Source organism: Capra hircus, chromosome 1, assembly GCF_001704415.2.
Source record: "Capra hircus breed San Clemente chromosome 1, ASM170441v1, whole genome shotgun sequence".
Classification (NCBI taxonomy): Eukaryota; Metazoa; Chordata; class Mammalia; order Artiodactyla; family Bovidae; genus Capra; species Capra hircus.
Genome location: NC_030808.1, coordinates 144,881,126 through 145,025,304, shown reverse-complemented (window position 1 = coordinate 145,025,304; position 144,179 = coordinate 144,881,126). Strand labels below are relative to the sequence as shown.

General features: G+C 49.9%; 1 protein-coding gene across 5 annotated transcripts; it reads right to left on the bottom strand.

Moving 5' to 3' along the window:
- ADARB1 (adenosine deaminase, RNA specific B1) lies at positions 33,736-125,289 on the bottom strand. 5 transcript variants are annotated; one of them, XM_018052159.1, is made up of 11 exons: positions 124,939-125,285; positions 103,521-103,672; positions 73,430-73,504; positions 68,749-69,683; positions 64,027-64,141; positions 63,133-63,301; positions 62,377-62,525; positions 60,923-61,091; positions 54,036-54,217; positions 39,003-39,137; positions 33,736-38,118 (listed from the first exon to the last, which is right to left on the bottom strand). In XM_018052159.1, exons 1-11 carry the CDS (start codon positions 124,953-124,955, stop codon positions 37,718-37,720), a joined length of 2,499 nt encoding a protein of 832 aa, XP_017907648.1. In that variant the 5' UTR covers positions 124,956-125,285; the 3' UTR covers positions 33,736-37,717. The 5 variants fall into 5 exon arrangements, 4 of the variants coding, with proteins under 4 accessions (XP_017907648.1, XP_017907659.1, XP_017907652.1 ...); XM_018052163.1 differs by having other exon boundaries at positions 37,849-38,118; positions 38,959-39,137; positions 124,939-125,129; XR_001918452.1 differs by lacking the exon at positions 33,736-38,118 and adding an exon at positions 53,453-53,540 and having other exon boundaries at positions 39,054-39,137; positions 124,939-125,283.

The window sequence follows — 144,179 nt, the reverse complement described above, 5'->3', positions numbered from 1 at the left end:
ATAAGAGATGCAGCCTCGATCCCTGGGTTGGGAAGATCCTCTGGAGAAGGAAATGGCAATACCCTCCAGTACAAACTGGCATCTGCCACGGGTGCTTACCATCTACCTCGACAAGGATTGGGTCATGTGCACCGCAGCTGCTGACCTTCAACACCCCCGGAAGGAGCTCAGGGTGGAGAGCAGGAATGAGACGTCTGTGCTCAGGGAACATTGGCAGGACAGGTCTTCAGATAGTTAGATGGTTTCAGGACCCGATTTTGTGAGCCCAGTTTTTGCATCTCCTCATATCTAGAAAGGGGCTTCCCTGGTGGCTCAGACAGTAAAGCGCCTGCCTGCATTATGGGAGACCCAGGTTCGATCCCTGGGTTGGAAAGATCCCCGGGAGAAGGAAATGGCAACCCACTCCAGTATTCTTGCCTGGAAAATTCCACGGATGGAAGAGCTGGTGGGCTACAGTCCATGGGGTCGCAAAGAGTTGACACGACTGAGCAACTTCACTTACCATGTATTTAGAAAAGCACTAAAATCCTTCATGGTGATGACTGTTCCCCATGACTAGCAGAAACCTTCTAGAAAAATGTGTGCTAAATTGCCTGTACTCCCCCTTTGCCAAAATCACATGATATACTGACCTCCACCTGCCTCTTTGGAGCAGTGTCTCAGAGCTATCTGAGGTGCTGTCTCCCAGGCTGCAGTTCTCATTTTGCCCCAAAGAAGACATAACTCATGATTCTTGACATCATGCCCTTTTTCAGTTGACAACACTCTGTGGGGGTGACGCTGAAGAGGCCCCTGTGGCCACACGTCCAAGGGAAGGTTATTCTTAGCCCTGATCATGGTTTGGGGACATGTCTGCATAACTGAAAAGCCACATGTGGTTAGAAGGCCATGAACTCCCTGTAACAGGGACCCCCACACGCTGTAGGCTCATCCCTAGGCCCAGGTGACCACCTGCCCAAGCAGCTGCCAGACTCCCCCACCACCTGCGCTGAAAGAGGAGGACTCAGGAGAGGAAAAGAGCCACTGGCCCTTGAGAGGAGTAGGAAGCAGAAACATTGCCATCCGCGGTGTCTCGCCATTAACTCCCTAGTCAGAGAGAAGTAGCCAGGGCTGTGACGCTGTCGACCCCATTACTGCTGCCAACAGGACTCAAAAGCCTTAAATAATAAATTCCCACTGGAAGCACAGCTCCCACCATCCCCCACCATGAATTTTCTCTGCTGCTACAACTGCTCTGCTCTGCTGGGTAACATTGTGAGAGTCCCTGCTTGGCCAGACCGGACCCCCCCCTCACCTTCCTGCCTCGTCATCCCCAGGATGTTCCTAGGGGGAGGTCAGCAGGCGGCTGGTCATGTGGCGTATGAGGGGGGCCTAGGTTGCCTCCCCTCAGCGCTTTGTTCCTCTGGCTCCCTTGTGCCCCACACCTGGAGGTCAAGCTGCTGTGTCCCCCCTGGACAGTGGAAGGGTGCAGCCTGGCCCCAGTCGGGTGACTGTCTGAGCATGGGCCTTGGGAGCACAGGAGCAGGTGGCCGTGTGTTTGGCCATGGGGGCCCTTTGTGCTTAACTCTGGGCAATGTTTTCTGGGGTCAGTGATCGCCTCCCAGCCGAAGGATGTCTGTGCAGGACTTTCAAGGGGTCGCATGATGTTTGTGAGCTGGGGAGGAGGTGGGCAAAGATGTGTGGAGGCTTGGCCAAGGGCCCTGTAGAAGTCTGGAGTTTTGCCCTGGAAGGACTGGGGTGTCAGCCAGGGTCTGAGAGTCTGTGAGTGCAGTGACAGGGGACAGGGGACAGGCGCGGACCTGCCACCAAAGCTGGCTTCCTGCCAGTTCACCTAAACTGAATTGCCCATCAGATCACAGGCTACTGGCTGGTGGCCCAGAGCCTCTCCTTCGGAGAGCAGAGCCTGTCATCCCACCCCTGTCGCATGACCCACCCCCAGAGCATCCAGTGACCTTCCCCAGGGCCCACCCACCAGGGCGGGATGATAGGAGAGCTGCAGGGCCAGGAAGATGGAAACATCCTCAGTTCACACTACTTCTAAAAACTTGAGATTTTACTTCTGTCAGAAGTCATAACCTGGCCTGGCAATGACACCCCAGTCCAGCAGGTGTGGCCAGAAGGGCACAGGTCTCTGCACTTCCCACTCCTTCCTCCCCCATCAACCGCCTCAGTACAGCCCTCCTGCCACTTCCACTACCCTGGCAACATGGTACCCAGAGTGCTGTAAAAAGGCCAAGAGATGCAAATCAGGGCAGCCGATTCCCTGGGATGAGAAGTTCAATCAGTGGAGAGTGGGCACTAGGAAGGGCCCAGGCAGAGACCTTCCCTCTCCCAGTGCTCCCAGAGCCATTTTCTCTCTGTGCAGCCTGTCTGGGGGAGTCCCTAGAGCTGAATGGATGCGGCTGCCAAGGTGGGTCATTCCAGCCCCTCTTGAAGCAGCAGCCAGTGCCAGTGCCTGCGCCTCCCTTTGCACTGACCACATCTCTCCTTGCCCCCTTGCCAGTTTCTTACACTCTCTGCCCTATGTCTGCACCTCCCAATTAAAGCACGAGCACTTTCATCCTGGCCTCAGGCTCTGCTTTCTGGAGAACCTCAGCTAAGCCGCGCCATACCTAAGGGACACCGCAAGTGAAGAACTGCCGTGAGGACTTCTATTTCCTGGGTTTGGCAGAGTAGATGCCGTGAACAACCCGTCTAAAGAAATAGATGGATAGCTGAATTAAAAGAAAACATACAATATATCACAGACTTTTCATGAAAACAAAGAAATCACATGGCAGCAGCAGAAGAAAATCAGGAACCCAGGAGGCAAGCTAGGTCCAAACCAGGTTTCAGATGTGGGGTGCCATGCAGGCTCCTACAGACCTGGCTCCACTCTGACAGCCACCCAGGGCTTGGAGGGAGACACAAGGCTGAGAATCTTCCAAAGTGGGAAACAGACAAGGACAATCATAAAGCTGGTTGGAAACATATAGGCAGAAGTAGACAGACACACAGGAAAGATTCCTGTGTCAGCCCTGATACTGCTGCTGCTGCTGCTAAGTCACTTCAGTCGTGTCCAATGCTGTGCGACACCATAGATGGCAGCCCACCAGGCTCCCCCGTCCTTGGGGTTCTCCAGGCAAGAACACTGGAGTGGGTAGCCCTGATACTTGGGAAGGATAACAGTCCCCCTGAGAATTCATCAACTCAAGCCAGACCTCAGTGAAGTTGGTGATATAAACTCACACTAACCATGTGGCCCAAATTTCAAGCTGATTATTTATAATAATGATCCCATATTGGTGGCATCCCCCAGGTGACAGACGTGAACACAAAACTTTCAGCAGAAAAACCAAGTGAAGGAATCAAAGAATTCCAACCAAATACACTTCCAAAGCAAGCAAGCAAGCAACTGATGATCAAATTATAAAAGAGAAAAAAAAAGTCACCATAAAATTCGGTGTCTAACAACAGATTAGATACAGCTAAAGAGAGGAACAGTGAACTGGAAAACAGATGCAAAAAAATTATCCAAACTGCAATATAGAGAAACAAAGATATGGAAAACTTACAAGGAGCTGAAAAAAAATTGGAGGATACAAATAGAGGATTAACCACATGTTTGATAAGATTTTTCAAAAGAAATGTTAGATAAAACAGAGAAGAGGCAACATTTCAAGAGACAGTACTGAGAACTTCTCTGGTAGATTAAAGATACCTGAAAGAGCCAGTAAGCCAAATAAACCCAAAGGAAGATAAATAAAAATAAATCTCCATTAAAATATATAATGATGAAACTGCAGAAACCAAGGGAAAAGAGATGTCTAAGAATAGCCAAAAAGAAAAATCAGATTATTCATGAAAGGATGACAGGTAGACTATTGATTTCACATTGGTATCAATGGAAGCCATGATTGGTATACTGTCTTCCAATGTCCTGAGAGAAGATAGCCTAGTGTTATAGAAACTATCATACTATAATTATGGTAATTTTCTTTCAAACAAAGGAGAAATGTGAGAGTTTAACACAGAAATACATAAGTAAATGTGAAAGAATACTTTAGATCCATGTTGTCTGATACTGTAGCCATTAGGTACATATGGCTCTTTAAATTTAAGTTAAATTTGCATTAAATAAAAATTCAGCCCCTCAGTCACACTAACCACATCTCAGTTGCCCATGAGCCACGTGTGGCTGGTAGCCACCAGACTGAGCAGCACAGACTTTCCATCCTCACCGCAAGTTCCACCGGATGAGTGATCCTTCATTAACTCCCAGAGTTTGCTCAAATTTATGTCCATTGAGATGGAGATACTGTCTAACCATCTTATCCTCTGCTTCCCCCTTCCTGTTTTGACTTCAGTCTTTCCCAGCATCAGTGTCTTTTTCAATGAGTCAGCTCTTCACATCAGATGGCCAAAGTATTGGAGCTTCAGCATCAGTCCTTCCAGTGAATATTCAGGGTTGATTTCCTTTAGGTTTGACTGTTTTGATCTCCTTACTGTCCAAGAGACTCTCAAGAGTCTTCTCCAGTACTGCAGTTCTAAAGTATCAGTTCTTTGGTGCTCAGCCTTCTTTATGGTCCAACTCTCGCATCTGTACAAGATTATTGGAAAAACCATAGCTTTGACTATATGGACCATTGTTGACAAAGAGATGTCTCTGTTTTTTAACATGCTGTCTAGATTTGTCACAGCTTTTCTTTCAAGTTCAGTTCAGTTCAGTTCAGTTGCTCAGTTGTGTCCGACTCTTTGTGACCCCATGAATCTCAGCATGCCAGGCCTCCCTGTCTATCACCATCTCCCGGAGTTCACTCAGACTCATGTCCATCGAGTCCGTGATGCCATCCAGCCATCTCACCCTCGGTCGTCCCCTTCTCCTCCTGCCCCCAATCCCTCCCAGCATCAGTCTTTTCCAATGAGTCAACTCTTCGCATGAGGTGGCCAAAGACTGGAGCTTCAGCTTTAGCATCATTCCTACCAAAGAAATCCCAGGGCTGACCTCCTTCAGAATGGACTGGTTGGATCTCCTTGCAAGTAGCAAGTGTCTTTTAACTTCATGGCTGCAGTCACTGTCTGCAGTGATTTTGGAGCCCAAGAAAATAAAATCTGTCACTGCTTCTACGTTTCCCCTTCTATTTGCCATGAAGGACTAGATGCCACGATCTTAGCTTTTGTAATGTTGACTTGTAAGCTTCTTTTGTTTTTCGGTTTTTAGCCTCAAGGCATGTGGGATTTTAGCTCCCCAACCAGGGATTGAACCAGCACTCCCTGCATTGGAAGTTTAACCACCAGACCACCAGAGACGCCCCATACACTACAGACTTTTTAAACTAAGTGTGTATTCACAAAAGGGCACTTACTACCTGAATGACCCCAGAGAACACAATTTCTAAACACATAGACGAGAAAAGGAAATGACAAAAGGGTTTTTAAAGCATGTTAGTAAACAAAAAATGAAGATAAAAAAGGAGGGAGGAAAAATCTATAAGGGGATGAATTAAAAGCATGCACATTAGATCTGAAATACTGCTATTGTGAATCTTATCATTTTGTGTATAATTAAGGGAGAAAAAACACTGACAATCAAAGGATGATGATAATTTCTTACCATATCAATTATAAGACACACCCTAATTTTACATTATGTGAAAAATGTACATCTTAGAACTGATGGAATCAGGTAACAGTATGGAGAAAATCCTATTTTGTCAGCATTTACATGTATAAAATGGATAACCAGGGACTAAGTCACACCATTTAAAGATATATAGTGTCAGTGTGGATAGTTATGTGTTTTCTAAAGTATTTATTTATTTGGCTACACCAGGTCTTAGTTGCAGCATGTGGGATCTAGTTTCCCAACCAGGGATCAGACATGGCCCCCTGCACTGAACACGAGGAGTCCCAGCCACTGGAACCAGGAAAGTCCCTGGGTAGCTTTTAGAATTCCAAATTATCTACTGTTTAGAAGTCAGGTGATCACATACCATATTGTCCAAACCAGGTTACTTTGGACCATAAGTGAAGTGAAGTCGCTCAGTCGTGTCCGACTCTTTGCGACCCCATGGACTGTAGCCCACCAGGCTCCTCCATCCATGGGATTCTCCAGGCAAGAATACTGGAGTGGGTTGCCATTTCCTTCTCCATGGACCATAAGAGGGGCTTCTAAACCTGCTTCTGGTTTAGAACCAGGGATGGCACAAACCATCACTCTCCAGGGCAGATCAGGAAGTATGGTTCCCCCACTTATTAGAGAGTTCAGTCTCTCAGTTTCGCCAACTCTTTGTGACCCCCATGGACTGTGGCCCGCCAGGCTTCTCTGTCTGTGGGATTGTACAGTCAAGAATACTTGAGTGGGTTGTCATTTTCTTTTCCATGAGAGATCAACCTTAAAAACAAGGGCATTGAAAAAACAGAAGGTCAAAGTTAGACAGACAAGCACTAATCAAAGAAGGTTGAATTGCTGATATCAATATCAGACGACATAGTCTTAAGACCAGCACCCGAGAGTGGCCGTGTCTGTTGCATCTTCTCCCCACAGGTTGTGAAGGACAAAGACCCAGTCTCACCCTGTATCCCCTCTTCTCCGAGGAACCTCAGGACTCCCAGGGAATGCACCCTGGGCGCGAGCCCACCTTCCTGTCATTTCTGTGTCAATTTTTCTCCACTGCATCATCTGTGTCTGGTGGCCCTCTGCATGGGACTGTCCCCCTGAGGTCTCACTGTTTGCTCTAGGACTGTTGATGTTCAGGAAGGGCTCACAGACTCCAATGTGATTGGATCGGTTATTGTTGCCAGAGTGAGCATGACATTCTCTCCAGCTGTGACTCTGACTACAAACCCTCCAAGCACACCTATTTTTTCCCCTTAGTTTTGTTGCCAGGGGTGGGAAAGTGGGCAAGCACAGCAAAATGAGTGACAATAATGAAATTTGAATTTCAGTGTCCTTTTAATGGCAGGGGCTGAGTCACCCACCCTCTTGGTCACCAGGAATCCAGGGATTGGCTGTGTCCCCACGATGCTTCAGTTTCAACACAGACAAGTAACCCTAAAAAGGTTACCTTCTTCTGGATTCAGGCTGCACAGGTGATGGGGCACAGAAGGAACGGCAGCCTGTCTCCAGCTGCCTGGGCTCCAATCCCCCAATGGATGAAGGGCGAGTGACCAGGCTCTGGTGGCTCTGCTGGGCAGGTGACATTTTAAACTACAGTCAACGTTTCCACCCTAAAAGGTTAAGGATAAAGCAGTTTGAAATAATCCAGAAAAGAAACTGTCTCTACTTTGTCCCTTACATGACCCAGTGTTAGCTGTTCCTGAGAGAAGGTCTAGAATAAACCAGGCACTCGTGAGACATGGGATTTTTTTTTTTTTTTAATAAAAGATACACTCTAGATGCAGTGGATTCCACATCCCAGGGCCCCAGGTCATCATCATGAGCTGATTAGTTCTGGGCAGAAGGAGAAAGACAAACACTGCTTTGAAAGTCAATGTCATCTGACTTTGCTTAAAAATACTCCAGCTCCAAAAAAGCCCTTCCCACCCACGCTTTCTCAGTCTCTTGGTTCTTTCTCCCCAAAGGAGGCTGTAGGGAGTGGGCTCAGGACACACAGTTGGACGCTCAGCCCTGAAGACCCAAACCTGGGAAGGTCCTGTGCCCAAGACATGCAGGGGTCTGTCCTATGCCCTATGGGCCCAGACAGCCTCATGACGGGGTCTGAGGGGTATCAGTCTCAGCTAGAAGCCCACCCCAGGACTTAAGAGTGGAGCAGTCAGCCTCCCCAAGCAAAAGGCTCTGCGGGACTCCCAGTGTGGGCAGGATCGGTGGGGCGAGAGGATCTCGAAGAGAGGCCCTCACAATTTCAGTTTTGCTGACAATCTCTAAGAGATTTCTGACATCCTGTTGTTATTGTTCAGTGGCACGGTTGTGTCTGACTCTTGTGACCCCCTGGACTGCAGCACAACAGGCTTCCCTGTCCTTCACCATCTCCTGCAGTTTGCCCAAACTCATCTCCACTGATTCCATTATGTCATTCAACCATCTCATCCCCTGTCAACTCCTTCACCTCCTGCCTTCAATCTTTCCCGGCTTCAGGAACTTTTCTAATGAGTAGGCTCTTGGCATCAGGTGGCCAAAGTATTGGAGTTTCACTTTCAGCCTCACTTCTTCCAAAGAATATTCATAGTTTATTTCCTTTAAAATTCACTGGTTTGACCTCCTTGCAGTCCAAGGGACTCTCAAGGGTCTTCTCCAACACCACAGTTCAAAAGCATCAATTCTTTGGCACTCATCTTCATGATCCAATTTTCATATCCATACATGACTACTGGAAAAACCATAGCTTTGACTATATGGGCTTTGGTGGCAAAGTGATGTCTCTGCTTTTTAACACGCATCTAGGTTTGTCACAGGAGGAGGAAATGGCAACCCACTCAGGTATTTTTGCCTAGAGAATCCCATGGACAGAGAAGCCTGGCGGGCTACAGTCCATGGGGTCGCAAAAAGTCAGACACAACTGAGCAACTAATATTAATACTAGGTTCGTCGTAACTTTTCTTCCAAGGAGCAAGCACCTTCAATTTCATGACTGCAGTCACCATCTGCAGGGATTTTGGAGCCCAAGAAAATGAAGTCTGTCAATGTTTCCCCATCTATTTCCATGAAGTGATGGGCCTGCATAAGCACAATGCTGTGATCACTCACCTAGAGCCAGACATCCTGGAATGTGAAGTCAAGTGAGCCTTAAGAAACATCACTACAAACAAAGCTAGTGGAGGTGATGGAATTCCAGTGGAGCTATTTCAAATCCTGAAAGATGATACTATGAAAGTGCAGCACTCAATATGCCAGCAAATTTGGAAAACTCAGCAGTGGCCACAGAACTGGAAAAGGTCAGTTTTCATTCCAATTCCAAAGAAAGGCAATGCTAAAGAATGCTCAAACTACCATACAACTACACTCACGATAGTAAAGTAATGCCCAAAATTCTCCAAATCAGACTTCAGCAATACGTGAACTGTGAAATTCCAGATGTTCAAGCTGGTTTTAGAAAAGGGAGAGGAACCAGAGATCAAATTGCCAACATCCACTGGATGGCAATGGCAGCCCACTCCAGCACTGTTGCCTGCAAAATCCCATGGATGGAGGAGCCTGGTAGGCTGCAGTCCATGGGGTCGCTAAGAGTCAGACACGACTGAGCGACTTCACTTTCACTTTTCACTTTCATGCATTGGAGAAAGAAATGGCAACCCACCCCAGTGTTCTTGCCTGGAGAATCCCAGGGACAGCGGAGCCTGGTGGGCTGCCATCTCTGGGGTCGCACAGAGTCGGACACGACTGAAGCGACTTAGCAGCAGCAACTGGATCATCAAAAAAGTAAGAAAGTCCAGAAAAACATCTATTTGTCCTTTATTGACTATGCCAAAGCCTTTGACTGTGTGGATCACAATAAACTGTGGAAAATTCTGAAAGAGATGGGAATACCAGACCACCTAACCTACTTCTTGAGAATCCTATATGCAGGTCAGGAAGCAACAGTTAGAACTGGACATGGAACAACAGACTGGTTCCAAATAGGAAAAGGAGTACGCCAGGCTGTATATTGTCACCCTGCTTATTTAGCTTATATGCAGCATGAGAAACGCTGGGATGGAGGAAGCACAAGATGGAATCAAGTTTGCCGGAGAAATATCAATAACCTCAGATATGCAGATGACACCACCCTTATGGCAGAAAGTGAAGAAGAACTAAAGGGCTTCTTGATGAAAGTGAAAGAAGAGAGTGAAAAATTTGGCTTAAAGCTCAACATTCAGAAAAGGAAGATCATGGCATTTGGTCCCATCACTTCATGGAAAATAGATGGGGAAACAGTGGCTGACTTTATTTTTCTGGGCTGCAAAATCTCTGCAGATGGTGACTGCAGCCATGAAATTAAAAGATGCTTACTCCTTGGAAGGAAAGTTATGACCAACCTAGACAGCATATTAAAAAGCATAGATGTTACTTTGCCAACAAAGGTCTGTCTAATCAAGGCTATGGTTTTTCCAGTAGTCATGTATGGATGTGGGAGTTGGACTATAAAGAAAGCTGAGTGCCAAAGAATTGATGCTTTTGAACTGTGGTGTTGGAGAAGACTCTTCAGAGTCCCTTGGACTGCAAGGAGATCCAACCAGTCCATTCTGAAGGAGATCAGTCCTGGGTGTTCATTGGAAGGACTGATGTTGAAGCTGAAACTCCAATACTTTGGCCACCTGATGCAAAGAGCTGACTCATTGGAAAAGACCCTGATGCTGGGAAAGATTGAGGGCAGAAGCAGAAAGGGACGACAGAGGATGAGATGGCTGGATGGCATCACCGACTTGATGGACGTGGGTTTGGGTGTTCCCTGAGAGTTGGTGATGGACAGGGAGACCTGGCGTGCTGCAGTTCATGGGGTCACAAAGAGTCAGATATAACTGAGAGACTGAACTGAACTGAAGGGACCGGATGCCATGAACTTAGTTATCTGAATGTTGAGTTTTAAGCCAGCTTTTTCACCCTCCTCTTTCACCTTCATCAAGAGGCTCAGAGTTCCTCTTCACTTGTCCGTCATAAGGGTGGAAGTGACGTGAAGTCGTGTCGCTCAGTTGTGTCCGACTCTTTGCGACCCCATGGACTGTAGCTCACCAGGCTCCTCGGTCCATGGGATTTTCTAGGCATGAATATTGGAGTGGGTTGCTGTTTCCTTCTCCAAGGGATCTTCTGACCCAGGGATCAAACCCGGGCCTCTCGCACTGTAGGCAGATGCTTTACCGTCTGAGCTACCAGGGAAGCCCCATAAGGGTGGTGTCATCTGCATTTCTGAGGTTCTTGATATTTCTCCCTGCAATCTTGATTCCAGCTTGTGCTTCGCCCAGTTTGGCATTTCACGTGATGTACTCTACATGTAAGTTAAATAAGCAGAGTGACAAGATACAGTCTTGATGTACTCCTTTCCTGATTTTGAAAGTTTTCAATATCCGGTTCTGACTGTTGCTTCCTGACTTTCAAACACGGTTTGCAGGAGGCAAGTGGTCTGGTATTCCCATCTCCTTAAGATTTTCCACAGTTTGGTGTGATCCAAACAGTGAAAGCCTTTAACATCATCAATGAAGCAGATGTTTTTCTGGAACTCTTGCTCTTTCTCCGATCCAGCGGATGTTGGCAATGTGATCTCTGGTTCCTCTGCCTTTTCTAAGTCCAGCTTGAGCAACGGGAGTTCTCGATTCACATACTGTTGACGCCTAGCTTGGATAATTTTGAGTAGTGTCTCTTCATATACTTTACTTCATGACTAAATTTCGGATCACAGGCATTCCCACTCTGGGTCCTGCCTGGGACATTGTGCCCCTGACTTTCAGGCAGACTCGTCCTGCCTCAGACAGCAGCACCAGTGTCTGTCCTGGCGGGAGCCTGTCACCCTGCCTGACAGCTGGTGGATGAGTCCTCAGAGCAGAAGGGACCATCTCTCCCCTGGTTCCTGTTACCCGATCTTCTGCTCCCTAAAGCGGGACCTCTGGGTCCCCTGGACCATGCACCTGGCTGACCTCTTCATCCTTGGATCCAACACCCAGGACAATCCTGGGGACACTGGAGGAGCCCTGAGTGATTAACTGAACAGACAGATGGAAATAACGGGGAACACCCCCACCCCAAACATAAACTCAGGATTCAGGATACTCAGTGCAACGCTCACTCCAACACACCTGTAGGGATCGTTTGCAGGTGGCTCTGCCGCAAGGCTGCCCTCTGGCCACCTCCCCAGGGCCTGTACCTGATCCAGGGTTTGCTGCGAGCCTGGGTGGGACACACTGCCTTCCCCCACGGCCACCTCCCCCAGCCTGGACACGAGCGATCCCTTTCTAATTCAGAGCCTCTCCTGAGAACTGTCTCTTCAACCTGGCGGGCTTCCCCTCCCCCACCTCAGTGACCAGCCCTGGGGGTCAGGCAACTATTTCCCTTGGAGACAGAACACTCCCCAAGGTTCTGAGCGTTTGGTCGTGGCCCAGAGGACACTGGCCCTCGGAGGCAGAGCTGCGGAGCCCTCCCTGCCATGGAGGGCCCCCTGCCTGCGCCTGGGGCCCACAGCCAGCTCACCCTGGAGCCGCTAGGGGGCGCTCTGCTGCTGGCTTCTGAGAGCTTGCCCCGGGTCCCAGGCCTCCCTCTGTTGCCCTGGGGGGCCCTGGTTTGTGTTGTCTGGCTGCGTTGGGTCCTGAGGAGACGGCACATCGTCCGCAGAGGGAAGGTGCCGCGCAGGAGGTGTCCTGCCTGCGATGAGGTCTGTGGACAAAGTAGGGAGACAGGTGGTTCCCCCACGGCACAGGCCGACGGAGCCCCTGGACGGCCCGGCGGGGAACCCGGCCCACCCGTGCGCCACACGCTGTGCCCATCGGCACTGAGCACACACCTGAGTGGCTCCTCTCATCGGGACACCGGGGATTTGGTGGAAAAGGCACTGGAGAGCCGGGAACCTCAACACCCCCGAGTGACCGATGACAGACCCGGCCGGGGAGCATCCCAGAAGAATAGGGGGCAGTGCTGCCGGAAAGCTGTGAGCGATTTGAATGAAAACACTCTTGTTGCCGAGCGTCCAGGGCTGCTGGCCCAGGAACTTGTAAGATGGAAGCAGAGAGTCCAGGAGAAGGAGGAGGAGAAAGAGAGGCTGCGGGAGGCGAACGCACAGAGGCAGCAGAAGCTGGAAGCCCAGGTCTGCCAGGCAGAGGCCCTGGCTGAACCACTGCTGGGGGTCTTCCTGGTCCCCGACCTCCTTGGGGGCCTTGGGGGTGACGGGGACGTCGAGCCGGCTGGCCGGGCCCCGGTCCAGCAGCCAAAAGGTGTCCTGAAGAAGGTGGGCGCTGGCGGGGACTTGTGCGTGTCCCTCCCGGGCCTGGAGCCCCAGCCTCAGGGAAGAGCCAGACAGGATCTGGAAGAAAAGCTGCACTTCACGAGGCTCATGGGGGAGAAGGTGCGTCGGCAGCGAGAGCACGCGGCCCTGTGGGGAGCGGCCTTTCAGCTGGAGCACGACGTGCAGCTGCTGAAGCACAAGCTGCAGGTGCTGCCGGGACAGCACGCTCGGCTCTTGGCGGAGCTGCAGGAGAGGGAGCTGGAGGCGGAGACGCGCTGCCTGGAGCTGGAGAGGAGGGTGCCCGCCATGCTGGAGGACATGGCCGCCCAGCAGGAGGCCCGCAGCATCTACCGCGAGATGGCCGAGCACCTGGGCCGTGAGCTGGAGGTCAGCGTCACCTTCCATCGCAAGCAGACCCTCTTCCAGGAGAGGATGGTGTGGGAGAGCTGGATGGCTGCCGAGAAGACCTGGAGGAAGGTCCAGGAGCTCAGGAGCTACAACGCGCGCCTCAGGCAGGAGCTGGCCACTGACCTGGCCCCCTCCTGGCCCTGACCCCGGAACCTGGAGCGCCAGCCACTGGCCCAGAAGCTCTCTGGCTGATCGGACCCCCTAGGAGTGGCAGGCTCGGGAGTCCCAGGAGGCAGGCAGGTCTTGACACGGCTCCAGCATCCAGCCTAATGGCCAGCACCACACCCAAGACCCATGTGTGTCTGTGAAGGAATCTTCCTTCCTCTCCACATGCAGCTCCCATGACTGAACAGACGCCCCAGTGACTCCACATCACATCATGACTTCTCATGATGATGAAATTCCCCCAGGGAGCCTTTAGAAGTATATTCTATAAGTCATGTGGTTTTGTTTCAATGAGATGCCTACTGTGATCGTGAGCCTCTTCTGTGTGGGCTTGATAGAAATGTTTCAGATGATTAGAACTCTTCTGTGACTGGGGCCAGGCCTAAAATTGACCGGATTAAGTTTTCACTGGTTTCTGAAACAGAAGCAGGAAGGCAAACAGAACAAGAAAACCTTAAGGAAAAACAAACTCCTGGCAGACTACTTATATTTGTATTAGTTGAGTCTTCACTCATAATTTACTCTTACTTCATACATTAGAAAAAGCTAGGCAAACTACTTAATATTTGTATTAGTTTAGTCTTCACTCATAATTTACTCCTAATTCATAGATTAGACAATGCTAGGCAAACTACTTAACATTTGTATTAGTTGAGTCTTCACTCATAATTTACTCTTAATTCATAGATTAGAAAAAGCTAAGATTTTGCAGCCGCTGTTTCATGCCTAATTCTTTTTAATCTTTGTTGCTTTGTTTAAGATCATATTTTCATTCAAATTTTCTGAATACATGCACTCAAATTCACAAGGTTTATTTTGATGCCATCCTCACGCACACACACACTTCACAAGACAGGTATTAGACCCTGTTTGGTGCGTCACGTACCTGAAAAATGTAAAAGAAGACTTTCAAAAAGTATTTAAAATAAATATGTGTCTGGGGAGAATCAATGGCGCATGTGTCATTTCTAGAAATCAGGCCCATCTCGGGTATGCAGAGGGAGGGGTGGATTCCCTGAGACCGTGAGCGGGTTCCAGCGGGACAGCTCCCCACGTGGAGCGCATGAGACCCTGAGCTGAGGCTGTGTCCTGAGTGGTGGCAGGAGGAAGGGAAGGACCAAGGACAGGCCTCCATGGCTCAACAGGGAAGCTGTCCCTGCCCTGGGCATGGCAGGAGGAGGGGAAGAGGTGTGGCTTGATCTGGGGAGGGGCTTGTCAGGAGCATGGAGAGGGCCCCCACCTGGGTGCTGTCCCCACACTGATGCAGGAGCAGTGGATGGTGCCCTAGACCTGGCTGGTGCCGGCAGAGGGGAGCCTTGGGGCAGGCCAGGCCACAGTGGACGCTGTGGTGGGGGAGTGCGGGGAGTGAGCCCCACACTGCAGTGTCCTGGATCAGAGTGTGTGTTTGGGCTGCGGGTGTTCTTTATCCATCTGTCTGTTCAGTTAATATTCCTGGGCTCCTCCGGTGTCCCCAACACTGTCCTGGGTGTTGGATCTGGGCACGAAAACGTCACCCACGTGCATGGTCCAGGAGACCAAGGGTCTAACTCTCAGGAGGAAAGGAAGCAGGGGAGAGACGGACCCAATGCTCCCCAGACTCATCCACCGGCTGCCCAGCGGGGTGACAAGCTCCCACCAGCGGACTGGTGCTGCTGTCCGTCTGAGGCAGGGCGAGTCTGCCTGGAAGTCAGGGGCACAGTGTCCCAGGCAGGCTGCAGGCGTGGGAATGCCTGAGATTCGGTGTCTGGGGCCGGAAATGTGGCAAAGGTGACCTGGGTTGGGGCAGGGCAGGGCCTCTTGCTTCCAGGCAAATCCTCTAGGGCTGAGACCCCACAATGGAGGGGCAGCCCTGGGCAGGGAGTTGAGCGAAGTGGGGTGATGGCTGTTCCCTGCAGACCCCTATGGGGGTGGAAAGAGTGGAATGTAGGGGCAAAAGTGGGGGGAGAGCCCTCTTGGGTCTGCAGGGAATTGCTGAGTGGCCCTCGGGTGGTCATCACGGGATGGAGGAGGAGGCTGGCGGGCCTTATAATCAGACAAGAAAAAGCTTGACTTCTCAAGCTAGGAGCCCCAGAGGATTTAGATCTAGTGATCTAGCTTTTTGGGTACAGGAAATTGCCATTTCTAGGCCTTTAAAAGATCTTTACTGGCCCAGCCCCTGGCCAACACATACTACGGAAAATGAGTTGATGGGATTAGAGAAAGTGGTATGCAGGGTGGGAGTGCTGCAGAGGAAAAGGTGAGGGAGAGTTTAGAACCTTGGAGAGTAGTGAGTTCCCCGTTGCTAGAGATATTCAATCAAAGATTAGATGGTTGCTTGTCATCTAAAAAGCTATAGACCAGATTTAGGTTCAGTTTAGTTCAGTCGCTCAGTCGTGTCCGACTCTTTGCGACCCCATGAATCGCAGCACGCCAGGCCTCCCTGTCCATCACCAACTCCCCGAGTTCACTCAGACTCGGTCCATCAAGTCCATGATGCCATCCAGCCATCTCATCCTCGGTCATCCCCTTCTCCTCCTGCCCCCAATCCCTCCCAGCATCAGAGTCTTTTCCAATGAGGCAACTCTTCGCATGAGGTGGCCAAAGTACTGGAGCTTCAGCTTTAGCATCATTCCTTCCAAAGAAATCCCAGGACTGATCTCCTTCAGAATGGACTAGTTGGATCTCCTTGCAGTCCAAGGGACTCTCAAGAGTTTTCTCCAACACCACAGTTCAAAAGCATCAATTCATTGGCGTTCAGCCTTCTTCACAGTCCAACTCTCACATCCATACATGACCACAGGAAAAACCATAGCCTTGACTCGACGGACCATAGTCGGCAAAGTAATGTCTCTGCTTTTGAATAAACTATCTAGGTTGGTCATAACTTTTCTTCCAAGGAGCAAGCGTCTTTTAATTTCATGGCTGCAGTCACCATCTGCAGTGATTTTGGAGCCCCTCCCCCCAAAATTCTGACACTGTTTCCGCTGTTTCCCCATCTATTTCCCATGAAATGATGGGACCAGATGCCATGATCTTCAATTTCTGAATGTTGAGCTTTAAGCCAACTTTTTCGCTCTCCTCTCGCTTTCATCAAGAGGCTTTTTAGCTCCTCTTCACTTTCTGACATAAGGGTGGTGTCATCTGCATATCTGAGGTTATTGATATTTCTCCCGGCAATCTTGTTTCCAGCATGTGCTTCTTCCAGCCCAGCGTTTCTCATGATGTACTCTGCATAGAAGTTAAATAAGCAGGGTGACAATATACAGCCTTGATGTACTCCTTTTCCTATTTTGAACCTGTCTGTGGTTCCATGTCCAGTTCTAACTGTTGCTTCCTGACCTGCATACAGATTTCTCAAGAGACAGGTCAGGTGGTCTGGTATTCCCATCTCTTGAGGAATTTTCCACAGTTTCTTGTGATCCACACAGTCAAAGGCTTTGGCATAGTCAATAAAGCAGAATTAGATGTTTTTCTGGAACTCTCTTGCTTTTTCCATGATCCAGCGGATGTTGGCAATTTGATCTCTGGTTCCTCTGCCTTTTCTAAAACCAGCTTGAACATCAAGGAGTTCACGGTTCACGTATTGCTGAAGCCTGGCTTGGAGAATTTTGAGCATTACTTTACTAGCATGTGCTGCGGCTGCTGCTGCTAAGTCTCTACAGTCGTGTCCGACTCTGTGCGACCCCATAGACGGCAGCCCACATCCCTGGGATTCTCCAGGCAAGAACACTGGAGTGGGTTGCCATTTACTAGCATGTGAGATGAGTGCAAATGTGCGGTAGTTTGAGCATTCTTTGACATTGCCTTTCTTTGGGATTGGAATGAAAACTGGCCTTTTCCAGTCCTGTGGCCACTGCTGAGTTTTCCAAACTTGCTGGCATATTGAGTGCAGCACTTTCACAGCATCATCTTTCAGGATTTGAAGCAGCTCAACTGGAATTCCATCACCTCCACTAGCTTTGTTCGTAGTGATGCTTTCTAAGGCCCACTTGACTTCACATTCCAAGATGTCTGGCTCTAGATGAGTGATCACATCATCATGATTATCTGGGTCTGAAGATCTTTTTTGTACAGTTCTTTTGTGTATTCTTGCCACCTCTTCTTAATATCTTCTGCTTCTGTTAGGTCCAGACCATTTCTGCCCTTTATCGAGCCCATCTTTGCATGAAATGTTCCCTTGGTATCTCTAATTTTCTTGAAGAGATCTCTAGTCTTTCCCATCCTGTTGTTTTCCTCTATTTCTTTGCATTGATCGCTGAAGAAGGCTTTCTTATCTCTTCTTGCTGTTCTTTGGAACTCTGCATTCAGATGCTTATATCTTTCCTTTTCTCCTTTGCTTTTCGCCTTTCTTCTTTTCACAGCTATTTCTAAGGCCTCCCCAGACAGCCATTTTGCTTTTTTGCATTTCTTTTCCATGGGGATGGTCTTGATCCCTGTCTCCTGTACAATGTCACGAACCTCATTCCATAGTTCATCAGGCACTCTATCAGATCTAGCCCCTTAAATCTATTTCTTACTTCCACTGTATAATCATAAGGGGTTTGATTTAGGTCATACCTGAATGGTCTAGCAGTTTTCCCTACTTTCTTCAATTTGAGTCTGAATCTGGTAATAAGGAGTTCATGATCTGAGCCACAGTCAGCTCCTGGTCTTGTTTTTGTTGACTGTATAGAGCTTCTCCATCTTTGGCTGCAAAGAATATATTTGTCCTCAAGCCCCCTATGTAGCTAAAAGAGAGAAAATGTCAGGTTGGCGGTTTGAGGCTGCCTGTGGAGCTTTTCAACCGTATGCAGTGTATGTAGCTCCTTCACTCCCCTTTACTCCCGGGGGAGGGACGTGCTGTCTCAGATGGGAGTGTTACCTTTTAGCCCTGATGATAAAGTGACCCCTCAAATGCTGCGGATGGGCTACGATCCATCAAAAGGATTAGGTAAACAACAGACAGGAATAGTTGAGCCAATTTGCCCAACTCCTCAACAGCTACGTACTGGATTGGCGTATCCAAATTTATAATGAAGGCTATTGTTTTTGCTGCCAACCCCATTACATGGAAATCTCAGGACCCAGTGTGGGTGGAACAATGACCTCTACCTAAAGAAAAATTACTGGCAGCTAAAACTTTAATTACTGAATAACTAGAATTGGGACGTATTGAGCTCTCCAATAGCCCCTGGAACGCTCCTATTTTTGTCATTAAGAAAAAATCTGGTAAATGGAGATTTTACAAGATTTAAGAGCAATCAATGCCACCATAGAGGACATGGGAGCTTTACAACCTGGGCTCCCTTCTCCAGTAGCTGTTCCAGAGGGATATAATATAATTGTAATTGATTTACAAGACTGTTTTTTCACCATTCCCTTAAATGCTGAGGATAAAAAGCTATTTGCCTTTAGCCTGCCATCAAAAAATCTTAAACAGTCTTACCTACGGTTTCAGTGGAAGCTTTTGCCCCAGGGAATGAAAAATAGCCCCACCCTATGCCAGAAATTTGCCAATGCCGCTCTAGAAGATATCAGGACCTAATATGAATAAGTATATACGATTCACTATATGGATGATATTTTAATAGCTCATCCTGATAGAGCTCATTTGCAAACTGTACTCCACGATTTGACCCAGGCATTGTCAGCTAGAGGCTTAAAACTTGCCCCAGAGAAAATTCAAACTAACCCACCCATAACTTACTTAAGAAGGGTTATCAGTTCAAAAACTGTGACTCATGTCACGCTGCAATTGAGAAAAGACCGTCTTGTTACTTTAAATGATTATCAAAGACTTTTAGGTGATATTAACTGGATTAGACCATATTTAAAATTAACCACTGCTAAACTAAAGCCTCTTTTTAACATTTTACGAGGAGATTCTAACCCCACTTCTAAAAGACAATTAACTGCTGAGGCTCGGGAAGCCCTAGGCAAAGTAGAAGCAGCTTTATCTGATAGTTATGTAAAAAGAATTGACTTAACAGTAATCTGGCAATTCCTTTGCCTAGCAACCCGGACAGTACCTATGGGAGTTCTGTGGCAGAATGGTCCCTCAGAATGGATCCACCTTCCCGCCCAAGCTAAAAAAGTAGTGGCTTCTTATCCAGGCTTGATAGCAACGTTGATATTAAAAGGGAGGAAACATTAAATTATTTGGTAAAGAGCCAGCAGAGATTGTAATTCCATATAATAAGGAACAACCTGATGCTCTTCTAATGTTTGATGAAGATTGGCAGATTGCCATAGGAAATTATTGTGGTCAACTTTTGCATCATTTACCCTCACATGCTTTATTAATTCAAAAATTTAAAAAAAGGGGGGAATTTAAGTATAGCTCTCCCCATCAAATCTTGCAACATGCTCTTTTCGTAATAAATATTTAAAATGCTGATTCAGCCAGAACTACTGCAATGCTTCGACATTGGTGCCCGGAGCAATTAAATGCAAAGCAATTAGTAAAATGGAAGGACCTCCTCTCCGGACAATGGAAAGGTCCCGACCCATTATTAACTAGTGGTCGAGGCTGTGCTTGTATTTTTCCACAAGATGCAGATTCGCCAGTTTGGATCCCAGACAGACTGATTCGCCATTGCTTCAATCACAGAAGAGGAAGGACACTCCTCTACCCCTGCCTCCGCCGCCACAGGGAACAGCGGAGCGCCGGGAGCCGTGGGCTGGGCCAGCCTGGCTGCTGGGGCCCAGTGCACTGTGCTCGCAGGCAGTAGCCCTGCCAGCGTCTGCGCTCGCTTAGCCGCAGGCAAGAGAGACAAGATAAACATCGAGATCCCGGCGGGACTGACAGCTGCTGCAGTGCGAACTCTTGACCAGGAAATGATTCTATTTACTCTATTTTAGCTTGTCTACTATATGCAGGTCAGGAAGCAACAGTTAGAACTGGACATGGAACAACAGACTGGTTCCAAATAGAAAAAGGACTAGTCAAGGCTGTATATTGTCACCCTGCTTATTTAACTTATATGCAGAGTTCAGTTCAGTTTAGTTCAGTCGCTCAGTCTTGTCCGACTCTTTGTGACCCCATGAATCGCAGCACGCCAGGCCTTCCTGTTCATCACCAACTCCCCGAGTTCACTCAGACTCACGTCCATCGAGTCAGTGATGCCATCCAGCCATCTCATCCTCGGTCGTCCCCTTCTCCTCCTGCCCCCAATCCCTCCCAGCATCAGAGTGTCTTCCAATGAGTCAACTCTTCGCATGAGGTGGCCAAAGTACTGGAGCTTCAGCTTTAGCATCATTCCTTCCAAAGAATCCCAGGGTTGATCTCCTTCAGAATGGACTGGTTGGATCTCCTTGCAGTCCAAGGGACTCTCAAGAGTCTTCTCCAGCACCACATTTCAAAGGCATCAGTTCTTCAGCACTCAGCCTTCTTCACAGTCCAACTCTCACATCCATACCTGACCACAGGAAAAACCATAGCCTTGACTCGACGGACCTTAGTCGGCAAAGTAATGTCTCTACTTTTGAATATGCTGTCTAGGTTGGTCATAACTTTTCTTCCAAGGAGTAAGCGTCTTTTAATTTCATGGCTGCAGTCACCATCTGCAGTGATTTTGGAGCCCAGAAAAATAAAGTCTGACACTGTTTCCACTGTTTCCCCATCTATTTCCCATGAAGTGATGGGACCAGATGCCATGATCTTCGTTTTCTGAATGTTGAGCTTTAAGCCAAATTTTCACTCTCCTCTTTCACTTTCATCAGGAGGTTTTTTAACTCCTCTTCACTTTCTGACATAAGGGTGGTGTCATCTGCATATCTGAGGTTATTGATATTTCTCCCGGCAATCTTGATTCCAGCTTGTGTTTCTTCCAGTCCAGCATTTCTCATGATGTACTCTGCATATTAGTTAAATAAGCAGGGTGACAATATACAGCCTCGACACACTCCTTTTCCTGTTTGGAACCTGTTTGTGGTTCCATGTCCAGTTCTAACTGTTGTTTCCTGACCCGCATACAGATTTCTCAAGAGGCAGGTCAGGTGGTCTGGTATTCCCATGTCTTTCAGAATTTTCCACAGTTTATTGTGATCCACACAGTCAAAGGCTTTGGCATAGTCAATAAAGCAGAATTAGATGTTTTTCTGGAACTCTCTTGCTTTTTCCATGATCCAGCAGATGTTGGCAATTTGATCTCCGGTTCCTCTGCCTTTTCTAAAACCAGCTTGAACATCAGGGAGTCCACAGTTCATGTATTGCTGAAGCCTGGCTTGGAGAATTTTGAGCACTACTTTACTAGCATGTGAGATGAGTGCAATTGTGCGGTAGTTTGAGCATTCTTTGGCATTGCCTTTCTTTAGGATTGGAATGAAAACTGACCTTTTCCAGAGTACATCATGAGAAACGCTGGACTGGAAGAAACACAAGCTGGAATTAAGATTGCCAGGAGAAATACCAATAACCTCAGATATGCAGATGACACCACCCTTATGGCAGCAAGTGAAGAGAAGCTAAAAAGCCTCTTGATGAAAGTCAAAGAGGAGAGTGAAAAAGTTGGCTTAAAGCTCAACATTCAGAAAACGAAGATCGTGGCATCCGGGCCCATCACTTCATGCGAAATGGATGGGGTAACAGGGGAAACAGTGTCAGACTTTATTTTTTGGAGCTCCAAAATCACTGCAGATGGTGACTGCAGCCATGAAATTAAAAGATGCTTACTCCTTGAAAGAAAAGTGATGACCAACCTAGATAGTATATTCAAAAGCAGAGACATTACTTTGCCAACTAAGGTCTGTCTAGTCAAGGCTATGGTTTTTCCTGTGGTCATGTGTGGATGTGAGAGTTGGACTGTGAAGAAGGCTGAGTGCCAAAGAATTGATGCTTTTGAAGTGTGGTGTTGGAGAAGACTCTTGAGAGTCCCTTGGACTGCAAGGAGATCCAACCAATCCATTCTGAAGGAGATCAGTCCTGGGATTTCTTTGGAAGGAATGATGCTAAAGCTGAAACTCCAGTACTTTGGCCACCTCATGCGAAGAGTTGACTCATTGGAAGACACTCTGATGCTGGGAGGGATTGGGGGCAGGAGGAGAAGGGGACGACCGAGGATGAGATGGCTGGATGGCATCACGGACTCAATGGACGTGAGTCTGAGTGAACTCGGGGAGTTGGTGATGGACAGGGAGGCCTGGCGTGCTGCAATTCATGGGGTCGCAAAGAGTCGGACATGACTGAGTGACTGAACTGAACTGAACCCTCTCCTTATGTTTTTCTCTTTGTTAATGATTCTGGAAAACTTAATGTTCATATTAATTACACAGGTGGACTTAATGTAGTGTCTTGTAAACAATGTATGCTCTCATCTTGTTAAGATTTAATGTGATCAAGATGGTTTGTGGGCTTACTAATTTTAGGGAATTCAACTTTAATAACAACAACTATTACTGTTACTGTGGCAGCAATATCATTGACTCAACAAGTGCAAATGCCCAATATGTTGAAAAATCATATTTTAGGTGTTTGGAATAGCTCAGATATTAGTTTAGACTTAGGGAAACTTCCCAACCAGATACAGACCTTGGAGCACTCTTGATTGGATTTTATTGCCGCTGGAGCAGCTAATGACTTTTTCCACACCCTCTCTAACTTTATTTCTGGAAAAATGATTGTGTCTAATATCTTCAGTTATGCTCTAATTTTACTTCTTATAATCATTCTTCCTTGTATTTTCAGGATTCTTCGGCAGAGCATTTCTGGCTGTTTTAAGAATTAAAAAAGGGAGAGATGCCGGGAGCCAGCGTGAGGAACTCTGCCCACAGCAAAGATCATGGGGAAGGAGGCTTTGGCATATACAAAGGCGGGATCGAGCCTCAGGAAACCCCCTGTTCCTGAGCATCTACCCCCCACACCAGGGTCTGCCTACTTTACCTAGGTCTGCTCTCACCAATACCTCTGACTTTACGGGGGGCTGACCCCCATTACCTCTCTCGGAGAAGGAGTTAACTTACAGCTCCAAGTCAATAAAAATTCTTGGGCGTGACAAGAGTGTTTCAACTTACGAACTCCTCTGAAGGTTATCTAGCCTGCCTGTACAGGTTCATCCAGCCACATGTGATTGTTTACAGCCTCCCAACCGTGAGAGGCACGAGATGTTTTAGACTTACTAAAGGCAGATTCTTTTGGGACGCTAGAAATTATTAGTATAGTGGGTTGGTTAGGAATTATATTGGTGAAGGCTTTTTCATTTGTGGGGCCAATAATTGCCGCTAAGTCTCCATGTTCCCTGCCCTGGGCGTGACAAGGGTGTCTAAGGTCAAACCTCTCTGCTGACAGACTAGCTTGTGTGACAGTATTATCCACACTCCTGCCTCTATGCACATGATTGTTTCCTACCTCTCAACCATAAACAGCACAGAGAGTTTGGAGTATTTTGAAAATCTCAATTAGCATAGGGCTTTTCTCATTGTTGAGTCAATGATTGCCGCCAGGCCTCCATATCCTTAGGCACCTGGGAATATATTAATGTATTTGGAATATAGAAAAGGAAATATAGTAGTTTTTGATGTTAGCAATACTAGACCTTTTGAGTTAATGAATTTTATCTTTTGTTATAGATCACTGTACTTTGTTATAAATCACTGTGTCCTTGCTATGTAAAAATGTAACTTTATCACTATCTTAAGACTAAATAGATCTTAAGGGGAACATTGGTGAAGGGTTTTCATTTGTTGGGCTGATGTTTGCTGCTAAATCTCCATATTCCCTGCCCTTATAGTGAATATAACTAGCATATAGGAGAAATAAGTATTAACCTTTAAGATTAATCATGTTAACCTCAGGTTAAATAAATTCCTTTCTTAGTTGTAACCCACTACACCCTCACCCTATAGGAATGCAACTTTATCTGCTACCTTCAGAGGGTGGTGCCTGGTTTAAGAAAAAACACCCTTGGAAAAAATAAGTTTTTTGGTTATCAGAAAGAAAGGATCATAAAATGTCAGCAGGCCTCATGGCCAGAAGATGATGTAAAACCCCTAAGACCTTTTTCTTATACATTTATGTGAAGCACCTGATTTTGATAAAGGTCAGGACTGCTGACCTCAGCGTGACTTTAAAATTTCCATTTGTCTCTAGGTGTGACAAAAGGTATATAAGCAAACCTAAAAAATAAAGAAATCGGATCAATTTCTGGAAAGACTGATTCCCCCGTGTCATTTCTTTCTTGCTCCCCATTTCTCTGGCTGAAGTCCCATCTGGAGCGTGGGTGCTCACCACGTCTACTTACTTGCCCCAGCTTTTAAGTTCCATGCGAGAAGGAGTCCAAATAGGGCACCTTCTGATATTCAAGTGGCGCCGGTGGCCTAATGTAGATGGCGCAAATTCCTTGTTTTGGAATTTTATTGGTATCCCACGTAAACCAAGTTATTCAGCCTCTTTTTCTCCACTAATATTTCCTACTACACTATCCGTTTCTAATCTCTCTATATATCTGTAATTAAATGAGTTCTTTCCTAGGACACCAACCCCGTCCCTGCTTCGAATTACCCTGGATCCACCGGGGCTGGACCCCAGCAGTGCTTGAGGGTGGAATTCCTTCTACAGGTAAATTTAAGCAAACTGACATCATAAAAATGTTGTGTCCAATCCTGTAAACTCTAAAGTTCAGTCGCTCAGTCATGTCCGACTCTTTGTGACCCCACGGGCTGCAGCACACCAGGCTTCCCTGTCCTTCATCGGCTCCTGGAGCTTGTTCCAAAACTCATGTCAGTCAGGTTGGTTATGTCATCCAACCATCTCATCCTCTGTCGACCCTTCTTTTCCTGAGTTCAATCTTTCTCAGATCAGGGTCTTTTCCAATCAGTTAGTTCTTCACAACAGGTGCTAAAGTATTGCAGCTTCAGCTTCACTTCAGCATAAGTCCTTCCAATGAATATTCAGGGTTAATTTCCTTTAGGACTGACTGGTTTGATCTCCTTGCTGTTCAAGGGACTCTTAAGAGTCTTCTCTGACACCACAATTCAAAAGAGTTGATTTCTGGGTGCTCAGCTTTCTTTATGGTCCAACTCTCACATCCATACAAGACGACTGGAAAAACCATAGCTTTAATTATATATGGACCCTTATCGGTAAAGTAATGTTTCTGCTTTTTAATATGCTGTCTAGGTTGGTCATAGGTTTTCTTCCAAGGAGCAAGCATCTTTCAATTTAATGGCTGCACTCACCATCTGCAGTGATTTTGGAGCCCAAGAAAATAAAGTCTCTCACTGTTTCCATGGTTTCCCCATCTATTTGCCATGAAGTGATGGGACTGGATACTATGATCTTAGCTTTTTGAATGTTGAGTTTTAAGCCAGCTTTTTCACTCTCCTCTTTCACCTTCATCAAGAGGCTCCTGAGTTCCTCTTTGCCTTCCACCAGAAGGGTGGTGTCATCTGGGTATCTGAGGTTTTGCTAATTCTCCCAGCAATCTTAATTCCAGCTTGTGATTCATCCAGTGCGGAATTTCACATGAGATACTCTGCACAGGAATTAAATATGCAACGTGACAGTATACAGCCTAGATGTATTCCTTTCCCAATTAGGAACCAGTCTGTTGTTCCACATCTCTTCTGTTGATTCTTGATCTGCATACAGACTTCTCAGGAGGCAGACAAGGTGGTCTGGTAGTCCCATCTCTTGAAGAATTTTCCACAGTTTCTTGTGATCCACACAGCTAAAGGCTTTAGCAGAGTCAATGAAGCTGAAATGGATGTTTTTCTGGCATTCTCTTACTTTTTCTACTATCTAGCAGAGGTTGGTAATTTGATTTCTGGTTCCTCTGCCTTTCCTAAATCCAGCTTGAACATCTGGAAGTTCTCGGTTCACGTACTGTTGAAACCTCGCTTGGAGAATTTTGAGCATTACTTTGCTAGTGTATGAGATGTGTGCAATTCTTAGTAGCTTGAAAATTGTTTGGCATTGCCTTTCTTCGGGATTGGAATGAAAACTGATCTTTTCCAGACCTGTTGCCACTGCTAACTTTTTCAAGTTTGCTAGCCTATCGAGTGCAGCACTTTAACAGCATCATCTTTTAGGGTTTGCAATAGCTCAGCTGGAATTCCATCACCTCCACTAGCTTTGTTTGTAGTGATGCTTCCTAAGGCCCACTACACTTCACACTCGAGGATGTCTGGCTGTATCTGAGTGACCAACATCCATGTCATTAAGATATTTTTTGTATAGTTTTTCTGTGTATTTTCGCCACCTCTTCTTAATATCCTCTGCTTTGGTTAGGTTTGTACCATTTCTGTTTTTGCTGTGCCCATCTTTGTATGAAACGTTCCCTTGGTATCTCTGGTTTTCTGGAGGAGATCTCTAGTCTTTCCCATTCCATTGTTTTCTTCTATTTCTTTGCATTGATCACTTTGGAAGGCTTTCTTATCTTTCCTTGCTATTCTTTGGAACTCTGCATTCACATGGATATATCTTTCCTTTTCTCCTTTGCCTTTCACTTCTCTTGTTTTCTCTCATTTGTAAGGCCTCCTCAGACAACCATTTTGCCTTTGTGCATTTCTTCTTCTTGGGGGTGGTTTTGATCACCACCTCCTGTACAATATTACAAACCTCTGTCCATAGTTCTTCAGGACACTTTATCTATCAGATCTAATCCGTTGAATATATTTGTCACTTCCACTGTATAATCGTAAGGGATTTGATTTCTGTCATACCTGGTCTAGAGGTTTTCCCTGTTCTTCAATTTAATTCTAAATTTTGCAATATGGAGTTCATGATGTAAATACTGTAGATGACCATTAATGTGGGTCCATTTTATAACCTCAGTCTCTCTGCGCTCAGTCTCTCAGTTGTGTCTGACTCTCTGCCACCCTCTGGTCTGTAGTCCCGCCAGGCTCCTCTTCACGGGATTCTCCAGGCAGGAATACTGCACTGAGTTGCCATTACAGTTTATTGTAATTAATGTATTAGGTATTTGTTCATTTACTAGATTTATATTTTTTACTCTATATGTCCTATACAACTTTTCTTACATTTATTCAAGTAGTTTATGTTTTTAGATAATATTATAAAGGGTATTTAAAATTTTTATTGTTAACTATTATATAAAGATATACAGAAATCAATACATGTCCACACACATACATTTATGTGTATTTATGTTTGCATCTAGTGCCTGTCTCTCTATCCATATCTACTATCTATCCATCTGGATCATCCATCTGGTGTGAGTACCGTTTCTCTGAATTGGCTACATTATAATCCTCAATTCATGGAAGGTTCCATCATTAGCCATGCTTGGCAGGTATGTTTCATGCACGCACACATATGAGTGTATGCTTAGTAACGCAGGAAGCCGCTTTAATGTCTCCCATAACAACATCTTCACTAGTCATCATTTGTGCCCAGGCCCTGTCCCCAAGACCTCTTGCTCCCCCTTACTCATAGAACATCATCCAAAACCTACCTCTGAATTGACTGAATTGTCCCTTTGTGTTTGGACCTTCAGTAACTTTTCTAGGTTTCTGCTATAACAGCTAATTCTGTAAAATTTCTTTTTTGGTATATCTAGTCCAAAGACTGATTATGTTCCTGGGGAATGTTCTTATAACTAGAATTTTTATGTTACCAACATCGACGTTCCACGGTCTACAATTCATCTTCTAATATCCACAGTCACTTTCCACCACCCCCCAGTCAATTCCCAAAGCCCACCACCTCTCACACTTCTGCATCCACCATCCACAATTTACTCCTCACTATTCTTTAGCAACCATCAGTCACCACCATCTGCTTTCCACCATCAACATTCCACCTTTCACCACCTCCCACCCATCACCCATGATTCACTTTCTTCATCCCATCCTCCACCACTGGCCATTTGCTTTCCACTTTCAACATTCCACACTCCACCACGCTCGTTTCCCCAATTACCACCCACCACCCACCCTCCAAATCCCACCACACACCATCTACCAGCCTCTGTCCACCTCTGACAGTCCACCTGTTACTTCCCCCTTTCACCGCACACATCCAGCACCCAGCAGCCACCATTCATTTACCACCCAACATCCTCTATCCACAATAGGTCATCCACCTAAAACCCTGTAACCTCACCATTCGTGTCCCACTGTCCACTTCCCACCATCACGTGCCATTATTCAAATCCCAGCCTCTACTATCCTCCTTCCACCACCACCCTTCCACCCTTACTTCACTTTCCACCACCCATCTTCCCTTCCCTACCATCCCCATTCACCACCTTCTACTGTTGATTTTTCACCCTCCACTGTCCTCCAATGTCCACTCACCTTTCACCACCCACTAGCCACCACACATCACCTACCACTCACCACCCAAAACTCAGTGTACACCATCCATCTATCCACCTGCCACCACTCACCCTGAGCCATCCATCTTCTGCTTGTCACCTACAATCTCAACCTTCCATTGCCCATCTTCCACCTTCCAAAACCCATATTTCACTGTCCATCACATGATACCCACTACTCACATCCACATAAGTTTTCAGCTTCAACCAGAAGAATCACCTTCCACTCATTGTATACCTGCCACCAACCCTGCACCAACGCCCTCCACCTTCCACACTTTACCATCCACCTGCCTCCTGTCACCTTCCACCATTCACCTGCCATCAAACACCACTATTTTCCACCAGCACCACCCCCAGCCACTTTCTACCACACACTGTCCACCATGGACCTATTGCATCCCCCCATCCACCTTCTACCATCGGCCAGCCACCACCATCACCCATGGTCCATTCTACCTCCTCCACTCCACCGTGCTCCTCTACTGCTCACAACCCACTTTCCTCTCTTTGACTTTCCAGCATCTTTTATCCTCTTTGCCTATCCTTCCTTTTCATCTCTTTGTGATCACCAGATTTTACTTATTAATAATATCTCCTGGATTTGTATTTCTTTTTAAATACTCTCAGTTGACAATTATTCAAACCACATAAATACATACTGGAGAAGGGAAAGGCAACCCACTCCAGTATTCTTGCCTTGAGAATTCCATGGACAGAGGAGCCTGGGGGGCGACATAACAACACCGATAGGCAACTGATACACAAGAGTGAAAAAAACGGGCTTGAAACTCAAAACCTCAACATTCAAAACACTAAGATCATGGCATCCAGTCCCACCACTCCATGGCAAATAGATGGAGAAACAATGGAAACAGTGACAGACTTTACTTTCTTGGGCTCCAAAATCACTCCAGATGGTGACTGCAGCCATGAAATTAAAAGACGTTTCCTCCTTGGAAGAAAAGCTATGACCAATCTAGAAAGCATATTGAAAAGCAGAAATGTTACTTTGCCAACAAAGGTCCGTCTAGTCAAGGCTATGGTTTTTCCAGTACTCCTGTATGGATGTGAGAGTTGGACCTTAAAGATAGCTGACAGCTGAAGAATTGATGCTTTTGAACTGTGGTGTTGGAGAAGACTCTAGAGTCCCTTGGACTGCAAGATCAAACCAGTCAATTGTAAAGGAAATCAATCTTAAATATTCATTAGAAGGATTGCTGTTGAAGCTGAAACTCCAATTTTTGGCCACCTGATGGGAAGGACTGACTCATTGGAAAACACCATGAAGCTGGGAAAGATTGAAGGCAGGAGGAGAAGGGGATGACACGATGAGATGGTTGGATGGTATCACCCACTCAGTGAACATGAGTTTGAGAAGCTCTTGGAGTTGGTCATGGACAGGGAATCTTGTGCTGCAGTCCATGGGGTCACAAAGAGCCAGACACGACTGAGTGACTGAACTGAACTGATTACACACAAAAGCAACATCTGAGGTAAAAGGCATACTCCTTGGAAGAAAAGTTATGACCAACCTAGACAGCATATTCAAAAGCAGAGACATTACTTTGCCGACTAAGGTCCGTCTAGTCAAGGCTATGGTTTTTCCAGGAGTCATGTATGGATGTGAGAGTTGGACTGTGAAGAAGGCTGAGCGCCGAAGAACTGATGCTTTTGAACTGTGGTGTTGGAGAAGACTCTTGAGAGTCCCTTGGACTGCAAGGAGATCCAACCAGTCAATTCTGAAGGAGATCAGCCCTGGGATTTCTTTGGAGGGAATGATGCTAAAGCTGAAACTCCAGTACTTTGGCCACCTCATGTGAAGAGTTGACTCATTGGAAAAGACTCTGATGCTGGCAGGGATTGGGGGCAGGAGGAGAAGGGGACGACAGAGGATGAGATGGCTGGATGGCATCACTGACTCGATGGACGTGAGTCTGAGTGAACTCCGGGAGTTGGTGATGGACAGGGAGGCCTGGCGTGCTGCGATTCATGGGGTCGCAAAGAGTCGAACACGACTGAGCAACTGAACTGAACTGAACTGAACTGAACTGAATGAGACGAGGACTGTTCTTCTAACTAGATGGTTCTCAGGTGCAAGGATCAGGAGCAGTCTGCTGCAACACCACCAGTTGAGTCTTAGTTACGCTCTTAAGTGTTTTTTCAATAGCTGTAAAGCCACGACACTTTGCAGAATACACAGAAGAGGAGGCATTGACACATGACAGCAATGTCCCTCAACTGCTTATTGAACTCCAACCTAATATCCTCTCATCAGAAGGTGATCTGTAATAAAAATTATAAAAACATTTAAAATGCTTTATCAGGTCCCAACCAGGTTACCTTTTCATTCAAATGCTCTGAAAGCAAAGGATCCGAAACTCTGTACCTGTCAGATGATATTTTATCCTGTCATTCTCAAATTGCTGGGACATTCACTGGCATGGCCTCACCTCTGCTTATAGTGATTCTCCATCACCAAGTGGTACTTTGTTCAACCTGATACATTCTGAGAGGGTTGGGAATGTGCAAATGTTCACTTCATTGCTTTTTAGCCCATTTGACATTTTTTTAATAAAATGCTCTGGCTATTCCATTATTTTAAATCTATTTTCACCAAACCTTGGAGGTGCAGATTATTTTCATTCTACTGATCCTAATGGCCCATGCCTGCCATGCAGCCTGACCCTCCTTGTCAAGCCTGGGAAATGAGTGAGACTTACCTTCTGTCAGACCAGGTCTGACCCAGTTTTCTAATTGAAATAAAAACATTAACATGATTTTCCAGTAATTTTCAAAAAGAAAATCCTGAGAAATAAAATTAGAGGACATACCTTATAAACATCTAAAGGCAGTGAGGCCAAGATTTAGAACACCTAGATGTAATTAATTGACCCACTTTATAATCTGCCATTAAAAGAAAATCAGTCTATATGCTGATTTCCTTATTTAATTCATAAAATTTAATGAAAGTATGTAGGCAAATGTTCAGGTTATATACTGAGTGAGGAGAATGATGACAAAAGATGTGTATATATTGGTATTGAACATTATTCCCAGGAGCTAAAGGCTAAGTAAGAATTGAGTGTAAAAAGCATTTTTAAAAGCCCTGCCTCACTAATTCATGATCAAAGCCTCCTTGATGTTTAATGAAAAAGTTATGCATTGCTAAAACTAATCAGTCTGATAGCTAGCACTTTCCAATGTATGTCTGCAGTGTTATTTAAGAATATTCAGTTTATCCATGTAAGAAAAGAGAAGAGTAGAGAAGTGAGTAGTCTGTCTCTTGAAATCATTTAAGGGGGGAGGAACTCGGTATTCAGGAGAAGCTCGTGTTCACGAGGCCAGACTTTATCTAAACATAGCTGACTTTCGCTTTGGCCCCACTGCTTCCTACCCGAGGAAAAAATTTAAAGACATAGAAGCAGAAAGAACAGTGTAGTGAATTTCTATGTGTCAGCTCTAGCAATTTCCTATGTTTGGCCAATAGCGTTTCATCTAGACCTTCCCATCACTTATGCTGCTTTTTCTGTTAAGCAAGTTCCAGACTTGTTCATCTGCAAAGACTCTACTGTGCATTCTGGCAGCGCCTTTGTGATGGTGACAAATGACACGGACTCCCCGTTAGCCAGATGTCGGTACCTTGCTGCTAGTGTCCAAATATTTTCGCCCTCCTCTCTTCCTTTTTCCATCAGTTTCCTGACTGTAAACGCATTCTTTTATTGAGATAGCCCATTATGTTCAGTATTTCAAATTCTTCTTTGCTCTCACATTTTCTTATTTCTTTTAGAATGTTAATTGAGCTCATTGGAAATTCTTGGGCTCTCTGTTTGAAAATATTAGCACGTACTGTGATGGAGTCTAAATCAGTCTCTGTTCTAATTATCAGTTGTATGCATCACACGTCTTCTCCTCAGGTCATTCCCCAGGGTGCTATGGCCACTTGGCAGCTGGCCTCAGTGGCCACAGCCCAGGGAGCTGAGGGGTGGGGAGCACTTGGGGGGGGGGCGGTGTCCCAGCTCGGCAGCCTTGCCACTTAGGGCTACAGGTGGACGCTCCCAGCTCGGGGGCCCTTGCACGGCCTAGAGCCAATCACCAGTTTTACAGCTGTGAAGACGGCAGCCCACGCTTTATAAACAATAAAAAATACGATGACCTGCAAGTCCTGAGGCCTGCTGCCCCCAGACACCCAGTGGGTTCTCACTGTGCCCTCGTACCCGGAGCCAGTAGTGCGGGGACTGTGGTTCTGACCAGAGGGGGCGGTCACTGTCACTCATGCATCGGACTAGGACGAGCAATGCCTCTCATCACAACTTTCAGAGGCTGTACCGACCCATCCTCAATTCCAGGGCCTTTGCAACCTAACAAGTATGCTTCAGTGTCATCTGCACGTCTGCACCCCGTTCTCAGGCCTGGGGACTGCAGGGCAGCCAACGAGGCCCAAGAGGGGGCGTCCGAGGTACAAGGCTCCCCCAGGGCCCAGAGGGCGCCCAGCAGGCCGATGCTCGGGCACAATGATGATCCTGAGGGTCTAGCACCTTGTTCTCAACACAGCTGTGAGCTCGTATTGTGTGGCTTTAAACAGCAGCTGGGCTCCACCTCTCCCCAGAATGCTGTAGCTTCACTGCTGAGCCAGTGCCCCAGGCCCACTCAGGCTGGTCCCTCTGTCTTTACTAAGGAAATTATTAATGACGTGACTAATTGGACTTTAATATTAACAATGACTCAGCAACTTACTAAGCAGCTGGTTTCCCAGATATCCAGCAGTCGAGTGAGTCTTCAGGGCAGCCCCCAGACCCCCTCTCAACCTGGGAGCGGATTTTCAGCCTTTCCTGCTGGAGAATGTGTGCTCCGTGTGGTCAGCCCCATCACAGAACCCGGAGTCTTGCCGCCTCTCCAAAGGAGCCACAGGAAGACCCCACGACTCTGGACTGAACCTGTGAAGAAGAGGCTGCTCCCAACCTTTTCTCTGAAGTGTCATCGGTCTTTCTGATGACACATACCTTCATTCGAACATTGCTTTTATTGTGGGGAAAGAAATGGAAACAGAATCAAAACTGACGCAAAAGAGAGCAAACCACTTGTCTCTTAACAGTGCTGCTTTTTATTTGTATGGGACTGTTCACTTTCCAAAAACTTTTCCTATTTGCTTTTCATGTCGTTGTAGGAATGCTGGACAAAGGTAAATTTTTTAAAAAGGAAAATAAAATGGAAACGACTTCCCATCCCGTTATCCACGCACAGTGACCAGACTCAGTCCTTTCAGATTGTTCCGCGTGTACCGTCCTTCCATGAAGCATCTCCACAACTGTGAACTTTAACACTTGCTTTACAGCCAGTTTTCCACTCTATTGGCAATGTCCTTCCAAACAACCGGCCCTGAACATTACTGCGACCAGGGGCTACCTCACGGCCCCAGCACCCAGATGGTCTGGTCAGCACCACCCTGGGGTGTGGCCCCCCTTTGCTGCCCCATCCACATCCCTCCACATGCCTCCTACCACGTGGACTCATGTCCCCCACTCCCCAACAGATGGGGCAGGAGCAGGGCGGCTGTGCAGTGTCCACTCCTCTGCCCGGAACTTGGGGACTGGACTCAGAGGGCTGACCCAGGGGCTGGCGCTTAGAGCAGGCACAGGCGGGGAGTGGAGCCCAGCCGCAGTGGTCCCAGCAGGTGTTGCTCCTGACACCCCTTCCCGAGCAAGAAGGGGGACACCCGGGAGGAGAGAGAGTCGGGGCAAGGCTGTGGTGGTGAAACATGGTTTTATTGAGAACATCTCATGCCCTCCGTCTGAGTGACAGCGTCTCATGCTCGGTTCTGGCTGGTCTCGGGGCAGGAGGAAGCTCATGCGGGGGTCACGTGTGGCCTGGACGTTAGTGTAGACGTGGGGACACCAAGGGCTGAGCCCTAGTGACAGCATTCTCAGCTGAGTTACATTCATAAAAGTGTCTGAATTCTAGAACAAGATTAAAAGCATAGAACCCAAAGTCGGAGAAGCAAACCGTTTTCGGGGCTCACTCCACAGACCACCTTAAACTGCTCACAGCTGTGTCCATGATGCACTGTCAGCACAGGCTGTGGCCAAAACATGAGTCCTTGGCTGGAGGTGGGGCGGGGAGCCTTGTCCCTCCAAACACTGAGCGAGGGGGTGCAGACATGCTGCTAGGAACAGGAGCTCAGAGCCAGGATTAAGTGAGAGCGCCCACCCCCCACTCCCAGTCGAGTGGACACAAAACCCAGCACCCTGGGCTGCCTGCTGGTGAGGGAGAGGGGGTCCCAGGACTCACAAAGCTGGACCCACACAGTCACACTCTGCTTTTTCCATCTGTATAGGTTTGATGGCAAATAAACCTTCTGAGAGATTCACCAATTTCATAGAATTTAGAGATGGGAAAGCCAGCTCATTTTATTTCTCATGCTGGATCAAAGTGATGACTGGGGCAGACCTTACACATTGGTGTGAGGTATTCTGGAAATGCCAAACATCCATCCTTTTCGTCTGTTTTGAGAAAAGGGCTACGTGGTGAACCCTGGGACCTGCCCAGCAAGGAGACCCAGAGGCTCGGCCCCAAGATAAGGAGAGTAAGGGCTCTGCAGTCTGGAGGGCAACAAAACTATTCCGAGGAAATAAATTCCAGAAAAGTGTATATATCTCACACAATGCTGGTTTGTACATTTTAAAATAAAATAATTTGCTTTGATCACAATAAAAATCTCCAAAACAGAAAAAGATGAAAAGCCCCTTTAAGAGTCAACCGGCAGGGAGGAATACAGTGTTCTGACCCCAGCAGGGGTGAGGGCTGGAGAACCCAGGATGGGGGCCTACCTCGGCCCCACCCCCACAAGCCCTGGCTCACTTTTCTGCAACACAGGACAGTTGCCCCTTGGGCTGGGCACCGCAGAGAGGCCAGTGTCTTGGCAGAATTAGCACTCCAGGCTCTGCCAACAAGTCAAAACAGAGCTCCTCCCATCCCTGCTGGTCAAGCTGCCCTCAAAAATGTAAGTTTTTTTTCAAAAAATCAAGCTCTTGGTTATGTCAAATCTGTTTCTAAAGCCCAGATTAAGGACCCTAGATGTAAAGGACTCCTCAAGAGAACAGCTCCTTGGTGACACTGTGTGGGCATCTGGGAGGGGTGTGTAAGATGCTGGGCTCCCTGATTTCTTTGGGGTTGAGGGGGTACGCTCCCTGCTTTTCCTGTCTATAGACAGACAGACACACACACCGATGGAGGAGACTGGCCGCACTCAGGATGATCGGGCTGGAGACTTCCTGCCTGTGAGCAGCATCCAGCTGTCCTGTTCCGGGAGCAGGGCTGGCCTCCTGCCCTGGCTCGACTCCCTCTGGCCTCACACAGGGGTCCTGCCCACCCAGGGCTCCCTAAACCCCTACCCCTGTGAACCCCTACACCTTCCCCCCAGCCTCTCTCGAGGCCTGAGCACTCTTGGGGTGGAAGCCCTGCGCCAGGCCCATGCTGCCCAGCGGCACATGGCCGAGGCCCTGGGGACCCGCACATAAGACATTCAACTATCTGGGGTGGGGGCAGGGGTGGGGAGGGGCCAGGCGTGCAGGGTAGCTTGTGTGTGTGCAACACCGTTCCTCTAGACTTTGTAACCAAAATCCATGTATTTTTAAAAAACTAAGTCCATCTTCCACACCCCATTAGAAAAAAATACCATCTATAGAGACGAGAATACAAACGTAGGGGTTCACAGACATCTTTTCTGAGTATGCAGGCCCCACCGGGCCCCGTACTGGCAAGGTCAGGCTGAGCCACACTCCGCAGAGGGAGGTGTGGGTCTCAAAGGACAAAGATCTGTCCTTTAACCTGGTCAGCCCCTGTGTGGACAGCACCCCCAGCATGTGCCCACAGGGCATACCATCTCCCGTCTCTGTGGTGCAAGGAGACAACTGGAGGCCAGCTCTCTTCAGCCTCACCTCCCACCCTGAGCACAAGGGTCATGGCCAGGGCCACCCTGCTCCTGCTTATTAAGTCCACAGAGGACACCCCCCACCCCCAACACGCCCCCTGGGCACACAGCCTGACTCCTGGACTTGGCTGGGGAGTGGGGTCTGCCCTCTCGCCCACAGCACCCCAAGACCAGGAACTGGCACTGACCCCACGAAGGGTGGGAAGCTCCTCCGGGGTCCTGAGTGGAAGCAGGAGGCAGTTAGCGTGGACTTTGTGCTCAGTGGGGATGGCCTCCCAAGGCCCCCCAACCCGCCCCAACTCCAGACTCACTGGCTCGGCCTGCCTGGGTTCATCCCTGCACAGTGGGGTGCCGGCCTGTGTCCTGGGTATCCCAGACGCCAGACCACCCCCTTCCCTGCCGTGACACAACACCCAACCCCGGTCGAGAACATGTGAGCGACATGCTGTCTTGCCAACTTTCAGTCTGAACACTTGTTATATTTCAAACACATGTCTTTGATAAAGTGGGAAAGAATAATTTAAAAATATGCCCTTAGTGGCATTTTCCAAGAGTGAATATCTATGTAATTCATCCTATTTCCATCCTGCAAGGATTCTGGGATGGTCGTTCACATCCACATGATTCAGAGGAGGGATCAGAGGGAATCCTAGGCCATTTATTGTGCAGTCGGCCTGCAGACTCCTTCTGGTCCTTAAGAGTTAAATACTGTTTAAAAAACCCAAGTGAATGGCCAGGCTCACCGGCCACGTTTGACCTGTGATTATTGAGAGGTTTTCCAGGATATGGTCCAACAAGGGGTACAGAAGCTTCTAGAAGAAGGGGCTGCAGGACCTGGGCCACGGTCCCAGGGGCCACCTAGCGGATCACTGTGCTGCAGGTTGGCCTCTGTGGAAAGGCAGCGACTGTAGGGGAAGGGGCCACGGGCAGATAGGGACGGTTTCCTTAGGCTAGCTTCCTCGCTACTTCCTAGCGCCCTCCATATGGAAATGCCTCTGCACTTAATACGATGTGGCATAAGAGTGACCTGGCATAATTATTTCTTATTTTATAAACCACATTCCTAGTTCTGAATAAATTATTCAAGAATTTCACACAAAGTAATTTCTATTTTCCTAAACTTCAGGAAGCCCTACTTAGTAGAACTCAATTTCTAAACGTAAACTGAGATTGAAAGCAGTCACTGGATGACTCAGAGGGGAAGCGCTGCTGCTGAGATGCGGGTGGGGACCGGGACCCCAAGCCCACAGCCACCACCCCACCCCCGCCCCGCCCCGCACGCCTGCTCCCAGGACGGCGCCCGCACACCCATGCCTGCCCCAGCCCGGCTGTGGGGTTGGGGCTGCGCTGCACGCCGTCAGGGTGTGAGTGCGAACTGGTCCTGTTCCGTGGGCTTCTCCACCCAGGCGCCCAGCCCGGCCTTGATGAAGGCTCTGAACAGACAGGCCTTGGCAGCCTGGTACTCCTTGGCAACCAGCTTGGACTCGTGGTACACGTTGGGTTTGGTGATCTTGGAGCGTAGTAAGTTGGAGGGAACCTGTGAAAAGACAAAAAGGCACGTGCAGCTGTTCAAGCCGTAACAGTGGAAAACACAATCCAGTACGGTGTTCAAAGAGCAGCATTTGAACCTGTGCTGCTTCTGGGGGACCCCACTGACCCCAAGAACCACATCACACAGAGCCACGCCAGACGCCCCCGTGCGCCTGCGTCCTCAGCCCCAGTGGCGGCTTTGCAGTTAAACAGGCGGGCTGCTGGCAACCCATGAGCAGGGGACTCAAACGATACACTAACACTTTTGCGTCTTGAGCAAACACTGCTCTGCTGTTTGGTCACAGAGAACTCTGTGCCTCGGCCCGTGAGGCCAACGCATTTCCGTGCAGCTAGGATCTGCAGGGAGGGCAGCTGCTGTGAGGCTGCCCGCGTGGTGACCCTCTTGCCATGTGGACACGGCAACTTCTGTCCATCACAGATAAAAGCTTCTGACTCGACTTAATAGGTGAAAACTGGTCACATATGGATCCACTAGAGAAGATTTTATCTGGGGAAAAGGGGACCTGTTGCTGTGAAAACCCTCTAACTCCAAACCAAACCTCAAAATCAACAGGTTTAAGAGGCTTCCTGAAGGGCTGAGTGAACTCAGGGCAGCCCCAGGTTGCAGGGCCCAGGAGTCTGCAGTGAGGGGGAGCGCCTGCCAGGCAGAGGGGGGCAAAGTGGAGGGGGTGCTGAGTCCTGGGTTCATATGGGGCTGGGGAACGGGCGTTGTAGGGTGAGCCTGCTTTGGATCTGAGGAGGCAGGGCCTGACTGCCAGCTGAGAGCAGCCAGAGGAGATAGGGAAGGGTGGCCGCGAGTGGGTGGGGGATCTGGGCGCCTCAGTACCTTGCCGTGCACACGCATCCAGCGACAGTACAACGCGTGCTTACACAGGCGCGAGGCGCGGCCCAGCTCGTCCTTCCCCGTGGTGGCGTTGATGACCTCGATGGCTGAATCGCCCACTGTCCAGTTGACGCTGAAGTTGGGGGCCTTCCCTGGCTGCCGCGCCTCCGCGTTGCTGATGCCTGGAATGGGACGAGACGTGGAAGGTGACATGGTTGCTGTGGGGACAGGTCTGACAGTCGTCAGCCAGGCACATCCACCCTCCCAGGAGCTCAGCTCGGTCCAGTGATGCTGCCCTGAAACACACCTGTGGGGAGGCGAGCAGGTCCACAGAAACCCCAAAACCTGAGACTTCATGCACTCTGAGTTCCCTTGGGGCCAAAACTGCTGGCATCCAGGAGCAGATGGGCTCTGTTTCCAGGTTAATTCAGGGGCCACATGGCTGTGCACCGCGGGATGTTTGTGCTTGGGCCCTGCCGCCGGGGCCAGGCAGCTTCAGAACCCTCCCCACACGCATGACACTCAAGGCCCAGCAAACTCGCCTCTTAGCGAGTGTGTTGGTGCTTGCTCAGCAGGGTACAAGTCTCCTGTCTTAACCAGTCAGAGGCTTGTGCTGTGGGGCTGACAGGTGGATGCCCTCAGGTCACTGGGGACTGAATGCAGGTGCCCACCATGGGCAGACTGTCGCAACCCCACGGACCCAGACACAGGCCAGAGTGCTTGCAACAAGAGCTGGCTTACGGTGGCAGTACCGGACCTCCGGGAGCTCCCTGGGGGCTCCTTGCTCTTGGTGACCACCTCCTCCCCCTTGCACAGAGTGTTAAAGCCAGGGCAGCAGGTCCAGGCAGCCCACGGCTGGCACCCAGGCCTCGCTCAGAAGCCTCACTTCTTCAGGGCAAAGCAGCATGAGAAGGAACAGGGAAAATTCATGTTTACAGGCCACCAATCTCGGGGATTCATTTCAAGGGGCAATATGTGTTCAATGTGATGACCTTGCCCCCTCCCCCAGATGTGCAGGGGAGGGGTGGGTACCCACTATGCCCGGCCTCCCCTTTGCCCTTCCACTGCCTGGTGGGTGCTGGTGTCTGAACTCACACTTGGATAGCACTGGGTGGAGCTTCCTGAAGACCCAGGTATTAAACACAGACCCCACAATGGAACCCCCGGGGTGGCTGCCCAGTATGTCTTCCCCGGGGAGGTGGGGGGGGCGTTGCCCCAGCAGAGGATATTACCGGGCACCAGAAGGGAGCTCGTGCTGGGACCACTCCACCCTGGGTCACCTGCCCTTCTGAGGTGACTGCCAGGGTGACTTCAGGTCAGCAAGTGAACACTTCAAAAATGATTTGTCCCCAGGAAAGAGTACAGAATAAGAGGTGCATGTCCCCTCGAGTCATCTGCCCACAGAACTGCCTGGCCCTGCTAACTGTTGTTCTGACTCACAAGTCCTCCAGGCTACAGTGGCCACCTCTGAGGGCTTTGTCCAAGCCCCACGCCGGGGTCCAGCTGCCTGACTGGCTGCACGCCCTCCTCCCAGAGGCAGTGAAGAGCCTAACGGGAGGGGTGAGAGCCCCCGGTGAGGCCGAGTGGAGACCACACCGCACGCACAGAGCAGAGGCGCGCTGGTCCTGGCCTCTGGTGGCTTCTCCTGCAGCCCCAGCCCGTCTACCTGCCTGTCTTCTCAGGTGTACACAGCACCCGCCTGCGGAATCCTCCCAGCAAGGCCAGTCCCCTGTGCAGTCCCCCACCGGTGCCCAGGGCCACTGCTCCCCAGCAGCCTGCCTCCAGCTTGGCCTGGGGGACTCGACAGCCGCTAGGCAGACAGACCCAGTTCTGAGAAAATCTTGATGGTTGTTTTTTCAAGGTTTCTGCCTTCTCCGTGAAACTGCTGAAAGAATCATTTTTTTTCATTCTAAGACATGAGCCCTGAATTATTTCACTTTCCATAAATGTTTAAACTAAATTATAGGACATCTCACAGAGTAAGCAAACCCTCAATAAACTGAACCTCTGGCCCCAGGGTCTGCCCCCATCCCTGCTCCTCCGCCACAGCAGCCACCAGCAGCCTGACACCGCATTACTGATCATTGCTGCCTGCCTTAGTATGTGTTACACAAGCGCTTTCCAGACCTTCGAATTAACGTGTGATCTCTGTACTTACTAAAAACACGTATTAATAAGGCTTATTCCTTACATCCTCTCTGTTCTCAGAGTTACTTTCTCTCAGTTGTGTTTTCTCATATAGATCACTCTCTTCTGTGTTTATTTTCCTCAGAAGTTTGATGGCCATTCATTCACGTTTGTGAGTAAACATCTTGGTTGATGAACAGAGGCAGCTGGCATGGCCTCCTGAGCCTCTTTTTGGGAAAGGCCTGCGCATACAGGGAGAGCCTGGACCCACGTCCGTCTAGACCAGGGGTCCAGAGTCCAGCTTGGCCCCTGTCCGGCTGTCAGCACGGGAGCCTCACGGTGGGCAGGACTCCTACCAGGGAAGCTCTGGCTTCGTCCCGGGTGTCCCAGGGCAGCACATCCTTGATGCTAACCCTCTGCCGCCAGGCCGCTTCTGCCCTGCGAGCTGGGGCTGCTTCAGGCAGTTTCATCAGCTGCTGGGTCCGGGGCAGCTGTCATGGGCACACGTGTGCAGGTGCAGTCGGTTCTGCAGGTCCCCTGGCTCAAGGCCACAGCCTCTCGAGGACGGAGTCAGGACGAGCGGTTCGGGGAAGAAAGGGGGTCTGTTTAGGTATAACTGGTGGGGAATCTCGTAATGGGACAGAACCTTCTGTGAATGAATGGATAACGCTTATATTATTTTCTTTTGCAATTCCATGACTCCTCGACATAAGATCGAAATCAAGGGTTACTCTTCAATGATACTTAAACCTTAGAATTGCAACATTTTACGTTAAAACTAGACATGGTCAGTTAACTAACTGTACAAATATTTTTCAAGTGAAAGTGTTAGTCACTCAATCATATCCAATTCTTTGCAATCCCATGGACTATAGCCTGCCAGGCTCCTCTGTCCATGAGATTCTCCAGGCAAGAATACTGAAGTGAGTAGCCATTTCCTCCTTCAGGGGATCTTACCAACTCAGGGATCGAACCCAAGTCTCCTGCATTGCAGGCAGATTGTTTACCGTCTGAGCCACCAGGGAAACTCCATAAATATTTTTCATATTTTATGTTAAATAAAAACTACCATCTTTAGCAAGAATGGAGAAAATAAAGCTACAAGACAGCAGCCAGTCCAAGGTTCTGGTACCAGCCATGTACTTTCCTAGGGCAGGGAGCCCACATGGGCCCAGGAGCTCCTGTCTATAAGTCTCTGGGGTCAATACTCCCGCAGGACAGACACCCAGAAGGAGCTTGTGTTCCCGGGGCTGCAAAGTGAGAACTAGGGTAATGAGCTAACCACAGGCTACCGTGCAGAAAACAGTAAAAGCAGCAACAGCTTGGGGGTCCTGAGAGTGTCTCTGCTGCTGTATCTCCAGCATGCTGAGTCCGAGCTTTTAGAGCAAAAGCATGAAAAACTGTGAACTGGCCTAGGAACTGACACAAGGGAAACTCAGGCAACTTGGCTGGTGGCGCCAAGGCGCTGGTGGCGCTGGTATTTCTCTTGCTTCCCTTGTAAGGGTGCTTCCTGTGCCACACACGGTGTGATCAGAGGCCTCACACACACAGTGAAGAGGAACAGATGCCTAGGGGACTACGGCTCCTGTTACAGAGGCTACTGTTCCCTCATTAAATGCCCAGGACAATGTGTAGCTACAATCTGGACTGAGTGTGGCCTTCATTCTGCAAACACACGAAACCCCGAGCAGAGCTAAAGGGGAAGGAGTCAAGTGCACAGCACAGTGATGGCCACGCAGTCCGTCGCCCGGGCCGTGTGTCCCGGGCCTGCGGCCCCTGGAGTGGGGCACCCGGGGATGTCCATCTCATTTCCCCTGGGCTGACGGAGGGGGTGGGAACCAACGGGAAGCATGAGTCTGTGAGGGCAAGGCGGCCACACACACCCATTCTGTCATCTTCAGCTCCCCAACCCCAGACACAGATCGTGAGACTGTGGGCTCCACCTGGTGGACCTCAGGCCAAATCAGACCCCCTTCTTACACCAGGTCTGGGTGAGGGGTGTTTAAAGCACCAACTTAGGCGAAATACTGGGTGCTGCGGTCCACACGGTGATATGCATGCTGCTGGCAACCTGGCCCAGAGGACAGAGGACCAAGCCAGCCTCATCCCCGGGACAACAGGGCTGGTGGGTGGAAGGGAAAGTGCCCCCACCCCAAGCAACATGCCCTGAGGACGAGAGGGGAGATCCAACTCTGGTGCGGGGAAAGAGGACATCTGGGCAGGGCGGGGCAGCAGACCCTAGGACAGACACAGAACATGCGGCTCCACGGGAGGCACCTCAGACAGGGTTCAAGTCCTCCACGAGCCATTATATCTAACGGTGTGGGCAAGAATCCCTTAGAAGAAATGGAGGACCCCTCAGAGTGAACAAGAGTCCTAAATGCAGTACTTGGGTACAATCTCAAAAACGACAGAATGAACTCGGTTCACTTCCAAGGCAAACCATTCAACATCACAGTAATGCAAGTCTATGCCCCAACCACTAACACCGAAGAAGCTGAACAGTTCTGTGAAGACCCACAAGACCTTCTAGAACCAACACCAAAAAAAAGATGTTCTTTTCATCCGAGGGGACAAGAATGCAAAGCAGGAAGTCAAAAGATACTTGGAATAACAGGCAAGTTTGGACTTGGGAATACAAAATGAAGCGGGGCAAAGGCTAACAGTTTTGCCAAGAGAACACACTGGTCATTAGCAAACATCCTTTTCTAAGAACACAAGAGATGACTCTATACATGGACATCGCCAGATGGTCAATACCGAAATCAGACTGAGTACATTCTTTACTGCAGAAGGTGAAAAAGCTCTATACAGTCAGCAAAAACAAGACCAAGAGCTGACTGTGGTTCAGATAATGAGCTCCTTATTGCAAAATTCAGGCTTAAATTGAAGAAAGTAGGGAAAACTACTAGGGCATTCAGGTATGCCCTAAATCAAATCCCTTGATTATACAGTGGAAGTGACAAATAGATGCAAGGGATTAGATCTGATAAGAGTGCCTGAAGAACTATGAACAGAGGTTCCTAACATTGTACAAGATGACCAAAATCATCCCAAAGAAACAGAAATGCAAGAGAGCAAAGTGGTTGTCTGAGGAGGCCTTACAAACAGCTGAGAAAATAAGAGAAGAAAAGCAAAGGAGAAAGGGAAAAATATGCCCAAGCGAATGCACAGTTCCAAAGAACAGCCAGGATACACAAGGACGCCTTCTTAGGTTAACAATGCAAAGCAACAGAGGAAAACCACAGAATGGGGAAGACTAGAGATCTCTTCAAGGAAACGGGAGATACCAAGGGAAGATTTCATGCAAGAATGGGCACAATAATGGACAGAAACAGTATGGACCTAACAGAAGCAGAAGATATTAAGAGGTGGCAAGAATACACACAGCTATACAAAAGAGGTCTTAATGACCCAGATAACCTCAATGGTATGGTCACTCAGCTAGAGCCAGACATCCTGGAGGGTGAAGTCAAGTGGGCCTTAGGAAGCATCACTACAAACAAAGCTAGTCGCTGCTGTTGCTGCTAAGTCGCTTCAGTCGTGTCTGACTCTGTGCAAGCCCACAGATGGCAGCCCACCAGGCTCCTCCATCCCGGATTCTCCAGGCAAGAACACTTTAGTGGGTTGCCATTTCCTTCCCCAATGCATGAAAGTGAAAAGTGAAAGTGAAGTCACTCAGTCGTGTCCGACTCTTAGAGACCCCATGGACTGCAGCCCACCAGGCTCCTCTGTCCATGGGATTTTCCAGGCAAGAGTACTGGAGTGGGGTGCCACTGCCAAAGCTAGTTGAGGGGATGGGATTTCAGCCGAGCTATTTCAACTCCTAAAAGATGATGTTGTCAAAGTGCTACACTTAATATATCAGCAAATTTGGAAAACTCAGCAGGGGCCACAGGACTGAAAAAGGTCAGTTTTCATTCCAATTGCAAAAATGGCAATGCCAAAGAATGCTCAAACTACTGTACAGTTGTACTCATTTCACATGCTAGCAAGGTAATGCTAAAAATCCTTCAAGCTAGGCTTCAGTAGTACATGAACTGAGAACTTCCAGATGTACAAGCTGGATTCAGGAAAGGCAAGGGAATGAGAGATTATATAGACAACATTCAATGGATCAATACATCTACTTTTGCTTCACGGACTATGCTAAAGCTTTGACTGTGTGGATCACAAGAAACTGTGGAAAATTCTTAAAGAGGTGGGAATAGCAGACCACCTTACCTGTCTCTTGAGAAATCTGTATGCAGGTCAAGAATCAACAGTTAGAACCAGACATGGAACAACAGACTGATTCCAAATTGGGAAAGGAATACGTCAAGGCTGTATATTGTCACCCTCCTTATTTAACTTATATGCAGAGTACATCATGCGAAATGCCAGGCTGGCTGAATCACAAGTTGGATCCAAGACTTCTGAGAGAAATATCAACAACCTCAGATATGCAGATGATACAACTCTAATGGTAGAAGGTGAAGAGGAGAGTGAAAAAGTTGGCTTAAAACTCAACATTCAAAAAACTAAGATCATGGCATCTGGTCCCATTACTTTATGGCAAATAGATGCGGAAACAATGGAAACAGTGACAGACTTTATTTTCTTGGGCTCCAAAATCACTGTGGATGGTGACTGCAGCCATGAAATTAAAAGATGCTTGCTCCTTGGAAGGAAAGTTATGGCAAATCTAGACAGTGTATTAAAAAGTAGAGACATCTCTTTGCCAAATAAGTCAAAGCTATGGTTTTTCCAATAGTCTTGTATGGATGTAAGAGTTGGATCATAAAGAAGGCTAAGCACCAAAGAACTGATGCTTTCAAATTGTGGTGATGAAGAAGAGTCTTGAGTCCCTTGGACAACAAGGAGATCAAACCAGTCAATCCTAAAGGAAATCAACCCTGAATATTCATTGGAAGGACTGTTGCTGAAGCTCCAGTACTCTGCCAGATGCGATGAGCTGACTCATTAGAGAAGACTTTGATGCTGGGAAAGAGCGAGGGCATTAGGAGAAAGAGGCGACAGAGGACAAGATCGTCGGATGGCATCACCAACTCAACGGACATGAGTTTGAGCAAACTGTGGGAAATGGTGAAGGACAGGGAAGCCTGGCGTGCTACAGTTCATGGGGTTACAAAGAGTCAGATACAACTGAGCGACTGAACAACAGCAATAATAACTAGTGATTCTGGGCATCTCTTCCTGTTGACCATCCATGTCTTCTTTAGAAAAATGCCTATTCAGGATTTCAGCCCATATTTTGTTTTTTTAGTACTGAGTTGTATGCACTTTTTGTACACAATGGATATTAACCTCTGATCAGCTGTATCATTAGCAAATATTTTCTCCCAGTTGGTAGGTTGTCTTTTCATCTTGTTGATGGTTTCCTTTGCTATGCAAAAGCTTTTAAGTTTAATTAGGTCTCATTTGTTTAATTTTGCTTTTCTTTCTTTCCTCCTCAGAGACTGATCCAAGAAAATACTGCTATGATCTTTGTCAAAGAGGGTTCCACCTAGGTTCTCTTCTAGGAGTTTTACGGTTTCAGTTCTTACAATTAGGTCTTTAGAAACCATTTTGACTTTATTTTTGGGTATGGTGTGAGGGTGTGTTCTAACTTCATTGATTGCAGGTGGCTGCCCAACTTTCCTAACACCACTTGCTGAAGAGACTTGTCTTTTCTCTATTGTATATTCTTGCTTCCCTCCTCAAAGATTAATTGACTACAGGCGTGTGGGTTAGTTTCAGGGCTCTCTATTCTGTTCCACTGATCTATGCATCTCTTTTTGTGCCAATACAACACTTTTCATTAATGTAGCTTTGTTGTAGAGTCTGAAGTCAGGAACCATGATTCCTCCAGTTTTATTCTTTCATTCTCAAGATTTCCTTGCCAATTCAGGGTCTTTTGCAGTTCCAGAGAATTTTAAGATTATTTGATCTAGATCTGAAAAATGTCATGGGCATTTTGATAGAGATTGCCATTATATCTGCAGCTGTCTTTGGATAGAATGGCCATTTTAATAATATTAATACTCCCAATCCAAGAGCATGGGGTATCTTTCCACTTCTTTGCATCATCCTCAATGTCCTTCATCAATGCTGTATAATTTTCAGGTCTTTCAGATCCTTGGTTAACTTTATTCCTAGGTAATTTATTTTTTTTGATGCAATTTTAAATGGAATTCTTTTTAAATTTCCCCTTTCTGATACTTTATTATTAGTGTGTGTGCTGTGTGCTAAGTTGCTTCACTCATGTCCAACTCTTTGCAACCCTATGGACTGGTAGCCCGCCAGGCTCCTCCGTCCATGGGGTTCTCCAGACACGAAAACTGGAGTGGGTTGCCATGCCCTCCTCCAGGGGGTCTTCCCGACCCAGGGATTGAAACTGCATCTCTTATTTGTCCTGCATTGACAAGTGGGTTCTTTACTACTAGCACCCCTGGGAAGCCATTATTAGCAGACAGAAACAAAAATGATTTCTGTATAGACTCTTGGCTTCTGCAACTTTGCTGACTTCACTTATTAGTTATAATAGTATTTGGGTGGACACTTTAGGGTTCTCTGTAGAGATTATCAGATCATCTGCAAACAGTGAGTTTTACCTCTGCCCTTCCAACCTAGGTACCTTCTATTTCTTTTTCTTGTCTGACTGCTGTGGCTAAGACTTCCAAAACTGTATTAAATAAAAGTGGCAAGAGTGTTGCCACTTGTCTTCTTTCTGAATTTAATACAAAGCTTTCAGCTTTTCACCATTGAGTATTATATTGGCTGTGGGTTTGTTGTAAATGGCCTTTATATTGTTGAGCTATGTTCCCTCTATGCTCACTTTAATGAAAGCTTTAATCCTGAATGCGCGTTGAATTTTTTCAAATGCTTTTCTTGAGTCTATTGAGATGATCATATGATCTTTAGCTTTCATTTTGTTAATGTGGTATATATCACATTGACTGACATGTGAACATTAAACCATCCTTGTGACCCCAAAGTAAATCCATTTCACCATGATATATGATCCTTTTAATGTATTGTTGGATTTGGCTTCTAATATTTTGTTCTATATTCATCAAAGATAGAGTATCTTTGGTTTTAGTATCAGGGCAAGGCGGCTTCATAGAATGAGTTTGGGAGTGTTTCATCCTCTTCAATTTTGGGGAATAGTTTAAGAAGGATACATAGAAGTTCTTTGTATGTTTGGTAGAATTCTCCTGTCAGGTCTTAAACTTTTGTTTGCTAGTTTTTTTTCTAATTATAAATTCAATTTCACTTCTAGTGATTGGTCCGTTCAAATTGTCTGTTTATTCTTGACTCCGTCTTGCCAGGCTGTGTGCTTACAGAAATTTGTCCATTTCTTCTAGATTGTCCAATTTGTTGGCATATGACTATTGATAGTACTCTTATGATCTTTTGTATTTTTGTGGTATTGTTTGCCATTTCCCCTCTTTCACGTCTTATCTTATTTATTTGGATCCTCTCTTTTCTTCTTGATGAGACTGACTAAAAGTTATCAACTTTGTGTGTCTGTACCAAAAAAAAAAACAAACAGCTCTGGCTTTCGTTTCTCTTTTCTATTGCTTTTTTAAAACTATGTTTAAATTTCTCTCTCTGATCTTTATTATTTCCTTCCTTCTGACTTTGGGCATCATTTGTTCTTTTTCTGAAGTTTAGATGGCAGCTTAAGTTGTTCACTTGAAATTTTCCTTCTTACCTGAGGAAGGGCTGTATTGCCACGAATTTGCCTTTGGTATTCCTTTTGCTGCATCCATATATTTTAGAAAGTTATGTCCCATTTTCATTTATATTATTTTCTGATTTCCTCTTTGATTTCATCACTGACCCATTTTTTTTTTTTTTTTTGCAGCATGTTGTTTAGTGTCCACAGATTTGTTTTCTTTTTGTTTCTCTATCAGTAGTTGATTTCTAGTTTCATACTACTGTGGGCAGAAAAAATACCTGATATAATTTCTGCCCTCTAAGACTGCTGAAGTTTGTTTTGTGACACAGTATGTAATCTATCCTGGAGAACATTCCATGTGCACTTAAAAGAATGTATGTTCTCCTGGTTTGGGGCATAATGTCTTATAGATATCAATCAAGTCCAACTAGTCTAATGTGTAATTTAAGACCACCTTTGCCTTACTGATTTTCTTTCTGATCTGTCCACTGATGTCAGTGGAGTGTTAAAGTCACCCATTATTGTATTGTTGTCAATTTGCTCCTTTACATCTGTTAGTATTTGCTTTATAAACTTAGCTGCTCCTGTATATGTTAACATATTATTGACTGGGGTTTTTTTTTGCAGAAACTAATGCCGGTGGCTGGCTATTTGTTATGTAAGTAAATACTGAAACACTCTGGTTAATAACATTCAGGTAACAAAAGGTGTATTACTATATCTCTAGTCAATACGTGGTTAAGGAATGTTACATCTTCCTCTTAAAAGTTTATGAATATGCATACAAATAATATAAAAACTCACTATAAAATGCATTATTTAAGAAAGTAGCATTTTAATCCATAACTTGCTATGGAAAATATAAATAAATAAGCCTAGTTTTTTTCATTTTTTTGATTTCCTAATCAAATTACAACATTCCTGTGCTTTATTTTTCACTGTTTACATAACTAAGTTACTACCTAAGGTAGAAGGCAGCACACCTGCAAAGTCTTCACTATGTTAAGGTCAGATAATCAATTTCCTATCCCCAAAGACACAACTAATACATTACAGAGAATTATCACTAAATATTAGCAGCTGCTTTTGTTAAGATGAGCTTTTATGGGGAATACTACAATAATGGAGTAGGAAGGAAACAGAATTTCATGTCTCTCTATCTGTGAATTCTGTGAAAGCCCCACAGGTTTTTTTTTTTAACTTATCATTTATTTTTAATACACATAACATGTATCTATTCTTCCTTAAATTATTTTCCCAATTAGGCCGTTACAGAATATGGAGCAGAGTTCCTTGTGCTATACAGTAGGTCCTTGTTGGTTATCCATTTTAAATTTAACAGTGTGTATATATGTCCACCCCAAACTCCCTAACTATCCTTTCCCCACACTTCCTCCTTGGTAACCACATGTTCATTCTCAGTCTGTGGGTCTGTTTTGTAAATAAGTTCATTTGTGTCATTTCTTTTTAGATTCCACAAAAAGCAGAGTCATCTCATTTCTCTTTCTTTGTCTGGCTAACTGCATTCAGCATGCCGGTCTCTAGGCCCAGCCACGTTGCTGCAAATGGTGTTACTTCATTCTTTTTATGGCTGACATTCCACCACGTCTCCTTTCTCCATTCATCTGTCGATGGACATTCAGGCTGCTTCCATACCTTAGCTAGTGTAAACAGTGCTGCTGTGAACGTGGGGGGCGCATGCGTCTACTTTCCTTTACGGTTCATCGTAGTCATGGTTGCTTTTATTTTTTTTTTGGCCATTTAATTACATACTGGATTATTTAAGTGATCGTCTTACTCCATATTTGCCTTTCCTAATGGGATTTTCTCTTTCCTATATTTTCTTACTTCTTTTCCATTTAGAGAAAGCCCTTCAATAATTCCTTTAGGGTACATTCAGTACTGCTGGAATTCTAGTTTTTGCTTGTCTGAGAAATTCTTCCTCTCTTCCTCTATTCTAAATTATAATCTTGCTGGGAAGCATATCCTGGGTTGTATGTTCTTCCCTTTCAGCACTGTGAATACCCTGTGCCACTCTTTTCTGGCTGCGCATAGCCTTACCAGGAATCTCATGTAACCGACCCCTTGTTTTTCTCTTGTTGCCTTAAGAATTCTTTAGCTTTTGCCATTTTAATGATGTGTTGGTGTGGGTTTGATTGGGTTCATCTTGTTTGGGACTTTCTGTGCCTCCTGCACCTGGATATCTGTTTCCTTCTTTAGGTTTGAAAAGTTTTCAGCTATAATTTCCTTGCGTGCACTTTTTACCCCTCCTTCTCCTTCTAGAACTCCTACAACGTGAATGCTGGCACATTTGATGTTACCCCAGAGATCCCACACGTCCCACTCATTTCTGTTTTGTCGTCTTTCCGTCCACTGCTCTGGCTGGGTGAGTTCCATTACTCTCTCTTCCAGATCATTTCTGTGTTCTTCTGGGTCATTCCGTCTATTATCCATGGCTTCTAGAGTGCTATTTAATCTCAGATATTGAATCATCTATTTCTGATTGGTGCGGGGGACTGCCCGTGAAGGGTTAAGTCTTGGGAGCTGCTCAGCGTTATGCAGAGCCCTAGGACATGTGCCTAAGCTCCCTGTCCCGCCACCCTCAAGAATTTTTATAGCCCTTAAGGCTCCAAGATGTTTGGTTTCGGCAACATGTCATAGAAGATAGATTAGCTTATTGTGATCTGTATACAATGGTACGGGTCTGGTGATTGTATCTGGAAATTAAAAACAATCTTGTAAAGGTCAGAAATCACGTACTTTACCCTATATATGCTGCAGCATAATAAAGCAAGGTATCAGCCATTTTGGTCTGATCCTCTCAACCCCATCTTTTGTCTCTCTCTTATTTTCTTAGCGGGGACACTCCGTTCTCTCCCTGTGCAGGTGCGACTCTTGCTTGTGCTGGCCGCGGCAGATTGGGGCTTCATTAAATTTTCCATTTCCTGTGCTTTTGTTCTGGGGGTAGGTGAGCCCCACACGCTCACCCCAATACCGTTTGCTCTTCCTCTGTGTGTTACTGTTTTGTGACACTGTTGGCAGTGAGATCGGCATTGTGGGTCTCATCCCATGACCCCAGGCATCCGGGCTGTGACCACGACTGTCAAGCCTCTTGGTCTTCCTCACTGAGTTCTCTCGGCGCACCTGGCATCAAGTGGGGCCAGGGAGAGACTCAGACCTGGCGGCCAGTGGAGGAGAGCCAGGAGCCAGAGCTGTCCTGCACTTGCAGGCGCTGGACTTGAAACTAATCTGAAACGGAGGAACAAGAGAGTTCAGAAGGATGGGAAAGTGCATCACGTGAGCACCCAAGGCAAAGATTCACCTCCAGGAAGTTCTTTCTTAAACACACACTTCGCAGGCTGAAATTAAAGTAAAATTCTCATTTTTAAGCTCGATGGTATTTTCAAACACAGTCTGCTGATAAACCTTTTAATAAGTCCATTTAGATTTGCTCCAGTTTCCAGGAAACCTCATTCAGTCACCTCAGCCTTTCTCTGTGTGGCATTCAGGTCCGTTTCTCTCACTCCCTTCAGACATGACCGTTCTCTCACGGCTGTTTCTCCTTCCAACATGGGAATGACCTGCGATAAACTATGAGGTGAAAAAGAGCAACAAGCAGGGCATGACCTGCCAGGCGCACGGCCGTGCACCAGGTGTACATAGCAGGACGACTGGGAGGGGACAGCCCAGGTGGGCCTGGCCACTCACTGACTGTGGGGGCTCCCTGTGAGCAGGCTGAGGGCGGCACCATGGGCCCGCTTAAAAGGAGTGTGGCCTCCTGAGTCACTGAGACGCCCACGCCCTCTCCTCTGGATTTCTCCTGTTGGAGTCCTTTTGTCTGTGAAGGTGCCCTGCATGGTGTCTGTGGGCCTCAGGGCAATACTGGTGAGGAAGAAGGAAGAGCAGGTCTTCCTTATCTGTAAGCTCACGTTTCTAACAAACATACATGGTGAAACACTACTTTGCAGCATGTGCTCATGGATACAGATGCGTTCTGTACACGGACGACGTGATAAAAGCACGCCTGACTTCATGGGTGAGCAAGCCGGTCAGTGCCCAGGGCCCCTTCAGCAAGTGGTGGAGCTACACACCCAGAGCCACCCACCGGGCACTGGGCAGCGGTGACTCCCGAGTGGCCCCCGGCGCCACGAGTCTTACATATGATCTTCTCAGTGGCTACCAACACTCAAGACAAGCGACAGCTGACCGAATCAAAGCGCTCTTGCCCCACACACAAAGCACAGACAGAACAAGGAAAACTGTTGACTGTTTGACTCGTGAGAAATTCACACGCTAACACACATCCAAGTACACCTGCTTCACGTCTACCAGTGTAAGTTCAACGGTAGGGATGCTACAATTTCAGCTTACCATCAGATTTTATCAGTCTACTTTTATCTTTTTTCTCCTAAGAAGATAACGGTTTACAGTAGAGAGCTGTAAAACTGAATTTGGAGCAACTTTTTCTCCATTCCCGTGTGATCCATGTGCTCTAAGAGACATGCTTTCAAACAAAGCTCCACGTTGCTTTTCTCAGTTAGAGATGGGCTAGTAGCAAGGCTACAGACCACGGCAAAACACACACACACCAAGAGGCATTCTAGTTCACGGTTAGGGTTTTAGTTCTAGCTTTAAAAGTAGGTAAAGCGAGATTTCCAAAGGATAAAAATACCTTAACTGTGTCCTTTTAAGTAAAGGTGAACTGACCTCTGAGCCACCAGGGAAGCCCGAACTGAGAAGTTAGGGCCCTTGAATTCAAAAGCGCTTGTTCACTTTACTGCTAGCCACTGACATTCTAGAAGAAAAACAATAAACAACCAGTAACCCAGGGCGCACTAGGCAGGTGCCCATCCCCACTGAGAAAGACACCACTGCCTGCCACGGGCACACAGCCCCATTGCCACCCTCCTGCAGAGCACGTCACTGTGGCCGTGAATCCTCCGTGGGCCGGCCCAGCATCATCTCGGGCGGCTGAGGCCTGTGGAATCTTCATGGCACCTGCAAGCCTCTACAGTGGACGCAGGACTCAGCAGCACAAGTATGGGTGAGAGGAAAGCCCCTGGGTGCTGAGTCTGGGCTCTAATTTCCCTGTAAATGGCAAGGTTTTCAACTGGCAAGAGAGGGGAACCTCAAGGGACCCATTAAACGACCCATCCATCGCCTATGCCCCTTGTGAACGGCCCAACACTCCCTGCCACACCCCCCCCCCACCACCACCTCAGTGCAGCCCCCACTGGTGTGTTACTTGTGAGACCTGCATGCTGCAGTCAGGAAGGGAAGTAGTACTTGCCGCTGAGCAGAGGCTTGTTGAGCGTGTACAGCGGGGGCAGGTCCTCGATGTTGGAGATGCGCTGGTACATGGCCCTGGAGAGGTGGTCCCCGTGGTACAGGCTGCCCAGAATGATGCTGGAGAAGTAAATGGGCTCCACGAAGATGCTGAGCAGGGACCCCTGGATGCCCACCACATTCCACCTGGAGGCAGAGGAAGAGGCCCTCAGCGCGGGGTCCCTTTGGCCTGGGCCCTCCATAGCGCCATGCTCAAGTGGGCATGCTGCTCATTCCGTACAAGTGTTAACCAATTTAAAAGGTAGTTAAATAACTGACTTGGGTTCCCTGGTGGCTCAGCTGGTTAAGAATCTGCCTGAAATGAGGGAGACCTGGGTTAGATCCCTGGGTTGGGAAGACCTGCTGGAGAAGGGAATGGCTATCCACTCCAGTATTCTGGCCTGGATAATTCCACGGACTGCATAGTCCATGGGGTTGCAAAGAGTCAGACACAACTGAGCGACTTTCACTAAATAACTGACTTAGTTTAAAATTCTAAAGAAAAAAATCTACTTCATTATTTTACGCTGGAACGATCTTTTGCCTCCATGTTTCCCAAGATGACACATTTACCGAAGATTAGTTCTAAAAAGATATCGAGCCACGTTTCCTATGAGAAAAATCAAAAGAAAACATAAACCTTTATTTCATTACTTCTAATAAATAAAAAATGGTAGCTCCAGAAGGACGGAAACGGGCCTCTTCCTGCTCTCTGGTGGCGGCAGCGACCGTCCTGACCCTGCGTTTGGTGTGGGTAAGGTCACAGCACCAACCTGCCAGGGCTTTGTCTCAATGCCAACCCCAACACCGCATCACTGCTCTGAGCCCCACAGACAGCAGGAGAGCCGCCCTCCATGACCTCAGCGGTCCATGTCCCAGCACCCAGGGGGCAAAGCTCACTGGCTCCAGGGGTCTTCTCCCTCACACCCCTTCCCCGAGCCAGCAGCATAGGCGTCCTCTGCTCCCTGCAGAGCTCCAGCTCTCAGCCAAGGGTCCCCAGTGCACCCACCTTGGTCTGTGCAAAGTCCTTCTCTCTGGGCACAGCCCCCTCAGCTGCCACTGGAGCCCACCAGGTGCCTCCTCTGCTGAACCCCTGCAGATCTTACCATCTGTCCCCTACCTTCTCCCATCAACAGGCTCTAAGCGGGAGGGATTCGTCTGTTTAGCATACTAAAACATCCCAGCATTCAGGGACCTGGCCTCACAGCTCAGTGTGCGCTGACTGGACAAATCCTCGGCTCCCTCCACCCTCTAAGAAGGAAATTAGAGCACAGGTTTTCTCCTATCTAGCAAGGAACAGTAGGGAAGGATTCAGTGCGCACAAAACCCACAGGGAGCCCTTTCTTATGTAAATCAGAGTCTTGTCAGGGGGGTTAGGCCCCATTAAGCCGAATTCAGCCTCCTGGGGCAAACTTGAAAACCCTGCTCTTGCAGAAACTTATACAAGTTACAAGTCATTAATTTTGAACACATGCTTCGCAGGCGAATCCTAGGCCCCGATTGCTCCATGGAGGCCCTCATGGGAAGTGGTCCACCTACTCGGCTCAGCTCCCCTGGGCGAGCTTCACAGGGAACACGGAGGCACCGACTTTACCAGCAGCAAACACGCGTGGGATGTGTGCAGTACAAGCCCACTGCCCCCAGCAAACCCCTGTGAAAACTGGCTGTCCCCGTGACCCCACAGCTTCCCCACAGCAGGGGGGCTCACAGATGATGCCCCCGGCCCCCTCTGTGTCTGGGGGAGGGGGAGGAGGCGGTGGTGGGGGGACAGGGCTCCACATGGTCGTGCGCACTGCTGCCCTCAGGCAGGTGGTCTCTGCTTTCTCCCCAGCTCTGCGCGGAGCACAGGCTGTGCTACCCTCTCCCACGGCCCAGTCAACAGAATTCACCCAGAGGTGAGAGCCCCCGGGACCCCTCACCGCCACCCCCTCACTGCGGTCTCACCCGAAGCCCACCCACTGCCCTGATTGATCCCTCTGGAACCAGAACCGTCTGTGGGAGGCAGCCCTGCCCCCTGTGAGACCCAGGCCCGCCCCCCAGACCCTGTTCATGGTGACCACGTGACTGCCAGAGGCAGGGGCAGCCCTCCAGGGGCACCAAAGATCACAGGGTGGGAGCTCAGCCCCGCCCCCACTTCCGGGGTTGAGTGAATCACCAAAGACCAAGGATTCAATCATCTGCATGGAAATACCAGAGGACCGGGCTGGGAGTGTCCTCCACCCAGGCCCTGCTGCCTTAACCACTCAGCGAGACTCTTCCACTTGAGTGTCAAGTGCTACGAAAAATGATGAGATTTTGATCGAAGTTACAGATTTGGAAGAAAATCAAGCAATGTTGGTTTCATTCTTTTACAAGTGGTTGACCACTGTAATTAATCTCCAATTAAAATAAATAAATTTATATTTAAAAAAAAGAAACAATGTTGGATTTGGCATATATGGGGATGTTTTAGATTAGAGGACGGCCTGTCATTTTGTTTCCCTTCCTGGCTTGGTCTAGGGATACAGGGTGAGCTGAGGCCCTTCCCCACATTCCCCACAATCTGTATGTATGAAGAGGATACCTCCCCAGAGTGCAGAGAACTCACTCAAGGGTCTCCTGCAAGAGCTGCATCCTCTTTCTCTGCAGCCACCTCTTCGATTTTCTCCAATTTATTTAATTCTTGGGAGTGAGGGCATGACTGATTTACTTTTTCTTAATGTTTGGAATTCCATTCAAATTTCTTATACATGCTTGAGTCAATTTTAGGAACATACACGTTTCTACAAAGCTTTTATGTCATCTCAGCTTTAATGGTGTCTGTAACTCTCACTGCAGCCATCTGTGCACGTGTCCTGTGCACTAGATCCTGACACCCTTTCCTCCTCCCGACTTGGCTGCACCCTGTGTCTTGGTCAGACTTCCAGAGGTCTGCCAATTTTATCACTTTTCAAAGCAGCACTCTGGGTTTCTGACTGTTCACTGCTCATCAGTGCTGTATCAAGTACTAACGTCTGTTCTGTGTCCTTCCCTCCCTTCTGCGAATTTGGACTTGCTCTCTTGTTCTCAGCTGTGGTGTTCTATGTCATTCACTTATGACCATCCCCTGCAATTTCTTCTATGAGTTGCTGAGGCTTGATGGACACACAGTGCCCTGCCTGGGGTTAGAGCACAGAATTTGGGGAGTCCTGGCATGTAAACACCCTCCTCGGTCGGGAAGATCCCCTGGAGAAGGAAATGGCAACCCACTCCAGTATTCTTGCCTGGAGAATCCCATGGACAGAGAAGCCTGGTGGGCTACAGTCCACGGGGTTGCAAAGAGTCAGATATGACTTAGCAACTAAACAACAACAAAACCCCCACCCCAGCCCTCTAGTCTCCTCCCGCCTTGCTCCAGGCCTTCCTCCTGCCCCTCCTGCTCTGCCCCATCCCTGGGCAACCACTGACCTGCTTCTGTCAGTTTCTAGAAATCTACAGCAATGGAATCACACGGTAAGCGCTCCTCTGGTTCCTGGCATGCTGCGCAGTTCTTCTTCGGTGTGTCCACATAGCATGGACTGAACGTCACAGCTTATTCTGTCCCTTGCCTGAGCAGTGCCCCGAGGCACAGATACTCCCATTTAACCCTGTTTAAAGACTGACAGCTGTTCGAGCTGCTCCCAGATGTGGAGAAGCCGCTTCAGTCGCTCCAGTGTGAGTCTGCATGGACAGTGCTTCCATTTCTCTCCGGAAACAGGAGTAAAGTGGAGGGAACACACGCCAGAGATGCCTTTAACATCTAAGACACGGGTGAGCCTTCTTCACAGTTGGCTGCAGTGTCTGTTCCCAGCCTGGGAGGATGACGCCCCAGGGCCTGGGGTCCCCACCGTACCCGACAGGGCTCTAACCCTGGAGTGAAGAACGTGCCCTTGTAGCTCTCTGTACGTCCCCGTGATTAACGAGCTTCTCATGTGCTAATCTGACATCTTTTTTGGTGAAGTGTCCATTAAAATATTTTGCCCATTTTAAAAACTGCTTTCCCCCCCCGTTGGTTTTAGAAGTCTTTGTATAGTGTGGATCTAGGTCCTTTATCAGATGTAAGCTGTGTAAATATTTCCTTCCAGTCGGTGACTTTATTTCTCAATCTTTTAACAGTCTTTCAGAGAAGCAATTTTTAATTTGATGATGGCTAACACCATTTTTTTGCTCTCAAGGAGCGTGCTTTTGGTGTTGCATCTAAGACATAACCCATCCCAGTGGCCAAGATTTTCTCTTTCCTTCTAAAACTTTTATGCACTTAGGTCTATGACACATTTTCAGTATATGACACATTTTTGTATATGGTGCAAAATATGAAGTTCACTTGTTTGTTTTTACATAGGGATGTTCAGTTGTACCAGCATCATTTGTTAAAAACACTATTCTTTCTCTACTGAACTGGCTTTGAACCTTGATCAAAAATCAGCTGTGACTAACAACGAACTTGTGGAACTTGAAGTTTAAAACACAACACTGTTTACATTCAGTTCAGTTCAGTTCAGGCGCTCAGTCGTGTCCGACTCTTTGCAACCCCATGAATCGCAGCACGCCAGGCCTCCCTGTCCATCACCAACTCCTGGAGTTTACTCAGACTCACATCCATCGAGTCAGTGATGCCATCCAGCCATCTCATCCTCTGTCATCCCATTCTCCTCCTGCCGCCAATCCCTCCCAGCATCAGAGTCTTTTCCAATGAGTCAATTCTTCACACGAGATGGCCAAAGTACTGGAGTTTCAGCTTCAGCATCACTCCCTCCAAAGAAATCCCAGGGCTCATCTCCTTCAGAATGGACTGGTTAGATTTCCTTGCAGTCCAAGGGACTCTCAAGAGTCTTCTCCAACACCACAGTTATTCTTTGGAGCTCAGCTTTCTTCACAGTCCAACTCTCACATCCATACATGACCACTGGAAAAACCATAGCCTTGACTAGATGGACCTTTGTTGGCAAAGTAATGTCTCTGCTTTTCAATATGCTATCTAGGTTGGTCATAAGTTTTCTTCCAAGGAGTAAGCGTCTTTTAATTTCATGGCTGCAGTCACCATCTGCAGTGATTTTGGAGCCCCCCAAAATAAAGTCTGACACTGTTTCCACTGTTACCCCATCTATATGCCATGAAGTGATGGGACCAGATGCCATGATCTTCATTTTCTGAATGTCCAATATACTACTGGAGAAAGTGAAAGGGAAAGGGAAGTCGCTCAGTTGTGTCCGACTCTCTGCGACCTGTGGACTATAGCCCACCAAGCTACTCCATCCATGGGATTCTCCAGGCAAGAATACTGGAGTGGGTTGCCATTTCCTTCTCCAGGGGATCTTCCTGACCCAGGGATCGAACCCAGGTCTCCCACATTGCAGGCAGATGCTTTTAACCTCTGCACCACCAGGGAAGCCCATACTACTGGAGATCAGTGAAGAAATAACTCGAGAAAGAATGAAGGGATGGAGCCAAAGCAAAAACAACACCCAGTTGTGGATGTGACTGGTGATAGAAGCAAGGACCGATGCTGTAAAGAGCAATATTGCATAGGAACCTGGAATGCCAGGTCCATGAATCAAGGCAAATTGGAAGTGGTCAAACAGGAGATGGCAAGAGTGAGTGAACATCGACATTCTAGGAATCAGTGAACTAAAATGGACTGGAATGGGTGAATTTAACTCAGATGACCATTATATCTACTATTGCGGGCAGGAATCCCTTAGAAGAAATGGAGCAGCCATTATGGTCAACAAAAGAGTCTGAAATGCAGTACTTGGATGCAATCTCAAAAAAGACAGAATGATCTCTGTTCGTTTCCAAGGCAAACCATTCAATGTCACGGTAATTCAAGTCTATGCCCCAACCAGTAATGCTGAAGAAGCTGAAGTTGAACGGTTCTATGAAGACCTACAAGACCTTTTAGAACTAACACCCCAAAAAGATGTCCTTTTCATTATAGGGGACTGGAATGCAAAAGTAGGAAGTCAAGAAACACCTGTTTACATTAACACCTCCCAAAATTAAGTATAGGTACAAATCTAACAAAAATACAAGACCTATACAAGGAAAACTATAAAACTGACAAACGAATCAAAGAATTAAGTAAATAGAGAGATAGCCTATGTTCATGGAGAGGAAGACTCGATTCTTTCCAACCTGAGCTACAGACTCAGCACAAACCCGTCAAGACTCTAGCACAGTATTCTGCAGATACTGACAAACTGATTCCAAAGTTTACATTAAGGGCCAGAAGCCCTGAAGAGCCCACACAACACAGGAGAACAAAGCTGGAGGACTGACTATCCGACCTCAAGACCTACTATGAAGCTACAGTGACTGATCTTGTGATTTATCAGAAAGTACAGTTGGTCACTCAGATGATCAGAATATATTTTTCTTATATAGGTCTGGTCTTCTTCTGGGGTTCCTGGCTCACAGCTCCCAGGCCCTGGGAACTTTCTAAATGATTAACCATTAGGGGTCTATGCTAATGAGGTGGACTGTGTCACCCACCTGAAGACAGGGGCTGGTCGGCTGTGGAGCCAAATACTGATTACATACTATGGGAACTTTCAGCCCCATTCTCTTGACCTCCTGGTAGGGGAGAGCAGCTGGAGGTTGAGTTCCTATACTAACAGCCATGATTTTAATCAATGGTGCCTTTATAGTGAAGCCTCTTACCCAAAAGGACCTGGCTCCAGGGCCTCTGTCCAGAGACCCCACCTCTCCTCTCAAGGTGGCCCTGAAGCACCTTTTAAGACCTGAGTCCTTCAGTGAATCTGTGGGACACATGCCCAGGTGTCCCTGGAAACACCCTGGGGCACCCGGGCGTGCAGGGGTGGGGGCAGGCCCAGGCGCATGTCCGAGGGGACTTACCTGGCCATCTTGTCGCTGCAGGACATGGTGAGCAGCCGCTCCCCCTGCAGCACCCCGTCCCACGTCTGGACGCTGGCATTGGAGCGAACGGGGATGGTCCCCTCACCAGACTCTATCTTCGTCCGCAGCTGTCCACGGGCTTTTCGGTTCGGATGTCTGTCTGCAGGCTCTAAGACAGAGACACAAGGTCCTCTTGAGAGGGTCTGCCGGTCGACCACCTATTTAACTCACCAGAAAGCATGTCTAACAACACTCTATCAATTCAAAATACGGTTTACACACACGCGTGCGTGTGTTCATTCTACATGCACCTAAGACATGTGCGTACGATGCAAGCACAAGGAATTGGACAGGAGGATACAATACACACCAAAGTCACAAAGGTGGTTTCCCTGGTGGTTGGGAGAAAAGAAGGCCTCCACTTTAACCAAATGATGTATTTCCAGGATTAGAAACTAGCGGAAGCAGACAGAACACAAGGCTGACATTTGCTAATTCTAGGTGATGGATATTAGAGTATTTGCTATATTTCTCTGCTGCATACTTAAATTTTCAAAAATAAATCTATAGGGATGTGGAAATAAATCCACAGGAAACATTCACAAACACCCAAAAGTTTTTTACATGAATACAGTGATTTAAATGTTATTTCTTATGTTTTAAAAATATTTGGCAATTTCTACAGTGCATATTTGTTGCTTTAAAAAAATTTTTTTTTATAATTTTGTGTTTTTAAAAATTCTTAGGTATCTATTTATTTATCTGTGCTGGGTCTTCTTTGTGGAATGCAGGATCTTAGATCTTGGTTGCAGCACGCAGGATCTTAGATTGCAGCATGTGGGATCTAGTTTCCTGACCAGGATTGAACCCAGGCCCCCTGCACTGGTAGCGAGAAGTCTTTGCCACTGGGTCACCAGGGAAGTCCCCACATGTTGCTTTTATAATCAAGAAAAATAATGTAATCAAATGTTCTATTTGGAACAAATAATCCTTAAGCTTGTGAGCAGGGTTGTGGATACAAATTCCAATGAAACAAGAGCAGGAACAAGAATGAGAGCTCACGGAGGTCAGAGAGAGGCCTTCCTGCCCATCGACACCTGCTTCTGAGACTTGGTCACACTCTCGTGATATCACAACCCGCCAGAAACGTGGACCACAACGTGCATTTCCAATCTAGAGATGCGTGTCATCCAAATTCAAAATCTGAACACAATTTTAATATCCTCACTCTATTCTAATTTCTTGTTTGAATCCACATTTTCATTCATTAAAAATTTCAAGTTACTAATTGAGAAGCAAACTTCATGTTTTTATACATTCCTATCAGATCTACATCCAAGGTTGAAATTTTTGAAGAAGAAACGATATTAATACAGGTTTGTCCTTTTCTCTGTTACAACACAGTCATGAACTTTCTCGGGAAGCGGCGGCTGCTGCTGAGCCTGGCATGGTACCTTCCAGGATGGGTTCGTGTGGTGAGAAGATCCTGGCGTCCCCACAGGGGGAGGTGCTGATGTACAGGTGGAACTGGACATTCTCCTTCAGCTTGAAGCCGCCCCGCTCGGACTTCTCAAAGATGGATCTCTTTTGATCATCTCTGCTACTGAAAGGAGTAAGTTGCAAAGATAAACCTTAAAGCTGAACATAATCAAAATTCAGTCTCTCATAGCTGATGATGATTTTCAAAGGCCACTGTTTTCAACAGGGTAAGATAAGCTTGCACTGGGGTATTTACTTGACATGTTTATGATAATTAGCATGTTTCCTGCCTGCTCACCAATGAGACAGGTCACCAGTACACAAGTAACCTCGTTCTCTTCATTTACAACCTCAGAACAGAAAGGCTGCGAGTAAGACATGACCTGGGGCAGGAAGCAGTCTGACTCACAGTCAGCCGTCTGGACATGGTGACCTCCCCAGCACTTATTCCTGTGTAAAGCAAAAGCCTGGGGTCTGGAACACAGACATGACCTCTCTGACTGCACGCGTGGCGGTATGTACGCAGGCATGTGAATTATATAACTCAGCCAACTCTACTTGACAGCCTGAGCTTCAAGGGCAAAGGGTTCCCAACCTGTAAGTCAGAAAGTTACTACGCTGAGAGTTTTTCAGTGATGACAGACACGGTGAAAAGGATGCAATACATTTGATCGGAGGAAAATTTTTTTTATGGGAAACAGCTTCCTTCACCCATGTTCTCGGACACTCACTTTAAGTAAAGCTCAAGCTGCGTGTAGAGAAACCTCAGCAGGGATCTGCGGGCTATGATCTCCGCGTGGCAGTCGTTAAGTGCGAGCCCCCGGTCACTCATGTACTCGCCGTTGATGCACTTTGTTCCCGTGGAGATGCTGATCACCTTGGCGTCCTTCACATCTGTGCCTGGAACACAGGAGAAACCATCTCGCGATTCCTCCCCAGGAATCGGCTCAGCCAGCTGGGCTGAGCGGATACTCCAAGAAGAGAGGGCCCCAAGACAGCCTCAGACCCAGCCCCCAGGAGCCGAAGGTCCTCTGGCTGCCCCAGGGACACAGGCACTGGCCGTGGTTGCGGTTCCTGCTCCCAGGAGTGGTCCATGTAGACACTGCTCAGGGGGTTCACTTCCAGGAGGTGGAAGAGGACTTGGGGAGGGATCCCTTCACAGCTGGGAACTTAAGGGCAAATTTAGCTGGGTTTCTGCTGCTGTCTCCAAGGGTGCTTCCCCCACGGAGTCTCTATGCTTGCGGAAGCCTTCTCTCGTGGGGAAGGGAACAGGGAAGCTTATCTGGCAACAGTGATGTGAACTGACACACCAGAGACGGCTACTCTCAGTGAAGCAAGAACCAACAGGTCTCCTGCATTTCCCAGACTCGCTCAAGATGATTCATGTAAGGTTACTGGAATCAAATACTAATACAGGACGCTTTCTCCAAACAAAACACTCAGGTTAAACAGATGAAATGGTGGGGGAAAAACATAAGTGCAGCTCCTCCAGTGGCACACAGCAGACATTCTGAAGGAGAATGAAGAAGTCGCCTTCTGCTCCTGTCAGAGACTTCTGTACACTGAGAGCGTGTCTTCTTCATTAAGTGTGAGAACACGCAGTGGACACACATCAACACGGTTACCTGTTGTCATGACGATTCCAGCAAGGACCTTCCTGCGCGCGTGGGGGGAGGCGAAGCTGTCTGTCAGGTCCCCAAACTTATCCAGCACCAGGCGGGCCACGGCATCAGCCAGGACCTGAGGACCAAGAGGGGGTCAGCGCCCTCTGGGGTTACGTTCTGGGGCCTCTTCTCTGAGCCACACGGTAGGTCTGGCAAATGAGTGTGTGAGTGTGTGTGTGTGTGTGCACGCACACGTGTGCATGCGCAGTTTTTCCTCCAAGACATTTCTTGGAACCAGGCATCCGAGGGGCATATAAAGGGCCTCTATGGACAGGATGGCAGGAGCCCAGCCACGTGGGAGCAGCACAGAGCAGCTAAGGCCTCCCACCCCAGCCCTCTCCCCGGGGGGAACCCAGGCCCAGGGCGGCAAGGTCACCTGCCTCCCTCCCTCTATGGCTTGGAGCCTGCAGCCACACTCCCCAAGAAATAGGGCTTCTGACTGGTCACCTCAGGGCGGAGGCCAGAACGGCCCTGCAGGGGCCACTCAGGAAGGAAAGGGGAGTCAGAAGGGAAACCATATCTCAGCACCTCCCTCCCAAGGCAGCAGTCCACCTGCGCCTGTTACCTCCACATCTGAGACCAGAGAGCAGCACTGCCCAGAGCCCCGCAGGCGCGGGCTCTGTCCCCTAGCTGGGACGACAGGGGAGGGCTGCAGGGCCGCTCGCGCACAGCGCTGGCCGCGTCTGGGGGGCGTGCAGCACTGCACTTGGGGGCACACGGCTTCGAGAGTGTGGACCTGGTCCTCCTTCTGCAGCATGGACTGAGGGACCCGCTGTGTTCTGGGAACAATGCCTGATGGGAGGGGGTGCAAGGAGTCACGTGGGACCCACGTCCCAGCAGCTCACACTTGTCTCGAGTCCCCAGCCAAGCCCTCAATGAAACACTCCTGAATGGGCAGAAGAGTCATTATCCTCAATGGCAACTTATCCGGAAAGAACAGTCGTCAGGACACTGTCCTATTCTTGCACCAGCAACGAGCCCCAGAAGATGGTGCTCACGGCCAAGTAGGAGGGGAACAGGAGAGTGGGGACAGGGCCAGGACCTAACCCTGCACCCTCGGAAGAGGAGCAAGGCTGTGGGTGAGCGCAAGAAAGGCAGCAAGACTGCGGACAGGACAGGAAGTGGAGGCAATGTGCGCGAGAGGAGACAGAGGCCCTCCTACAGGGTGAGGAGCTGCAGATGGGTGGACGCAGAGTCTGGGCTGCTGCCACGCCTCTGCCTGGGCAGTCCCCCAGCCACCATCGCCCTGACACACTGGCATGAAGCCCCTCCCTCCAGCTTTGGGGCAGACAAGGCCACACAGCAAACATGCTCTCACAGTCAGTGGGGACTGGGTGGGCTCCTGGGACGCCTTGTCTGGGCCACGTCCATCAAGTTCATGGATAGCCCTGTGCTCACCATGTGGACAGTACCATCTGACTTTATAATCTCTCAATGCCACATGAAGGCAACATGGAAGCAACAAGTCCCTGGGACCAGGGAAGGCCCCCCCACATCCTTTCGGGTAACCCCAGGAAGACAGCAAGATGCCTCACTCCCAGAAGGTATGTGTCGAAAAGGCCATCGAGTCCAGAAATGACGCTAAGAGGACCAACTCTCTGAAGGCCGCCCACAGGTCCTCCAAGGAGGGCATGACTGCATTCTTGGGTACTGCTTGAGGGCAGGGAGCCACCTGGGGCCCCTGGAAGCAGTGGGGGGTGAGGGGGAGACAGTTCACCTCCCCAGACCCAGCTGGCCTGGGCCACAGAGGCAGCTGGGCAGGGCTGATGAGGCCCCTCCCGAGCCAGCAGCTCTACTCACTGCTCCCCACGGGTGTCACGGCCAGGACCGAAGCAGGCTGCCAGTGCCCATACACGCGTGCACACTCATCCCTCCCCCCACAGGTGACTCCCAAGCAGCTTTCAATGACCCCAGTCTCTTTACAAGACTGCTTACACTAGGAGAAGACGGCGCATGTCAGGAGTCACCGTGACCACAGCATGGGTGAACCTTGGCTGAAAGACTGCGTCAGATATTCAACTGGAAAATAAAGTTCCTTGAGAGCTGGTGCCCCTGATGTGTGCAATGATAAATGGACCAACAGTCCTTATAAATCATATAACAAGAGGCTAATACGGGAAGCAGCTACTTGGCTCATTAAAAAAAAAACAGTAATATACTTTGAATATATTACTTTACATTGATGCTGTATTGGTTGCTTTCAGCAGAAAATAAATAAATAAAGTTCCTTCTTTCACAGCTGAGAACTACTGGTCCTCAAGGGTCCCCCAAAGGCAGGACGGGGGTGGGTTTTCCTGGGGAAGTGCAGGCTGGCCTGTCAACCTGGGCTCCTCCATACCTTCTCATTACATCAATGTGTATTTTATTCTCAAACTGAATCATATGATGATAGAAAGGATTAGAGAACAGGGTGAGACTTTCTCCCTGAAACAAACATCTTCACAATAGACCAGAGACATGTTGGATTTCCATGAAAAGAAGCAATAAATAACCAAACAGTTCTATGGTGTTGAGACAAGTAAGCATTCCTCCTTCACTCTCCTCAGAGCACCCCCTGAAATGTCCCCTCTTCACCCTGAGATGACGCCTCACCTTCTTGTGAGATGACATCGCCCTTCACAATGAAATGTCCCTTCTCTTCACGCTGAAATGTCCCCTCGTCTCACCAAGAGATGACCCATCTTTACCATAGATGACCCCTCCCTCACCAAGATGACCCTCCCGCACCCTGAGATGACCCTCCCTCACCCTGAGATGACCCCCCTCACCCTGAGATAACCCCCCCCTCACCCTGAGATGACCGTCCGTCACCCTGAGATGACCGTCCCTCAACCTGAGATGATCCCCCCTCACCCTGAGATGATCCCCCCTCACCCTGAGATGATCCCCCGTCACCGTGAGATGATTCCCCCTCACCCTGAGATGACCCCCTTCACCCTGAGATGACCCTCCATCACCCTGAGATGACCCTCCCTCACCCTGAGATGACCCTCCCTCACCCTGAGATGATCCCCCGTCACCCTGAGATGATTCCCCCTCACCCTGAGATGACCCTCCCTCACCCTGAGATGATTCCCCCTCACCCTGAGATGATCCCCCCTCACCCTGAGATGACCCTCCCTCACCCTGAGATGATTCCCCCTCACCCTGAGATGATTCCCCCTCACCCTGAGATGATCCCCCCTCACCCTGAGATGACCCTCCATCACCCTGAGATGACCCACCCATCACCCTGAGATGATCCCCCCTCACCCTGAGATGATCCCCCCTCACCCTAAGATGATCCCCCGTCACCCTGAGATGATTCCCCCTCACCCTGAGATGACCCTCCATCACCCTGAGATGATCCCCCCTCACCCTGAGATGACCCTCCCTCACCCTGAGATGATCCCCCCTCACCCTGAGATGACCCTCCCTCACCCTGAGATGATCTCCCCTCACCCTGAGATGACCCTCCCTCACCCTGAGATGATCCCCCCTCACCCTGAGATGATCCCCCCTCACCCTGAGATGACCCCCCCTCACCCTGAGATGATCCCCCCTCACCCTGATGACCCCCCCCACCCTGAGATGACCCTCCCTCACCCTGAGATGATCCCCCCTCACCCTGAGATGACCCTCCCTCACCCTGAGATGACCCCCCCATCACCCTGAGATGATCCCCCCTCACCCTGAGATGACCCTCCCTCACCCTGAGATGATCCCCCGTCACCCTGAGATGATCCCCCGTCACCCTGAGATGATTCCCCCTCACCCTGAGATGACCCTCCCTCACCCTGAGATGACCCTCCCTCACCCTGAGATGACCCTCCCTCACCCTGAGATGACCCCCCCTCACCCTGAGATGACCCCCCTCACCCTGAGATGATCCCCCCTCACCCTGAGATGACCCCCCTCACCCTGAGATGACCCTCCCTCACCCTGAGATGACCCCCCATCACCCTGAGATGATCCCCCCTCACCCTGAGATGACCCTCCCTCACCCTGAGATGACCCTTCCTCACCCTGAGATGACCCCTCCCCTCTTCTCCTGATTTTCCTGCTCCGTGCCCTGTCCAAGAGCAAACTAAGAGCAGTGCCCACCTGTGGCTGAGCAGGCAGAGCTCTAGGGACCCCATGGGGACTTCAGGTGCAGAGACCCCTGGGACCCTGGGGCTCTGGATCTCTCATGGGGACCCAATGCCCCAGGCCTTCTGACATGTGCTCACCACTGTGGAGGCTTGGCCTCTGCCTGGACACACTCCACAAGGCCCTGGTACCTTGACCCCAACTTGGGTTTCAGCTGCTGATCGGCCTGCCTCACCTCTCTTGCACCTGGGGTTCCACGTGAGACGTGGAGGGAGGAGACCACTGAGCTGTGACAGGCGCAGGGCTCCAGCCCCTCTCCTGCCCTCCCGCTCCTGAGATGGGCCCTGCAGGGTGTGGTCGCCACAGGATGGGCAACAAGGTAAGGGCGCCTTGGCCTGCCTGCCATGGGCAGCAACAGCCACAGAGCACCCGTAGGCGCCAGCCTCGGCTGGGCTCCCGTGCCCACACGAGCAGCACGGTACAGGGGAGGCCCCCTGGCAGCCTGGCTTACAGGAGCTCTCTCTGCTGGGGACAGGGCGGCGGAGAAGCTGACCCTGACAGCCACACCTTGTCTAAGAGCGTCAGCCACATGCGGCGCTCAGTGGCTCTCCTCACCTGTGGCAGGTGCAGCTGCAGGCCCTCGCTGGGGATGGGCTGGCGAGACGGGGTTTGATCCAAGTGCAAGTTAAAGATAGTCGCCAGGGCGGACTGTGCGGCCCGGGCCTTGGCCAGCTTTTTGTTTCTCCCAGAGCCTTCAAAGAACTGGCCGTCCACAACCACGGACATGACGAAGTTCTTGGCGTGGCTCTCCCCACTCTCTGAGAGGAAGTCATACTTGAGTCCCGGGCGCAGCTCGTTCAAGATCATCACAGGGTTCTTCCCGCTGGGCGGTGGGAAAGGCGGGGGCCCAGGCAGGGGCGGCTGGGCCAGGCCGGCGGGCACTGGGGATGCGGCCAGGCTGAGGTCCCCACTGGAGCTGAAGGAATCATCACCATTGGAGCCCAGGTAGAAGGGCACCTCCGACCTGTCGGGCGTCTCGAAGCCGTTGAAGAGCGCGTCAGGGAAGTCGGCCTGGTCAGACGTAAAGTCCGCGTTGGTGGACAGGCTGCGGCCCATAGCCAGGTGGGCCTCGGAGGCGTTGGGGAACTGGACGAACGAGCGCAGGGCCTTCTCGGCCGCGTGCAGCTTGGCCTTCTTCTTCGTGGGGCCGGAGCCCTCGAACACCTGTCCGTTGACCTCGACGGACATGAGGAAGAGGGGCGCGTGTACTGGCCCCGTCTGCGACAGCAGCGTGTACTGCAGGCCGGGCTTGATCTCATTCAGCTGCATCAGCGCGTTCTTGGGCAGTGCGGGCCCCGGCGCCCTCCTCCGCTTCTTCAGGCGGAACTTGGCATGGCCGTTGCTGCCCTCATCCAGGGCCCGCTTCCTGCTGGTGCCCCCGCCGCCCCCGTTGGAGAGCGGGGCACCCTCGCCAGGCCCTGGGGCGCTGCCGTCCTTGGGGGGCGCGCCGTCCAGATTGCAGTTTTCCTTAACATCTGTGCTGCTCGAACCTGCGGTGCCCAGAAAGAGTAACTTACAACGCCTTCGTTGCAGGATCTTGTAAATGCAAAATTTATAGATTCCTTTATCTCTCTTTGTAACTGGTTAAGTGATGTGTGCTTATATATCTTATTCCTGGCTGCACTTTTAACCACAGAACTATCTGTCTACACTGGAACGAGCAATTTGATGTTCTGCTAAATAATGGCTAATCCTGTTTCTATTTAGTATCAATGATTGCATCAAAAGGTGAATCTTTAAGTCATCTTTTTCTATGAGAATATTCTGAAGCACCTAAAGGTTTCTATTCAAGTTTATCAAAATGTGGAATAAACTAATCCAAGAAGACCTTACATTAATAATCTAACATCAGTATCAACAAAGTGCCTTTTATTCTAGCCTTTCCTCCTTTTCAAGGCTGTTTCTCATACTATACTCATACTGGGCTTTCAACTGCAGCCTTTCCAGAAGAGAAAACATGATTTAAAATATGCATTCACCAGTCACTTAGTTTTTCTGATTTAAAATATTCAATTAATATGTGCAGTTGTTTGATTTGGTTCATGGATAAGTCTTAGAAAACTGTTTATGTAAAGTGTTCTGGCCTTTTAGAAACTATTTTGAAGGACACAGCTTCACTTCTGATGCTCAGTTAACATTTTTTCAATAAGTTATGGGGACCGATTTGTCTCTGAATCCTTAATACACCCCATGATAGAAAAAAACATATAAGGCCAGACATGAAGACTGACACGCCGGTGGTGGCCACAGCTTCCTAACTTCCTGAGGCTGGCAATGTGCTCCTTTTTAGAAAAACAAATATTTGATGAAATTACAAAATAATTTGGTTATACTACCTTTTAAAGGTAGTTTATTTTTACAACTAATAAAAATAATTTTTAGAACTCTAAAAGTTCATGGCAAAATAAATATGATTTTAACCTCAAAAAAATGGGAATAAAAAAAGCACTCCCTCTTCCCTTTAAGTTTATCAAGCTTTTTGGAAAAGAGAAAAAGCAGTAACTTCTTGTTTTCCTGGTTAGCTTGCATAGGCCACTGGCTGCAGGAAGCACAAGGTTAATGACCACCAGGCTTTACAATACTGTTAACGTGAGTGTATTTAAAGCCCTACTGCTAACTTTTGAGAATCCACAAGTGTTTTCAGCAACGGAATATTGCTCACAATCATAAGCTGGTTTACAGGTGCCCCATTAGGTGGCCCCCGCTCCATCTCTATTACTTAACGTGAAAGAAGATTCTGACTATGCTAAGGAGGCCATTTCTATTCCTTAATGTGAAAGTAGATTCTGACCATGCTAAGGAGGCTGAGGATAGCCGTGAAGACCTTCACCAGCTGGACCCATGGGAGATACTTAACGTGGCAGCAAGTCTGGGTCCCCGGCTGCCAGTGCCCACAGTTCAAGTTCCTGGACTCCCGGGCTGCCATCCTCACTGAGATGCGAGAACGGTGCTCATGTAAACACAGCCACAGGGAGACTGACTATCTCCGCTATGGCTGAGATTAACACACTGCTAAGCCTTCCCTGGTGGCTCAGACAGTAAAGAGTCTGCCTGCAGTGTGGGAGACCAGGGTTCAATCCCTGGGTTGGGAAGATCCCCTGGAGAAAGAAACAGCAACCCATTCCAATATTCTTGCCTGGAAAATCCCATGGGTGGAGGAGCCTGGCAGGTTGCAAAGAGTTGGACAAGACTGAGTGACTTCACTTTCACTTTTCAAGCCTTCCTAGCTCACTGCCTCCCAGGTACACCTGGCACACACACCACTTCTCCCAGTTGACAAAGCTGATGGAATGAACACTAAATTTTCATTTATAACATCCTCCAGCAAAAGCTCAATAGGTTACTCCTTTCGGTGCTCAAAGGAAACAGAAGGTTAGAGAGGGCAGAGCGAGACAGTTTAGATTAACAAGTGAGCGAGAGCATGGCACACCGCATGGCTGCGTACATTCTCATGTTACTGCCAAACAGAATCATCAGTAAAGAAGTCAAGTTACGGTAAACATTCTGACATGCATTTAATCAAAATGTTCATACTCTCTGAAACCAAAGCTTTCCTTTAAGAAATAAAAATAGTCAGTGTTGATTATAGAAAAATACACTTTCTACAAGAGAGTTCACATGAATTCTACATTCTCATGTGCTTCAGTTCACACGGATTCTATGTTCTCATGTGCTTCAGAAGCTCGCAAATACTACTCATGCTCTACTTTCCTAAAAACGCTTCTACATAAAGGGAAATAAAACACCAGAAATGTAAGAAGACATCCCACCCTCACAACTCTTCTTAGATAGATGCTTTCTATTTCCATAGCATGCTATTTTATTTCAGAAATGTGAATACTAATCATGATAAAAATGATTCATTGCTTTCAAAATGACAGAAAAATATGGGTCTGGCATTTCAGTTTCAGCACTAGAACCAGCAGCTCATCTTTCCAGAAACTGTATTCAGAAGGACTCTTTATCTGGTAACTGACCCCCAGAGCAGTCTGGGGATGGTTACATAACCTAGAGCATTGTGAAGCTTCCTCCCAAACCCCACGACCAGCACCGTGGACAACAGCTCACAGTCCTGACGGCAGGGGGAGGGCTGCATGGGTGACAGTGGGCGTGGGGAGTGGGTTGGCCCCAAAGCCCCCCGAGAGTGACCGCTGGGGCAGCAGCCTGGAGAGAGTGCAGGCAGCCAGAGGCCACACCCACGCCACAGGAGGACGCACTGCCACATGGCCTGAAATCGCACCTGGTGACGTCTTCTCATGCCAGGGTCCTGGGGGTGGCCTCCCATATGAGGGCACACAACTGCAGGGTCACCTGGCAGAGACCCAGCAACCCACAGTACCCACTACCCTCGGGGACAGAGGCCTGGATTCTGCGAGCAGACAAGCTAACCCCAAGGCCACAGCTATAGGCTCTGGGTGAGGCCGCAGGATGCTGGCTGAAGTGTGTCCTCATCCCGAGTGACTATTCATCCCTTACACCCGTGGGTTCTTCCAGGGACACCTCAACACACACAGGTAACAGGGAGGGGCACACATCACACGCACCAGAGCTCTCAGCTCCGCTGTGACCTCCCTACAGAACACGCCCAGCCTCTGTGGGAACATGCAACCTTATCTAACTGCTCTGCTACCCGGGATCAGCAACAAACAGAACAGAGAAGTGTGTCTACTGACTCTTTACAGGGAACAGCGTCAAGGGTGGAGCCAAGGCCAGGGAGGGCAGTGAGGAGGGGCTTCAGCCAACTCCAGCCCTGAGGCTCATCAAACAAGACCAACAGACTCATGTGAGCCCTTCCCTCAAAGTGCAGGACAGCCCACTGCACCTGAAGATTCCAGGCACCGTCACCTACACGGCCAATCTCAAAGGCCACCTTAGATTTAGACAGATGGAAATCAGGGCCACTGTTACAAGAAGCACATAGGGACACGAAGCATGTGGCTTTAGGGCATGTGTGCCTGGAGGCTGGGCCCCGCGTTTCAGCCATGTGCACTGGGGCCCCAGGGCAAATACAAGAATAAAAATTCAGACAAACCGCTATAAGGAAAGCGCCCACAGCAGACTCCGAGACCTACTGTAGAGAATGTATGAAAATTAAACACATGCCACTGTGAACAGGCTGTATCGAAGAAAAAAAAAATGACCCTCCCCAAATTGGTCCCATTGCATAAATTTACAACACTAATATTTTAATAGAAAAATGAGCCACTTGACACTACAGGATAGGCCTGGATCTTACTCATGTTTTCTTCATCTTCTACATCCATGGCAAAATACTTTTGAGGGTTTCTTGACTGGCGGAGGCTGTTTCTGTCTGCAAGACATCAAGAAGACCACACTGAGTGTACAAGTAATTGAGTAAGTCTCCTCTGTGGGAAAATGGCAAAACAGGATGGTTAGGTCTGCCCTCTGGACAGCATTCTGAGGCTCCCATGTTCTGAGTGCATACCAGGAACCCCAGGGTCCCGGCCAGGACTCTGCATCTGGGGTTGGGGTGGCAGATTTCAGGCCACGTTGCAGAGGGCAGCCTGGATTCTGGGGTCAGGACCATGGAGAGCTCCAAGCCAGGGCAGGGTGAGGACCTATGCATCCCAGACTCCTCATCAAGACAGACCCCAGAGAGAACTCAGGCCCGGCTGCCACGTGATCTCTGCTCTGGGGAGACTTCAGTTTTGGGGTCATAAGATAAAGCTGTGGAGCAAGAACAAACATGCCTCAGCATTCACCCCACCAGTCCCCTCTCATCTTGAGCAGCATCGCATGGATGACATTAAAAAGCAAGTAATTCCTCAAATCTGATCTAATTTCTTAACCATGTATAACTTATTATTTTGTTGGCAGGAGAAACCATAGGAAATCCTCAAAAAACAATTATTCCAATTATATAATTTTTAACAAATTCAGGAGTTTCCTCTTCCTAAATATTTTGGCTGTACTTTGCAGGATTATACTAACGTGTTTGCTGCTGTTTGGTTGCTAAGTCATGTCCGACTCTTTGAGGACCCAAAGGACCGCAGGATGCCAGGCTTCTCTGTCCTCCACTATCTCGTGAAGTTTGCTCAAATTCACATCTATTAAGTCGGTGATGCCATCCAACCATCTCATCCTCTGCCACCCACTTCTCCTCCTGCTTCAATCTTTTCCAGCATCACGGTCTTTTCCAATGAGTTGGCTCTTCCCATCAGGTGGCTAAAGTATTGGAACTTCAGCATCAGCCCTTTCAATGAGTATTCAGGGTTGATTTCCTCTACGATTGACTGGTTTGATCTCCTTGCTGTTGAAGGGACTCTCAAGAGTCTTCTCCAGCACCACAATTTGAAAGCATCAATTCTTCGGCACTCAGCCTTCTTTATGGTCGAACTCTCACATCGTACATAACTACTGGAAAAACCATAGCTTTGACTATGGTGGCAAACTGATATCTCTGGTTTTTAATATGCTATCTACATGTGACATAGCTTTTCTTCCAAGGAGCAAGTATCTTAATTTCATGGCTACAATCACTGTCCATAGTAATTTTGGAGCCCAAGAAAATAAAATCTGTCACTGTTCCCACTTTTTCCCTTTCTATTTCCCATGAAGTGATGGGATCAGATGCCATGATCTTTGTTTTTTGAATGTTGAATTTCAGAACAGCTTTTTCACTCTTCTCTTTCAACCTCATCAAGAGGCTCTTTACTTCCTCTTCACATTCTGCCATTAGAGTGTGTCATCTGCATATCTGAGGGTGCTGATATTTCTCCCGACAGTCTTGATTCCAGCTTGTGCTTCATCCAGTCCAGCATTTTGCATGATGTACTCTGCATATAAGTTAAAAAAAGCAGGATGACAATATATAGCTTTGATGTATTTCTTTCCCAATTTTGAACCAGTTAGTTGTTCCATGTCCGATTATAACTGTTGCTTCTTGTCCTGCATACAAGTTTCTCAGGAGACAGGTAAGGTGTTCTGGTATCCCATCTCTTGAAGAATTTTCCATGGTTTCTTGTGATGCACACAGTCAAAGGCTTTAGCAATGAAGCAAAAGCAGATGATTTTCTGGAATTTCCCTGCTTTCTCTATGATCCAACTGATGTCGGCAATTGGATCCCTGATTCCTTTGCCTTTTCTAAACTCATAATAAAGAATCCCATCAAATTGCCATTGAGGAAAAAAAGAGATTGGCAAATTTTGTAGTAACATGTTGATTTGTATACATATCAAATTGTAAATCAGTAAAAGGCAAATTTATTGCTTTTAAGAAAATGGTGACTAAAATGAGCTAAATCTTATACATCTCTCTCATATAACACATATATAAAATAGTTTCCATGACAATCATTTGTTAATAACATTAACCCTTACTGTGTATCTGGCAAATACACAGTTAAATGAGTTAAAAGTTAAATGGGTTTCTGTTTTTTGGCTGTGCTATGCGGCATGTGGGATCATAGTTCCCCAAGCGGGGGACAAACCCAGGCCCCTGCAGTGGAAGCACAGAGTGTTAACCACTGGGCTGCCAGAAGCCCCTCTGAGTTTCTACTTAAACTCCTTTATTCAAGAAAGTGTTTCAGATAGTTTTCAAAGTATTAATATTTTATATTCATGAATTACTTGAACATATATTTTTCTGAAAATTTACTATAGGAAAAGCACAGTACTGGATACTATAAGAACCTAAAATGAATCAGACAGACTCTGCAACTGATACACTTAAATAAAAATATTGTCTGGATAGCTGACTATATTAAGGAACTACTTTTGATCATTTTAGGTGTGGAAATCGTGTTTTTATCTTTTGTGATATATACCGAAATGCTTACAGATGAAATGGTACCTGGGATTTATTATAAAAGACGATCCAGTGCAGTGGGAGAAAGTAGGTACAGATTAACCTGAGGAGCTGGCAATGCTGGTCCTGCAGGGGCTGTGCGGCTCAGGCTGCAGTTCTGTACTGGTGTGTGCTTTAACCTTCCCACTGTGGAGACTGTTAAAAGTAATTCCCTTGAGATCTAGAATGGACATGAGTGCTGACCGCCCCTCACCGCGGGTGAGGTATGGGTGCTCTGAGGAGCCTCGTGCGGTGGCTGTGCTGAGTCTGGAAGGGAGGGGCGTTTGGGAAGCACAGAGGCTGGGTGAGAAAGGACTTGCTGCTGAGAGACTCGAAGGACCAATCCTGGAGGCAACCACACGAGCCGTCCAAGCACCCTGCTCTCTCTGGCTGAGAGCTGGACTCAAAGCAGGCAGAGGGGCTCATGTGGTGGGAGGTCAGAGGGCACGTCCGTCCCCTCCCCTTCAGCCCGACTGAAAACCCCAGATGGCGCAGCACAGCACAACGAGAAGGCTTGGGCAAGGGGTAGAGGAGAGGATGGCAGAACAGCTGGGACCCGAGGATGGTGTGGCTGCGAGTCCCCATCGCCACCCCAGACTTGGAGCTGACGACACCAGCAACCTGGAGGCACCAGTGGGCAGACTAAAACTCCCAACAAAACTGTCTCTCTGGCCAAGGGGCCAGGAGAGGCCCTCCCAGCAGGGCGGGAGACTGACAGACGGAACTGCCCCTCTCCAGCCGGACCCAGCCTCCCACCCAGCAGGAACGCAGGGTGCGGGAGCCTGGAGTCCCACCAGACTCAGCCTCCCACCCAGCAGGAACGTGGGAGCCTGGAGTCCCAGGCCCTCTGGGCTGTGACGGCCCCTCCCACCCCGCCTGCGATGCAGTCAGGGAGAAGAGGTGGGAGCCTGGACTGCCCCACCCCGTGGCACCCAGGTGCTTGCCCCCTCCTCGCTGGGGTGGTGCAGGAGGCCCCACCCAGCAGTGCCAGTGGAGGCCGGGGAGCCCAGACATGCACTCCCACCGGCAGCAATGAGGCAGGTCTCCCCTCCGTTACAGAGGCCACGAGAGAAAGCACCTGAAACAGAGGTTCAAGCAGGATTCGGATCCAGGAACATAATACGTCCAGGTTACACTTGAAGTCACTCACCAGACTGAGAACCTCAAACTGAATGAACGAAGGCAAGAGATGCCTACCCCAGGACGTCAACATTATCTGAGAAGGGCTTTCAAGCAGCAATCAAAACAAGTGGGAGGAATCAGTAACCAATCTCAACACAGCCTATACAGCCCGCATCACCAAGACAGACAGGCAGACCACACAAAACAGAACAGGGGACTCAGAGACCAGCCCGCACAGCATACCTGCTCACTGTTGACAAAGGCAGACAAGCCACGCAGTGAGGGGAAGACGGCCTTGTCCACAGACAGCGCTGGGTCAACCAGCCGTCTCAGCTCACACCCCACACAGGTGCTTGGAATGAACCACAGGCTTCATACAAAGCATAAAACTAGAAAATTTTCACAAAATCATACCCCAAATTCAGAACTGGGTGAAGAGTTTGCAGACTAGCTGTCAAATCCACAAAAGAAGAAAATGATAAATTGGAATCCGTCAAAATGTAAGGGTTTTGCTCTGTGAACAACTCTGTTAAGAAGATGAAAAGACCAGCTATGGACTGTGAGCAGATATGAGAAAACCACACAGGCAACAAACAGAACATAACTCTCAAGAGCAGAACACACACTCACGTGAGAAAGACATTTCACCAGAGAGTGCACACAGACAGACACACAGGAAATGATGTCCATCGTCATCAGCCACAGGGAAAGGGGCTGAGGGCCACACGCATCCACCACACTCCCACGAGAACGGCTGAAGCAGAGGACCGACGACCCAAAGGCCAGCGGGGACGAGGGGAACTGGGCCACACAGCCACCTGGGAACCAGTCTGGTGGGTTCTTAAAACTAAACACAGACATCTATCCCAGAGAAATGAAGACTTACATTCACATTAAGAAAAACAGTGTGGGCGAGTGTTTACAGCAACTTCATTCATAACAGCCCCAACCCAGAGACAACCCAGATGCCCTTCTGCGGGTGCCCGGCTGGACACACTGTGGCCTGCCCACACCAGGAGCACCGCAGACAACAGAAAGGACACGCAGCCAACACGCAACAACCTGGAGGAGTCTCCAGAGGACGCGGCTGAGTGGGGAATCCAACCCAAAGGTCACATACGTTACACCTATTTACACGCTGGGAGCCCCGGGCAAGGCAGGCTTGAACTGCGTGGGTCACTCAGACACAGATTTCTCTCACTAAACGCATACTGCCCACTGCACACCCCAAGGCCGGCTGAGGACACAGAAGGCCGACCACCCATTACATGGGTTTTTGACGGCAGCTCCAGTCAACACCCAACCTGTGCAGTTCAAGGGTCAACTTTCAAGGGTTCCTAAAATGAGAAAATCATAGAAATAGGGAGCAGAGCAGTGGCTGTGGGGGTCAGGGAGGATGTGGGCATGGCTGCAAAGCACAAGGGGGCGGGGGTCCTGGTGACAACAGACGCTTTGGACCTCTCCCCGGGGTCTGCCTCCCACTGAGACCGCACACTTGTAAAGGGAACACGATTTCCCTGTATTCACAGATGCTCGTGAATGTAGGTTCTCTCAAAATAAAAATGTTGATTGAAAAGTAGGCAGAAGGTACACAGCATATTCATATGTAACTAATCAGTGACTGGTGTGCCGAGAGGCTGGCTCCCCTGGGGTCTAGGACAAGAGGAACACACGCAGGCAGTAACCATGACGGGCAGTCTGAGCCACAGGAGTCCTGTGGCCCCAGAGGTCACTTGGTCTATAGGACGTGCCTTTTTTTTCCTGCTCTTTCATACTCAAAATGTCTCACAGTAGAAAATAGTCAGGCTGTGCACCGTGCCGGTGAGTACGCATGTAACAGAATGGAGGCCAGAGACCGCTTGCAGGGCAGAAGCTGGCACTTCCAGCTTGCACAAATGCCAGCTTTCATACTGAAGGTTATAAAACAAGGCAAAATAGCAAATACAAGCACTTCAGAGCATTTTACATAACCGTTTTTCTTTCATTCTGAAAAGCACCTTGTATGGCCTGGACCACAAACACCAAAGAATGAAAACCCCATCAAAAATCCCATATGGACAAAATTCCAGGAACTCCCAGTTAAAGAAAAGCTCTATTTGATAGCAACATTCGAATAATTTCTTCATTTTGCAGGATTCCCCCAAAGCATTAAACAGTAGGCAGGGAGGTATGGAAAGACTATTACACTTGGCATCAAAAGACCTGGGATTTCAGTTTAACTTGATTCCAGTTATAATTTCAACTTCCCTTTTTTAAAGTAGAACTAGACACACTGATGCTAAAGTTTATGTGGAGAAATAATCAGATTTGAATAATTAGGAAAAGTCTGACCTGAGGAGCAACAAGGTGGGGCTGGTCCTCCCAGACTGGAAAGGATGGAGCCCCAGAATGTGCTCACGGCTCATGGACGCAGAGCAGAGAGACAGACTCAGGACAGAAGGGCTTCCACCACTGACCAATGCCCTTTATAACAAGTGGGGCTAGACCTGGGGTGACCCCTGGGGGAAGAGGAGGCTGGACCCGCCAGGGCCCTCGGTCGTGTTGGTGTTGGTTCCCTGTGGGTTTGCGTCTGACTTCCCATAACGCCACCCAATGGCAAAGCTTTACTTTCTAAGTGGCTGGTGAGTAGATGGTCATCTATTGTGTGATTCCTTACACACTTGTAGGTGTTTCTGATGTAAGACAAAGTATAAATAAAAACATAAACTATAGCATTTCTCTCCATATCTTATCTCTCACTGTGGAAACACCAACCTGCACACATGCCTCCCTTCCCTTGGTGAAAAGAAGGTTTTCTGGAATAAAACATGAAGAACAGCACTTACTCACATTCAAGATGCATCAGAACATGAATTCTCTGTTGTGCTGGTTAAAAAAAAAAAGCAATCTTGAGGAATTCACTAAAAATTTTAAAAATGTTAAGAGAGACAGTAAACTTGACAAAACTTACTAGCCATTATTACTCGTTTTAATCTACCTTATGCTCTGAAAAGGATGGTTTTGAAAAAGTTTTACATATTCTTAATGACTGTTATGGGTTTCAGTTAGGAGCCATACACTACAAAATTTTAAAGAGAGAATTATTCAAATGAAGATTCTTCATGTTAATTCTTTTTACTATAAATCAATCAACTTGCTAAGGGGCTTCCCTGGTGGCTCAGATGGTAAAGAACCTGCCTGCAATGCAGGAGACCTGGGTTCAATCCCTGGATTGGGAAGATCCCCTGGAAGAGGGCATGGCAACCCACTCCAGTATTCTTGCCTTGGAGAATTCTAAGGACAGAGGAGCCTGGCGGGCTACAGTCCATGGGGTCACAAAGAGTAGGACATGACTAAGCATAGCATAGACTAATTTTGCAGCTATGGGAAAAAATTGAATGCTGATTTGATTATTTATTTAACAAAGGTGACTGAAGTACAAAATTCTTTAATTTTAAAAAATAATCTCAAATTCAACAACTTAATCATGCATGTTTAGAGAATGCATTCATGACTTGTATTTTGCTTCCATTATTTTGCTTTCTAAACAAAGTAGTATCACTAAAATATTCAAAACAATCAACTTATAATACTTTACAATGAAATATTTTCCTTTCTAGGAAACCACCCAAATAATAGATGTTCAGTTCAGTTTCCCTTTAGAGACTCAGTACACACTGAACATGGTAAGGCAGATTGTGTACAACAAATAAGGTTCAAGCACTACTTTCAGAAATGTAGTTTTCCTAGTGAAATGCAATGAAGAATAATTAAAATATGCACAGCAACTGACAGGAAGACTCTTAGAAGCAGTTATATCAAGCTTGCAGAATGCGAAGTTAATACACAAAAGACAACTGCTTTCCTACATACGAGCAATGAACTAGAATTTGACATAAAAAACAATACTGTTTACATTAGTATCACTCCCCCCAATGAAAATTTCACAAAATACGTAAAAGATCCATATGAGGAAAAGTACAAAACTCTGATGAACAAAACCAAAGAACTAAATAGCGGAGATATAATCCAGAAAGACTCAACAATGTCGGTATCGGCTCTTCCCAACTTCACCTATAGATTCAACAAAATCCCAATAAAATCCCAGCAAGATATTCTGTGGAAATCAACTGACTTGTTCCCATGTTCATATGGAGAGGCAAACACCCAGAGCAGCCAACATAATATGAAGGAGAAGAACAGAGGGGCCCTGGCAGTCTCTGACTTCAAGACTTTCTGTGTATACAGCTGTGGGAATCAAGACAGATCTGAACAAAGACTCTGGAACAGAAGGACGTGCGCTCATCTCCTCCTGCAAGAGCACCAAAATCACAGCTAGCTGCTGAAGAAGGACACTGGCACCCACCAAAAAAAGATACTACATCCAAAGACAAGAGGAGTACAACCACAGTAAAATCAAACCCCAAACCTGTCGGGTGGGTGACCCACAAGCTACAGAACCAAAGAAGTTCCCCTGCTGTTGTGAAGGTTCTGAGCCCTACATCAGGCTTCCCAGCCTGGGGATCCAACAAAGGGACTGGGAATGCCCAGGGAATTGGGCCGAATGAACTTTTAGGCCAACCCAATACAGTCCACAGACCTAACCCCACGTTTGTTTTAGAGTTTCAACTATCAGACGAGGGTGGCTCTGTCCACCCCAAAGGTCCCACACTGGAGGAGCTCCTCCCCAGGGAGCCTGGTCCCCACTCATGCTGGGGAGCCCATCCGTACAAGTGCAGTAACATGCACACACATGTGTCACGGTCAATTCTGGGAGCCCCAGGCCTCTGTCCACAGCTGCTGCTCATCAGCGGTCAGCAACTTCCCCTCCCTGTATCCTCTCCTGGCAGACATGGCGCCTCCTACTCGTGCCAGAGACGGGCTCAGATCCTTCCTTCCTGAGGCAGACATGCACAGGGCACTCTGGGTGGCCCGCTGCAGAGTGGTCTCCAGGCCTACCATCCTATCACCCACGCCTGCACACACAGGCCCCAATCCTGGTGCTGGCACACGAGGGTGCCAATAGCTATTTGTTGCACGAAAGGACGCCTGGGTGGGTGGGCAGGGGGATGAGTGGATGGACCGGATGAATGAGTGAATGGGCGGGTGAACGAATGGATGGATGGAAGGATGGACGCCTGGATGGGTGGGCGGGGGGATGAGTGGATGGACTAGATCAATGAGTGGATGAACAAATGGATGGATGGATGGAGGGGTGGGTGGATGGATGGGTGGGTGGATAAATGCTCTCCCTCCCTATGCCTCCCCTCACAGGGAGGTGTTCTCTCAGCAAGGCGGAAGCAGGGAAGGAGCCCGAAGCCTCAGGCACCGTTTGCCTCTCCTCCATCTACGAGGGAAAGTCGGCCCAGTCTCTGGTGCCCTGTACTCTGGCGGTACTCAGAAGAGGCTCACCGCTGTGGGTCTGGGCTTCCATTTCTACAACAGGCCCCATGCCCATCCACTTCTCCATTCTGGAAAGATGGGGGCGCCCAGATGGCCTGAGCACAGGACAGTGACCATCACAGAGCACACAGACCCAGCACTCACTAGGGAAGCCTGTAACCCCAAAACACTGGAGCCTGTTCACATGGGGTTCCCCCACCCGTTCTCGGCAGCAGGCCAGGAGCGGAGGAGGTCACAGTGGAGCTGGCGGCACTCCTCGGGGCCCTGGGGAGGCTGGGGTGTGCTCCACTGTCCCCGGGTGTGATCTGGGCTCCAGCCCACCTTGGGCCTTGGGCACAGTGCCCACCAGGGCAGCAGCATCTGCCTCAGGTCCTGGTTGGTGGTTGGTAATTAAACTGCACATCACTCTCTTCTAACTGCCATTCACTTCCTGATGACTGAGTTAATCCACCAGAGTCTCATCCACAGCCACAGCCAACATCTGCCTTGTGGAGGGGGTGACCACAGGGATAATTCAGGATCGGTGAAAAACCACTGAGACCCCATCACTACTGACACCAAGTTGCCTGCTGCTATGCCGTACTGACAACCAATGACATTTGACAAGCCACATGTCACACCAGGCTTTACATGTGACTGGGAGCACTTTAAAATTACACAATAGTAAAGACTATATTTCAAATCCTGTAAAACTCATCCCATAAACGGGAGGGCCAGTCCTAATAACACTCATAAATCTGAAAGGCATTTTTATTAGTTTCAAACATAGAGTGTGTGGTAAGCAGGAGCAGGCATTCACGTGTGCCTCACTCATCAGCAGTGTCCACAATGAGCGTGCACGCACAGCAACCATGATGAGCGTGCACGCATAGCGATGTGCAGTGAGCACTGCTACATCTCATTACGCTCAGCCTCCCAAGATGCTGGTCCGAAAATGCAAACAGCTTTCCTACAGAAAAAGATTCCAGCGTGCGTGAAGACATTCAGAATTTGTGTACGGTGGGGCTAACGCAAACCACGTGAGTTACAGCGAGTTCAAAATGATGACACAATTGTTCTTACACTTCTCAAAACTTTCTCCAGTTTAAATGTCTAGTGGTGAAGAACCATGGGAAAAAAGGTGGCAAGTCTAAATTTAGGGTCTTTGGATGAGAATTCTTGCAGTTTGGGCTCCTGCCTTTGTCTCAATTCCCTGCTGCTTATCTTCCTGCCATCTTGCTCTCCCACGCCTGACTGATACTGTCACCCAGATGCGGGGTGGGGGCAGCAGGAACGCGCTGAGAGGCAGCACCTGCGTGCCCTCAGATCCTGGACAAGCACGTGGGCACGGCACCCCTGGAGGTCTCGCACTGTGAGCCAGCCCCACTGCTCCCACTAGTGTGATTGTCTGTGATATCGAAAGACTGCCAGTATCAAGATGGGTTTCCTCCTCCTCCTCTCGGGAAGTACACTAAAAACTGAGGCTCATTCTATTTCCTGGAGAGGTCACTGTCTCCTGCTGCAGAAGACCCCAAAGATGCGGTGCCCCTGAAAGACCCTTTCCAGCCCTGTCGGCTGCTGGTAATGAGGTGGCCCCCAGAAAACACCTGGCTTTTTCCTCAGGAGGGGCGTCTTTGCACTGATGATGTTTTCTGTTAGTTCATGTAACACACGTTACATGGAGACAGCAAACTCTCAACATCTCTTAAAGCAGCGATTTGCCCCAAAGCCATGAGTGTGTGGTTTTTATAGTCAAGGGCAACTTCTGAATCTGGTGTTAAGAAAAAAATAATGATTTTAACATCTTAACACATTAAATTGAATTAAAGACCGAAACCATCTGCAGTGGTGAATGGAACACTCCGCGTTTTTAAAAGGCAAACACGTAACAGTATCAGATAGCATGAGGAGCAGTTTTAAGGTTGGAAAAGTCAGTAAGGAAGCGTGGCAGGAGAAGGAAAATTACAGAGCACCCATCTCTAGAGGGAGAATCCCCCAGGACTCCAAGCTGCACACTTCTGAGATTCCATAAACATCTTTCTAAACAATACTTTAAACCTGGAAGCCAACGGGATTTCTAGACATGTTTCTAGACATGTTTTTAAAATCTGCCTTTGTAAGCTGGCCTCTCACTGACATTCTATGAAGTGCCAACAGAGAAAAAGAGGAGGGCTTTAAATGGAGAGTTGGAATCACTGGCATCAATAAGATGAATTCACAGCACCACAACTCAGAACACATTCCCACAGCGCATTTGCATCCAGGATCTGCATTTCAGAATAAAAGAGGACGACTCACCTTTCCTCTCGGAGCGTCTGCTGCGCCTCCTCTTACACCGGCGGCCCCTGATGCTGAGAACGGTCCCCATGGCCTGGGTCCCCGTGATGAGCGAGCCAGCCCGGGGCAGCCCGGCCCTAGTCTGGCCCCGCAGACACTGGGGTGGACGCTCAGCCAACCCTCGGAGCTGCACAGCTGCGACGGCCGCCCGGGGACACGTGGGAGGGCGGCTCCTTCCCCGCCCCAGGCTCACTCATCAGAGGCAGACGGAGGGGCCACCAGCCAGAGGGTGACCCGGGACTCTCAGCCCTGAAACACAGGCAGGGACATGACCCTGAAAGGGGAGGAGAGACATGCTCTCCCTGGCAAACAGAATCCGACCTGAAAAAGCCCAGCATCTTCAAACACACAGAACCCTCAAGTAATGAAGTAGAACTGCCAGGAGACCAGTTCACAGAACACACTGCTCAAAGTAACGCAGCCAGGCAGCACACACCGGGGGCCAGGACCCCATCTGGGGACACTGCCGCCGACCTGCATGTGGGCAGTCAGGCCAGGCAGTGCCACTCGCCCCTTCCCATGCATCCAGGTGCACAGGCACGCGTGTGCGCGCACACACACCACACAGTTACACACCCACGAGCACACACAGAGAGGGACATCTCGGGGCATGGGACCCCCGCACTCGGGCTGGCCCAGCACAACCCATGCCCTTGGCCCCCCTCATCCAGACAGGCAGTGTAGATACTCTCCCACGTCTAGGGGGCCCTGTCCTCCGAACAAAAGGCAGCTGCAGCTGGGAGGATGTGAATGGCACAGTCCTTCAGCCAAAGAAAAGTCAATCAATGTGTCAAACTCTTCTTTACAACATGACTGACTATGTCTTGCAAAAAAAAAAAATGTTCCTTTCCCGGTAATGCCAGCATCCCTTTTACAACTTAGTATTCCAAAGGTGCATATGAATTAACACCAGATTCACCAACTGCACACAGAGCTGAGCCATGTCTTATCACGTCGAGCAGCTCCTGTTACCTTAGACTTGTGGGTGTGCCTATCCAAATGTGCCCCACAGAAGAGGTTGCCCTGCCCAGCCCCCTCCCCAAGGCTCCAGGCAGAGGGCACTAGGGGAACAGAATCCACCCCTGGCCTGGGGTGGGGGTGGGGCGGAGGGACCAGAGTGCAAACCCGAGTGGTGGGCCAGCTTGGCGGGCAGAGCCCAGGGACTGTCCCCAGCCTCAGGCACAGCCGTTCATGCTGCTGATGGAGGCGGTCATGCTAACTCTGATTTCCTGGACTCTGTCCAGTATTTTTCCATGTGGCATCCATACACCACATGGCACATTACTTTAACTATATTTTCTTTTTGTTGATGCTCTGGCATGGGGAGAGGCCTTGCTGACCCCAAGAGAGACTGTCCCTCCCCAGTGAGCCAATTCTCAGAGACAGCAGAGGGCTCAGCCAGGAGCAGTGCAAACCCCAGCACCCACCACCATCCAACCTCTCCCCAGACCCCTCTGCCTCAACCCAAGGCCCTCAGGCAGGGACCAGGCCACCAGAAGTCACTGCTCCAGCCCAGAGCCTGTCAGCACGACCCAAACTGGTCAGTCCTGCGTGGTTGACTCTGCCCTGCCTTGCTGTTCCCATGCTGTTATTCAGTTGCTAACACAACAAAGTCATGTCCGACTCTGCAACCCCATGGACTGCAGCATGCCAGGCTTCCCTGTCCTTCACTGTCTTCCGGAGTTTGCTCAAATTCATGTCCACTGAGTCAGTGATGCCATCCAACCATTTCACCCTGTGTCATCCCCTGCTCCTGCCTTCAATCCTTTCTAGCATCAGGGTTTTTTCCAGTGAGTCAGCTCTTCCCATCAGGTGGCCAAAGTATTGGAGCTTCAGCTTCAGTATCAGTCCTTCCAATGAATATTCAGGGTTGATCTCCTTTAGGATTGACAGCTTTGATCTCCTTGCTGTCCAAGGGACACTCAAGAGTCTTCTCCAATACCACAGTTCAAAAGCATCAATTCTTTGGTGCTCAGCCTTCTTATGATCCAACTCTCACATCCATACATGACTACTGGAAAAACCATAATTTCAACTATATGGAACTTGGTAGGCTAAGTGATGTCACTGTTTTTTAATACACTATCTAGGACTGTTACACCGTTTCTTCCAACAAGCAAGTGTCTTTTAATTCCACAGCTGCAGTCACTGTCCGTAGCAATTTTGGAGCCCAAGAAAAGAAAATCTGTCACTGTGTCCACTTCTCCCCCATCTATTATGCGTGAAGTGATGGGACCGGATGTCACGATCTTAGTTTTCTGAATGTTGAGTTTTAAGCTCTTTCACCCTCATCAAGAAGTTATTTAGTTCTTCTTCCCTTTCTGGTATTAGAGTAGTATCATTTGCATATCTGAGGTTGTTATTTCTCCTGGCAATCTTGATTCCAGCCTGTGATTCATCCAGCATGGTATTTCACATGATGTACTCTTGTGGTTCAGCTGGTAAAAAAATCTGCCTGCCATGTGGGAGACCTGGGTTAGGAAGATCCCCTGGAGGAGGAACGGCTACCCACTCCAGAATTCTGGAATGGAGAACTCCATGGACTGTAGTCCATGGAGTCGCAAAGAGTTGGACATAACTGAGCAACTTTCACTCACTCACTCTGCATAGAAGTTAAATAATCAGGGTGACAATGTACAGCCTTGATGTACATACTCTTTTCCCAATGTGGAACCAGTCTGTTCTTCCATGTCTGGTTCTAACTGCTGTTTTTTGACCTGCACACAAATTTCTCAGGAGACAAGTAAGGTGGTCTGGTATTATATTTCTTTAAGAATTTTCCACAGTTTGTTGTGATCCACACAGTCAAAGGCTTTAACATAGTCAATGAAACAGAAGTAGATGTTTTTTGGAATTCTCTTGCTTTTTCTATGATCCAACACATGTTGGCAATTAGATCTTGGTTCCTTTGCCTTTTCTAAATCCAGCTTGTACATGTAGAAGTTCTTGGTTCACATACTATTGAATTGTAACTTGAAGGATTTGAGCATTACCTTGCTAGCATGTGAAATGAGTCCAACTGGGCAGTAGTTTAAACATTCTTTGTCATTCCCTTTCTTCGAGATCGGAATGAAAACTGACCTTTTCCAGTCCTGTGGCTCTACTGCTGAATTTTCCAAATCTGCTGGCATATTGAGTGCAGCACCTTAACAGCATCATCTTTTAGGATTTGAAATAGCTCAGCTGGCATTCCATCACCTCCACTAGCTTCGTTTGTAGTGATGCCTCCTAAGACCCACTTGACTTAGCACTCCAGGATGTCTGGCTCGAGGTCCATGATCACACCATTATGGTTATCTGGGTCATTAAGATCTTTTTCGTATAGTTCTTCTGTGTATTCTGGTCACTTCCTCTTAATATCTTCTGCTTCTGTTAGCTGTCCCCATGCAAACTCCCCAAAAGGCCTTCTCACTGCTTTATCCCTCCAGACCCCAGTGGGCGCTACCATGTTCTGCAGGGCATGTATGCAGCCAGGCCTCCCCAGGGCACCCACTGCTCACGATGATCCCATGGGTGCAAGAGGACACAGTTTGGTTCTCAAGACACTTGGTGCAATGACATTGGGTCCACTTAGGTTCCTTTCAACTAAAGGGCACGTAACGGTCTGTGAGACACAAGGGCAAGCTAGCTTCCTACAAGCATGTGCACAAGCCCACTTCACACCCGCTCTACATTCATATCAAGAGGCAGACAAAAGTGGCAGTTACATGCACACAGCCTTCACTTCATAAACTGATAGCTTGCTTTTTCTCATCAAACGACATGACCCAGTGCACAATGAAACTTCATCAAGTAATGAATGCCATAGTCTCAAGAGTAAGCGTGGGGCAGAATCCACCAGAATGACAAGGCAAGTGGGGCTCTGACCATGCTGAGCCTGTGGCTGTTGTCAGATGGGGCCCTCAAGGAGCATCAAGCTTCTCTCTGTGTCTTAATTTATCTCAGAGCCACTCCACACGGAGTCCCCAGAGGTGAAGTAATGACCTCTCTCTGCATCTATTATAGTCTTCTTTCTTCCCACTTCTTTCTTCCACCTTTAGGATTATTTAAGAGAAGTGTAAAAATAGAATTCCCATGTTCATGAGAATCAAGAGATTCACAGCAGAATGGCAATGATTTGCTATTTCAGATAGGGATTCCAGAACCATTAAATTGACAGTTTATAATCTAAAAAAATACTTCAAAGCTCTTTTTCTAATTTAAAAATACATCAATTTCGGACTTCAGCTGTCACATCTTTGCAAGTTAATAACTACTGAATTCCAAGAGAAAGTCATAAATAGTCAGACACCATTTAGCATCTGACATTCTTGGTACCTAATTAACTTTATTTTTATCCAAGTCCTAGAGTAAAGACACCAAAATTTAACGTTCCTAGACTATTAATCTAGAATAAGACTCTTGAAAACTATTTTTCTACTCTTATAAGGAATAAAAAAAGTTTACTCTATTAGAATTCTAAACCCTCTAAATGAGTCAGTTATTCATTAGTTACTCATATATAATCAACACATGGGAAACTGTAACGGTACTTGATTTAATATTAATATTATGGCACCTGAGAAATATCTCTTAATAAGAAAAGCAGCACTCACTCCCTCATCCAGCCGTCCTCTCGGGAGGAGTGGGCTTGGGGCAGAGCTGAGGCCAGTGCCAACAGCTGGCTGACGTGAGAAACAGCCAGACTCCACAGTGGAGTGGAGCTGCACAGCAGGCAGGCCGGCCTGATGGCTTGGGTCTGGCGCAAAAAAAGAAAGGATGCCTGGCTTTCAGCCTGAGAGCCCAGAAGGACGGAGCTGCTGAGCTCAGAGGCCTCTGGGGGGTGGGGGTGGGTCACTGGGGGTTCACTCTGATGTGCCAAGCTGGAGATGAGGTAGTCCCCCAGAAGATGCAGGGAGATCCAGGGTCTGAGTACAGACAGCAAGAGAAAGGTCTGGGCTGTAGACTCAGGTGTGGGACTCACCAACAGAGAGGAGGTGAGAGTCTTGAGTGTGGATGGGATACACGCTGCTGCTGGGCGGTTGGGAGAGGGAGCAGCCACGAGGTGGTGTGCATAGGACAGGTTTATCCACTGACTACCGCCTGTCCGGTCACTGCCCGTGCTTTAGCTCACTTCAGTTCAGTTCAGTTGCTCAGTCGTGTCCGACTCTTTGCGACCCCATGAATCGCAGCACACCAGGCCTCCCTGTCTATCACTAACTCCCGGAGTTCACTCAGACTCACCTCCATCGAGTCAGTGATGCCATCCAGCCATCTCATCCTCGGTCGTCCCCTTCTTCTTCTGCCCCCAATCCCTCCCAGCATCAAAGTCTTTTCCAATGAGTCAACTCTTCGCATGAGGTGGCCAAAGTACTGGAGTTTCAGCTTTAGCATCATTCCTTCCAAAGAAATCCCAGGGTTGATCTCCTTCAGAATGGACTGGTTGGATCTCCTTGCAGTCCAAAGGACTCTCAAGAGTCTTCTCCAACACCACACTTCAAAAGCATCAATTCTTCGGTGCTCAGCTTTCTTCACAGTCGAACTCTCACATCCATACATGACCACAGGAAAAACCATAGCCTTGACTAGACGGACCTTAGTCGGCAAAGTAACGTCTCTGCTTTTGAATATGCTCTCTAGGTTGGTCATAACTTTTCTTCCAAGGAGTAAGCGTCTTTTAATTTCATGGCTGCAGTCACTATCTGCAGTGATTTTGGAGCCCAAAAAAATAAAGTCTGACACTGTTTCCACTGTTTCCCCATCTATTTCCCATGAAGTGATGGGACCAGATGCCATGATCTTTGTTTTCTGAATGTTGAGCTTTAAGCCAACTTTTTCACTCTCCTCTTTCACTTTCATCAAGAGGCTTTTTAGTTCCTCTTCACTTTCTGCCATAAGGGTGGTGTCACCTGCATATCTGAGGTTATTGATATTTCTCCCAGCAATCTTGATTCCAGCTTGTGTTTCTTCCAGTCCAGCGTTTCTCATGATGTACTCTGCATAGAAGTTAAATAAGCAGGGTGACAATATACAGCCTTGAAGTACTCCTTTTCCTATTTGGAACCAGTCTGTTGTTCCATGTCCAGTTCTAACTGTTGCTTCCTGACTGCATACAGATTTCTCAAGAGGCAAGTCAGGTGGTCTGTATTCCCATCTCTTTCAGAATGTTCCACAGTTTCTTGTGATCCACACAGTCAAAGGCTTTGGCATAGTCAATAAAGGAGAAATAGATGTTTTCCTGGAACTCTCTTGCTTTTTCCATGATCCAGCGGATGTTGGCAATTTGATCTCTGGTTCCTCTGCCTTTTCTAAAACCAGCTTGAACATCAGGGAGTCCACAGTTCACGTATTGCTGAAGCCTGGCTTGGAGAATTTTGAGCATTACTTTACTACTGTGTGAGATGAGTGCACTTGTGCGGTAGTTTGAGCATTCTTTGGCATTGCCTTAGCTCACTTAAACATCACCAAATCTCAGTAAAGAAGACTCTGCAATGACCGCATGAGGGGCAGCCTGGACACAACCACCATCTGTTTCACGACCAGAAGGGATGCCAGTCAAACCTCTGTGAGGGGAGTCGGGCAGTGCAGCCTGATTATAGCATAGGGACCTCCCTGCTGAAGCCCTGCTCCACCTCCTACTGGCCTGGGGCCACAGGAACTTCTCACCCTCCTGGCTTCCTGGTGACGAAGAAGGTTCCCTCCAGGCTTGCTGGGGAGACCATGTGAGGATGGTGCACAGGGAGGGCAGCGGACCCTCAGCTTTAGCTGCTCCTGCATTAGCAGCACCGCTTTACAGAGGAGCCTGCCAGCTGCAGAGGCTAAGTGACCTGTCCACAGTCACAACTGGGCAGCCAGCAGGACCCTGTTCAGAACCCAGGACACGCCCAGCTCAGACGCAGCGCTTCAACCTCTGCAACACAGCCAACATAGCAAAAGCACAGCCACTGGTTTACTTTTTTAGTGTATTAAGATTCTACAGTATTGTCAAAACGACACGCCCGTGTTTCTCTAACATTGCACGTTTCTACTTTCTCTGACGGAACATTTTCAAGCAGACCAGGGTGAGCGTAGTTGTCAGTCTACTTCCAACATTGCTCCACTCAGTTAAGATCATGGATTCAAGTGAGCTTTTTCCATTTTCTTTTACAGTGACTTTACCAAGGAACTTTGGATTAAAATACAAATCTACACAGCTCAAATAAGTAAAGCAGGTGTTGAATCTGAAAAAAAAAGCGGGGAGACACTTGAATTGAAATTAGGGCCTGAAATTAGTTCCAATAGCCAATCACGGTAGACAGTGACTGCAGCCATATTAAAAGATGCTTGCTTCTTGGAAGAAAAGCTATGACAAACAGGCAGCGTATTTAAAAACAGAGACATCATTTGGCCAACAAAGGTCCTTATAGTCAAGGCTACGGTTTTTCCAGCAGTCATGTATGAATGTGAGAGCTCGACCATAAAGAAGGCTGAGCACTGAAGAATTGATGCTTTTGAACTGTAGTGCTAGAGAAAATTCTTGAGAGTCCCTTGCACTGCAAGATCAAACCAGTCAATCCTAAAGGAAATCAACCCTGAATATTAATTGGAAGGCCTGATGCTGAAGCTGAAGCTCCAATACTTTGGCCACCTGATGGGAAGAGTCGACTCTTTGGAAAAGACCCTGATGCTGGCAAAGATTGGTGGCAGGAGAAGGGGGTGATAGATGAGATGGTTGAATGGCATCACTGACTCAGTGGACATGAGTTTGAGCAAGATAGTGCTCAAGATCCGGGAGACAGTGGAGGACAGAGCCTGGCGTGCTGCCATTAATGGGGTTGCAAAGGGTTAGACACAACTGAGCAACTGAACAAAGTCACCTATAGCAAGGAAGTAGGCACAGATGGTGGTAGGCAGATGGCTCAAATGTTCCACGGATGACGGAGGTGATCCACAAGTGGCCATGGTGGCCCGTGGATGAGTGTCCGCAGCAGAGGCCATCTCAAACCCAAGAGGCCTGGGCTATGCAGGGAGGGCTCAGACATCTAGCTAAAGATGAAAGGAAAGTCTGAAATAAACACTGCCATCAAGTCTGAACATAAATTTGAAGCTAAACTGAGTACACAATTGATAGTCATGATTGGATAGGTATTTCTTTCTCTATTGTATTTTTAAAATTTATTTATTTTTTAATTAAAGGATAACTGCTTTACAGAATTTTGTTGTTTTCTCTCAAACATCAACATGAATAAGTCATAGGTATACATATAGGTATGTTTTTCTTTAAACATTACTTTTTGAAGCATACTTTAAAATGCTTTAGCTATTACTGATAATTAATAACAAATTAGAACATAAACTTTTTGAAATACAAAGTAAATCTGGCTAGTTCTTCAAAGAAGACAGAGTGACTTTGCTCAATCTAGAGTAGAAAACCCCTGGCCTAGTTGATCTATTTATAAATGATTCCAAGATTGTCGTTTTTTAACTGGGTATGTGTAGATAAAAGAGCTGATGTGAACGTATATATATACAAGGAAGGTTCAGTTCAGTTCAGTTGCTCAGCCGTGTCTGACTCTTTGTGATCCATGGACTGCAGCATGCCAGGCTTCCCTGTCCATCACCAACTCCCAGATCTTGCTCAAAGTCATGTCCATTGAGTTGGTGATACCATCCAACCACCTTATCCTTTGTCGTCCCCTTCTCCTCCTGCCTTCAGTCTTGCCCAGCATCGGGTCTTTTCCAGTGAGTCAGTTCTTTGCATCAAGTGGCAAAAGTATTGGAGCTTCAGCTTCACCATCAGTCCTTCCAAAGAATATTCAGGATTGATTTCCTTTAGGTTAGATTGGTTTGATCTCCACACAGTCCAAGGAACTCTCAACAGTCTTCAACACCACAGGACAAAAGCATCAATTCTTTGGCACTCAGCTTTCTTTATGGTCCAACTCTTACATCCATACATAACTACAGGAAAAATCAGAGCTTTGACTAGATGGACCTTTGCTGGCAAAGTCTCTGCTTTTTAATATGCTGCCTAGGATGGTCACAGCTCTTCTTCCAAAGAGCAAGTATCCTTTAATTTCATGGCTGCAGGCGCCATCTGCAGTGATTCTGGAGCCCAAGAAAAGAAAGTCTGTCACAATGAAGGTACCAGAGGACAAAAGTGACCAGATTTGACTAAAAACTTCAGCAAGACTGAAGGGGAAGAAACCACTTGAAAAGATATCAGAGGCGTGAAAGCTGGACCATAGGTGGTGCCTGAGGCATGCAATTCATGAGCCTGAGGAACAGGCACACGGGCTACCCTCAGAGCTGCAAGAGGGGAAACATCTCAGGGTGTGAAGAGCCCAATCTGCCACCAAATGGGTGCCATGTGCAAGGAGATGGCAATAAAAGGCAACAACGAAAACCCACATCTTTGTCACTGAAATCCACGACTAGAGAGCGCCAGTGGAGTCGAGACCAAAGCAGTCTGGTTACTGAGGCAATGCAGCTGGGCTGGAGGGCAGCGGCAGGGTGTCAGCCAGTCTGAGAGGGGGTGACCCATCTCAGGTCCCTCAAGCTGATCACCTACGAAGGTGGGAGCCTAGGAGATCCCGAGTTCCAGGGTGGGGCAGCCTGCAGGCCTCACCCCACCTGCAGATCTGTATCCCCAAATTGCCAGGAGGCCCTCAGGAGACGTGAGTGTCATCTTGGACGGACGTTCACAGGGAGGTGTGGGAACAGGTCCCTTACTCACTCTGGCCCACAGGGATCTCTTCTGGCTGGAGTGTGCCTTCATCCCCAAAGTCTAGCACCCTGGGATCTCATAGGCAGAATCTGAGCCACGACTTGGAGGCCCTGGATTACACCATGGACCTGGGCTACCGCCTGGCCAGCCCCGACCCCCCTCCCCCTCCCCCTGGTGCCCACTGCTGCAAGGTCAGCCTCAGCAGAGCAAGTGGGGGTGGGAACGGGACAACAGAGTGGGCGTGGCTTCGACACAGCCGTAGGGCTGCAAGACGCAGGTTTATGGAAGAGGAATTTTAAACCTTCAGCAGTCACATTATTTCTTCACTTTAGGAAGTGAAAAGTTGGCAACTCTTCACTAAAGATCAAACACACACATACAAATTTTGGTTAGTCTTATTAAAATCAGCAATCTGTTACCACACATTTAGAACTTCAGAGTACAGACTGGGATTTTTTTTTTCTTTTGCATTTTTCCTTAATTATTGCCTATGTGAAATATTAAGCTAAAACAGTAGAACTGGAGAATTATGTTACACATAAATAAGCAAAGCAATACTTTTTTTTAAAGATGAGAACAAATTATGCGACTGTGCTTTCCAAGTCTGTAACACAGACTCAGTTCATTAGTATGCTGCTGCTAAGTTGCTTCAGTCGTGTCCGACTCTGTGAGACCCCATAGATGGCAGCCCACCAGGCTCCCCCGTCCTGGGAATTCTCCAAGCAAGAACACTGGAGTGGGTTGCCATTTCCTTCTCCAGTGCATGAAAGTGAAAAGTGAAAGTGAAGTCGCTCAGTCTTGTCCGACTCTTAGCGACCCCATGGACTGCGGCCTTCCAGGCCCCTCCGTCCATGGGATTTTCCACACAAGAGTACTGGAGTGGGTTGCCATTGCCTTCTCCGATTTATTAGTATAGTTAAACATAAATTATTTGATAAAATTTATAAATCAGGTCATTCAGTAAACTAAACTAGCCATAAGTATTCCATGCCATTGTCTCCTGGCTCCTTCAAAATGGTTAAACCAAAGCCAGTGAACCGAAACTTTCCTGCACTTTTCCACAGGAAGTTGGTATCTGGGTTCAGGATGTGAAACAGGATTTTCTCGTTATCGCAGCACAACCCCACAGCGCCACCTACTGTCTGAAGGCGTCAACCTGGGGCTCTGGGCACGCTGGATAGTGTGGTCGGCCCTCTCCACCACTACGTCCTGGCTCTCTGTCCGTGGCAGGCAATGACACAGAAAACCACCAACAGACAAGGCCACTCTGCGATGAGGGTGGATGGGGACATCTGAGCGGGCCAGAGGGCGCCTCTGGGAGGAAGGAGACACGACGGTGCTGTGCTACGTGCACACACTGTCGGCACACAATTAACTGCTCACAGAAAAGTGATTTTTATTGCATGTCAACTATATCTCAATAAAGTCAGCTTTTTAAAAATCCCAGAAAAAAAACACAAATTATATGAGAAAGTCATCGTTCAATTTGAAACAAAATAAAAGGTATGTAGATTTCAAGAAGAAGGAATGAATGGATTCCAAACACAGAATGAATCAGTTGGAAAAGACTGGAAAGCCCGATCTCTCTCATCAGGACAGCAGAGGATGGTGCCACCAGCTCTCGCTGCTACAGCTGACATATCTCGCGAGGAGACCGGGCTGGGAAGCCGGCAAACAGCCGCAAGCACAGAGCTGTGTCAGGGAGGCCAAGGTCCAAACTCGGGCTGTAGCCACTTCTCACAGCCTGCTCCACCACCCCAGACAATGCAAGAATGCAGGAAGAAGAGGCTAACACTGAACAAAAAAGGCATGACCCAATGATAAGGCTAGTTAAAGTGCCCTCCATGCCCCCACCCCGACAGCTGCAGCCTACTTGGGCCCACCAGGCTGCTGGGATCCTCTCCTGTCCCCAATCCCCTGATCCATGCCCACCTCCCTGTACCATCTGCTTAGAAAATATACAATGTTCAGGACTCCCCACCTCCATGAAGCCTGCAGCCCCTGCCTGGAGAGGTCACCCGCCTCTGCCCCCACTCTCGTCACAGCAGCAGCAGACACCCCGTCATCACTTGCTTCCTGCCCACCCCCAGCCACGTCCATACTCCAGGGCCTGCCTATACAGCACTGCACAGGCCTGAGTGCCACCAGGAGCCAAGAGACCCGCCCTGTCCACTAAGCAGCTCTGGGCTTGGTTCTTCCAGAATGGGGCCCATGGAGCTCTCAGCAATGCTGCCAGTTGCCACCTGACAAACTCCAGGGAGTGATGAGAGACCACATGGAATGTCCCAGTTCACGTCCAAAAGGTGGACCACAAACCCAGCAGCGGTCCACAGCGTCCTGGGCACAGCCAAGGGTGCATTAATAAGATGATCAGGAAACATCAATCTTCTAGAATTCTCCATGTGCACAGGAGGGGCAGGGGGTCTCATAGGTTCAGCCTTTCAAATTTTAGAGTGGTAACTACGTAACAAACCCGTCCATAGGAGGGCGATGATAGTATTTCTAAAAATCCCTCCATGAGGACACAGGGAAGAACACCAGATTTTCCTGTATCTATAATGATCAAGCCACAGAGGCTGGGATGGTTGGCTGGCATCACTGACTCAATGGACATGAATCTGATTAAACTCCAGGAGATACTGGAGGACAGAGGAAACTGGTGAGCTGGAGCCCATGAGGTCACAAAGACTTGGACACAACTCAGCGACTAAACAATATAAATGAACCTCTTCATTTTTCTTTTACACGTCAGTCTTAAGTGTCTGATTCTATTATCTAGTATTGAGTCTAGTATTGACTAGAGCTCAAAACAGCTAGAAGAAAATCACCAATTAATCTCCAAGAACAACAGATGCAACGGCACACGACACTGCAAAGGCAACTGAATTTTTATTTGCCGAGTCGTACTTTTGAGGTTGCGCTGGGCTTGGGGCTCAGCTGTGTCTGACTCTTGGCAACCCCATGGACTGTAGCCCGCCAGACTCCTCTGTCCACGGGATACTCCAGACAAGAAAATTGGACTGGGTTGCCATGCCATCCTCCAGGGGAATCTTCCCAACCCAGGGATCAAACCCAGGTCTCCCACGTTGCAGGCAGATTCTTTACTGTCTGAGCCCCCAGGGAAGCCCACTCATGAGGTTAACTGTGCACAATTTTGCCTGCAGCCACCCTCAGCCAGGGATATGCAGAGAAGGCACATGGGGGCCCCTCCTGGGTCCTTGCTGGGATGCTGCCCCCTGGGAGAGGTCCCACCCCTGGCCTGCAGGTCCCCCTCACAGTCAGCGCTGCCTGGTGGCAACCATGACTGCCCTCTGCTTCCAGCAGCATCAGGAGGCCACCCTGGTCCCAAGGGCCTCAGTTAGTGCCTGCCCACAGGTGTAAGGCACATATCTGCTGGATAAATGACAGACGGGGTCCAGAGTGCAACAGAGATCTTCCTTGAACACTGCTGCAGGTGCTAAGAAGCTTCACTGGGACATTCCCTGCCATCTGAGCCCCTACCTGAGGCCCTGGAGCTGAGAAAGAAGGAGCATTAGGGGCCCAGGACGTTGAAGGGGGCACCCCCAGTTATGCAAGATCAGCCAGGAGAGCATGAACCCAGTGCCTGGTCCGCACCATCACCCACCATGAGGGGTGGGGAGGAGGCCGGAGCTGGACCGTGGTCGGGGGCGACAGCCTGGGCAGAGTCCTCCCAGTAGGTGAGCTCCAGGTATGGGGAGAAGATGGAGTTCTTCCCTCCCCCCAGCTCCAGGCCCTGGTCCACTCACCCCAGCCTCACTCCAACCCCAGGCCCCCCAGAAGTCCACCTGTAGCTCCCTCCACGCACCTGACCACCTAGCAGGCCCCCATCCTTCCCAGCCTGTCTGATGGGCAGTGAGGTGCAGAAGCAGGCCATTAGTTCCAGAATGGCCTCCTGGCTCTGCTGATGAACCTGTAAGGTCTCCCCGTGAGTATGCTCACAGCGCCTCTAACTGTCTATCCTGCACCGAGTGCCGAGACCACAGCCGCGGTGACACCCTCAGGGCTTCCTTGGGCACCAGGAGTGCCAGGCAGCAGGAACAGGGAGGGGGTGAGCAAGAGAGGGTTCCCCAGGAACAGCCTCTCCACTCTGGCTTCAAGTCCACGTACGCAGACTCAGTCAAGGCTCTCAGTCTCTAGGCTGCACATATCTTGGGACAGGCCCCAGAAGTAGAACGCCAGGCCCACCTGGGGCCCAGGTGCCCACCTTGGGGATGGTTCTGGGAGGATCCCCAGGCGGCTTTCGGGCTGGTGCTGGCCCAACCTCCAGACATGCTGGGTTTCGCTGCCAGTGGGCACTGCTTCATATGTTCACTGGCCACCCCTGTTTCATTTCTGGCGCCAAACCTGTGCAAGCTTTCCTGCCCTTTTTGTGCCCACTGTCTTGTCCATATTGGCTTGTAGGGGCCCGTATGCATTATGTGCTCTAGAGACCACGCAGGCCTCTGCCCGTCTGGTACACACCGATCAGATACACATCCTGTGAGGCACACACCAATGGCAGATACACACCGATGGCAGATACACACCTCAACCAGGCACAGGTGCAGTAAGTTCCCCAATCAATGGGTGTTGGCAGCACACTTCATTCCACACCTTGCTTCTCCCTCCCCCATGATGGTGGCAGAGCTGCAGACATGATGGGCCTACTGCCACAGGAGGCATGGGGAAGGGATGTGCAGATATGATGAAGGTCCCAAATCAGCCGGCTGAGTTAGTGTAAAGCGGACTTCCCTAGGTGGGCTCACCCAATTAGGGTGGAGGAAAGAAATCCATATGGGAGGCAGCAGAAGAGGCTCTCTCCCCTTCCCGTGTCCAGGGGTTGGGGCCAAAGGCCTGCATCCTGCAACCACAAGTAACTCGGTGGGCTGGGTAGGGCCCCTGGGCCTCTAAACTCTGGACCAGGTGAGAGCGGGAGCAAGGAATCCGGCCCTGACCCTGAGACGGCTGGAGGACATTTGCTGTGGTTTGTTTCACAGTGACAAGAAGTTAGTCCACGGGCATACTGACCATCGATGCTTCCAAGGACAAAACTGGGTTCATGCTCCATACTGAGCCGGCGGGTGGCCTGTGGCGGCCAGGGAAGTGAGGCTGGCCTGATGCTAGCCATGTCAACTGCACCAACCACAACCACTGCGCCAACCATGCCCATGACGCCAGCCATGCCCACCACACCGGCCACGCCCACAATCTGGGCTCGTTGGACCCTGAGCGCGTCTCCTCCACGTGGCCTGGGGAAGTAGGCCCTCACCGCCCCACAAGGCAGGACACAAGCTTCCCAATGAGTGATGACTGGACCACCAAGGTTCACATGCAGAAGAGCACGGTCCCCGCAAGATCCGTTTCCTGCTCGGCTTCCTTGTTCCCAAGCAGAAGAACAAACACTGGCAGATCTGAGCTGGGCGGACCTCGGCTCCCTGGGCAGCACCCGGGTCCCAAAGGGCCAGTCTCTGCCCCTGGCTGCCCAAGACCTGTGACCTCACAAACAGGGACGCCTCTGCCTGGACGCCCCTTGTTGAGCTGACGCTGATGAGTCAGGCAGGCCACACAAGGACACCTTCTCGGCAGCAGTGACTCATGCCAGAAGCACACTGAGACACTCTTCATTCTCAGCCAAACTTTTCTTTAGTTCACCGACCTTCAGAAGTGTTTGTAAACTGAAGTGTCATCTGTGTTAAACAGATTCTGTTAGCCAATAAATCACAGTAAGGGGGAAAAGTCAAGTTTCTACCCCAACATTTGAGGATTTAGCTGCCTGCCTAAGCACCAGGTGCCCTCGCAGCGCTGCCTCCCGCTTTCTCCATTGTTGATGTGTTAGGAGCACCTGGGGTCACCTGCACCTCAGGGCCTGCCTGATGCCCCAGGGGACCCCTCCTGGGCCCACAGCTACCCCAGCTTTCAGAACACCCAGCCAGCCTGTGAGGATCTTGAGGCCACCCTGTCCCCGACAGACCCTCCTTGCCACTTTCTTCTCTCTGCTAAGGCTCCTATCAGTGGTAGCCACGTGTGGACGTGGTCTGGTCGTCACAGGGCTGGGGCACTCGGGCACCATATAGGGACAGGGAATGTATGAGACAAGCAGGACCGTTCCAGAAATAACTGTCCTGCCCGAAGGACTGACATGCAGGTGACAAAGAGATTCATGAGGACACAAGACCAGGCCTGTTTCAATACGGTCACAACTTCCCACACACCCAGCAGTCCAGAGTGGAACTGCTGTGTGGAGGCAGAGAGGCCGCAGCCTGCTGCTCTGAGAGCCAGTCCATGAGCTGAGGGCCATCCCACTCAAGTTAGCACCGCAGTCCCACGACACCATCGCAGCGCCTGCAGCTCTGCGTCTGCTGGTGTACGCGCAGCACAGGACGTTCACAGGTCCCCGTGAGAGCTATGTCACTGTGCATCCTTAATTTCTCTTTTACTACATTTGGATATGGTCATAATTATAATTATTTCAATTCAGAATTAGAAGGGGAGTCTATACATGTTTGTCATAAGCAGACTGCGGGGACTGATGGCAATGAGACACTGAGGAAAGCCTCAGCGTCTGAGCAGAGCCAGGCCTCCCTGGAACCCCCTCAAGTTAACCCCGAGGGAGCTTACAGGCTTCCCAGGTGGCACTAGTGGTAAAGAGCCCGCCTGCCAATGCAGGAGATGTAAGAGACTCGGCTCGATCCCTAGCTCGGGAAGATCCCCTGGAGGAGGGCATGGCAATCCACTCCAGTATTCTTGCCTGGAGAATCCCATGGACAGATGAGCCTGCTGGGCTACAGTCCGTATAGGGCCGCAAAGAATCAGACAGGACTGAAGCAACCTGGCCTGCACAGCACGCACGGGCCCTTAAACTCTGCAGAGGGCTCCACAGCACAACCTCAAGAGGCCCCAGCCTCAGAAGGTATTCTCACCTACGAAACACAGGAAGCAACTTCAGCCTGTTTAAGGAGCAAGAGAGGTGGAAGCAGGGACCGGCCTGGAGCTAAAAATACAGGCTGCCTGCAGCGCTCCCGCCAGACGGCAAATGAGGCTACTGATCAGGAGTGCGTCAGCCAAGAGATACTTTATCCAGCCAGAAGCTTGCGTGCTTTTTTCTTTTTCAAATCACTGTGAAAAAAAGATTAATACACGGGATTACGGTTGCTAGAATTAGCTCTCATTTTATGAAACAAATGTGAAGTGTTTACTCTGCAGGTACCACCTGTCAGCACAGACTCAGCAGAAGACCTGATTCCTGACACTGGGTGTCTGACCATTCCGCCCTCCGTTCTGCTTCAGATGCCACCTCCTGCCCTTGCTTTTGTTCCTGTGCCTTCAGGGACAGCTGGCTTGTGCACAGGATTGAAAACAATTCGCTTCTTCACTGCATGCTTACGTCACATTAAAAACACTTTCTAGTTCACTTCAACAGCATAATTAAAACGATAGTTTACATCCCACTATAATTGGTTCTGTGGCTTAGCTCTGAAAGCACCTGTCTAGTAAACAGGAGATCTTGGGTTTGAATCCCAGATGGGCCTAAGAGGGCAATGTTTTGGGGGCTTCCCTGACAGCACAGTGGGAAAGAATCCACCTGCCAATGCAGGAGATACAGGTTCAATCCCTAGGTCAGGAAGATCCCCTAGAGAAGGAAATAGCAACCCACTCCAGTATTCTTGACTGGGAAGTCTCATGGACAGAGGACCCTGGTGACCCACAGTCCATGGGGTCATAAAGAGTCAGACACGACTGGGCAACTAAACAACAAGAATGCTACATCTACAGCACCCTGGATGTGAAAGTGGAAGTGAGGTCGCTCAGTCATGTCCGACTCTTTGCGACCCCATGGACTGTAGCCTATCAGGCTCTCCATCCATGGGATTGTCCAGGCAAGAGTGCTGCAGTAGATTGCCATTTCCTTCTCCAGGAGGGGATCTTCCCGACCCAGGAATCGAACCCAGGGCTCCTGCATTGCAGGCAGCCGCTTTACCGTCTGAGCCACCAGGGAAGCCCACACGGCACCCTGGATGTAGGTGGCCATAAACCCCAGCTCACTTGCAGTGCTAAAGCACGGTCTCACTCTGGGCTTTGTACCATCTCCCAACCAACTCCGGCTACAGAGAAACTGATTTAAGATCACTAATTGAGCTAAAAGATGAGTTGTGGTTAAAAACACAACTCCATCCTACTGGCACAAGCAGCGGTAAAAGTAAGCATGGTTTTGCCCTCTCCATACACTTGCTGGCTATGTAGAAAAGAAAAAAAAAAAAACCAGAAAGCACCAGTTGAAGATTAGACAAAACCTCTTTTAAAGGTTTCCTTGGAAACCAGGGACCTGATGTTCCCGATGTCCACAAACACAGAAACGACAGGTGGGGCCCTCCAGGTACAATTCCCGGGCCCTGTGGTCAGGCATGGCACATCTCCCGGCCCTAACCAACCCCATGGATGGCTCCACGCCCGCCACGGCCGGGGGGCTGTGTCCTGGCTGACACGCCTCAGCCCCCAGCGAGGGAGTGGACAAACGCAGAACGCCCTCTTTCTGCACCCAGCAGCTTCTGGCAGCCACTTCCTATAATACTTCTTCCCCAAGAAAAAAACCTCCGTAAAAGTTCAGTGCTTGACCTTCCTGACTCAGTCACTCTGCAGGCCACAAACTAACCTTACGTCATACTAACTACCGGGATTTTGACTGGGTGGTCTCAGCTTCCCTCAGAAGCAGACGCTGAATCATGTAATAGTCACCAACAATGAGTACCGAAGAAACGTTCTTTTAATTACCTCAAAGAAAGTAATCTGCGGTAAGGGCTTTACAGCAAGTCCCCGGCAGTGCCCAGCCCTTGGCCACCCGCGGCGGCCACTGGGGGGCAGCAGAGCACCAGCTGAGAGGCTGTGGGGACAGAAACAGACGGTCTGTAGGAAGCTGCTAACAAAATGCATTTTAAACAGCCAGCCAAAAGGCTTAACTAATGAGTTTACGTGGGGCCAGAGGCATTTTTTATGAGTCAAAAGTTAGCAGAGGTTTACAGGTTCCACTCTTACTGTGAATTCCACGTGTTCCTGTGCCGCCTGGGCCCTGTGGAGCGGGTGGAGCTGAGATGATCCGAGCGTGGCGCCCGCTCGGCGAGCTTCCTTCAGGCCCTTGTCCAGCTCTCCATGCCGACCGGAAAGCCTTCCCCCTGTAACAGACGGTTCCCGTGCTTCATGTTAACTTTAACCCAACAATAAAGCCTTTCCACCACTGCAGAAGTCAAAGTGAAAAAATGAAGTCGCTCAGTTGTGTCCGACTCTTTGCGACCCTGTGGACTATAGCCCACCAGGCTCCTCCATCCATGGGGTTTCCCATGCGAGAATACTGGAGTGGGTTGCACATTTCCTCCTCTAGGGGATCTTCCCCACCCAAGGATCAAACCTGAGTCTCCTGCATTGCAGGCAGACGCTTTAACCTCTGAGCCACCAGGGAAGCCAACTCCATACATGCTGCTCATGAAAAGTCCTCTCCCAGGGAACTGATCTGCAGGCTACACAGCACAGCCCCCAAAATAACCAGCCCTCTCTTGAATATGGAGCCTTCCCTGGTGGCTCAGTGGTAAAGAATCTGCCTTCCAATGCAGGAGACGCAGGTTCAATCCTTGGGTCAGGAAGAACCCCTGGAGAAGAAAATGGCAACCCACTCCAGTATTCTTGCCTGGAGAATCCCACGAACAGGGGAGCCTGGCGGGCTACAGTCCATGGGATCACAAAGAGTCAGACACGACTGAGTGACTGAACAACTCCTAGATATGTTTCACTTACTTCTAATGTGTTCTTGGTTTTTAAAGCAGATACCCCATGATAACTCCCACCTTCACCCCCTGCCACAACAGGCAGGGGCACACAAGACACACACCATCAGCTCTCTACTCGCCAACAGGCCAGCGCAAACAAGCACCAACCCACACGCCAAGGAATGAGGCCTCGGGCAGAGTCCTGTCCGGACCCATCTTCCGAGAGAGCAGACGCCACCTGCGCAGGCCTGTGTACACGCGTGTGAGTCCAGACAGACCCGGAGTTACAGGCTCAGCATACCCCTACCCCTTCCCACCTGGGTCAGCGCTGACAGCCAGCCCTGTGTCTGGAGCGGAGCCTGGGAAACAACTCTCCAGATCACTTCCTCCCGACCAGTGGGATGATGGAACTTGCTGATATACCTATGAGACCTGACAATGGAGCGCCCGTATTTTCTTTCTGAAAAACAAACTGATATCCAAAGGATAGCTGCTTCTCCAGTGCAGACCTACCGGCCCATGTCTGCGGGGAGAACGGCGGGTCTCGGAGGGGCAGTGCCAAGACCGAGGCGGACGGTGCATCTGACCACGGGGCGGCCAAGCTGTGCAGACTCCCATCCCCAGCCCCCGGGACCCTCCCTCTGCACAGCCACAGCTGCAGGTCCTCAGGCTCCGCCACACCTCTCCACTGTGACGGGCTCAGATGCCCCCAGAACGTGTGCCAGAGGGCACACGGCATCCCCATCTCCTCTGGCAGCATCACCGCTGTGACGGGCACTCACTGCAGAGCCCCACAGGCCTGGGATTACAGGCACACAGCCGTCTTGTCCAGCACAGAGGTTCTGAGTCGAGTGCCCAGAGCTGTACCCAGCGTTGCCCACCCATCATCACCCAGCTGCAGGAGGTGCCAGCCCATGTCACTCATGAAGCCTCCTTGGGCAGGACACTAAGAACCAATGAACCCAGGCATCAGCCTAAACGATGGCCCCAGACACATGGCCAACCTCCAGATATTTGGGCGAGCCCAGCTGAGGTCCCCATCACTGCGGAGCACAGACAGGCCATCCACACACGCCCCGCAAATCCCTGACCCAGGAAGACACAAGCAGAACATCGTGGCTGTTCTCTGAAGCTGAGCCTTGGGTGTTTAAGTTAAGTAGCAAGAGACCCCCCAGAATGGAGCTACTCCAAAAATCTTGTAAACTTAGGTAAAATGAGCAAATTCCAAGCAAAATGCAACTCATCAAAGCTGACTCAGGAAGAAATGGAAAATTCGACTAGACTACCAACATTAAAGTAGAATCAAGAGAGAAAAAAAATCACTGTACGGACAACAGTCCATGCCTGGATGGCTCCCCAAGGAAGTTCGCCCAACACTCAGCAGAACACATCTGCCAAGTGCAAGGAGGAAGGAGGAAGTGTCAGCCAAACTGCTCCCAGGGACAGACGTAAACACCCTCGACAAAACGTCAGCGAATGTAGTCCTGACTAATCCTGCATGATCTAGCTGGATTTGTGCTGGAACATGAGAATGACTGCATGCATGGAAACCTATCGATGTAATCCTCTGCGCTAACAAACCTAGAGGGCCATAGGAGGACATCTCATGACCCCACTACTGGCAGCTCAGTAGCAGGCACAGTTGAGATGGATTCCAAGGGACACAGGCTTCTGTGCTGATGTAGAGAGAACGGCAAGCACAGTGCTGTTCTGAAACCCAGAACAGCGGCCTTGTCTGCATGGGGAGAGGCTGTGGTCAAGGAGGAGCTCGAGGGAGACTGAGACACGTCTGCTTTTACCCTGGGAAGGGCAGAGGACGGACGTGTCGTCAGAACCGCTCTCCTGACCCTCACGCCTCTGTAGGAGTCACACAGCTTACAACACAGATGTAGGAGAAAATCACAGGGCACAGAAGACAAACCCGCCATGGTGCCCACGGTGTTAGGGAGCACTGTCAGTGCCCACGGTGTTAGGGAGCACTGTCGGTAACGACGGGGCCCAGCACAGCTGACCCAGGAACGGCCCGGGAACGACACGGCCAAGCACGGTGCCCCGAGTCCCCAGGTCCCGTGTCCTCGGGTCGCGCGGTGCTGTAGAACTGCTGCTGACGGAAAGGTGACCCATTCACACCCTAGCTGGGCCAGGGCCAGCTGCACCTGCCACACTGTGAACCAGACGAGGCCAGTGACAGCGGCACTGCCTGCAGCAGCAAAGAGAGCCGAGGAGCCTGGGTGTAAAGGGCGGCAAGACCTCAGGCAAGGCCGGGAGAGGCAGCTGGAGCGCTCCTGCCAGTCAAAGTGCAAGCGTTAGTCGCTCGGTTGTGGCTGACTCTTTGTGACCCCATGGACTGCAGTCTGCCAGGCTCCTCTGTCCACAGGATTCTCCAGGCAGGAATACTGGAGTGGGCTGCCATTCCCTTCTCCAGGGGTTCTTCCTGGGATCCAAACCTGGGTTTCCTACATTGTAGGCAGATTCTTTACTATCGGAACCATCAGGGAGGTTTCCTATTTCTTGCAAAAGAGAAGAAGAGAGACCCTGTGGGAGAAGGGAGAGGCAGGCAGGGAGCCAGGCTGCAGGGAGAGGAGGCCAGCTGATGGCGCAGGGTCAGGAGCCAGGACCCTGCCTGGCTCGATACACCCAGCACGCCACAGGAGAAGGGCAGGGCCTGGGCACCCTAAAACTCTGGAAGGGGTGGAGGGGGTGGGACATGGAGGAGCCCTGTCAGCTGGAGGCTCCATGGTCTCCAGTCCCGGACACACCCAGGCACCACCGCCACCGCCTCCCGGAGCCCTCTCCTGGTGGCTGCACCTGGCTCAGGACACCCCCCTCTGACAGCAGCGAGACCACTCATTAGTCAGGCTGCAAGGGTTTCTGCAGGGCTTCACCGTTCTGCTGACCAAAGGAGCTCAGATGCCACAGCAATGCTGGTGAAACAGGGTCAGGTGGGGCTGAGCTCGTGGGCACTAACTGCAAACACAGAACCAGTCCTGTTACACGAACGCATCGCTCGGCACCCGATGGACTGCTGTGCCCTTGGAAACCTTGCTGACTGAATGAAGCTCTCGAATTTCCTTGAAAAGTGGTATTTATCGTTACAATTTTACTAGACTGTGGAAATCAAGCCTTCACTCTGCCCCCAAATAAGTATCTCACATTCTACCTTGCAGATGCGTAGCACCATTCGTAAGTGTGCAGAGACACAAAGCAGATACCCACTCCAGTATTCCTGGGCCTCCATTGTGGCTCAGCTGGTAAAGAATCCGCCTGCAGTGTGGGGGACCTGGGTTCAATCCCTGGGTTGGGAAGACCTGGAGAAGGGAAAGGCTACCCACTCCAGTGTTCTGGCCTGGAGAATTCCATGGACTGCATGGGGTCGCAAAGAGTCGGACACGGCTGAGCGACTTTCACTCACTCACTCTGCCCCTACATTCCACCTTGCGGGTGTGTAGCACCGTTCATAAGTATGCAGTTACACAAACCAGATTCCCTGATACTAGAGATGCCAACTATCTGAGACATAAGGCTTCACAGGCTCAAGGCAGGGGACAGAAAACGGTCAGCAGAGGGATGCTGACACTCAGGGGTACTTCCGCATCACTGGTGCCACCACCGCTTCAAGTGCTTAACTAGTCCTGTGATCTTCCACCAAAGGGGGTCAGCCAGGGGCACGGGGAGGAGGGGCCGTGGGGGAGGGCACCAGAGAAGGGACTGCGGGGGGTGGTACTGGAGGAGGGGTCACAGGGGGGTCCCCCCAAGTCACTGAGTGGGCAGGGATGGCACTGGGAGGGGCCACCAGGAGGAGAGGCTGGCGGGGGGGGGGCCACCAGGAGGTGGGACCACAGGGGGCGGCACCAGAGGAGGGGCCGCAGGGGGAGACCCCCCAAGTCACTGAGCCAGGAGGGGGCCCCCTAAGTCACTGAGCCAGGCAGGGGGTGTGGACGCCCCTCATCTGAGGCTGAGACTGAAAGCAGGAGTCCCTCTGGATGCCTTTGTTAGGGGAGGGGCTCTTGGCAGAAGCTGGTGTGATAAAGAGGAATCTGGGCTGAAAGATCAGGCTGATAGCTCTATGGGCAATGCCAGGGATGAGGCTGGGACAGCTGTGGGGCAGAGGGATGACAGAGATGGAAACATCAGGCTTCTCACTGGGAGGCTCAGTGGACGGGCCTTGGGGATGAGGCCTGTGGGTGGAGGAGCGCATTGAAGCCGAATGACTCTGGGGATCCTCAAAGATCCTGGCTCCACCCAGAGGGCAGAGCGGCTCTTCAACAACTAGCATGAGAAAAAGCAAAGGAAGTTCTAGAAGACAGGTGTCTTCAACTGTTCTGAACTAGGGAAACCTCTGAGCATTGATATTTCAGCTGATAGGACAGAAGCTTCCCTGGCTAAGATTTCAGAAGAATCAAGTCGATCCGGGTATGTGACCACTGTGGAGAAAAGCAGCAGCTCCACGTGGTAAACTACAATAAACACTTAAATATAAAAATGTCCCCCCCAAGGAAGGGAAGCAGGGGTGGGGGGCCACTGGCCTTCACTTCCTCTGGGAAGTCTATGAAGAAAGACTCGCCTGAGGAAAACGATTCTCTAGTCTAGAGGCCTTGGTTTGATTTCATCTTTTTGTATTACTTACATTCCACTTGGAATTCCCTGGCTGTCCAGTGGTTAGGACTCGGCGCTTCCACTACCAGGATCCAGGTTCAAACCCTGGTTGCGGATCTAAGACCCTGCACGCCGAGGAAACGCTCCGCACAGTACATTTATTCCGCGACACCCGAGAACCACCCTCGTCACTGCTCCCAAGCAGGGCCCACTCCAGTCTGAGCCAGCGGGACGGGGTCCAGGGGAGAGCACTGGATCTACCTGGTCCTGAAGGCTCAGCCAGATACAGGTTCTCACGTGACCTTGGGACCGCCCAGCAGAGCCTCAGTTTCCCAGCCTTTTATTCCCCCTGCATTTGGGGCTTGATAGCCCCAGTCGAAGCGGACTTTGTTCTACTCAGTGAATTAAATCCACCCCACCTTCTGAGCAAGCAAGAGTACTGTCCTTTCCCTCATAAGAAAGATTCCTTTGGGATGAAGCACTGACAGTTGCAATAACATGCTGGGCCTCTGAGTCATCGCCCCGAGTGAAATGAGCCAGACAGAGAGGGACGCGTGGCCTGATCCCATCCACGTGAACCAGGAGCTGCAAGGGATCCACTGTGCCAGGACGGGGCAGGGAGGGGGCGTTCCCCACCGTCACAGGGCGATGCCCCTTGGGGCTCAACACGCAGCCAGCTGCACCCATCACACGTGCAGCTTCCGGGCACACACCAACCACACCCAAGAAAGCTGCTGTCAAAAAAAGACTACTTTGTTTTGTATTTTAAAACCCCACTTATTTTTTGAAGTGAACTGGTGAACATTATTGGAAATATTTTTATGACCTGAAGGAAATGTTATTTTTTTTCAAACTTTCAACAATCAAATGCTTCATGGGCAATTAAAGCATGTTGCAAATATTAAAACAATTCATTAAGTAGGTGGGAGGCTGCTCCCTGTCTAGATATATTTTATTGTTTTATGATCGTTTTTAGAGAAACTCAATGTTCCCAACACTAGGAATGAGCCCTGGGTCTCCACTGGAAGACAGCAGAGATGGAGTGGAAAAGAGAGAGAGAGAGACCCAGAAAGGGAAAGACACACAGAGAGAGAAACACACATAAAGAGAAGGAGAGGCACTCAGGGAAGAGTAGAGAGGCAGCGAGAGAAGGCCAGACATGTAGGAGGGAACAGAGCGAGCCGTCACCCAGCGCCCAAGGCCCGGCCTCCCCTGCCTCTCCCACACTCGGGCCCAGGACAATCGATGCTGACACGGGCTGCGGGCAGCACCGGCATCACCAGCCCAGAGCAGGAGTGACTCCATCCTGGGCACAGGGCAGATGCCTGGTCACCAGAACAGGAGGTGCAGCAGATGGTAAGGGACAGGCGTTCTGAGCCAGCCCGCCCGCCCGCCCCGTCCTCGGCCCCTGCTCCCTTCGGGACAAACCAGCGAGACCAATGGGTGAGCAGAGGAGGTGTCTTTGCCAACGAGAGCCCAAAGGCACACTGGCCTAGAGTGGAGCCTCGCACCCCATCACAGCCGACAAACAACAGGACCCAGAGCAGCAGGTGAGGGGGACCTGCCCCAGAGGATGCCTGCCTGTCTCTAGTCTGCAGCCGCTGCCCACAGACACCAGGAAACCCACAAGGAAGGCCTGCCACTCCCCTGAGAAACCCGGACTGGATCATGAACTGAACAAATGAACAACTGAAAACAAAATGCTCTCCAGACCGAAATGCACAAGCCAAGTATGGAAGGCAGAGTGACAGGAAGAATTAACACGCAGAGCAAAACTCAGGAAGCCTCCTGTAACTGAAAGAAAGAACAAGACTCTGAGACCCGCACAGACCAGAGCGGACAAGCAGAGATGCTGGGGCAGCAGCCCTGGCAGGCAGCGCAGGGATCCACCATTCACTGCAAGGTCTAAAAATACCAATAATGCGGAAACTGCCCTAAGGACGCATGTCCCTGAGTGACAGCAGCACCAGCTTCCACCGTCACGTCCCTGTGTTACATAAACCTGGGCCAGCCATCAACCTCTTGGATCCGATTCATGTGTCAAACACACACATTCTCAGAAGCTCTTAATTAAAGCCCAAACAAATGTGATCTCTGTATTTCTTAAGTAATGTTGTAATTTTAAAAGCCGTCAGTAAGGTTATGTATCAAACACTGAAAATTAATATATCCTATTATCCATTGCAGGAAGATGAGCTGTCTAGACAAGAAAAACCTTTAATCATTTTTGATAGAAAGTTCTCAAATCTGTCTCCTTGCTTTTACATAAGATGAACTAAATATAAGTTTTTAACCAGAAAATGGTCTTTGGTTAGGGATCACAGAAGAGAGGGGGGCAGATCCCTAGAAGGAGGGACTAGCCAGCTGGTTAGGGGGGACGGTGGGGGACCAGCCCAGTCACTCCAGATGAATAAATGAAGCTATTAAAAACTATGAGCTTAGACCCCAGAGAGCCCAGGCCTGGCGGGGGCAGTAGGTGGCAAGACCCCCACCAGCAAGAGACACGGGCAGTAGCCCTTCCACGGTGAGGAAAGCCAAGAGGCCCAGACCGGCACCTGGGGCCCCAGGCAGCCAGGCGCAGTAGTCATCTCAGGAGGAGGAGGAGGTGAGGTGGAGGATGGGGAGGATGGAGATGAGGCAGGCATCCTGAGAGCCCCCCAGACCCTCAGAGGAGGGAAGAGGGCACACTTCCCAATGCTCCTCATAGCCGCCACAACCTTGGCCGGAAGCCTCTCGAGGACATCAGTTACAGGAATTAGAATCTAGTGGCCAACTTCTCTTACAGAGACACAAAAACCATAACAAAAATACAAGTAAATTCAAACCCCGGCACGTGTGCCACCACCAGCTCCTTGTGTTCATACCGAGAGGGCACGGTGGGCTGGATCTAAAAACAAATCAGTACCCACGTCACCAGCGACAAAGCTCCCCAGGGAGCCAACTGGTGTTCTCCTGACTGCACCAGTGTGGTGAGCCTGGTGCTCATCCCCAAAACCACCCTCTACTGCGGAAAAGAACTGAAAACGGGGCAAGGAGAAATAAAGACGCCAAGAGGATGAAAGCTGGCGTCCTCGTGAATCACGAAGATGAAAACCAAGCACACAGAAGCCTCCCCAGCTCCGTCCTTCTTTTGGGAGGAGGAGGGCCACAGGGCTCGGCACCCTCGGAAGACTCTGGGTCCTCCGTCAGGAAGTTGTGAGAGAGCCGCAGGCTGCGGCAGGAGGGGGCAGCAGCCTGTGGGACCTCTGTCCTTTGCTTCCATGCATGACGCCCCCCGCCCGGTGGGTGCTGGGCAGAGGGAAACAGTGGCCCCACGCCTTATCTAGAGGAGGGGCGCACTGAGGGGTCAAGTCTGTGGAAACATAAACTTAGACACACAATGGTGTGTGTGTGTGTCCAGACACACCTTCCTAGGACAGATGAACAGAGCTGCAGCCAGATGCCCCGAGACCCTCTGGCCTGCACCCTGCTTCAGGCATGTCTAACCACAGGTTGTGGCTGACCTCAAACCCAGTCTCTTTATTTTTTTTGCTTTTTAATGATTTTCAGCCTTTCTTTTGTTTATCTGCTCATTTATTTGGGGGTCTTTGCTGCTGCACATGGGCTTTCTCTAGCTGTGGCAAGCAGGAGCTGCTCTTCGTTGCCCTGCGTGGACTTCTCACTGTGGCGGCTTCTCTCGTGGAGCAATGGGCTGCAGGCGTGGGGGCTTCGTGGGCGTCAGCAGTTACGGCAGTAGGCTCAGGAGTTTGGCGCGTGGGCTTTGTTGCTCTGGGGTACGTGGAATCTTCCCAGAGAAGGAATCAAACCTGCGTCCCCTGAACTGTCTTATCCACTGGACCACCAGGGGAGCCCCCATTCCTCTCTTTGGCACTTAACCAACAAGATGTTATAGCCTTTCTTTTTTTGATGTAACTATCACTCGATGGTAACCTATAAAGTGAATTATTAAGGAAAACTAAAAGTTGTAATTCATAACCCAAACCTGGGGTGTTCTCAAGTTTTCAGAGGGCCATGCACCCCCAAGTTCAGAAAGAACGGTTCTTTTATCAGTGATGGTTTTAATTTATCATGGACTTCAATGGCTTTTTTTTTTTTTAATCATTATAACATTAGCTTTGCTTTATCCTTCCGTATTAGTTTAATATGGGCTATTTGGGTACACAGGGAGGAAATTTGGACAGTTTTCCTGGACCATAATTTTTCAATAACTAAACTTTCAGTATCATAAATGATCTCCAACCTTATGGCTAAACATGTGTATAGAGCCCCTCTGAATTGTGATCCAAATCGCATGGACGGAGGAGCCTGGTAGGCTGCCGTCCATGGGGTCACACAGAGTCGGACAGGACTAAAGTGACTTAGCAGCAGCAGCAGCAGAGATGTTTATCAGAAAACCACGTCCTGACTCTAAGTCTGTGAAATTTAACTAACTTGCAACACAGTATCTAGGTAAATGTAACAATATTACCCAGCTATTTTTAAGTTTATGGGGCACGCTTACATAATACAAAATGACAAGTATATGCTGCTGACAAATTTACTGGAACTGGTTCATTTAATTTCTTCCCAGTTCTTTGATATTGTTGGGCAGTTCTTCCAGTGGAAAGAAAGAACCCCGACTGTTGGAGATGTTCAAGAACCTTGCCACTCACAGTGATCTAAAAAGGCTTTCAATTGAAAACAGTGATAAAGTCCACACCTTCCTTCCTTCCTTCCGAAGGCCCTGTCAAAGGGTCAGAAAAGGTATGTTCTGGAGGTGAATGAGCCGAAACAGTGCTGAAAAGTCACCAAGGGGGCTCAGCGGTGGAGGAAGTTGGGACAGGCGTCATGGCAAAAGGCAGGTGGACCCAGCCTGACTCACGTGAGTGGAAGGAGCCTGTGCAGGATGGCAGGGCAGGGGTTCCAAGACCAAGGAGCCAAGAGCAGGACTTGAGAATGACTGTCAAAAGACAAACCGAGAGCCTGAAGGAAGCCCAAGCATGGGCCTGGAGGAGAAGCAGGGCGGAGCAAAGGGCAGTCCTAAGTCAGATAAGCAGCACTCAAGGCCACGCAGGGACATGGCGGGACAGCGGGAGATCTACCCGCAGAAGAACAAGCATCGCCGTTCTGACTTCCCATCAGTGACCCCAGACCCTGGAAGATGCTACAGAATACTTGCCAAGTTCCAAAGGAAAGTGACACGGACCAAGAATTCTAGACCCAGCCAATTATCGATTGAGTTCAGGAACAAAAAATACCATGTTTGAAGACTGTGTGCAGCAACCCAGGAAGTCTCTCAGCTGTGCATTCCATAAGGAAGTGGATGAAGGAGGTGCATCAGCAAAAGAGAAATGGAGTCTAAGAAATGAACACCATGGGGTATGAGGACCCACAGCAGCTGGAGCAGCCAGAGGCAGTACGGAAGCCCCACAGGAAGGCAGGAGGTGCAGTCTGAATGTCCTCTTTGCTGGGCAGGAGCTCTGTGATTCGGAATTGCATTTTCTCCTACTTGGCTCTGCAGTGAAATACATTTATATGATCATAGTACTATACACGCCGCTTTCCTTCTGTTAACGTTCCTGGACTAACCCTGTAGAAAAAGCACAGAAAGCCTAAAATAATGGTAGATGAGAAACAGACTACAAATGTTTAGAGCTTAGTCAATATAAATCTAAAAATGTAACTCGTAAAAGTCAAGCACTGGAGAGGCGCTGCTTGCTGGCTCTGCACAGGAACAGAAATGAGACGAAGTGATGACGGTCAGGACCAGAAGGATGGGGAAGCAGAGGAGCTGCACACTGTCAACGGCTCAGCTCGGGGAGCACCGAGGGCGGAAGGGGACAGGCGACTTCATTCCTACCGCATGCTCACAGCACTTTGGGCTTTTAAACAATTAAACTGCAAGGGCACCTCACCCATCAGGGCATACTGAACGACTGTAGTCCATCTGCAGGACAGAAGGACAAGCTCTCCTGGTAAATATGGCGAAATGAGCCCGATAACAAGGTTATGAGCGTGGTATTAGTTACACAAAATCAGAAGGCTTCTGAAACTATTTTTAACTGTGGAAGCGAACAGGTACCAGATAAAATGTATCAGCCCTACAAAGAGGGAGGTCCCTGTGTACAAACACGCCCACAAGGTAATGGAAAAGGTGTGTTACAATTGTGCAGAGAGTAAGCCATTATCTAATGGAGAAAGCCCGCAGATACATCACGTATGCGTATATGCTTGCTCTATGATGTGTACATAGATCTCAGGAATCCCATGTGTACAGCACGAGTCCCATACGTACCACAGAAATGCCACACAGACAACAGAAACCCCACACGTGTCACAGGAAGCCCACGAACATGACGACAGACCCACACCCAGCACGGAAGGAAGTCAGGGCTGCAAGCACGTTTAGCTGCCCCTTTCCATGTTTCTCCTGTGTGTACACTCACACACTCACACGCCCCACATGCCGGCCGGGAGAGTGCACAGACATGGGAAGATACTGGAGTGCTTGGAGACGGACTCCCTGGAAACTCAGGCAGGCAGCGGTCTCTCCTGGAGGAGAGCGAGGCTGGGGCAGTGCCCGGGGCTGCTCCTCTCTGCTGCGCCACCATCCTCAGAGGAAGAAACCCCAGACGCACAACAGTGCTGCCCACTCCACGTGGGACCTGCAGCAAAGTCCTTACTAAATGACACTGAACAGGGAAAACTAAATATAAACCATTCTTCCAGGCGCTGCTGCTAATCTGTAGCACCTGTTGCTCCGATGACATGAGAGACCCACAGAAATACGCAGAGGAACAGCAGTCTCTCGAATGTGTTTAGGGAAAAATAAAACATGTCCATAAGAAAGATGACTCAGAGGACACAGACAAACGCTACCAGCACAGCTGCCATCAGGCAGAGGGATCACTGCACCTCCTTGCTCCTAGTCTGCATCCCTGCAGAGTACACAGTTCACAACAATATTTTGTTTCTGAATAAAACATAAAATCTTACTCAAACTCAGCAGTGCAAGGAGTGCTCTGCAGAGACCACAGTTGAGGCAAAGGGCACACATGGTGGGACAGTGGGGCCAGAGGGCACAATCCTGTCCCGCCAGCCCCTCCTGGACAAGGTGGTTCCCAGACTGACCCTGCTTGTAAGACAAACCTGGCTCAAAGGAGGACCAGGAGGACACGCTGACCAACCAGCGTCCCTGGAAGCACTCACCGCCCCCCGCCCCGTTACCTGCCCTAATGAGCGGGCCGAGTCTCCATGGTGGAGACGCAGCACACGGGCCCTGCGTGGTGGCAACCAAGGAGAGGCCACTGAGCAAACAGGGGTCTAATGTCTCCCCAGCTTCTGCCTGTGCAGAACATGACAAAGCAAGCTCCCTTCTGGACAAGTCCACGTTCCAAACACTAAGTTAGGGGGATGACCTCGCCCCACAGTTCAGGGGACGAGGCCTGGCTCCGGCAACCCCGCGTGTTACACAACAGCATGCAGACCCCACAAGGGGATTCAGAGCAAATGAGTCACCCTCACCTTCCAGACAACCTCGACGACTTCTGCAAGAATCCTCAGGCTTCATCAACACAAGTAAAGAAAGACATCTCAGCTCTTAAACATGTGAAGTTCAAAACCCAAGACTTCAGGAGAAGGGGGAGGGTGCTGAAGCCAGAGGCACCCACGACCAGGAGATCACCCCTCATCATGACGTGACCCGGGAACGAGAACTCTGGAGAGGGCACGGGCAGGGCGAGGGGTGCCGCGGCATTCTGAGCTCCGCGTGCATGGTGAATCCCGCCTGTGGGGCGGCCCTGGGGGACGGGGGTGGGGAGGCCGTGGGCCAGCAGGGCTCCACTCCCGCACGTCCTGCTCTGTGGCAGCCAACGGGGCCGCGTGTCTCTGTCCTGTGCGCATCCCAGGCATGCGATGCCCCTCAACAACACTTCAAACACGAAGTCACTGCTGAGTCAAAACAGGTGAGAGAGGCAGTGCACGAGGGCTCCTGAGAGAGTCGAGCACCCTCACCTCCCACGAGGGCCTCCATGGGGAACAAGCTCTCACGGGGCCAACGGCCATCCTCTCCCGAAGAACCAAACTGGACAGAGATGCACGGCGAGCTTTTATGAGGCAGGACAGGAGTCTGCGCAACACTTTCCATAAGATTCAACGTGTTTGTTTATTACTTTTAACAATGGCTGAAGATTCATCACCTGTTCAAAACAAAATGAATCCTGCTGGAAGCTAACTAGAAAGGTCAAAGGTGCTATAGATGCTAGCAGTCGACTGTGAGAAGCTCCAAGGGGACAGAGGCTTAAACATATCAGGCTGACCCCTCCCATGGCCACCAGTGAGGGGTTCACTCTCTGAGGAATTAAAATACACTCCTGCCACCAACTATTATTTAGTTTAATTCCTGTAGGAAAACATAAATAAACACCAAACAGTAAGCAGATCCTCCCCACACTCGCCTCATCTGGCTCTCTGACAAAACAGCCCTCATGTGCGGCCACCCCAAGACCCTCTGCCCTGGGACTCTGCCGGACTGCCTGGAAAACACAACCACTGCTCGGGGCAAGTCTGTGCTGTTCTCCAACTTGCTGAGAAAGAATTAACAATTACTTCATAGAGTAAACGGATTAACATTTTAAAGTGTGCTTCATGAACGGAAAATGAACATGCTACCCTGAGGTTAATCCCACCACTTTCGGAGCATCTCATGCTGAGAGTGGCTTCTTGTCGAGGCACAAAATTATGCAGAGAAAAGAATCGCACATTTTCTCCTCAAACTCTGGAAGTGAAAAGGCCAAGTAAAAATAAATACAAAGCAAACTGACTAATCTGGGCTTCTCTTCTCCCTGCGCTGGCTAATAGAGCAGAAAGCTAAAGTTAGAAAGCATAGCGGTCTGAGCTTTCTGGAGAAAGGCTGAGGATATAAATACACACTCACATCTGACTTGGAGCTGAGTCGTGACTGCGGAGCAGCCCTGCGCCCGACCCGCACGTTTCCATGAGCAGCAGGAGAGGAAACTCCTCACCTTGTGGCTGGTGAGCTGCTATGCGCCAGGAATGATCCGCTCACGGCAGGACCCCAAAGGGAACTTCAGGGGTAGATTAACTATGTTTGCCGAAAATCAGATCGAACTGGCTTTTCTATCCTTTCAGCTGAAAGCACACTAAGAGCTATTTAACACTGGTTAAATAGCAAACCTGGAGACAAGCAAAAAGCACACCAGGATGAAAATACTGAGGCGCCCAGCCACTCTTCAACAAGAGAGGGGCCCAGGTCCCTAGAGGCCAGGTGCTGAGGAGGGGCTGAGAAGGCGCACACACCGGCTCCAGAGGGAGGGTGCGGAGGGACACCACTGGCCACGGGGGCACTCACACACAGAAACGGGCGCCTGACAAGCCAGAGGTGCCACGACCTCACGTGTGAGCCCACACAGATAGGCACGCATGTGCTTGGGCGTGGCTGTGCAGTGACATACATGTGAGCCCAGAGCTATGCCCCCAGGCAGCTGCTTGGTCCCCCTCTGCTCCCTGACCTGTGATGAGAGCAGAGAGGCCGGACACCATGTCCCCTTGGCCATTAACACGCCAGGGGGACTTGGGTCCAAGGCACACCCACCCGTGTGCCCACATGTGTCCACGAGGAGGCACCACCCCAGAGGATCACTGCAGTCCCCTCTGGGTGGCGAGATGACGTCTTTTGCTTTCTTCTGTTCATCTCCACAGTCTGAAATTTCTACAGCAAAGTAAACGATTCTCACAAGAGAAAAAGCTCCAGGGGTGAGAGGGGCAAGCCCCACAGGAGAGGAGGTAGCTGAGTCCTGGCTGCCCCTGTGCCCGAGACCCATGGCTGGGCTCTGGGCTGGGCTCAGTGCCCCACACCACTGTCCCCTGCTACCCCCTACTCAGGCCCTCGGCATCCATTGCACCTTAGCAGACCAACCTCTGTCTCTAATTTAAATGCAAACCAGCATGGCAGGCGGCACTGCTGTCACAGTCCCTGCAAGTCTTACGGCCACGAGGGGAGGCAGCTCCCGTGCCTCCCTCCCAGCCCCTCTTCACGGTGAGGCATCTCTCTTCCCCTCCAGCTGGTCCCCAGAATGAAACGAAGCTTCGAGGCCTGGCACGCAGAGCAGGAAGATGCCAGGGACGGGAGCTCCCGATGGGATGGGCGATGCCCAAGCAGCCTGTAAAGGACAGGCCGCCCGCCATGTGTGGGAGGGAGTGAGGGACAGAGTGGGGCGCGCGCCTGCCAGACCTCTCACCCACCGCCCACTGTCTCTCCTGCAGACACAGAGGCCAGGCCGGGCTGCAGCCACAGAGGAAGACTGCGAGTGTCTGCTGGGAGGACAGGGAGCAAGCCTCCAGCCAGCCATCCTCCTGGCCCTACCACGGGCAGGCCGGTCACTCTCTCCCACTGCTGACCCTGGTGTGGTAGTGGGGGTTTGTCTCAATGTGAGCAACAGGGTGGCTGCTGAAGCCGGCCGGGGCCAAGCTGGACCCCCAGCGAGAAGCAGGCCTCAGCCCCACAGGCGGCTGGCAGGACGGACAACACCCTCCCCCATGTTGTCACCCACATGGAATGGGGCACGGCTCCCAGCCTGGAAGAGGCCTTGGCCTGGCTTCCCACCCCACCCCGGGCGAATGCTCACTCCCACACACTCACACACACCGAGCACAGGAGGGCCGGAAGCAGCCCTGAAGCTCCTCAGTCAGACCTTTGAGGCTGCCTTTCCTGTGTGCAAGGCTGTGGGCTCATAGGTCCACACATGGGACACAAAATCAAAACAATTTAGCCTTTAACCAGAACCCAGGAGCAGAGAAGGCTGTCCAGTGTCTGCAGAGGCTGTCAGTGGTGAGACAGCAGCCTGAGGGCGGGGATGGGAGGGCCCGCCATAGCCCAGGCCGCAGGTCTGACCTGCAGGCCTCTCCTCCCCATCTCACTCCTTCACATAAAGTTCCCAAGACAGATGCCAACGGAGCGAAGCCAACACTCTCCACAATGACTGCACGGGGCTGTCTTGTCCCCCGAGACCAGCCCCTAGGGTAAGCCAGCTCGAGGATGGATGAAGGGGCACCCACATGGCCTACACAGACGAGGAGTCACCCTTCCCCCTAAATCCACACACACACCACAGACACCTTCCCGCCAAGCAGAGCGTGACATCCACGTGAGCACAGAGCTACCTACGGCAAAGGGCAGCAGAGCAGCAGCTCCTAAACTTCAGGTGTGGGGAGAGGGAAGGACAAATAGCCCGAGGGACCCATGGGACCCAGGAAGGGGCCCAGGGGCCCAGCAGCTCATGCACACAGCTTCCCAAACACTCGCTCTATGCTCAGAACCTACGAACAATGAAAACAAGGGCAGGGTTGTCACTTCCATCATAAAGTCCATTTCAAGGCCAGTCGCAGGTCAGCTAGGTCAACCACTGTGAATGCAGCCTCTTGGTGGAGCCGAGAGGCCCCTTCATCCACTGACCGTCTTCTCCCACTAAGCACATGTACAGTGACAGCTTTCCAAAGAGCTGTGGAATTTCCACCCATCTGATGTGTGAGAAACAGTACCTCCAAGAAGCTGAAGGGCCATTTTTACATGTGTGTGCAAACACATGTACATGTGTGCACACATGTGCATATATGCGTGCAGTGTGTGTGATCGTGTGTGCTGCGCAGCTGTGTGCATATGTGTAGGCATGCATGCATACCTGCCTGTGCACATGTGCTTGAGCACGTGTGCACAGGCCTGTGTGCAGGTCTGTGTGTGAGCACGCATGCACGTGTGTGCATGTGTGATATGTTGCGGAGATGTTTCTCACAGCTGATCGTTCTGACTTCTGACCTCATGTACTGTGCTATTGCTGCTGTTTGAATCCTGGTCAGATACAAGTTCTTCATCGCTGGAGGACTGTAATGTCGTAAGACTCTCCCTCTCCTGGTTGACTCTCAACCCTGAGTCATGTTTTAAAAGCCCTTCCCAGCACTGAGGTCATACTGGCAGGTGTTTCTAACACTAGAATAGTCTCCTCGGATCCATTTGGTGCTTATCCTCGTACACGGTCTAAGGCATAAACCTAACACTGTCTTTAACAAAATGGTGTCGGACTGTCCCCAAATCACTTACTGAAAGTTCATCCTGACCCAGCACTCCGAGATGCCGCCTTCGTCGGACCCGAGGCTTCCGTCTGTGCCCGGGCTTCTTCCTGCCCTCCGGGTCTGCTGGGCTGTCTGCTACTCGTGTTTGCCCTGCTCTGTCACCACCTTCTCTTACTTAGAGGATGAGTTAACGTCTGGCAGGGCTCTTCTCCTTGGCCCTTTCTCTTCTGAGTTTTCTAGGTGGTCACACACGTTCTTCTGTTAACGACACAATCAACATGTCCAACCCCAGGGAAAGAAAACAACTGATGTAGAGAGACCTGCCATCTTACAGAAGCTGCAACAACCAAACCAGGAAAAAGGCCTGTCTTTCCGTCTGCCAAAGGCTACCTTTGTGTCTTTCTGGAGCACTTTTAGAATGTTCTTCCTTAGGTTTTGAAAAATTCTTATTTCATTTGCTCCTAAGGACTTTATTTTGCTATTGTAAAGGGGGCTGTCTTCTCCCCAGTATCTTCTAATTGGTTAACTCTGAATATGAAAGGCACTAGGAACATCTGCATATTGACTTTGTATTTACACTACCTTGGCAAATTCTTTCATTACCTGTGTTTATCTCATCAGTGATTCTCTGAGTGGTGGCCTCTGCACGGACAGCCAAGGTGTGAGTAGCCCCGCCCCCACCACAGAAAGTTCTGCTGGACAGTACTGCCCAGGTTTGCTGCAAAGAGGGGCCACTCACCTCCTCTGGTCCAAACCCCACTTGTGTCCTCCTATTCTTTGCTCAGCCTGGCTGGGAGGAACGCTGTGATCAGGCCTCACACTGCACACCTGTGTCTGGTGCAGCCCCTGCCTCCTGCCCTCCCTTTGGTCCGCAGCCAGGTCAACGTCTCTGAAGGGAGTACAGGGGATGGAAGGAGGATCAGTTAGCACCTAAAATTTATTTTTCAGTAAAACCTTCTTTACTTTTCTGACTCTTATTTAAACCTCTGATAAGACTTTTTCAGACAGAAAAACAAAACTTCCATCTGGGATAAACTGAATGATTGACACCTGTGGACCTGAAAAAGAGATCCTTAAGATTTCTAAAGGTTACATTCATTAGAATTTGAAATAAATAGAACACATGTTTTTGCCTCCCGTTCCATGAGTACAGCATCCAAAGATCACATGCTCACTGACCCCACGCTTAGCCCCGGGCATCGCGCTCACACTGGATGTGGGATTCCTTGCATCCCACTGCTCAGGGTCTTTCACTGGGAGGACCCGAGGCCACCACAGATGCAGTAACACGGTTTGTAAAAGTGATGTGGGCTGAACTTCTCTATGTTGCTGGGAAAATTCATTTTTTATTAATTTGTTGCTCTAATTCCCAAGTCACTCATTATTAGAGAGGGAAAAAAAGGGGGTCAGCAAACACGCCACAGGCCCGCAGCCTCCCAGTGTTCTCCCAGGGGTTACTGTGAAGACCACACCCAGGAAACAGGCACCGCAGTGGTCAGGCCTAGGCAAGTTCATGTGGTGGGACAGTTGTACAGAAACAATCATGGAAACAGAAGGATGAGTTAGCTGACAGACCACGTGTGTACTGAATATACCAGTCTAGGCTGCAACACAGAGCAGGCCCGCCACCCGCCCTGAACACAGAGAGCTCTGTTGGACCCAGAAAAGGGCTTTAAACTCAGCAGGCATCGTGGAGAGAGGGACCTATAAAAACCTCCAGAGGAATTTAATAAGCCTGGTTTTACAGGATACAATTGCAACAAAAACAAAGAAAGGAATTACCACTGCTGTGAAGAAGGAAAAAAAAAAAAACAAAAACGCAGCTTTGAAAGCCTGAACCCTATTGACTACGCTTGAAAATCTAAGAACAGCTTTGTAAACAAGCTGACTTGAAATGGCATCAAGGTGCTTTCTCTTCAGGAGAGGAGGGGACACTGTTCTTGACATTCCCCCACAGCTGCTCCCCTGGACAAAAGCAACAGTGTCGCTAGCAAAACAGTCTGAAAAAGCAAAGAAGCTGAGTTCGGCCCCAGTTCCTAGACAGAGACCTATTATGAAAAGAGCACACAGTGACGGGTCCAGAAAGCCTGGCCAGGGTGAGGGTGTCATTGCTTCTGAGGCCGGTGAACCCCGCGCGGTCGGTCCCACATCCCTACATGGCCTCTGGTGCACCTTCATGAAAGAGGTCAGTTCCTAAAATAAACTCCCCTTAACCATGTCTCCAGATAGCAGGTGTACCAGAGAGCCAGAACCAACACTTTCGGGGGCTTTCATCTATACAGTGTTCAAAATACTTCCCTGTTTGCTCACAGCTGGCTCTCAGGGGCTGTCTCCTTTAGAATGCATGTATGTGTGACTCTTTGAGACCCCATGGACTGTGGCCCACCAGCTTCTCCATCCATGGAATTCTCCAGGCAAGATTACTGGAGTGGGTTCCTATTCCCTTCTTCAGGAGATCTTCCAGGGAACTCACATCCACTGCATCTCCACTGGCAGATGGGAATACATTCCATTACTTATCCTCTGAGACTGACCAACACAAGAGACCTGGCCTTTCCCCTCGGTTATCACACGAAGGGCCAAAATGAACCCAAATGTTCCTCTAAAAACACAAACGCCACCGTCAAAAAGTGAAAATCAAAGGCTCAGTGATGCATCTGAGGCAGCAGAAGAGCCTCAGAGGAGGTGAGCCAGCTGGCTCACACGCCCCCAGCACCGTCACCCTGAGTGGGAGGTGAGTTTCTTCCACCAAACCCTGCCCTTCATTTGGGAGGGTGTCGCTTTGGGGAAAACACAGATTGGTATTAAGGTCATAAAACCCAAGAGCCCTTCCAGCCAGCAGTCACCCCAGGCAGCCAGCAGGAGCGTGTGCAGAGGTGACACCGGAGCAGGGCTTCCAGGCCAGCAGGCAGGGGCTCACAGGGCGGCCGCCCACTGCAGGGCAGAGGCCCCGCTCCCCAAGGCCTCACGGCGTCCCGCTTGGAAAAACAGACACCTCAACTCTGCCGGAGGCACCGCTGACAAGCAGGACAGTTTCTGCTCACAACCCTCGCTAGTGACCTGACCTTTTCCCAGAACAGGTTCTGCACTGGCAAGCTGACAAGAGACACTGACCAGGGCAAGAAACCAACGTGGTATCTATGAGAACCAAGTGGACAGCTGTCACCTAAGTCAGACTTTGGCTAATGAAACCAGGAAGTCGCAGTCTGTTCAGACTCCTCATTTTCCCCGACTGACCTTCTGCTGCCCCAGGGCTCCGGCCAGGCCCCCACGTGACATGCAGCCATCGTGTCCCCTCAGAGCTCCTCTGGGCTGTGACAGTCCCTCAGACCTTCCTGTCTTTAACGACCTTGACAGTTTGGAGGAGGAGCCAGGTGTTTTGCAGGACGCCCCTCAGTGAAGACCACAGAGGGGAGGGGCCCTTCTCACCACGTCCCATCCAGGGTGCGTGCCGTCACGTGACCTCCATGGTGAACACTGACTGTGGTCGCCGGCTCAGGCGAGTCTGGCGGTCGTCTCCACTATGCTGCCACCTCCTCCCACCGCCCTCTGGAAGGGGGTCGCTGTGCCCACCCCCTACCCAAGGAGGGGCACTCCCCTCCCCTTCCCTCCCCTGAGGACGGGGCAGCTGCAGAACCACGTGGATCCTCCTGGTTTCCTTCTCCATCACTTGTTTATGTCAGGCTGGCCCCGTGGGTATTTATTTATTTTATGCTTTGGGCCGTGATCCAGTACGACTCTGTTCTGCTGCTGAACCTGTTCCAGTGCTGGCCCTCAGGAGTTCCTTGGTTGGCTCCTCTGTCCCCTGACATGCCCGTCCGTGGGGGCTGGGTTTTTTTGTTTTTTTGTTTTTAGCACTTCTGTACTTTCTGGCTACCAGGGGCTCCAGGTCATCTTGGGTATTTCCTGCACAGTCTCAGAAAGAAACCCTCACTCTTTATTTTCTACATGCTCATTTACGGAGCATGCAGTTACATGTTTAAAAACACAAGTGGCAGACAGCTAGCTTTGCCTACCTTCCAAAGGTAGGCATCTTCCTCCTGGGAACAGCACCTTGACCTTGTTCAGAATGACTTCCTCCCACTGGACATTACTGGGTGATCCTGTGGAAAGGGTTACCTGCAGGGAGTAAGATGGGGGAAGAAGCCCAAACTTTTCATTTTAAACTGCTTGCATAATTTTTTCCAAGGATGTGTATTATTTCCATAAATTTTTTAAAATGTAAAAAAATAATTTAAACCCTTGTGTTGTCTATAAGTACAAACCAAATCTAAGACAGAGAATACTAACAATTCTGATTTTGAATAAAAATAAACACAAAGCATGCTCACTTCAGAATGGGCCGAGTCTAGCAAAGCACATACCACCTGTTCAGTGTCCACTCTTTTTCTTACACAATTTTAAGTTGCTCTTTCACTCATTTAACAATCAGCAAAGATTCTGGTTAACTAACATGAATTGCATTCAAAGTACTCAAATGCTTTTGCTGAATACACAGTATCTAGAAACTTTTAGAAAACGCTTTGCTTGAGAAGTTTTATAGCTCCAAAGATGGTGGGGTTCACCATAACTCCCCAAAGCAAAAGCATTCTTGATCTATTTGAGAATAGTTACCCCTTAAACTCCAGGACAGGAAGTAAATGTTGTACATTAGCAAAAGAGAAACATTAGACAAAAAATGTTTTAGTTCCATCACAGGTATACTTAGGAAAAAGTATAATTTATAATGTCAAGGTTTCTAAAACCATATCTCTGTATGCGTACTTTAGGAGGCAAGGTGTTCCGATGTCCCCTAAAATATCCGCACCTGGGGATCTGCGGAACTGGGAGGAGCTGGCTGCGGATGGAAGTGGGAGGGGGAGACCCAGAGCAGGCGGCTCGCTAACCCCTGACCCAAGGCTGGGCGCGCGCACCGCGGCTCCCGAGAGTCCGAGGGCGCAGGCGCGCGGCCAGCCCAGAGCCGACCGTTAACAGTAGCGGACGCGAGTCATAGGGTGCAGCCTCCCAGACCTCGCCCGACAGGACCCCGAAAGGTCTCTGCGGGGCAGACTCACCGGGCACTGACGCTTCCCGCTGGCCTGACTGGGAGGTGCCTGAGCGCACGACCATGGCGACCCCGCCCATGACGGTGCTGCTGCTGCTGCTGGCGCTGCTCTTGCCCAGGCAGTCCTGCACGGAGCCCACGAACAGCGCGCCCACCCCGATCGCGACCCTGATCCCGGAGAGCAACACCTCGGAGAGCCGGGCCTTGCCCGGCATTGAGCTCAGAGCAAGCGGCTCGAGCCCCCTCCCTGGCCCACTCGCCCTGCTGGCCCCGCTTGCCCTGTGGCTGGTTCTCGGGTAGGGACGCTGCATCCAGGCCTGCCCAGCGTGGACACTGCACCAACACCTCGCCGGCCTCCACGTCTCGACCTCACGGACAGAAACAGGTCCAGAAAGCAGAACCCCACCACCACCCCGTGTGCGGTCAGTGATTGTCAAGGTCACACCTCCCAGCGACTCCCTGAACAGCCTGAAAGGAGATGCCACATCCCAGCGAACTGAAGACAGGGCTCAGGAAATCTGGGTACCAGGAAATCAGAAGATAGTTTATCTCTACTTTGATTCATTAAATTATAAAGCCAAAAAATGGCTGGGTGGTGTCTCTGAAAAACAGCAAAGCGTTGTCTCTGAACTGTGGGCCAGTGGCAGCAGCCAGGCCGCCCACCAGTGCAGCTCGGAAGCTGCAGTTCTCTTAGGAGCTGGTGGCTACATTTGACCTGGGAACAGTAAGTGACAGGGGCCTACACAGTGATGGCAGATGGCCCCCAAATCCAGACCTAGTGAGTCACTTGTGCACCCCGCTTCCCCACACACCCTACACTGACCCAGAGAGCAGACACACATAACCTCACTGGACTGTAGATGCTGCTGCTTTATTTCGGTATGTTCAATAATTTCTACAATTTAAAGGTGAGGGTTTTTTTTTTTTTACATATTTAAGAATCTTGAACATAAGGTTTGGGTAAAAAGGTAAATTGAGCGTTTGGAAAGGGGAGAGTGGAACTTGCCTAGGCTGAGTTCACACAGATTTCATGCTCTTTTTATGACGTGTGTTTTCTCTTTACAAATCCACACTTGGACTGCTGGCTATCAGTGTTTTCAGACAGCATCCGGGGCAGAGCCTAAAATAGATTCTAGAGGCAACTCTAATACAGCCAGTGATGTACAGACACCCCCTCCAGAGTCTGTGGTTTACGGGTGCACATGGACACTCCAGCACCCAGAGGCTAAAAGCCTCCATAACCGAACACATGCCAGCCTTAGAGGGCATTCCAGAAACACCGGGGCCAGAGATCTGGAGGAAAAGGACAGCACGTGTGAACAAACACTGCATGTGTCCTGCTTCACACGCTGTGTTTAGTGTATAATTATGCTTTGATTTACATAAAATGATAAAGTATTTGCACTGAACATAAGTGGTAGTTTTTTTAAGCTTATAGAGCAATTGAGAGAAAAAGACCCTAATTTAACAGCTAGGTTTTACTCTGCAGTAAAGAATGGTGACCAATAACAGCTTTTTTTCACTTAAAATAATGATGAAAATGCTGCTGTACCATAGGAAACAACATTTTTTTGGCCACCAATCCTACAAAACCCATTTCTCAAGGAGTGGTGCTGAATTAACACCCCTTAAGAGAAGACATGGGAATTCCTTTCAATCTCCAGCATCTATTAGATTTCACCTCTGAAGCCTGGAGAAGCCCTTGCCAGCGCCACTCCTGCTTGTATCAGGTATCTATTCTGTTGGGGGAACTGTGTTCCTGTCCTGTGGTCAGCCACGGCTGCTCTGCAGGGAATGTGCTCACTCTGGTCAACCAGGCTGAAATACTAAGAAAAGCCTGGCCATGTGTCCAATTCCAAGGCAAGGCAGCAGGGCTCAAGGGTAAGGAGACGAGCTCCTGACTGCCTGCGCGTCCACTCTCTGCGGGGCACTCTGCCAGGTGACCCGTCAACTTCTTCCCAGCACCTGCTGTCCACACACACTCTCACAAATGCTTCACATGATCATTTAATCCTCATCTTGCAGATGGGGAAACTGAGGCCCGGAAGGTTAAATGTCAAGGTCACACAGTAAGAGGCAAGGTCAGCATGACTCAAAGCCAGTTTGGTTCCAGGGACCAGGCCCACGACCATATCCCGAAGCCACCTCCCAACGGAACATCAGAAGACACCACCAGGAACCGGTGCGGCAGGCCCACCTCAGCGGCAGTCACCTGATGGAGAAGAAGAGCCAGGGAAAGCCAGGAGGCGGGAACAAGTGAAGCACGTACAAGAGCCGGGAGGCTGGGGCAGACCAGGCAGACGGGGGCGGGGGCCCACATGGCCAGAAGGGGGAGGCTGGGGCGGACCAGGCGCAAAGCTAGGGTGGACCAGGCATAAGGAAACAGTGGTCAGAGGGAAGCCGGGGCCAGCTGGAGTCCATGGAAAGCAGGGCGCTGGTAGCTAAGAATTAAGTCAGGGTTCTCTGCAGATGCAAAGGCACGTCAGGAAAGACTAAAAGCACAAGGTGAGACGGTCTGACCGCCACTACCTTGTGGAGGGCTCGGAGAGACAAGGGAAGACTCAGGGCCCACTGGGATGCTTCTGTCAAGGCCAAAGGAGGGAGAGCAGTGGCCTGCAGGCTGCAGGGGGGGGACGTGGGGAGGCAGGCGTCCAGGAGGAGATGAATGCAGGGACAACAGGGACACGGTGTGTGAGAGGGGCTGAGGTGGCAGCAGGGGAAGCCTAGGACAACCGCCCGGTTTCCAGCGGAAAACCTGGGGGTGTTGTGACACTGACTGGGGGGAAAGGGTAGAAAACTTAGGAAAATAGAGGGACTGGTTCCAAATGTTCCGTTTGGGGCCTGTGGCTCGTCAGCGTGGTGCAGGGGTGCACCGTGCTCCTGGCAGGCCCGGGCCCAGAGCTCCGCGGGAGCTGGAGATGGAAACGCAAACCTCCCTCCCATCCAAGCGTGTGCGTGCAGAACAGACGTGCTGCTCCAGGCCTCCCACCACTACAGCCGCCTCCCAGCAAGCTCTGTTCAGGCAAAGGCACCCCTTCGCCCCACACGCAGCCCCAACACGCCTGAGCTCTCCACCTGCCCTAATTCTCAGAGCAGACACAACCGCCTGCCGCCCACAGATCCTCCGCCAGCCTCCTCTCCTGCAACCCAGGCTTCCAGCAAAGCTGTGCTCCATCCCCATCGACTAACAAAGAGAAGGTACAGGGCCTGCATGGTGGTGAGTGACTCGCTCTGAAGAACTGAAGAACTGCTCTTGCCACCCCTCTCTGGGGCTGCAGAGGAAACCCAGCCCCTTCCCTGCAGGATACAAGGGGGAGGGGGGGTTGCCGGGGGAACACTCCTGCCAAATCCCAGAAGGGTGCCCCCAGAGGTGCCCCTTAGATCCCAGAACTGTGGAATCAACCTGTGGGGGGGTTCTCCTCAGAAGCCACAAAGAGGCAGCAAGAAGGGGGCAAGAGTCAGCAGGGCTCCTGGAGGGTCACAGAGGTAGAAGGGGGGTGCTCATCAGGGGCTGTGTGAGGATAGGGCCACCATCCCTAAGGCCGACCCATGGCAGGCTGCCCCCACTGGAGATGGCCAAGCCCACAGCGGATGAGGAGGCTGCCTTCCTGCTCCTGTTGCCCTGAGGGGAGAAGCCAGCTCATCTTCAAGGAGGGAGGAGGCAGCAACGATGGTCTGGGGGAGGGTGGCCCACCCCCGAGACCGGCCCCTCAAGTCACTGTGCAGGAGGGGCTCGTCCCTGTCGAGGTCACCTGCCCGGCCATGCTCACCACCAGGGGGGTCGGTCTGACTGATCTGAGATGAAAGAGGAGCAGCCTGCACGCTAATGATAATGCTGGCCGGCAGGCTGGGCTGCCTCTGTTCTCCACGAGCCCATCCATGGGGTATGGGGGCCCTTCCCACAGAGGAACCACAAGCCTGTCCATGGGGCATGGGGCCGTCCCCACGAAGCAACCTGAGCAAAGAAGAGTGGGTGCAGGTGACAGAAGGCCACACCCTAGAGCCCTGCCAGGCCTCCCCCGACCATCTCCCTGCTCCGTGCAGAGCCTGACTCTAGAGACACCCTCCCAGCCAGCAGGGTGGCGGCAGGGCTCCTGAAAGAGACTGGTCCCCTGCTTCCCCTCAGAACAGCCACCCCGAGGCCAAGGAGCCAGAGGGACGGTGGCAGAGCAGAGAAGAGAGACGGAGGGTCCGGCCCCTGACAGGAGCAGGTGGTCTGCTACTTGCTGCCAAACCACCCCCGAGCCAAACACCGGCCCGAGAGAAAGCCCCCAGTGACCCAGGACCGCCTCTGATTTTCAAAAGCTCACGTGCCAGGGCAGGGGACAGACAGCACACGTGCCTACAAGCAAATGCAGGGGCACCTTGAGTGCTCACAGTAGGGGGTGGGAAGGCCAGGGGGCCAGCGCGCGTATGGCTGAACAGGGAGCAGCGGCAGCCCTATGAACACCAGGAGACAGCCATCGCCCACGGGAGGAAGAGCAGACACTCCAGCCCTGGGGAGGGGAGGGTGGCTCTGCGCAGAGCAGCACACACGGCAACAGAGGGAAGCAGGCTCGGGGAGACTGAACTCCCGCCGAGGGAGCGCCCTCCTGGTGTGATAGGAAGTCACCAAGAAGGCTCCTGGGCAGGACGTGCCCCCAGGAAGATGCCTGCAGGGGCCAGATGAAGGGCAGGCTTCTCGAGAGCAAGTCCAGACCCAGGAAGCCAAGGAGGAGCGCCCACGGCCCAGAGCAAGGCTCAAGCGGGAGACGGGAACTGGGAGGAGAGGATGACAACCAGGCTGAGACACAGCAAAGCTGAGAGGGGCGGCTGATCACATGGCCGGCCAGTGGGGAGCGGCGGGGGCAGGAGAGGCTCCGACTCCAGAGCAGGAGGGAGGGTGGTCTCGGGCTGAGGGTAGACAGGAAGATGGGCTGGCATGGACCACTGCCCTCAACAAAGACAGGTCCCCAGGGGCTGGAAGAGCCACGTGGAGGGATGGCGAGGCCACCTGACCACAACAGCCCAGGAGATGCTGACAGCAGGGCCGGGAGGCGGGAGGCACCTGTGTAGAGAGCCCCCAGGCTAGCACTTGAGAGAGGTACGTTCACCTGGGCTGGGGTGGGGGGACAGGGCCCACTGAAGCAGACACACTGGGGCTGCTTCTCCGGGCGGGGGGTGTCCCGACCAGTGACCCCACCAGCCCAGACAGCAGTGGGGCACTTGGCGGCAGTGGAGGCAAACCATCCGAAGCAGGTTATCTGCCCAATCCATAGTTCAAAAGCACCCCAGGGAACGAAGCCAAAGCTTTCCAAACTTCACTGAAAGATCCCCCACCCTAAAGGTGATTTCAGACAACAAGCCAGCATTGGCCCAAAGCAGGCTACAGCCCTCGGGAAGCCCCGCCCTCAATAAAGACAGGAGAGCGGCCCTGCTCCAGCCGCTCTTCTGGGCCTTTAATGAGACACATTAAAGACTGTGTTTAAGCCCAGCTGGCCTCGGAGCTGTGAAACCTGCTTCTGGACATTTCTGAACAAATCATTTGATTTATTCCATTTCGGAAAAGAGCCTCGCTTTTTATATACGAAATCACCGGAAACTCATCTTAACAAAAAAGACATTATATACTAAAAACAAGATACCACCTCTAAGAATGCTTTGAATAAAAATGTTGCAATCACATAGAGCAATACAAATACTCAGATGAGTCACAAGTTGAGAAGGCAACTAAAAACATTGTCCTATGAAATGCCGGAAGGCAAGTTATTTCATCAGATTGTATCAAACCTCTTCTGGGCACTGTGTACAGTGGGGACATGAAGCCCAGCCCCAAGGTGCCCAGCAGGAAGGGCATGGAGGAAGGAGGTTCCGGACTGACTGAGAAATCCAGGAGGCCTGCCTGTACCCTGCACTCCCAGACTAGGCCTGTACCTCCCCAGGCCCTGGGCCCCAGGGCCTCCTCCCAGGAGTGGCTGTGCCCTCACTGTGAGACCGCAGCCCTGAACATGCCCACCGAGCCTCCCCATGGAGGGCAAGGCTGGTCCCAGGGCCGCAGAGTCAGAGGACAGCAGAGGGCGGCTCCAAAGGAAGCACCATGAGAGGTCCCACTTCTCTCTCTTCCAACTGATAGCCAGGGATGCCAGCAGGTCTGGAAAGTGGTGAACAGGAGGGGAGCCGCCCCAGGACAGCAGTGCCCAGGGTGTAAGAGGGCCCCACGGCCCGGGTCCAGCTCTGGAGCCGCCCAGGAAGTGGGAAGGAGGCCAGCCTTCAGCAGCTGCCCCCACCTCCGTGCCCAGCAGAGCCCAGCAGCCAGGGTCTCGAGGTCCCTCTTGGCCAGAGTCACGTGCAGGTGGGTGTGACCCCACAGGGTGTTGGGAGCCAAGCTTCCTTCCTCCCAGAGACCTTACTTATCTCAGAGCCTCGGTTTCCTGGTTTTCATTGTGTCTATTGTGTAAACACAGGGGTGGGGGCAATCTGAGACTCCCCAGAAGGGTGTCAGAGGCCTGTAACAGACTACCTCGTGGTCTCTAGGAAGCAGGACAAAGATTTCCTCAGCTTTAGGGAACTCAAGGTGACAGTGGTTTCGACATCTCTAGGACCCTGGATCCACCTTCAAGAAAAAGAACCAAGAATACAAATGTATGGTGATGAATGACTGCCACTCCCCAGTACTGAGAGGCTCTACCCACCAAGACACTTTAAATAAGGACACAAGAGTTAGGTTTGAGCCTAATATTAGAGCCTCATCAATCTCCCCATCTGCTGTGTCTGGTACAATCTCTAACTCGTCCATTCTTCTGGTATCTACAGAAGGATGTTTTGTTTTCATATTCTGTGATACTATTAGTATCTGACTTGTACATTTAAGTACAGGTAAATAAGATGCATCCATTTAAAAATCCAATAGGACCACAACAATGGAAAATTACTTCTGACAAGGGTTCTTGAATTCTAAGATTTAAAGGTAGTCTGCGAGGATTCAACTTGCAGATTAAGCCTGCACCCCCAGAATTGTTACTTTCAAAGACTGAATTCCAAGGTGTAGCTATACCTCCACCAAAATATATTTAATCCCATGAAAAATGCTTTCCATCACATCCATTTTTACAGTAAATCCTCCTCATCAGCCAGTTCCAATACAGTCAGAAGAGAAAGGAGAGCCAGCTCACAGAGCGTTTACTAATGGTCACAAGTCACCCATGGCAGAAGGAGGTTCTCGGAGGTTCTGTCCATCCTTGACACTGAGGGCCAGACCACACCTCTGGACCGACAGCCGGCAGTAGAGTGACCCGTGCTTCCCTGGAGGTTCCTCTGTGCAGACAGACACTCAGGGGCCAGGAGCCAAGGCCTACCCATGCTGTTCTTTCACACATCTGACTTCCTCATGTCCTCCCGGAGGGGCAGCAAAGTTGATCTCTGAGGTCTTTTAAGATCCTGAATAAATAAACTACAAATGATTTTTCTTATTAAAATAAAATACTGACTTTTAAATTAAAGTCAAACTAATTATGCAAAGGATTGAAACCCCAACCATCAGCCTAGCGGAGGAGGGGAGGTAAACTGACAAGGCCCTCCGGCTACACCCTAATTTTCCAGCTGCCCCCAGGCCGGCTGCTCCGGATCAAGGTCCTCTTGCTCCTCCTCCCCACAGGAGCCTCCTCTCTCCTGGCCTGTAACCCATGGGGCACAGGGACCTGGCCCCCACCTCCTCCACCTCGCCTGTTTCCAGAGCTCCCAGTGAACGTCTAACAAGGATCGGTGGCCGGGCTGCCCCCCTCAGAGCAGCCGAGCTGCCAAGGCACAGCCCCATACACCCTGATGCTGTCTAGAGTGAGATGAGACCATGGTGGTGGGGAGCAGCCCGTGGACACCTGCCCCCCCAACCAGAACTGTTGCGGAAGACCACCAGCTCGTCCCCGGCTCCGCCTCGGACAACAGGCCACACACCATAAAGAACGTCACTTCACTAAACCTCTTCAATTAGTCTACTGACCAAACCCTTTAAAAACACTGATCTTTCCTAATATAAAAGTCACCAGATGCAATTCTTCGGCTTTTCCTGGTGAGATCTTGGTAAAAGTAGAAATTGCTGTATAAGTAGTTAAGGTAATGTCAACTAGCATCGAAGCAGGGAATTTCAAAACCGGAGCAGTGGAAGAAATTGGATTAATTTAGGGTTGATTTAAGATAACACCCGCGGCAAAGACAAGTGGATGTCTAAGGAGAAAACTCACAAGGATGATCAGATCAGAAAAACACACAACTGAAAGGCATATCAGAGCTTGGGCTCTAAGAAGAAAGAGTAAACGCGTGCTCAGTCGCACAGTCACATCCAACTCTGCAGCCCCATGGACCATAGCCTGCCAGGCTCCTCGGTCCGTGAGATTCTCCAGGCAAGAATACTAGAGTGGGCTGCCGTGTCTTCCTCCAGGGGATCCTCCCGACCCAGGGATCGAACCCACATCTCCATGGCTCCTGGAATGCAGGCAGATTCTTTACCAACTGTGCCACTGGTGAAGCCCACTATGAAGAAAGAGACTGAGCCTTTTACTCACTGCTCTACCTTTGGCACCCAAATGCCTGACACGGGTGGATGTTCATAAAATGCCCGCTGAATGACTGAACAAATAAATGAAGGGAAAAGGCCCTAATTAATACTAAGGAAGATGAAAAGCTGCATGATTATAACATGCTAGCAACCCCTCAGATTTAAAGAAAGTTACTATCAGAGAACCCTCACTGTTTTCTAGTAAAGTTAGTGCCACAATAGTAATCATCAGTCCAATGTTCAATTCTTCAACAGAGCTCACTGTGACCCAATGCCTTACCTTTTCTACACGAGGTGGCCGGTGGGAGAGAGGAGCTGTGAGTGCAGGAAAGAATGCCAGGGCTCCAGACGGGGCAAGGACCCTGGGAGACTAAGGTTAGACCGAGGGCATGGGTGCCAGTGTGGATGGCCAGGAAGCACAGAGGATGTCTGAGATGGTCCCTTGAGCCACATGGGTGTGGCCATCAGTCAGCAGGCTGCCCACCAAACTTGGCAGCTGGGCCAGCTCCTACCAGATCGAGAGAACTGTTGTATCTCAGGACCACCAGCCAATAGCTCTTCAGTATCCTGAAATAGGTGATGGTGAGAAGATTTACGCCATGGAAATTGGCAAATGCTACAAATCAGGGCTTTTTACACCAGCACCAGCACCAAAAAAAACCCATCTGTTGAACATCGATCAGCACAGCCCTGCAGGTACCTCACAGCATGCACACCATGTCTCAAAAGCACACAGGACAAGGGGGAGAGAAGAGACACATTCTAAAAGAGAGAAAACATTAAAACAAATAGCAAGTTAAATAGCAAATTAAATAAATTTAGTCAGGATACAATGGCTTTTCTGAACACTGGGCAAAGGGCAGAGCAAGCAACAACTGAGGCAACTGGCTAGCCAACCAGAAAAGATATTAGATCCTGGCCTCAGACTGTACAGAAGCAGATTTCACACGGATTAATAGGCTGTATGGAAAACAACAGAAGACTCCTGGAAGAAGAACGGCTCCTGAAACAGGAAAGTGTTCTTAGGCAGATTCAAAACCAAGTCATAAAGGAAAAGGCTGACAAACCTGAACATTTAAAAATGTTAAATTTCTCTTAGGAAAAAATGGGCTTCCCTTGTGGCTCAGCTGGTACAGAATCCGCCTGCAACGCAGGGGACCTGGGTTCGATCTCTGGGTTGGGAAGATCCCCTGGGGAAGGGAAACTCTACCCACTCCAGTATTCTGATCTGGAGAATCCCATGGGGTCTCAAAGAGTCGGACATGACTGGGCGACTTTCACTTCATTTTAGAAAAAATAATAAAATCAAAAGATCAAGAACTACCCAGGACAACCTTCCTGCTGCTGAGAAGTCCCTACCTGTGCCTCTGGAGGTCACTGCCTCTGGGTCACAGGGTCTCTGCCCACTGGGTCCAGGCTATCTCGATGCTCCCACTTTGGGAAGAGCCATGCCCCTCTGCTGAGGGTGCAGGTCACGCGTCTCCAGAATGCTCCATGCCTGGTCCAGATGGCCAGAACTTCTGCTAAGAAGGCATGAGAACTTCTCGCTGAGACAACACTGACCCTCCCCTGGGACAGAGTTAGGACCACACACGCTGCCCCATCTCCTGAAGCCCCTCCAGGCCGAGACCCCCTCAACCGCCCAGGCTATCGTGATGTGGACACGTGAAGGGCCTGGACTGGTGTTTTGGGGACATCCTCTGTGGGGCGGGGCCTGCACTGTGCCTGTGCCCAAGCGGAGGCACAAGGGTGACCTGTCTTATCACGGGTGACACTGCCCAGATCATCAGGTGGGGTGGTGTCTTGCTGGCTCTCTCCACTCTAAAGTTACTGCTTTTCCCTTTTCAATAAATAAGTAACTTGGGGAACAGATACTTTGAGACGAGACAAATATCCTGTTTCTCCTCAAACTCTCACTTATTTAGCATCAGTCCTGAGCCCTGCCTAAAGTAATTATTACCCCGGTGTCTGCCTCTCGGTGATCCTGTGTCTTCACTCCTTCCCCGTTGCTTAGCTGCTCCCCTCTCCTTGCTTACTGACTGCTGCTTACACGCACCAGCATGGAGTGATGGGCTTTACTTTATTCTATGGATTATGAGCCACGCCATCGCCATGGAGGTCCTCGCTCAGACTCACCAGCTCTGCCCCACCCCCTCCATGTGGGCCGGTCCCTTCTGGGCTCCTCCTTGCTTCCTGCATCTAGGGCTTCCAGTCACATCTTCTTGCAGGAGCCCTGCTTCTCTGCTTGGGAGAGCCCGACTGTCCTTGGGGGATTGGCTGAGGAGCTGAGTGGCCTGGGCTCTGACATTTATTCTCTCTGCCCATCTGTGCACAATGACACCTACTTCCAGCCCAGTGCCCAGGCTCCTCCATCCCCTCCCCTTGTCCGCACCTTCCTCCCGGATCCCGTCCCTACCACACACTGGCTGTCCCACGTTTGTGAACGCTGCACCACTAACCTGGCGCTGGGAGAGATAGAGGGACAGATGGTGTGCAGCCCTTTCTGTCTGTGGCCTTACAGAACCCAGAAAAGTTTGTTTTCCAAAACCCAGCTAATCCTTCCCCACCCCCACTGTAGCTCCGTGACTGTCCTACATGGAGCTTTGGTTCTTTCTGTCTGTGTTCCATTCTGGGTCCCGCACATCCTGGCTGACACTCATTTATTTTGTCTTGGCGTCTGTGGTTCCCAGACTTGGGCTGTACTGAGAGGGTTGCTCAGAGAAGCATCCTCCTGTGTCCCCTCTCCTTCCCACCAGCCGGGGCCCCACCCTGCTCGCCCTGGCTTTCCTTTTTGGTGTCCCTTCCGCACGAAGGCACAGATATATGTTTGCTCACTTCAAGGGCGCTCACTGGCCACGCTCCAGTGCTTGGCCCAACTCCCTTCCTGTATGTTCTGGAAATCGCCTCAGATCAGAGACTGACACCTCCACATAGCTCATTATGGTGTGGTCACCTAGCGCCCATCTGCCTGCCCCTGACTGCACAGTTGGGTCACTTCCATCTATATTTCCACCTTATTAGCAGTGTGTCCTCAGGCTGAATTCTTAGAAGAGGACTGCAGGGTCAAAGCATGAAGCCCGTGGTGTCTGCAGGCCGGGTGTGGGTTTTAACAAACCTCAGAGTTCCTGCTGGACGGCTTCTCGAGTGAAAGGAAAAGCCAGACAGACACTGGGAAGGGTTCCTCAGCCCCACACTCGGCCCCGAGGGCATCATCACATCACAGTACTTCATCACAGAAGTAACGGGTCCTCACTGCTCCGGACATTCAGGGCCCCTCGCAGGGACAGGCCTGAGTGTGCCTGGGGTCCCGAGAGCAGATGTGCCATCATCCTAACCCCACCCGAGTGGCGATTTCCACAGAAATGCAGCCGCTAACACTCAGAGCACACTGTTCACAGAAGCAAAAGGCAGAAAGCATCCAAATGCCCGTCCCTGGCGGAGGGTAATACAGGCGTGTGACCCTCATGCAGCAGAGTCCTAGTCGACAACTAAAAGGAACAAATCACTGATCCACCTACAGCACAGGCGAACCCCAAAAGAGTCACGTGAGGCGAAAGAAGCCTGATTCAAAAGACTCCATGTTACACGATTCTATTTATATGAAATGCTCAGAAAAGGCACATTTAGAGAAACAGAAAGCAGATCAGTGGTTGCCCACGGCTGGAGGTGGGAATAGGAATTAACCACAGACACAAGGGGCACTCTGGGCTGATGGCAACGTTTTAAAACTGGACTGTGGTACTAGTTGCACAACTCAGAAATTCATGAAAATCGCTGATCTGTCCACTTACCGAGGGTGAAGCTCACGCTAGCTTTTAAAGCGAAGAAAGCAAAGCTTCCCCAGGGCCTGCCAGTCCCTGTACTTCTGCCCACGACCTCCGAGCACTTGAAGATGGACACACAGGCCACAGGCTGACTGTGAGCACCATCTGTCCATCTGTATGGCTTCTCTCCCCAACCAGTGAGGCTGGGCAGGCTCCTGGGGTTTGTGCCCATGAATAGCACACACCGGCCACGCAGCACTTCCCTCCCCAGCTGCTCCCAGCAGAGCTCTGCCCCACAAGTCCTGAGCACCTTACCCAGCTACTCGGCTAGTCTGTGTGTGGCTCAAAGCCCTGGTGAACTGAAGGGAAAGCCCTGCTTTTCCTACAGTGAGGCTTTCGGAGAGAAATGCTGAAAGCCATTAAGCGCCTCCTTCCCAGCTGTGCTGCCCACGCCCAGGACTAATAGCCCACGGAGAACTCAAGGGGCACTGGCCGGGTCACACAGCACCTGCTTTTCCTGTGGAAATGTCATCAATACCCTTGGTTTCACTGGAGGGTAAAATTAAAGAGTAGAAAGCATCACCGTGAAAACCTGAAAACCCAATCCTCACCCAATTTAATTCAACAACTAATACAGTCTCATCCCCGGAGACTGAGAAAATAGAGACAAGGCTCATCCGGCCTCCCCAGCACTCCAGTATCCTTGCCCGGAGAATCCCACGGACAGACGAGCCTGGAGGACTATGGGCCATGGTGTCGCACAGAGTCAGAAGTGACGGAGTACAACCTAGTCTCGTCCCCAGAGACTGAAAAAACCAGAGACGGGGTCATCGGGACGTCCCAGAGACCGGTGTTTCCTCGGCGAGTTAGAACCCAGGACTCTGCCCTAGTCCTGTGTCCTGAACCCCTCGTGGCCCTCCTTCAGGAAAGCTGCAGGTCCGGGAGGTGACAGGACGCCTCATGCCGAGCCCAGGCTCTCGTGCATCCATAGTCGCTGGGTGACTGGCACCCCGTGCTATCCTCGCAGGGCTGCTCTTGACAAACACTTGTTGACAGCTGACTGAAGGACCCTCAGAGCACTCAGAATTTGTCATCTGACTCCCAGTACAACAGCTTTCTAGGAACAGCGTGACCGTGGACATCGCCAGCTCAACGACCCCTTTACACTGAAGGACCTGCGGAAGAGACGCAGGAGCAGCCCACCACGTGGGAGTGGGGCTGGACCAAGTGCCAGCGCCCCATTCCGGTACCCCCTACCACCGGCCCCCCCGCCAAACAGCTCTTACACGACGTTCCTCCCAACCTTTAAACCCTTTGAGCCTCCACCATGAATCTACTTCATTTCATTTGGCTGCTTTTCTGAAATCTCCCAGAATTATTCAAAGTATCCTCACTTTCATCAGGATGTAGTCAGGAATATCACTTCTCTACAACGGATACTGTTAGTTCTTATGAGGATGCATTTCAATCCGTCACCTGAAAGGGGTTAGCAGAACAGAGCTATTTTTTTTCAAGTTGAGAACTCCGTGTTTTCAACAGATTAACTGCTATATTGCACTTGATAGTTTCAGAACAAGTTTGAATGTTTTGTAAATGTTTCTGTTCTACAAAGAAAAGCACAGAAATCTGGAGATAACACAGACATATGGGCCGTAAATATATGACTGATTCACCAAGTACAATGGGAGCCATTGGGGGGAGGGGTGCAGCTGGGGGTGCAGTATGCTCGGGTGGAAAAAAATACATTTTCAGAGGCAGACAGCCTCGTTTCGGATTCTACTACCTACACGGCAAGTAAGAAAAACTTATTCATTCATTCAACAAACATTGGTAAGTGCCTCTAACTGCCAGGCACTGTTCTGGGCCCTTAGGATAAAGACAGAATTAAGATCCCTGCCTTCCTGAGGCCTCCACTCTGCCAGGCAGGCTGGTAAAAGGAGGGGGCGGGTGCAGATGAACAGAACAGACTGAAGGGCCCACAGCAGGGGGGAGGGGGAGGGAAGGGCATGGAGGAGGGAAGCCACGGGACAGCTGGAGGGCGTGGCCAGAGGGGAGGGCAGGAGAGGAGGCCTGAGATGGGGGCACGTACAGGGCTCTACTGCAGGCTTGAATCTGGCTGCTGGTCAAGAACGGACAGGGAGAGGGGACGAGTGGGGAGGGCAGGGGGGAATGGAGGGGAGGCTGTAAGGTAGCTACTCAGGTGAGCCAGGTAAGAGGGGACAACCATGATTCCACAGAACGGGAATCTTCTGAGATTACCATCAGGAGTAAACGAGATTAAACTGGTTCCACCACACCTGACACATAGCAGGAACTTAATAAATATCAGCTAAATATTATTAAGTTATTAATAATAATAATAAAATTAAATGATTCCGCTTTCCCAGGAAGTTACTGAGCCTCTTCTGCCAGTTCCTGACTGGAAAAATAGGCGCAATGAAACATCTACTGTGAGGAATGGCTGACGAAAGCAAAGTCCTGCCCCACAGAAGTGTAAGCACACACGTGCCTGCCTTTCACAAACAATGCGTGTTATGTCTACAGATGACACCTAAGTATGTACAAATAAATACTCTGCACACCTCACAGCAGGGGGAAGTGAGGTACAGACTCAAACCAAACCCACCATAAGCTGACGTCCACGACTGAGATTCCCCATCTCGGACCCTCTGGCCTCAGCGGCATCGGATCCACAGCTCCAAGAACCCTTCTTAACCCTCCTGGACCCTGCCTCCCAGGCCCCTGGGTCAGCAAACCCTGCTGACTGCAGACACCTCTGTCCCTCCTCCCCAGCAGCCCCACACGGCTCCAGCCAGGTCTGTCCTCCGCCACAGCCTCCTGTCCTGCTCCAGGGCCCCTCACCCCTCTCTGCAGGCCCTTCCCAGGCCCAGGAGAGCCCCCACAGCTGGCATCCCCACACACACCCCAATGGAGGCTGCTGGCCTCCCTCAGTCACTCTGAAAAGTGGCCTCCACGTTGGGGCAGGGTGTCTGCCCCCCACCTCCACCTGGCTGGGTCGTCCCACAGGAAGGCTGGCTTGTCCCACAGGAAGGCTGGCTCCCAGAGGCAGAGAGTGTCCCCCTCCATGAGTCTGGCTGGAGAAGGTCCCCAGCCAAACCTCCACATCCACAGAGGGCAGGGGGACATGACCAGCTCCCCCTCGGCTCCCCCACGGCCTGAGGACAAGGGGTCAGGGGGCCTCGTGTGTTTCATCCTATTGACTGAACCACTGAGAAGGCTGACATTTCGGAACTCCAAACCTAAAAACCCCAAATAACCACACACAGTACAAATCAACACGCAGGGAAGATGTTCTACCAATTCACCAGGCAACTGGAAGTGAACACTGCTGCCTCAGGGGAGCTTCAGCCCACAGGGCCCAGAGCAACAGCGCCAGCCTCCAGGCAGTGGGGGCAGCTGGCTCCGACGCACCTCCCTGGAGAGCTTCCAGACAAATAAGGGGCAAACCAGAAGCCAAGTCTGGTTAGTCCTCTGCGCAGGACTGGATTTGGTGAATAAAGGTGCCAACTTCTAGTTGAATTAATGATACTTCTAGAGACAAGTGAATATTTTTAATAAAGAAAAATGCCATTTCCACATGTATCTTTCTGTAAGGATGCCCCAAGGTATGTTTAGCACCACAAGCTAATAAGAAACTAGATCCTAAGTCCTACAGCACAGTTCCCAAGGTTCCTGGACTGAGCACAAAATTATATTTTATTTTATGCCCTCCTTTCAAAGGGGCAGTGTGTCTCTTAGCAATATTCTCGGAGACTCCCACGCACAGAAGTCCCGCCTCGCTCCGGGAGCGGGTGGGAGGCGGGGGTGGGGTGGGGAGGGTGGGGAGGGTGGCTGTACCGCTTCCCCTCTGCTAGAAATCTATCCTATCAGCCCCAGGACACACAACACTCACTCTATCTGAAAATTAACAATAAAAGCTCCCTTGAGCCCACAACCCTCCAGTCACTGTCCCGTTACTCTGGCCCCTCCTGGGGGTCCTCCACACCTGATGCTCTCCACTCACCACAGGCCACCGCCTCTTATCAAACCCCAGACCCTCCTCCTCTGTGGACCCAAAGCCCCCAGGCTCAGTCCTCACCCTCCTGTCTACACCCAGGGCCCAGCCTATAGTCTCAAACACCAGCAACATACAAATGACCCCCAGCCTCTCCTTGAACCCAACCCTGAATTTCTGCAGACCCACACACCTCCACTCAATGACTGATCACAAAGATGACAAGAAGAATAAGCCCTTCTAAGCTGAAATACTGTTTCAGGCCCTTTACATCAGCTTGGCTATCAACCCACGGGCCATGGAGGACCAGGTGTTGCCATTCTTCCCAATCTATGGGAGAGAAAACTGCAGCGCTGGACGGCGGCAGAGGGAGCACAGGCTGACATGGCCGGTGGGCCAGGGTCAGAGACCCGCCCATGTCTCACAGCTCCGCTGGCTGGCTGCTCTGCCGGCCAGCACCTGGGGGCGTTTCTGGGCTGTTCCACCTCAGAGTCTGCCAGCAATCCCCACCAGCAAACACGCCAGGGCACGCTGTCGCGACTTTGAGGTGGGGTGGGGGCTGAGCAGTCACTCAAGTCCAGCAGTTCCTCGAGGAGGCATGGCTGAAGGAGCTCCCTACCCTGTCAACGGGTCAGTCCACAAATCATTCAAGGACCAGAAACCTCTCCTTAACACCTGCTGGTAGGACAGAAAGCACCCAGACTCCCGAAGCTTGGACGCGCCCCAGAGACAGCAGTGGTACAGTCGAGAAAGACTCCGTTCCGGCAACAGATGGTGACAGTACAGCGCACCCAACCACGGTGCCGACTTGGAGGAACTAAATTCTAAAGGTGAAATGCAATTTTATAATTACTTTATTTCACTTTCATTTTCCTTCTACATCAAAGTGAGACTGGCATGGTTTTAAAAGTCTGTTCGTAAAGTCTGAAAGCTATTTCAATGGGTATAAGTGAGCACACGCACACAAGTGACAGGAAAGCACTGTGTCGCAGGCAAATGGGCAGCATTTTCTGATTCAGTACAAAATGATGCCGAAATCGGTGACCTCCGCACCTCTGCCCTAGTGCCAGGCCCCAGCAGGTGACCGTGGCCGGGCTGCCCCCCTCTAGCCCCAGGCGGGGACGGGGGAGTCCGCCCTTGGCCCCTGATCTGTGCTCTCCCTGCACCGAGCTTTGCACACACGTAATGTGGGAGACCGGAGAAGGCGATGGCACCGCACTCCAGTACTCTTGCCTGGAAAATCCCATGGACAGAGGAGCCTGGTAGGCTGCAGTCCATGGGGTCGCGAAGAGTCAGACAGGACTGAAGCAACTTAGCAGCAGCAGCAGCAATGTGGGAGACCGAGAGTACTGCGTGCCTTGCAGATGATCCCAAGAATTTAATTAATATATGTGAAGCGCTTAAATGGCCTGGCACACCACAAGCTCCCAATAAACACTGCTGTATAACGGGCAGAGCAATTCTTCTCAAAGAGAGCAGATCATGTCATCTGCTGTCCAAAAGCAGGCAGGCCGGCAGCCCCAGTAAGGCTGAGACTACCGTCTAAATTCCACACCCCAAGCCAGGTTCCGCAAGCCACAGCCAGCCGCCAGACTCTGGGCTCACTTCCTGCCACCCTCCCTCCCTCCCTCCAGGCCACACTGGACTCCTGGCTATTATCAGCACAGGACAGGAAGCTGGGACATGGGGCCAACCTGTGAGTCCAGAACCCCCTTCACCAGTGCCCAGCCAGGCGGCACCCAGCTCCCTCCACCCTGAGCTCTCCCCACAGCTCTCCCGGGCCTGCTAGCCCCATCTCCATCCCGGCACGGCACTCAGGACTTTGTAAATTTTATATTGGAATATAGTTGATTTACAAAGATATGTTAATATCAGATGTACAGCAAAGTGATTCACTCATACAT

Bases quoted from the DNA above. Each gene is read 5' to 3' on its own strand.
- ADARB1 (XM_018052159.1), bottom strand. The intron at 62,526-63,132 runs GTGAGTGTCCGA...TACTCCTTTCAG, and splicing joins CAGCTTGAGCTTTACTTAAA to TAGCAGAGATGATCAAAAGA. The intron at 61,092-62,376 runs GTACCATGCCAG...TCTCTGTCTTAG, and splicing joins ACACGAACCCATCCTGGAAG to AGCCTGCAGACAGACATCCG.